Here is a 127,001-nt window from a genome sequence, read left to right as displayed (position 1 = left end):
GATGAACGGAGAGCCCCGCCCACCCACACATCCAATGCTTCGTTATGTCACCGAGGATGAGTCAGACGCGCCTGTGATTGGCTCCCACCTCCCTCGGTGACATTTGCACCACGACTGCAGCGCATGCGTGCATCCCCAACGCGTTTTCACTTTTCCACTCGCCCGAGTAGGAACGGCTGGAGGGGGAGGCCGAAGCCACTGCTCAGCTTCCTCCTTGGTTACAGATTTTTTCTAGCTGGGGGGGGGGGGAGGGATTTATTTCTGTTCACACAAGCCACTAATGCACGCGCTCCGAATGTGATGAAAGAGGCGCTGTCATGCTGAGACAACGCCCCCCCCCCCCATCCGCGTCTAGGCATTCCACGGCGTCCTGCTTCTTCCGCGGCGTCCTGTCCATCACCCCGACCCGAGAGAGGAACCGCGGCTTCCTCCCCACCTCATCTCGACTCCACTCTCCCTGCTCATCCTCTTCTTCCCATTTCTCTCTCTCTCTCTCTGTGGTCGGCATAGCAACAGGCACCAGACTCATCAGAGAAAGCACTGTGGTCTGTTTCACCGCCTCGCTCTCTCTCTCTCTCTCTCTCTTTCCACGCCTCGGTTCTTTCTCGGTGCTGTCGGCCATTAGTTCTGCAAATGTTTTAAGATGATTAAATGAAGAGGGGAGGGGCCTTTTTCAAAGGTTTGCTCAAACCCGTGTAAACTGCGAGTACTTGCATCAACCCCCCCCCCGCCCCCCAAGGCCAGTATGAAATTTATCTTGGTGGCGTGAAGCCGTTCAAGTGTAATCCTGCGGCGTTTCATCACAAATCCCGCCGAGCGGACACTAAGCATCTCGCCGTTTATCTCCCTGCCTACCTGCCCCCCCCCCCCCCCCCTGTCCATGAGCCTGGCCTCGGTGTTGCGACTCAGATGGTGACGAGTGACTTTGTAAAAACAAAATATGAAAAATATTCCAGAAAAAATGTGTTGTGTCAGCATGAGTGGCCTCCCTCGTGTGCCGTGTGTGGCGTGCCATTGTGTGTGAAGATGTGTGTGTGTCCTCAGGTCGTTTGCCGGGTTTTCAAAGCACCCAGCCCCCCCCCCCCCCCCCTGCTCTGCTACAGTATGTTGCAGCTGCCACTCCATCCTTCCCTTCTCCCTTCCTGTCTGATAAGAGGCCCGTGTTACGAGGACAGTTTGTATTAGTATTTTTGCACTCTGCTCTCGCTGATCTTAATGCACTTACGAGCACGGCGGCCGCACTCCAGTCCCGCGCAGGCTGTCGCTTCTGCTCCGGGTTTGCAGCCTGCTTCCCCCCCCCTTCATCAACCCTCAGCGTATCTGCTCAAGCTTCAACCAAAGCACAGGCGGCACGCGCACATCGAAGAAGTCTCTTCATTCAGTCCGCTGTCCGCTCCAGCTCCTCCTGGGTGGCAGCTAAACTCAAAAGCGTTCATCCATCCTCGCCAGTGGGAAGTAAAATGCGGACCCGGGCCGAGCCGGACTGGAGTGCGACAGCCAAGCTGGTGTGGGGAGTGACTGTGTCCTGTCAGCCTCTGGTTAGTGTTTTGTTCTAATCTGCTGGGCTCCCTTTTGTGAACCTGTGAACGGTGCTTCTGTTCCCGAGTGCCATGTGAGAAACAAACGCTTCAGTAAAAAAAAAAAAAGGATGTTTTACTTAATAGGTTGTTTTAATTCACCTTTACATTTTGATCCGTTCGTTTGTTTTTGTTGTCCAAGGGTTTAAAGTTCAAAGCTCATGCTCTTTGTGGAACCTGCCGACCTGCACTCCGTTTCAATGTGATGGGCTTTCTGTTGGTCTGAACCAATGCGTGCCAAATTCTATGTACATCCCCTGTCAATGCTTTGAATATCAACAGTGCATAAAAAATCTGAAGAAAATTCTGTTCTGGGATGCATTTCCATTAACCTTGAAGAGAAACCGACAATGGGCGAGCGTTGTCGTGGTGTTGCGGTTTGCTTAAGGGTGCTTTTTTTCTGTTCTTTTTTTTTTTTTGCTGCAGTTTACAAGACTTTTAACAAAATGTTTTCGTTTCTGACTTGCTCCAGCTAAGGCGTGTACTGTGCCTCTCTCCTTTCACGCAGCTCAACTCAATCTGAGGCTTCTTGCTCCACATTTCTCTCCTTTTAAGCTGTGTTAACCTGCTCTCGCATCACAAGGCTGATTCCTCTGACGTGTGTGTATCCAGGGATATTAGCATCACGGCGGAAAAAGAGCACAACGTGGCGCATTGGAAGGTTCAAAACTAACATAGTTATTATAAAACAAAACATGAAAAACCCTCTAAATCTACATCTCCATGGTTTTTCTCTCTGCAGAATTCCTTTCACTTTTATAGCCATTGACAAAGCAGATGTTTTCATACAGCTGTGGTGTAACAGAGCTGAAAGAAAACAAAGCCCTGGCTTGTTGGCTAATCGTAGCTCAACATTTCCATTTTGCATCTGATCTCAGTTTGCTGAAGGTTTTAATAGAAATGTTCCTCTTGTCCTGCAGCCAGCCGGTCAACACGCCTCCATTCTCTCTCTTCGCACGCGGCAAAACAAAAGAAAAAAAGAAAAATGACCTCGACAACTGGATTTTTGAAATCATATGCATTCTTCGCCGTATGGAAACGGGATCACAATGTTTTCTTTTTTGAGCTTTGGGATGAATTCAGTCAGCTGGGCAGGTGTGCCCCCCCCCCCCCCGGAGGCCCCTCCCACCACTGCGAAGCTGCGTCTTTAAAATGGTTTTCCATTTAAAGATTGTCATTCCAGACAATTATGCAAGACAACTTAGCAAGTCAGAGCTGCACGGCAGAAAGACGCCATTTCAAAGAAATCTCTTTTACATTTGCAGTTCTAGTTTGAAAACAATATGCACTGAGACAATGAGTGTAGTATTTCCACGACTTTTCTGTTCGTCTCTTACGCCGGAAGTCCCTCGCAGGCAGCCACCGGTCCGCTTCCGGGATTTCTTCCTTTCATTCGGTTCCTCAGGTCATTCCAAACAGCGTTTCGTTTCATGTATGAAACCGCCAATTTGGGTATTTACCAATACTCGTCATTCTGCTTCACCGAGCTCGCTGCACAAGCTGTCAATTCGATTTCACACATCCATGTTTAATGTAAAAAAAAAAAGGTTGTTTCCAAATCCAGAGCCGCTACTTTAACTCATCTGCACTAAGAACCCGTAGGACATCCGGCTGCAGCTATTCTTCTCTTTGTATTGATTTTGGAGCTATTTCCGATGCAGCAACAGCAACAGGGACGCTCTGGAAGCACAGCCTGGCCTGTTCTGTGCAGTAGCAGGATGCATATGAAGTCAAACAGAAAATAAGAATGCATGTTGATGCGATCTAGTTTAGTAGTGATGTGTTGCTGATGTAGGAAAGTGCCGTATCAAGTTGCCAAATGAAGCCAATCCACTGCCCCCTCTGCCGCTGCCCCCGCCCCCCCCCCCCCCCCCCCGTCCCCCGTCTTCGCCTTCAGCATGGGCACGGCTGATATACTCGTGAAATACCTTACTCTATCTCTGGGAATGCTTCAGAAACTTCACAACCATCCCACAACACACTTCCAGCCAGAGTTCAACCACTGGTGATTTCTAAGATAGCTCTAGTCCTTCCTGGTGCTGTTGTTGTTTTTTCTTTTTACAAAAATCAAAACTACATAAACAATCTTCTCGTCTCCACTTTGGTTTTTAAACCCTTAGAACTGATGCTGCTTCTGTGCTTGACTCTGGGTTTACTGCGTGGTGCCATGTTGTCCACATGGCCTCTAGAGCTTGTAACGCTTCAGTGTGTAATGTTACCATATGCCTTACATGTTTTACAGGACTAATAAAAAAAAGCATAACAAAACATCAAATGTCATTTTTATTTTTTACTTATCTGCCCGTTCTGAATGTCTCTCAACAGAGATTATCCTCCAATCAAATCCTTCTACAAATACATTCCTGTTTTTCATAAAACGCATTACCCTTAAAACTATACAGGATAAAAGATGTAGAAAAAACATAGCAGAATTTAACACAAAATACAAAAAAAGAAAAAACATTCTCAAACTGGAATGCTACCTGAAATCATTTCAGACAATGGTGGTCGGTCATGTTCGATATTTTTTACACAGTTTGGATCTTCAAAAAGCAACAGTGTAAAATGCAAAGTTGTCAAATGAAACATTCAGTTATACTAATCATATAAATATCATAAACCTGTTAAACATAGAAATATAACGTTGGTGCTAACACACCAATAGTGTGTTAGAAATAGTGCAAATGACTCTAATCATGCATAAAATTCTAAAATTCAAACTTCGAGCGAGGTCTTCTTCAGGATGATGCCATTCCTAAGAGTCTTCCGGTGGTTCCTCGATGCCGTGGGAGGTCAGGACCTCGGACAAACGAGTGAGGTAAGTGGAATCTGGGTAACCGTTCCTGAGAGAGACGAAAAGAAGTCCATACAGCTCAACACACGGACTAGCGTGGCCTTAAATCCTGCATCCCCATCAGCCTCACTTACGCTAATCTGCCTCCATGAATGCTGGTCTTGTGCGGGATGTTGTCCCAGGTGACTCTGCAACTGGACTCTGTTTGCACCACAGTGAAGGTGAGTCCCAGCCTGAAGGCTTTCTCCAGCCGGGGTACCAGCTTCCTGGCCATCTCGCAGTTAGGAAGATAAGCTTCAAACAGCCCTCCCTTAAACGGCTTCCCTGGAGAGGGGTGACCATCCTGGAAAGCCGAGAGCACATTCCCAAAGTCTAGCAGGCTGGAAGTCTTATCGTTAAAGGCGATACTTCAACGTGTTCGTCGCAAACTGAGATTTGTCAGGAAAGGAACATGTTCCAACCGATTGTTCCTGAACACGGTGGCCAAAGAAAATAAATTGAAACTTCCTTTGCAGCACTACAGTCTATTTATAGTTCTACTCTAGGGCCTCCCTGGGGAGTCTAGTTCATCTAAATTCTTCACATCACAAAGGTAAATGTCTTACATTCAAAAAAAACATCTTTATCTGTAGCAAAAACGTATCAAATATATGAATCATCTATTAAATACAAGTTAAGAAAGAAGACCCTCACCTCTTGGATACCATCAGGAATGAAGTACGTGACTTTGATGGCAGAGTCGTTCTTGTGTCCCGGTATGCTGATCTGCAGTTTTGAGCATTTAATTTCGCCCCCAATGCCCCGCGGTGCCGGCTCGGTCACGTGGCAAACTCTGCAGTGGGCGTGCACGGTTTCCAGGCACTTCGAGCACATGGTTGCTCCGCACATTGTCCTCGACATCGCCTTCTCAGTTTCGCCGCATACGCAGATGCACCTGCGGCTTTTAAGACCTGACCCCGATTCCCCTGGGGTGCCGATCTCTGCATGTCTCTGCTGTGTACCGTCCTTTTGCGTGGAACCTTTGGTTCCCTCGTTCATAAGAAAGACCGTGTCTTTGCCGGGGTCTGCTGGTGCTGGTCCAACCCCACTCACATTTCTGGAACTTCTGCTATTCTCGGTTTTAGAGTGTTTGGTTAATGAATCAGCGCTCTGCCCACCCATCTCCGTTGCACTTGCAATCCTAACTCTCTCTTTGATGACAGGGTCTATCCTGACGCGCGGCCGTCTGATGGATCCGTTTGCCAGTTCTGCCTCTTGAAAGCCACTTTCATTGTTTGTTGTCCTTGCCTGACTGCTACCAGTTCCATTAGCGCTGCTTGTTTGGCTCTCTAGCATCCCCTGAGGATCGCCGTGACAGTGCAAACTAGGACTTTGGTCCCAGTTCCTAGGCAGGCATGTAGATGGATCCCATGTGGAGGTAGAGGGTGTTTGAAACTCCTGCTGGACTGGGGATAAATTTACAGAAAATATCTCCCGCAGTGACGCACCAACCTGAGAACATAACTGATTTGGGCCAATAAGAAATAAGGTGTTCTTTGTAATCAGGATGGTAATCTTCATGAACCGATTACGCACCTCGGTACAACACGCCCGTAGGGTTTCATCCTCGGTGTCAGTGATACCCAGCGCTAACAGGGGCAGCTCCTGCACTGAGAAGTCTACAATCACAGAATCAAGCAACTTCTGTAAACCTTGCTGACAGGAAGTCACTTTGGAGGAGTTTGCTCCTCTTATAGTGAGAGTCACATCACGACTACCCTCGGGGTGGCTCTTTTTCACCTGGACGTCAGAGGTCAGGTCATCCACTTGAGCGCTGTAGGCATCTTTTATGTGATTCCACATCATAAAGGACACCTTCACCTCTGCAAAATGCTCTGGCTGTTTGTCCTTGTCTGTTTGGTTGGCTGAGATGGAGACCCTGGCCCTGGCCCTGGCCCCAGCATTGCCGGTGTCATCTTGGCTCTTCTGGCCTGTTACTTGTTCTTTCTGCTGAGGGATACCTGAGAAACTTTTGGCTCGCTTCAAGTTATTTAACTTATCTCCAGGCCGAGCAGGTAGAAATGAGGTACGTCCTGGCAACTGGGATTGAGCCGTGTTGGGATGGGATGTTGAACCCTTGGGTCGGGTGTCAAATAAATGTGAGGTTAGAGAGGTTTTATTCTTCATAGACGCAGCTGAATGCAATGGTTCTCTACTCTTTAACAGTATGTCCTCACCAGTGGTTTGGGATAATGCCCTGGAGGCTTTTTCGCCAGGAACCTGTGCTGTCCCTGAGAGGACATCGTGGCCTAACACTGGCCCAGTGCGTGTTTGTCTAGTCGGGGGTGAACGGCCTCCCCGTAAGCTGAAGTCCGTTGGTCCGCCGCCTAGTGCAGCCAGGCCAGTCTCCTTAAACCGAGCAGCGAGTTTATACTTTCCAGCGGCTTCGAGACTTCTCTCATCCTCCCCTGGACTTTGCAGCTGATCTATCCTGCCATCCATAGAATCTCCAGCCGTGGATATGGTGAGGGGGGCTGCCTGCTCATTAGTACGAGATGATGCGCCACAATCATGTGAAGAAACGCTGGCTGCATCCTCTTCATTCGGCCAAAATTCATCGTAGTGCAGAAGAAACGTCTTGGCCTCAGACACATCACGACTGCGCCCAATAACGTAAATACACTCGTCATCTTCTTTGAGGAGAAGCTTGGGAAACCTGATACCCAGGGTCTCCTTTGCTTTTTGCAGCCCCCCCCTGGGGAATAGGCTACGCTTGTTGTGTTGACCTCGGCAGATTTTGGTCTCATTCTCTTGGAAGTAACTCCTGATTGCTTCCCTTGCTAACTTTACGCACTCTTGATCGTTGCCTTCCTCCGCCGTCCCTGTTGCGGTGTGGAGGTAAAGACTGGTCAAGTCCTGATTTGTCACATGCACCACGTCAACGCCGTAATGACCGAGGATTTGCTGGAATTCCTTTTCGCAGTGTTTCTGCAGATATTGGAACATGTCTGCATCCACAATTAGTAAAGACTCGTCCTCTTTTCTTGATGCGCTAGTAGGCCCGGGAGGCTGCAGAGCGGTTGTCACGTCTCTATGTGAACCCGGGTTATAGACATCAGAGGACCTGCCGGCATGAACATTCCCGCTTTTCCCTGATTGCTTGTTAGCGTTCCCGCTCTGATCTTCTGACTCCTGAGCAGGAGGTGTCCCTGCTATCTGAACGGATCTGCATCCGTCTGTGGCAGGTGGACCTGAGTCTTTGCTTTCTGCTGATGGTGGGCCGTCAGGATTGCCAAGCAATTCTGCCAGGGCATCCTGGACTTTGGAGTAGTTTCCCTGCAGGGTGTATAACTTGGAAGCAGCATTATTGTATATCAGGATATCAGGGTGGCTCGTACGAAGGCTTATCAATGCCATTTCTCCCCCAGGAAGCTGGCCGGGGTCGACCAATGCTGATAAATGTTGGACGATCTGCAAAGATGGCAGAGAAGAGAGAGAGATATGTGTGAATTTTACTGTGTATTCTGTATATTTCTAGACATTCAAAGTCAACATACCTTGTCTGGATCCAGCCTTCCATGCTGCACGCTTGCAACAAGATTATACTTGTTCCCATCCACTTCTAGAATGTGCCGTCTGTGTTGAATGACTCTCCGTGCCACTGTGGGAGATGGGTCACCAGAGGGAAATCTCGTTCACGATTGGCTATTCCATTGACTCGCACCCCAAACATCCCAGCCGAGTGCAAATGAATGGTGACAGCAGATACAGCACAATGTATTAATAATGCATTGTGAATTATTGAAACTAAAGTCTTTTGTGGGCAAGTCAGTGAAGCATTTGTTCTTGTATTGTGAGAAAAGGCACGTAAAATACATTCAAGGGGTTTAAAATGCAACTCTGTGTGTGTTTGCTTGGGTATATTGCGTCAGATGAGAATCCTTACAACACATAAAATGTAAATGCTGTAAATTATTGTTCATTTTAAACAACCAGCATTTCATTTGTTGGCCCCTCCCCCCATTGGCATAGAATATTGCCCTAATTCTACTCCCTGTGGACTGTCAAAACCTCCAGATGATGTCCTCCTGTTGGATGTTGCGGGCCAGTCCGGTCCTTATCCTCCAGAAAACGGGCGTGCCCACAGGCCTGGCGCTGTCGTCCCATCAGGCAGGACGTCCATCATGCCTTGGACAATGTCTTGTTGTTTTGTCATGTGAAGGCCATTTAAGGACGTCGGCGATGTCCCAGCTGTGGCATTCTTGCAGATGTGATCCCCCCCCCCCCAAGCGTCAATACTTTTCTAGCAAATAAGGCCTTCCTCTAAACATCGCATTTTAGATTCAAAACTTCTCATAATAATCGGTAAAACAAAACAAAACATGAGATTTACAATCAAATTTAATATGTAGAAAATATTTTCTGTGCGTGATTTTAAATCCCTTGAGTGTAATGAACAGTAAATACTATTTGACAGCAACATGCTTCTACAGCATAGTTAATAATTCAGTAATATCCACTCTGTATGCGCAGGCACGCACACATCCTGACCCCACTGACCTCTGCTGTCCTCAAAGGTGATGAGGGCAGAGACGGGCGTCGCCCTGACAATGGTGACAGACTCTATTTCCCCTCCTCCATTCCTGGTTCTCAGGAAGTGGACACAAATCTTGTCCTTCAGCCTGTCTTCCTCAATGTTCGTCGGCAGGCCGCTGACTCTCACAGTCTTGTCCGGCTGTGCCATCTGCTGGGAGAAACACAAAAACTGATCAGAGGACATATTTGGGAGAAAAGCTTGTGGGACACTACATCAACATCGCCTGAAATTTCCATTTCAGGAGTTTTAATTTTCATGTCCTCTAACTCTGATTAAATCGCTGACATCTTAAGGCTTAAAGGCATGCCTGATCTATTGATTCATATTATTAATAAATGATGCTGCCGTCATTTCATTCAGATCCACTTGTGAAATATGGATAGAAGTTCTGCTATTGGTTTAAAATATATATATATTTAATCTGCTCCTCATTTACGAACCAACTTCAGACCCCTCAAGTCTGGTTGCTATGGAAACAGAAAGACATAAACATTGAGAAGGGAGAAAAATAAAAAAGCAGGTCTGCTTTAACTTTCTTTTAAATCAAGGCTGGAGTATCTCAGTGTGCAATATTTTTTATTATTATATAAATTAACGCATTTGTATTATTTCTTAGTTCTTAAACTGTTCTTGTTGTAAAAGCGCAAATCTAAATGTTAAAACGTGATATGTCTAAACTGAGGCTCCTTCTTCCTCATTCCAACTTTTAGTCTGCTGCTGTATGAACTGCAGTAAATCATTATTCCCGACATGTCGTGCAGCCGATTTCTAATTGCTTCGATCGATTATGCTACAACCAACTCCGACGTCGTCTGCTCGGATTAGCGGGATTGTCAACCGTTGCGACACAAAAAAAGTCCAAATCAGCCACATTGCAGAGTTTTAAGGTGTCAAGGAAGTAAACAAACCAAAACGGCCGACAGTCTCCGACAACCGAAGTGTCTTCTGTTCGGACCAGATTCTCTAACTACCGGATCCGTAGCCAAATATATCACGAATATCCTAAATACTCTTTATTCGTTACAGACCTTGACTGTTTGACGGGGAGCTTCTCGTTGTCTTTCGCTCCACTTATTCGAGTCGTGGAGGAAAAGTGAATCTTCCAAATATGATGCAATTCGTGGCATAAACGCGAGGCGGCGCTCAAGTTCAGTCTCAACAATCAATGACGGCAGTAAAGCGTCTTGACGTTGTAAACCAAGCGTGTCAATAAAGAAACGAGAGAAAAAAAACAGGGAAGAAGAGAGACGCGTCTTGTCCAATCAGCGGAGACGTTGGACGTCAGTCGCGCATGCGCTGTGGCGCGGATATTTCATGCGTATAACGTCGTGTCCGGTGGAGGTCACAGGAGTCTGAGAGAAACTGAGGTGAGTACGGACCTGCAAGGTGATTTAAACATCTTAATCAATAATCATGTATTCTACTGCGCTCATAGTGATGATTCCACGGCGATTTGGACGTGTCTCCTGTTTATTTTCGTGACGTTATATCCACGCGTTGAGTAAGGCGGACACTGGCGTGCCTGCTAGCGGGCTATGACATGCGTACAACCCGGCGAGGCATTTAAACTTCGCTCTCACAACATTTGCCGTCGCTTTTACGTGTCTCGATGTATTTACATGTCGTGTTTTGCTTGTTGTAGGCTTCATGCCGCAAATATTGCTTTGCTTCGCATAGCTAGCCAGCAGCTTCAGCCCGCTTGGAAGCTAATGCTAACTAGTAAGCTACATTAGCTAGCACTCACAACAACACCAAGGCCAACTATTGCGGGATGGAAGTAACTTTGTTTTTCTAAGTGCTGTCGTCAGCGCTCTTACTGAGACTTTGCGTAGAACGGCCGGCAGGGATGATGATGATGATGATGAATATATTTATTAGGTGGAATGTTAGCGTACAGGTACAGTCAAACAGTAGCATGTGTGCTAATCGCCTGTTGTACCTTCCAGGAGATCGCCGTCATGGCCAAGCTGTTTGAGTCTATCGGAAAGTTGGGGTTGGCCCTCGCCATCGGTGGAGGCGTTGTGAACTCGGCGCTGTTCAATGGTGGGTGATGGTTAGTTGCGTTTATGAGAACACAGAGCTGCTCGGCATCCAGGGGTTAATCGTCGTAAAGGCATTGCTTGTTAAAAAGCTTGTCGTATACGTAAATGTGTTGACAAAGGCTCTTTTTTTCCTTCATCCCGCAGTTGATGCGGGGCACCGTGCCGTCATATTTGACCGGTTTAAAGGTGTGGAAGACACCGTTGTTGATGAAGGGACCCACTTCCTCATTCCCTGGGTTCAGAAGCCCATCATCTTTGACTGCCGCTCCCGTCCTCGCAACGTTCCCGTCATCACAGGCAGCAAAGGTAAATCAGTCACTCATTCAGCTGCTGAAATGCTGTCCTGTCTTTGCTTCCTGCAATTCTGTGAATTTGGCAGATTTACTAATGTAACGTGTCAAAAACCCACGCCGCAGATTTGCAGAATGTAAACATCACGCTGCGTATCCTCTTCCGGCCGGTGACCACCCAGCTGCCACGCATCTTCACCAGCATCGGAGAAGACTACGACGAGAGGGTGCTCCCGTCCATCACCACGGAGGTTCTAAAGTCCGTAGTGGTGAGTCGGTGGTGAGGCAACAGGACGATTCCCAATGAGCGCTCTGAGGACACGCCCCGATGTTTGTCGTGTCCCCGTCTGTCCCCGCAGGCTCGGTTTGACGCCGGCGAGCTGATCACGCAGAGAGAGCTGGTGTCTCGGCAGGTCAGCGAGGACCTCACGGAAAGGGCCTCCACCTTCGGCCTCATCTTGGACGACGTTTCACTGGTGTGGAGCTGATTGCGTATTTTTCCGGTCATTTCCACGTCACGTTTTCCGGTGGAATTTAACTTGAGGAAATTGATGGCTTCTTTCAGACGCACTTGACCTTTGGAAAGGAATTCACGGAAGCTGTTGAGATGAAGCAGGTGGCTCAGCAGGAGGCCGAAAGGGCCCGGTTCGTTGTAGAAAAGGTACGTTAAGCACTCGTGTATTCAAAACTCTCTAAATGCAATCGCTCTGGTACAAAAGTGTGTGACTGAAGGCGGCTCATGGAAATACACTTGTGCTTTTAGGCCGAGCAGCAGAAACAGGCGGCCATTATATCAGCAGAGGGAGACTCCCAGGCTGCCTTGCTCATCGCCAACTCCCTGATGGAGGCTGGCGACGGTCTGGTAGAGCTCCGGAAGTTGGAAGCGGCCGAGGAAATCGCTTTACAGCTGTCTCGCTCCCGCAATATAACTTACCTGCCCTCAGGACAGGGTACTCTGCTCCAGTTGCCCCAGTGATGACGCCTGGCTGTATGTCTGCCCCTCTCTCACCATGACCAGCAAGTACAAGAGCCATTAAGGGAGGGTTCAGTAAAGGGACTCCCAGTTCCACACATTCCTCCACCTCTTGCCGACTCTGGACTGGGCCCTGCTGGTAGTGGTGTGGTGGTGGTCAGAGCGAGCAGTCTGCCGTGCATCTAGGAAGTCCACCCTTGTGTGAGAGAGTTGTCTGTAGATTGTCCTTTGCATTGAAAGAATCAGAAACTTTGCAAGTTCTCAAGTCATTTCTCTGCCGCTTTATGATTCAGAGCACTTCATATAAGGAGAGCAGCATCGAATACCTTAAACATCAGGAGGCGATTCGTTTTCTCTGTGTTCTTTCCTGCATTTCTAATTGGCTCAAGTTAATAAAATTGCTGTTCCAACTCTGTGGTTAAGCTTGTTCAAGAATTCAGAGGTGAATAGACATGATTTTCATCTGAGCGTAATCGGTTTCCGTGGATTGGAGGGAAGCCTGAAGAGGAGCATAGATTCAGGTCATTGTGAGTTCCTTATCCGCCTCACAATGGTGGAATAACATAAGCAATTATTTAAAAGTATTTTTGGCAAGAAATTAAAGCCTCGAAGGAACAAACAGTCTGCGCCACGAACTGATTGTCATTTTTGGAAGAAATGAGAAAAGTATGTGAAACGTTAAAAAGAAAAAAACAGAACATGATTCATAAAAATGCGTTTTACCATCTACGCGTTAATGGTAGCTGTTTCACGGAGGATTCGTTTTCCCTCGAGAGGATAAAACGATCCTCAGGGTCTCTCGGTGCGTGTGCGTGTGCGCGCGCCGTGTCCGTTCCGTGGAGAGACGAGAAAGAATTTCGACCCACGGACACGCCGCCGCGCGCCCGCGCCCAGACGGCGGCCCTGCTGGATGGATGCCCGAGATGAGCGCGGGACGGCGGTGTACGCGCGAGAGCTTGCGCCCGGGCCACGTAGACGAGCCTGAACGCACCGACGTGCACCACGCAGGTACCTCCGTGACCATTTACGCCCACGAGCACCCCAATCTCCCGCATTCTGCACAAAAAAAAAAGCGTCACATTTGTGCTTCCTAAATGCACATCCGCGAATGTAGAGGGAGAGCGAGCGACAGAAGTGCGCGTGAAGCCCCCGAGTCTGTGCAAGTCCGACCGCGAGAGGGACGTCGCTGCCGACGGAGGTAAGCCAGAAAACTAACCGCGAAATACCGCTATTAAAAATAAACTCAACCGTGTGCGGTTACGTGGATGTCAAGCGTGGCAGTGGGTGAGAAAAGCGCACGCAAGCTAGCCGGAGCTGCCGGTCAGAAATGTCCGGGAGCTCGGCTAGCGCTGACTTTGTGACAGTACCGACTTCAGGGGGGTTTGTTAGCGGAGCCGATTCTCTCATCTTGTCCGACGAGAACAAGATAAATCGGCGTGTCGTGAAATTGTTCTTTAGCTTCTTGCGGCTCCGGTAGCTGTCACACATTAAAAGGGCAGTATTTACATGAAGTACTGCGTTAATGCTACATGTCTGCCGTCGGTGCTAGCTTTAAGCTAACTAGCCCCAGTGTGGGCGGTTTCGGGTTAAAAAAGAAAAGTGAAACTCCCCTGTTCGCCGTATGCAAATACTCTGCGGTAAATACCAGTTTTTATGCGTTATAGGATATGAAGGTCAATGTGATTGTTATTTAGGTTAAGTATTTAGAATATTCAGAATTTTTAAAATGGCTGTGCGTTGAGCTAATGTAGCCAAGTTAGCTTGTCATGTGTATGCAGTTGCCTACAGAGTAATGCTAGCTTGCTAAGTAGCCTAAGTTCGTCAGGCCTCCAAAGTGTTTTCTGCTGTTTTCTTTTTGCATTTCTTTTTTACCCGGTCTTTGCTGATGAAATACCGCAACGTTAACTCTGAGTCATGTAAATGAAAATATTGCACGCATTGATATGTGGATCTATAAATCTATAAAGCAGCTGGTCGCTCGTTATGCTTCCCCACATTATATATAGTGCTGCCAGAAATAGGAGGCTAGTTGGAGCTGCTGTTTGGATTACAGGCACACTTCAGTTCTAAACAAGTGTTAAATATAAGATGCATTTTTTGTTGTCCCGTGTTCCAGTTTCTTATTAAAGTGTATATTTATACATATGTCTGTAGTGGACATCACTGTCATGGGTGTCTCTCCCGGAGTGTTGTGGGACAGGTTAAGGCAGAAGCCTCTCACCCTCCTCTGTGATGCTCCGGTGGATTGTTACCAGACCAAAAACACTAGCTACGGCTCTACGACCCGATCATAGGCTTTTGGTCCGAATGCCTACAGAGGCATGGAGAACCCCCCCCCCCCCCTGCGGTGCAGCACACAGTGAGCTGGTTAAGGTCTTATGGTTTGGACAGAGCGAGGAATGCGAACCCTCACACGGTCCCTCTGCACAAGCTGTGAAAAGGAAAGCTCATTAAAGTCTAGACTTGAGAACAAGCGTGGATTTAAGGCGCACTTCTTAATCATAAGAGGCAAATGTGACGCGTTTTTCCCTGCGCCGAAGGGCTCAGCTTTACTGTCACAAAAGAGGCGATCGATTAAATGTCGAGTCTTTGCAGTAAAGCTTCCGGGCTGACTAAAACGGCCCGTCAGAGAAACAACGTATGCCGTGTTCTGTCTTTACGCACCAAGGCGCAAAGTTCTTCTTTGGAAACTGTCCATCCAAAACCCGAAACCACTAAACGAACAAAAAAAACATTCAAATCGACCAATCAGTCGACTAATTAGTGGCGGTATTGAGAGGTTGGCGCCGCGCTTGAGTCCCACATCAAAGCACTGCCACCTTAAATGAAACTGTGAAATGACTCATCATTTGTAAACGATAAGCGGTTGGAAGCATTTTACTCGGCGTCGGTTACATAACCACACTGGGCTTATTTATTTACGCATCTGCAGCAGCAAATTGAACGCGTTTGCTTAGCGTTAAATCAAAAAAACAGTAGAAAAGCAAACAAGCATGTACTTGTAAAAGAATGCTGTTTACGTTTCAAGTTTGGCTCACGGAGGGATTTATTCTCTTTTTATGTACTTTATATTCCTTTGTCTCCCTGGTGAAGGATAGGGTTGGGGTTAGGTCAGGTTGCCATGCGAGTTGAGTTGCTCCTTTCGGTGCAAAGTTCTGCCTCCTGTGGGCTTAACGCTCCCGGAGCTGCCGCCCGATTCTCGGAAAGGATCAGGCGGCATGCGAAGGAAGTCAGGTGTGTCTGTTTCTGTGGAGAGGCAACGTTTGTCTTTGTTTGACTAAAATATAATCTATGGAATAGAAATCAGACGCCGGGGAATTCTGGAGCTCGTGCTTCGGCCCGGAAGATTATTGGGAGTCTTTTTTGATCATGATTTTACTGCCGAGAAGCACAAAAGGTTTATCAGTGAAGATGAGAAATATTGAAGATTGAAATGTTTTAATCCGCGTTGGCATTGAACCACGGCTGAAAAAAGCCATTGGGTGACAAATACAAAAGGTGCTTTTTGCTGACTGATCAATCTTTGATAGGAATTATCCAAATAATCAGGATTAATAAGTGTCGTCATTGCGTGGCGCGGTCGTTTGCCACTTTCGATCCCGTCCTTCGCTCCGTTTCCGCCGCTCATGGAAACACTTTATTAATCCTGACTGTAAATTAAAGATCCGAACAAAGCAGCCTTCTTGGCACGTGATGGCATTTGAATGCCAAAGTCGCTCTTGCCATATTTATGTTTTCTTTGTAGATGGTACAAGTGTGTCGATCAAAGAACTAAACCGCCAGGCCTTCACGGAGGCTCACCGACGGGAGGGCCGCTCACTTGCTTCTGCAGAGGAAATGTTTTTTTGTTTTCTTGCTCGGGGAGGTTTTCTAGTTAAAGTGCCGTTGTGCACACTCCTTGCAGCAAAGTGGCGTGCGATGTTATTTGAGGTCGGACAAATGTCAGAAAACCTCAGCTTGGATAAACACAAAAGAAAAGAAATTGTGTGATTGGCTGAAATGCCGCCTTTTTCATCTTCGCCCTGTAGGAGGAGCTTAAACCTGTGCAGCACTTGAGTTTCGTAGAGAGGTTAAATAGAGTTTCCTGTGGTGAGATGCAGCACAAACTCCCATTCTGTGGTTTGAACTACACTCCAACAGCCAATGGGAGGTTAACGCACGTGCTAGCACGCCTAGCCGTTCTTGCAGAGGTCATTCTTTGACATTTCTATTTCAAATCTTGCGTGACACAAATATTTAAGTGTCTTTTCCCTGTATGAGGCAAGCTGATTTTGAAAAGACATTTGATGATGTCGCTGGGGGGGGGGCGTTTTCCACATTTTTACGACACTTTATTGACTAAACTATTTAAGAAAACAATCGTCAGATTATCGTGAGACTCGTTGGCTAATATTATTACGATGAATTATGGCATATAGATTTTTAAAAAAAACAATTGGTTGTCCCCTGGAAATATTTAGTTTGTGTTAAATTGAAGTCACACTTCGTTTGTGAGGGCTGTGGTTTCCACTCCCACACGCAACACTGAAACAATTGTGGGCGGCTGTGTCGCTCGCTGTTGACAATATCGATGCAGTTTCACTTCAGGCTCGCGGCAGCTTCTAATCTCATCCGTGTTTCTCCGTGTTCTTCTGTCTGATCTCAGGTGATGCGCTGCAAATGGCTCTTCAGGCTCAACTCAGAAATCCACGTCGCGGTTCCGCGCCTGCCGCTCGGCTCCGCTGTGCCTTTCCTTTGGTTTGAAGACGCCGGAACCCCGCGGAGCTCGGAGGATCCGAACGTAGCGGCTGCTGTTTAGCTTCAACCGTCGGACGCCGGAGACGATGGGCCTGTGATTTCTGCAGATCTTTCAAGTGTATGGAACCAAACTTGGAACGGATTGTATGTCTTTCCAATTGCTTTTCCTACCTCGGACAGAATGGATGCTTTCTTTGAATCGGGTTGACCGTCTGGCACCTCATCCCCTCCTTCCTGTCTCTTCAGTGGAAGGAGGGTGGGGGGATTGGTGTGCCGTCCCTTGCCCCTCCCTGTAGGGTGGGCTTGTTTGCCTTGGCGCCATAGCAGTTAGTCTTTTCCATTGTCGCTCTTAATGAAATCCTGCAGGGGCTTCAAGGACGAGGTTTCCGTCCTGAACCTTGGCGGGATGTCACAGGAGGAAGGACGCAGAGTGTCCCAGCCTTTCTATCACCCCCCTAACCCAGATGTGGACCTGACAGGCAAGCTTTATAAGAGGGAGATCGGTGGTAAGCCTTATTCTGTGTTAGTGGGCCATAAAATGGCAGCCAAGATGGCCATAGGCGATCAGAACGTTGGTCAGCTGCCCGCCCACCATGTGACTCCACAGCATCATCAGCAGTATTTCAGAGGGGGGGGAGCGGGGCTGGAAGTGGGACCGCAGGCCGGCAACGAAGACACCTCCGATGAGACCGAAGACGAGGAAGAAGACGGGGAGGAAGGGGGCTTCAAGCGCGAGCAGATCATTGTTGAGGTTAACCTGAACAACCAGACGCTTCATGTCTCCAAAGGGGACAATAAAACGGGAGCCGCAGCCGAAGACTCTGAAAGAGCTGGGAGCGACGACGACAATGATGAGGAGGACGAGGAGGAGGAGGAGTTAAGCCCTGACGAAGAAGAAGAGGACGAGGAGGAGGAGGAGGAGGATGAGATTGAGAGTCAGATAACAAGGTCAAAGAGGGCGTGTCGCAGCTCGAGTAGTTTGGTTCTTCCCTGCCAGCCGCGGAGGAAAAGCCTCAGAACGGCTCTGAGCGCGGCCGCCTCCGGAATGGCCACCAGGGGGCGGCAGAAACGCATGCAGCCCCCGAAGAGCAAGCGCAGGTCAGCCAGGCCGGCCTCGTCCTCTGGCGGCTCCACGGCGCCGGGGGGGAAGCTGGAGGAGAAGGAGATGCTGGCGTGTGAAAAGTGCCCCCGAGTGTTCAACACGCGCTGGTACTTGGAGAAGCACATGAACGTCACGCACAGGCGGATGCAGATCTGCGACAAGTGCGGCAAAAAGTTCGTCCTGGAGAGTGAGCTGGCGTTGCACCAGCAGACGGACTGCGAGAAGAACATCCAGGTAAAGAGCCTGTGGCTGTCATAACGTCGATGCGCCAAACGTCCAGAACGTAGTGTCGTGTGATGTCTTTAAAGAGTTCGGTTTTACTGCTCTAAAAGTGAAAAGGGTCATTCGGCTGTTTCGAATAGATTCATTTAGCCCCTCCCCCCCTGTTTGGTTGAACTCGATACGCTAGAAAAATCCTGATTGTCGACGTGCCGCCTCCTCTTCGATCTCCGTTTGTCGATGTAGAACCGTCGCCCGTTCACGCTGGGATCTGATCACGGATAGCGTTGCACCTGTCGTGACATTTGTTCGCCAGCAGGGGGAGCTAGAGAATCGTGAAATAATTTGCAGGGCTGTGACATTTCAACAATAACAACAGTCATAATGGGGGGGGTCATTCTGCTCATCTGTCCGGCAGTGCGTCTCCTGCAACAAGTCTTTTAAGAAGCTGTGGTCGCTGCACGAGCACATCAAGATCGTGCACGGCTACGCGGAGAAGAAGTTCTCATGTGAAATCTGTGAAAAGAAGTTCTACACTATGGCACACGTCCGTAAGCACATGGTTGGTAAGTGCCCCGCCACCCCCCCCCCCCCCCCCCAATAAAATGGCAGCAATAATACATGGTGCGTTCATGCGTTGTTCTCCTCTCTCACGTCCAGCACACACTAAGGACATGCCGTTCACCTGCGAGACATGCGGGAAGTCTTTCAAACGCAGCATGTCCTTAAAAGTTCACTCGCTGCAGCATTCTGGGGAGAAGCCCTTCCGCTGCGAGGTAAGATCCGCCGGCCGCGGCGCAAACGGGAATGAGAAGGCGCCGTGTGAAGCCTGCTGTGATTCCGGCTCCCCCGCGGCGTCGCCACTCGCTCTTTGAGGAGAGGAACTTTAAACATAAATGACCGTGGGTGGAGCCGCTCTAGTGGAGCGTTTGAAGTCGTCTTTCGGCGTGATGTGTAATTACATGCTTATTAAGGCTGAGTGTAGCGTGTAGGCCGGTCTCCTTGGTCGTTTTGCCTTGACTGATCTATATTTAAACAGGTGGGCTCGTTATAAATGTCATACCTGCCCAAAACCTCACAAACATGAGGCGTGGGCGTGTCTCCGCCCCCCAAAAAACGGGGTTATTGTTAGTGTTGCAGCCTAAATTCAGACTGTTTAAATAAGACTACTTTCTTAATCTGGTTAAGGGATAAAGAAATAAAGTTGGCAGGAATCAGATTGTGTTCTGACTGAAGGTTTTTGTGTCTGGATGGAAATGTTCCTTTATTTCCTCGTCGCCCCTGAACGCCTCGGGCTGTCTCCGCAGAACTGCGACGAGCGCTTCCAGTACAAGTACCAGCTCCGCTCCCACATGAGCATCCACATCGGACACAAGCAGTTCATGTGCCAGTGGTGCGGAAAAGACTTCAACATGAAACAGTATTTCGACGAGCACATGAAAACGCACACAGGTGAGAGAAACACCCGTCGGTTGGCGGACCCACCTGTCTACCTGTCTGACCCGCGAACCCATCCGGGAGCTTTCCTGCAGGAAGTGAGGGAAGGAACCCACGCCCGAGTCGAGGACTGGAGGGGCGAGTCGCCGAGTTTAAATTTAGTCATCCGGGTCATGATGTTCAGGCCTCGCAAGCAGAAAGAGAAATCCATCGTTCAGTTTGCGGGATCGTCACGGTTCTTTGCTCATGTGTGAACAGGAAGTGTAAAAAGACACACTAGACTTCCTGACAGGTGCTTTAAAGTCGATGTTTCGCCGCCAAACGTTCGCGGTCGCCAGGGTTTGTTTGATCGGTGGGATCCTAAAAAAGCGAGCATTTTGAAACTACCTGATACATTTAGTGAAAATCCTCCAGGCCGGGCCATTAATTGTTCTCGTTAAACTCTGAATTAGGGTTTTATTTTAATGCCTGAAGGCGTCTGCTCTGCCGAGTCTCTTCTAGTCCCATCTAGTCGGCCGTCGCTGAGCAACGCCGTTCCTGGAACCGCTCGGGCGCTAAAAACGGAACGGCGGGAGCCGTTTCCAAGACGAACAGGATGGCGGTGAGCAGAAAGACTGCGCCCAGTTCCTCTAATGAGAGGGGACGTCCTCCACCAGAGACGAATCGTGCGTCTGCTGCGGCTTCTAATGACTAGCTAGACGCACGCCGCATCACGTCCTGCCGAGCTACGCCTCCCTGCTGCAAACCGAACTCCTTAAGGGTTTTTTTTTTTTTCCTCCCCTCTTGCCTGCCGTGGGTGGACACGCTGCTCTCCTCCGTATATTTGGGATGTGTAATTACCCTGCCCGCTCCTTTGCCTGCCGCTAGCGTCAAATTTAGCCTGCAGGAGGAGCCACGCCCGATCCGTACCCTGTAATAGAGCCCAAAGCTGGGCTTCTGTGCATCGGGGTTGTGATGCAGCCCTTACAAAAGACGGGTGGAACCGCCGGTACCTGTGGGTTTGGACGCGCCACACACACACACGCACGCACACACACACACACACACAGCGCCTGGATGAGCCGACGCAGCGGGGGCGGGCGACTGTATGCACATTCAGCGGCGCCATGGAGGGAGGTTAATGAGCGAGGCCTCGTGTTGTTCACTTTCACGTCCTTGCTCGGCAAAGTGTGAACTCTAATAGCTTCCTGCCGAGTGGGTGGGTTGTCGGCGGAGACCCCCCCCCCCGATGCAAGATGGCAACTTATTAGCATTTTAAAGAGCGCTGCTCATGTTTAAAGCGGTATAAAGTTATTGTCCTTTCTTTCTTTCTTTCATTTTTACTTTTGACCTCCGCGGGTTCGACTCATTTTGCTCTTTGATCTCCGCCCGTGCAGGAGAGAAGCCTTTCATCTGCGAGATTTGCGGGAAGAGCTTCACCAGCCGGCCCAACATGAAGCGCCACCGCCGCACCCACACCGGGGAGAAGCCGTACCCCTGCGAGGTGTGCGGCCAGCGCTTCCGCTTCTCCAACATGCTCAAAGCGCACAAAGAGAAGTGCTTCCGGGTCACCAGCCCCCTGGTCCTGCAGACCGGCGCCTCCCCGGTGCCGGTCCGGCTCTTCGCCAACACCTTCTCCTCGTCCGGGCCCGGCACCTCGGCGGGCGCCCCGGCCAACGCCTCGTCGCCCATGGGAGGATCCATGCCCCCGCGTGGCTCGGCGGGGCACGCGTTCTCCCACGTGCAGCTCCACTCGACCCCCCCTCACCATCACCCCCACCCCCAGACGACCCAGCAGCACCTCTCAAACGCACCCCAACACACCTCGCCTCACCCGCATCACCATCTGGCGGTGCCAGCGGTCTCTCACTTGCCCCCGCCGCCGGCCCTTTTCAAGAGCGAGCCCTCAAACCATTGCGGGCACGAAGGCGGCGGCTACCTGCACCACATGGCGGCCCCCGACAAGGGGTCCGGTGCCCCCCAGCACCAGTGAACCACCTCCTGACAGTCCAGCATCCGTCTCTCGGGCTGAGGGGGCGCACCTTCCTATCTGACTCGTGCGTGTCCTTCAAGCAGGACATCGAGGCCAACCGACGGGTTTCTCCTTCCTGCGGTGTTCCCTCCCACATTTCCACGGATTGAACCTTCCTCCGGAGGCGGGCCGGTCAGAAGAGCAGCAGCAGGACCGAAGTGCCATCGGCTACAGAAGAAAGTTGTTGTTTTTGTAAAGGACATTTGGGGGGGGGTTGTAAGGGGTGCGATGAATCTAGAATCTAGACTCACGACGTGTCTAAACGGTGCTTCTCATTCCAGTTCATACGATATCTCTTAATTTAGATTTTCCCTCTGATCACGTGTGGAATGTTACAAAGTAATGTCGTACAAAACGCTTTCTTTTCTTTACTTTTCTTTTCTTACGGCGGATCTGAGGTTTGACTCGATTATTTTGCGATGAGTTATGCAGAACGCTGGCCGTAGATCGCCCGAGCACAAACACGCACACACGCATACGCATACGCACAAACACAGGCGAGCAGCGGCCGCCGATTTGCTTTTAGAACTTTTTGCTCAGTGGAAGCTTTTAGAAAACGGATGCCTGTCAGATACTGCCACTGTGAGGGGCCAATCACACGGCCCCATCAGGATCTACCCCACTCTCCTTCGCTGCTCTGTAAGCAATACGGGTTCACACGTTCAATTACCACGCACACACACACACACACACACCTGGGACCCTTTACAGTTCTTAACGTTCCTCTGTATATTCCATGGCTCGGTGCGGCGCGTTGACGCTCGCTGAATGTTGCGTACGCTTGTTTTCCCTCCCCTTCCGCTTCGCTTTAAGCTAACGGAGGGTTCCACAGTGTGAGATGTTCTGTTTGTTAGCACGCTGTAGGAAGTGTCGGCATGAGAGGCCGCCGTTAACGCTGTAAACCCGTCGATGTAACAGCCGATGGGGTGAATGTTCCGACGCACGGAGGGGTGGTGCGTGCGTGCGTGCGTGCGTGCGTGCGTGCGTGCTTGCGTGGTGCGTGCGTGCGTGCGTGCGTGCGTGCCTGCGTGCGTGCGTGCTTGCGTGGTGCGTGCGTGCGTGCGTGCGTGCCTGCGTGCCTGCGTGCCTGCGTGCGTGCGTGGTGCGTGCGTGCGTGCGTGCGTGCGTGCGTGCGTGCGTGTTCTGTCTAATCGCAGTGCTCTTGCACCAGAAGCTGCTTTTACACCGTGCCCTGATGATGATGTGGTGCGTCTCCATGGATACCTGAGACGGACCCTTGCAGTAAAGCTAGCTCGCTACTGCTAACACAGTATTTAATCTGAAGTGGTGAAGCTTGCTATTTTAGGACGCCCCCCCCCCCCCCGGGTTCTCTGCTGTGCATTTTGCAGTACAAATCTATGTCTTGTGTGTTGTTTTTAAGCCTTTCTTTTACGTGTATTCTCTGCACTTTACTGCTGCGTGGGGGGAGGGGGGGGGGGGGGGCTGAGGACGCATTACGGAACCGACGGCAGCGTGGGAGTGGGTGAATGTTTGAGTGGCAAGGAAAGGAGGAGAATCCCAAGTGGAGGCGGGTGGAATCGAAGGGGGCGTCGCCGGCGAGGGAAATGTAGTCATTTCTATCAAAGAAATACCATTTTCACCGACATGGACCCCCCCCCCCCCCAAAGTGAAAGCAGCGTTCCCTCCTGCTTCGGCGACCCGCTTCCCCTCCGACCGACGTCAGAAATTTTTTTTTTTTTGTCCCCCCCTCTCTTTGTTATATAGAACGCACTTTCTACTAAAATCCTCAGCTAAATAACATGTTCTTTAAAGATGTTTTAAAAATCAATATACTACCCCCCCCCCCCCCCCTTGTATTTTTAACCACTTAATGTAGCAATTTGTATTTTATTATTGTATCTGGTACAGAATGTGCAGCTTTATAATGTCCTGGTTTGTCTCTATTTTTATTTTTTATGTTATTTGGCGACTGAGGAGAAGTGGAGGGGGGGGGGAGTTGGGCCTTCCTTTTGATAATGTACATTTAACTGACTGCTAACTTTAAGAAGTAAAAACAAGTAGCCATGATTACCACCTGTTTGTGAGCCGCCTCTTCTTCAAACGCTGTGATGTCATCACGCCGGTAGCCGGTAGCTGGTCCGAGGCCTCGGGGAACCAGAATTCCTGCTGCAGCTGGACGGCTTTGGTTGGACTCGTGGGTTTGTAGCGTGCCGCCTCCCTGCTCGCCACGTCAGCGGCCGGTTTCTTGTTTGTTTGGTTCTTTTTTTGCTTCTCCGGGCTCTTTTTTTGCCGTTCAGGTTCTCTTCTCTGGGTTCACTTCCCATTCCTGTCATGTGACCCGTTCTCCAATTCTCTCAGCGAGCCTTTCTGAGGCAGGCGTCGACTTTGACCTCCGGTGACCTCAGGCAGGGATGTCCTGGGGAGGTGGGAGCATCTTCATCCTGGAAGTACTGTTAATCATTATGGCTGGGAGGGGGCGGGGCCAGCAGGCAGGTAGGAGAGGGCATCACTGAGGGGGCGTCGTGGTGCAGTTCACTAATCACCCTTCAAATACAGTCAAAAAACAAGCGGCCAAAAATAGTCGGCAAGGCCAACAGTTCCGAGTTGTGACGTCAGGATGACGTCAATTTAGCTGCTATTTAAAAACGTTCAATACTTTAACATCTGGAGCGTTGTGGATTTTATTTTAGGGGGGGGGGGGGTCTCTTTATTATAGATCGTGTATCTTCGTCCAAATAAAGTTGCGCAACGCGAGCAACAATAAAGGCACACAAACAGTGGACTGGATCTGCAGCGTGACGCGCACGTTCCTCCCTCGCCCCCCCTCCCCTCGAAAACATCGCGAACGCGCTCAGCGGGTTGTTATTAAAGGGGCCGGCTTATCGGCGCGGCCGCGGCCACGCGGATCTGATGTGGATTCGTCCCGTATAAAAGAGCCGCGTCCTGTCGGCTCGCCGGATGAACTCCGTCTCCGGGACCGGATCGACTCGGACCAACCGGCGACGGTAACGATTCAACCCACGCTGTGTTTTCTCTGCTTTATATTTGTGTGAGCGCTTGTTTTATTCTCCGTTGCCGGACGCGCCGCAGTTGCGCACCGCCGCTGACGCGTCTTGTTTTTCCAGACAAAAACAAGAAAGAAAAAAAAACACCTGAAAGCCGCGGATCGGTGACGCGCGTGAGAGCGACGGACACGCACGGAGACACGCACGGACGAAGGTAAACGAGCTGCGTGTCTGTTCGGTTCTGCTGGCTTGTAGGGTCTGCATGAAGAGGCGACGTGACCCCAACAATATAACCCCCCCCCCCCCCTCATTTATGCAGCTGGCCTCTCTCTCTCTCTCTCTTTATTTAAGCTTCATTTATGTAGCTGGATGACCCCCCCCCCCCTCTTTAAGATTCTTTTATGCAGCTTATGACCCCCCCCTCTCTCTTTAAGATTCATTTATGCAGCTGGATGACCCCCCCCTCGCTCTCTCTTTATTTAGGCTTCATTTATGCAGCTGGATGACCCCCCCCTCGCTCTCTCTTTATTTAGGCTTCTTTTATGCAGCTGGATGACCCCCCCCCCCCTCTCTCTCTCTCTCTTTATTTACCGGTGAGCTTCATTTATGCAGCTGGATGACCCCCCCCCCCCCCTCCTCTTTATCGCGCAGACATGGAGATTTGACGCCACTTGGCGGCAGTAACGGTGTTGCGCCCGTCAATCATGGGGGATTCTTTCTTCAACTGCTGTTATGTCCCGCCCCCCCACCCCCCAGGCGAGGGGGAGCAGCAGCAGCAGCAGCAGCAGCCGGCGTCCGGCCGCGGCGACGTCATGGCCCCCCCCAACAAGCGCTTCCTCATCTTCTTTGACTTCGATGAGACGGTGGTGGATGAAACCAGCGACGACGCGGTGGTGCAGGTGGCCCCCGGGCAGCACCTCCCGGGGTGGCTGAAGGACACCTACCAGCCCGGCCGCTACAACGCCTACATGCAGCGCGTGCTCGCCTACCTGGCGGAGCGCGGCGTCACGGAGAGCGACATGCGCGGCGTCATGGAGAAGCTTCCGGCCACGCCCGGGATGCTCGGCCTCTTCCAGTTCCTGCGCGCCCGCCCGCTGCAGGACTTCGAGGCGGTGCTCGTGTCCGACGCCAACGCCTTCTTCATCGAGGCGTGGCTCCGCCGCGTGGGCGCCCGCCAGCTCTTCCACAGGATCTTCACCAACCCGGCCACCTTCAGCAGGGACGGCAGGCTGGTGATGCGGCCTTTCCACGCCCACGACTGCCCGCGTTGCCCGGACAACCTGTGCAAGCAGGTGGTCGTCCGGGACTACGTGGCCCGCCGGACGCAGGAGAGGGGCCGGCCGTACCAGAGGGTCTTCTACGTGGGGGACGGAGCGAATGACTTCTGCCCGGCGCTGGCGCTCGGTCCCCGGGACGTGGCGTTCCCACGGCGAGATTTCCCCATGCACAAGCTGATCGCGGAGACCCACGAGTCCATGCCCGGAGAGTTCAAGGCGGTCACGGTCCCGTGGGTCAGCGCGGAGGAGGTGGTGCAGCGGCTGAAGAAGCTGGTGGCGGAGTAGAGGGGAGGGGGGGGGGTTGTTGACATGTTCTCAGGTAAAAAATAAAATGGGGCAATAAAGTCTTTGATCAACCGGGGGAATCTGGAGCCTCCGTCCACGGGGAAGTGGGTTAAAGTTCATGTTGTATGAAATCCTTCCTGTTTTGTTCTAAGTTTAAGGTTTGAGGGTCTTTGCTTCAGGACGTCCTTGGGGCGGGGGGGGGGGTGGGGGGGGGGGTCGTTTAATTTCAAGATTTGAAATGTTAAGGATGGTGCAATCTACAAATCAATAAATCAGACCGGCTGCCATCTGGTGGGAGTGGACATTTCTATCAGCGTCTCAGAGAATCTACGTCTAACATAGAAATGCATTGTGTGTTTTCTGTGGGGGGGGGGGGGCAGACCCCCCTGAATAAACTGTCGACACCAGCAGGAATTAAAGCCATCGACTGAAACAGCTGCCTCTGTCTCGTTTCATCATCATCATCATCAAACCTCAGCCCCAGGCACGTGAAGTGTTTCCCAATCACACACACCCCCCCCCCCCCCCCCATCAGTCATGTGAGCCGTGCAATCACATACCGACCCTGCACGGGTTCACAGAGGGCTACAGCAGATCAATATGTTTCCAGAGGAAAGAAATGCTCACATCAAACGAGTGAAATAAGCAATACTAGACTGTATAAGTTTTGTTTTTTCCTTAAAGTGCCAATGCTGTAGCATCATGGCTGACTTGAACTGCCATGTGTCGGTATACTCGGGATATTTCAGAATATTATTGTGAAAGTATAAATGAATCTAAAGTTTTAACCGCAGGAACCCCAAAGTTTGTGCTTCGTAAAGTTCAGCACACAAACGCAGTTACGTGGCACTTTTTTTTATAGCAAGTCATCTGTTGGATCTGTTTGTTGTTTTATAAATAAAAGAAACTATTGAAGAGTTATATTTAGTGCTCAAAAGTATGGACATGCGCTTTAATTTGTGAACATTGACATTAACGTTATAATAAACACGATGGTAAATAAATCCGATTTTACATTCTCAAGGACAGTGCAGGAAACCGGCCCTATAAGGTATCTTATAAGTATATAAGAGCAGAGGAAGAAAATAATCCACATCAAAATTACAAGGATTTAAAAACGTCATCACAAATAAATTACAAATCAAAAGTCTTATCACTGTTCTCAGGAATTTAACTTAACTATTGGTGGCTACGATTATAAAGACAGACGAATTTCCATAAAATGTTATATAGAAAGTGATTTACTTATAAATTCATGCCATTACAATGAATGTCTAATAATACGTTTAGTTTTAGAAAGTCTGAGTAACCTGCTGCTTGAAAGGGCGATGCTGCGCTGTTTCCTCTGGGGGCAGCAGTCAGAGTAACGGCGAATTGACATCCGCAGGACAGTAGAAGAAGAAAAGCGGAAGTAGTACCTCACGCGCATGGCTCTTCTTGGAGAATTATTTATCTTGTGAAGACGCATCGTATTTTTACTTTGTTGTGGTAATACTGTTACCGTAATAGTATTTGCTGTCTACGTTAACAGATACGTGAGTTCTGCGGCTGATAAGATTAAGTGTACTTCCGTAAGCGACCATTAGCCAAATGCTAAACGTAATCGAAACGTCGTTCGAAGTCATTCATTTCTTTACATGTTAGCTGATAGCATGCTAGTTTTGGTTCAGTGATGACATTGCAAGCAAAAGAAAAGAAAAGGAGACGTTTATAATCCGAGAGCAATTCCCAAATTAAGAAGACTCTAAATTATTGATCGTCTGAATTTTCAAGGTGGACAAAAGTCTGACTAGTCTGAAAGTGCTGCGTGTTATGCTATAGGCGGAGCTAGCATTGGATATAGTGGGGATATCAAGGTTCTGTAAACTCTTGTAAAAACAAGCAAAGCCAACATTTTATCTTACATATGAATATGCTTTGCCTCTCTTTATTATATAATGTGTTCTTTTTAAATTGATCAGTTTTGCCAGTAAATTAAAGCCAATAAAATATAAATTTTCATCGATACATCTCTCTTTCAGTTCTCTAAAAGATGGAGGCTGATCTGTATGACGAGTTTGGGAACTACATCGGTCCAGAGCTGGACTCTGACGATGACGATGACGACCTGGATGCAGAGGACCGAGATGCCGATGAGGTTAATGCCGAGTAGAATTTTAGTTTACTTTACTTTACTTTACGCAATATGTTCACACTTGTTGAGGTATTAACTCTGCCATTTCAGGGTGATGAAGACGATGACGACGAGCCGGCCGACGCTGATGAAGATGTCCCGGGTATGGAAGTCGTCCTGCACGAAGACAAGAAGTACTACCCGACAGCGGAGGAGGTTTACGGGCCCGAGGTGGAAACCATAGTCCAAGAGGAAGACACACAACCTCTCACAGGTGAACGAGAAGCCTCACCTGTATTTCCTGATTAGTGTGTGTTAAATTGTGTTGTTTTGTTGAGATAAGCACACAAACGTGGCTGTTTTCCCCTCCACAGAGCCGATCATCAAGCCTGTGAGGCACCGGCAGTTCGCCCTGATGGAGCAGGAGTTACCCGCCACCGTGTACGACATGGAGTAAGTCGTCAATGATTTTAATGCGCGCAGACGCCACGCCTGTTTCCCCGAGCGTCTTTGAAGCCCGCTTTTCCCTCCTCTGTCTCGCAGATTCCTCGCAGACCTGATGGACGGTCCCGAGCTGATCCGTAACGTCACCCTTTGTGGTCATCTTCACCACGGCAAGGTTGGAGCCTGATTTCTGACCCCTTTCCCCCCGGTTCGGTTCTTCCAGTCGGGGCTCTGCTGCGACATTCATCCTAAAGAGGCCGTGTTTTGGCGTGCCTGCTAAAAACGCGACCTTGTTCGCTCTCCCCAGACCTGTTTCGTGGACTGTCTGATTGAACAAACGCATCCTGAGATCCGGAAGAGAGACGACGTGGATGTGAGTGTGAACTCGGGCGAGTGAACGCGGCGCCGTTGCCCGTTGTTCGCGCATCCGACTGACGGGACTTGTTCTCTTTCAGCTCCGATACACCGACATCCTCTTCACAGAGCAGGAGGTGAGCGGCTCGGTCCGACGCGCACTCGACGATTCATCGCAGAACAATTTAGTGCCCTTGATTAAGTCTTCTCAAGATCGTAATAATGCGATTTAAACCGTCCCTTTGCCGACTCGGTGATTTCTGTCCCAAAGAGAGGAGTCGGCATCAAGAGTACTCCCGTCACGATGGTCCTCCCCGACTCTCGGGGCAAATCCTACCTGTTCAACATCATGGACACGCCAGGTATGGCACGCTTTTGTTTTCTTGAGTGCGTGCTTTGATGCTAAAGAGCTCGACGCGATTTAAAACCCGCCGCCTCTCCGTCTCAAGGCCACGTGAACTTCTCCGACGAGGTCACGTCCAGCATCCGGATCTCGGACGGCGTCATCCTCTTCATCGACGCGGCGGAAGGAGTGAGTCCACCCTGGTTTTATTCCCGTGTTGCAGACGGCCGCGCGGCGCCTAAACCTCCCTTTACCCCCCCCCCCCCCACCGGCCAGGTGATGCTGAACACGGAGCGCCTGATCAAACACGCCGTTCAGGAGCGAATGGCCGTCACCATCTGCATCAACAAGGTGGACCGGCTCATCGTGGAGCTGAAGCTGCCGCCCACGGACGCTTACTACAAGCTCCGCCACATCGTGGACGAGGTCAACGGCTTGCTCAGGTACGGCTCGGCGCGGCGGCGCCGCCCCGCCCTCGCGTAGACGACGCTTCGCCCTCACGGTGGTTCTCGCCCCCCCTCAGCACGTACTCCACAGACGAGAACCTGGTCGTGTCGCCGCTCCTCGGGAACGTCTGCTTCGCCACTTCTCAGTACAGCACCTGCTTCACGCTGGGCTCCTTCGCGAAGATCTACTCGGACACCTACGGTGGGAAGCGGCGTCCCTGCGAGCTGTTCGCGCTCTTCTCATCTCGTCCCTCACGGATTTAACGAGGACTTTGTCTCCGTTTTGTCTTCGCAGGGGACATAAACTATAATGAGTTCGCCAAGCGGCTTTGGGGAGACATTTACTTCAACCCTAAAACGTGATTAACTCTTTCTTTTTTTTGATTTGACGTAATGCTAATGTCTCTCAGATTAAGCCTTTGTCCACTTTGGGGACGTTCTCATGTTGTCTCCTTTTCTTCTTCTCTCCCTTTCAGCCGCAAGTTCACCAAGAAAGCTCCCAGCAGCAACTCTCAGCGCAGCTTCGTGGAATTCGTCCTGGAGCCTCTCTACAAGATCCTTTCACAGGTTCAGCACGACGAGTCCTTTGAGCTCAGAACCTTGGGGGGGGTCCCGACTTCGGTGCGTAATCCTCACCCGAATCCTCTTTGTGGTGCAGGTGGTCGGAGACGTGGACACGTCTCTGCCCCGGGTCCTGGATGAGCTGGGGATCCACCTGTCTAAAGAGGAGCTGAAGCTGAACATCAGGCCCCTGTTGAGGCTGGTCTGTAACCGCTTCTTTGGAGAGTTCACTGGTATGACTCCATTTTATTCTGTGTATTTCCTGTTTTGTCTTTATAAATAAAGATTTGTGTACAGCTTGAACATTTGGGCTCTTTCCTGCAGGCTTCGTGGACATGTGTGTCCAACACATCCCTTCACCACAAGAGGGCGCCAAGACCAAGATCGAGCACATGTACACGGGAGGACTGGACTCTGACCTGGGGGAGGCCATGGTGGAGTGCGACCCCGATGTGAGTAGCGCGGACGCAGGAGCCGCTCGGGGACGACGTCAGACGTCCTTCCGAGTCCTCCCGAGTCCTCCCGAGTCCTCTGAGTTCCGTTTTGAACAGCTGGCGAAGCAATCCTGACTCGGCGTTCCGGAGCTTCGACCTTCCCGCCGTATTGCCCCTCTGAAGCTTCTTTCCCCGTCTCCGGCCTTCAGGGCCCCCTGATGTGCCACACCACCAAGATGTACAGCACCGAGGACGGCGTCCAGTTCCACGCCTTCGGCAGGGTTCTGAGCGGGACCATCCAGGCGGGACAACCCGTCAAGGTTTTAGGAGAGAACTACACCCTGGAGGACGAGGAGGACTCCCAGGTCTGCACCGTCGGGCGCCTGTGGATTTCAGTCGCCAGGTAAGGTTGGCGGCGATCCGCCCACTCAGGTCGGCGTCGCTAAGTCGGAGTCGGTTTACGATATTATCCCCGCCCCCCCCCCCCCCCCCCGTTTCTAGATACCAAGTTGAAGTGAACCGAGTGCCCGCCGGGAACTGGGTGCTCATCGAAGGGTGCGACCAACCGATCGTAAAGACCGCCACGATCACGGAGCCCAGAGGGAACGAAGAGGTGGGGGCTTTACAGACGGTAGAAACGGTGCGACGAAACGGAACGTTTCCGCATGTTGGTTTGTTTTCGTTTCCCTCGGACAGGCGCAGATCTTCCGGCCGCTCAAGTTCAACACGGCATCGGTCATAAAGATCGCCGTGGAGCCCGTCAACCCGTCAGAGCTCCCGAAGATGTTGGACGGGCTGAGGAAGGTCAACAAGAGCTACCCCTCCCTCACCACAAAGGCACGTCGCGGGGCGCGGGTTGGGGGTTGGGGGGGGGGGCGGTGCTTAGGCCGAATGTTACACGTCTCCGTCTTCCAGGTGGAGGAGTCGGGAGAACACGTCATCCTCGGGACGGGCGAGCTCTACCTGGACTGCGTGATGCACGATCTGCGCAAGATGTACTCCGAGATCGACATCAAAGTAATCGGATCGATACGATCTGGTGAATCTTTTAATCGCTTTGGCGTTCGTTTTTTTTTCACGCGCCTCCGCCCGTCTCCGTCCGCAGGTCGCCGACCCCGTCGTGACCTTCTGTGAAACCGTCGTGGAGACGTCGTCGCTCAAGTGTTTCGCCGAAACGCCCAACAAAAAGTGCGTAACGCCGAGACATTTTCAGAAATACTTTGCCGGGTGTGCGTCTGGTGTCGGTCCGGCCCCCTGCCCCCGCCCCCCCTGCGAGCCATCGAGTGATCGCCGGCGGTGTGCTTTGATTGGCAGGAACAAGATCACCATGATCGCCGAGCCGCTGGAGAAGGGGCTGGCGGAGGACATCGAGAACGAGGTGGTGCAGATCACCTGGAACAGGTACGTCGAGCGCCCTCTCGGGTTAATCCCCCCCCACCCCCCGCGTGTCGGAGCCACACCCACCGGCTGCTCCGTTTCCTCCCGGCAGGAAGAAGCTGGGAGAGTTTTTCCAGACGAAGTACGACTGGGATCTTCTGGCCGCTCGGTCCATCTGGGCCTTCGGACCCGACACCACGGGGCCCAACATCCTCGTGGACGACACGCTGCCCTCCGAGGTGAGATGTGCACCAATCAGACGGGCCGATCGTCCTGCTTTGAGCGTGACAGGTTTTTATTTTATTTGCTAACCCCCCCCTCCCCCGCCGTCTTCAGGTGGACAAGGCGCTGCTGGGCTCGGTCAAAGACAGCATCGTTCAGGGCTTCCAGTGGGGCGCCAGGGAGGGGCCGCTGTGCGACGAACGTGAGTCCGACCGCCTTTTCGGTGTGCAGGACACGCCCCCCTCGCCCTCGGGTGACGTTCAGCCCCGCCTCTCTGTCGCCTCCAGCCATCAGGAACGTGAAGTTTAAGATCCTGGATGCAGTCATAGCTCAGGAGCCGCTGCACAGGGGGGGCGGCCAGGTCATCCCGACAGCCCGGAGGGTGGTGTACTCCGCCTTCCTCATGGTGAGGCCCGTCCGCCGCCGTCCGATGGCGCCGCACGCCCTCCTTCCATTACGCTGATTGAAGCTCGGGGTTTTGCTGACGTGGCTTTTTATTTAATTGTCGCCTGATAAGTTTCCTGCAGCAGAAATTTGGCTTCTTTCCTCGTCTGTTTTGGCGCTTTCACCGCTCGTGTTATAAATCCACTGGTCAGCACTCCTGCCCCCCCCCCTCCTAATGTGCCCCCCCCCCTGCCTTTCCAGGCGACTCCCCGCCTGATGGAGCCCTACTACTTTGTGGAGGTGCAGGCTCCGGCTGATTGCGTCTCTGCCGTGTACACGGTGCTCGCTCGGAGGAGGTATGAGCGCCGGCCGGCGCCCCGCCCGTCTTTCTTCAGGCTCGGCTGATAACTTCTGAAACTTCGGTTTTCCTCCTTCCAACAGGGGCCACGTCACCCAGGACGCCCCCATCCCGGGGTCGCCTCTCTACACCATCAAGGCCTTCATCCCCGCCATCGACTCCTTCGGCTTCGAGACGGACCTGCGGACGCACACGCAGGGCCAGGCCTTCGCCCTCTCCGTGTTCCACCACTGGCAGGTAGGGGTTTTTTTTGGGGGGGGGGGAAGAGTACCGTACCGTTCTGTTGCGATGGGGAAAAAAAGGGGCTCTGCTCTGAGGCCCCGCCCCCTCGACATCAAGAGGAGGCTTCCCTGGGGAGTTACACCCAGGCATGAGGAGCAGCGGGAGGTCGAGGGGGGGGGGTTATATCCCTCAGGTGGGATGAGAATAACTTGATGTACCCCTGTCGGAAGAGCTGTGGGGGGGTGGCAGCCCCCGCGACACGCACACACATTCATTTCCTCTGATGGAAGCGCTTCTGACACGGACAAGCGTCGAGTCGGGATGATGTCGGGCGGCGAGGTCGTCAGTTTCCTGCGCTCACGGAGCAAACGGAAGCGTTTCGTTCTCTGACCGACGGGCTGCCTCCCCGGCCATGAATTATTCATCCTCTTGTCCAAACACGGGAGGAAAAAGGATCTCTGCGGATCCTTGGGGAGAGTTCCGATTAGAATTTCTTTTTTCCATTTTTTTCCGAACAGATTTTGTCGACCTTGCGTTGTGTTTTCGCTGCGACGTGTCGCGTTATCCGTAATCTAATTAGGAGTTTTAGTTGTAGCGAGGCTCAAGCCCTCTAGGGGGCAGCACACTTCCTGCCTGAGGTGTCTTTACTAGATGTGACGTGTCCCTCCAGATTGTCCCCGGTGACCCCCTGGACAAGAGTATCGTGATCCGGCCCCTCGAGCCTCAGCCCGCCCCCCACCTGGCCAGGGAGTTCATGATCAAGACCAGAAGGCGCAAGGTGAGCTTCCTGTCCGGCCGGCTGTCGGCTGGCTGTTCAATAACGAAATATCCTTTTCACGTCTTATTTTTTATTTTATTTTTATCCTGAAGGGTCTGAGCGAAGACGTGAGCATCAGCAAGTTCTTCGACGATCCTATGTTGTTGGAGCTCGCCAAGCAGGACGTGGTTCTGAACTACCCGATGTGAGCTTGACCCGGAACCAGCCGTGTCTCCTTTTTTGGTTTTTTGTCCTTTTATATGTACAAAATATTGTTTTGTAGGAAAAACTCTGAAGCATTTCTGTTTTTAAAATGAATGTCGAAGTCTGAGATAAAAAAAATAAAAGCTTTTTTGATTCAAAGATTTTCTTCTGTTCTTTCTCTGGATTGAAATGAAACCTCAGACCGAGGTGTGTGTGTGTGCGTGTGTTGTGTGGATGAACTGAGTCTGAACTCTTCGCCGTTGATCTGAGTGATCGGTTTGTCTGTTTGGGGCGGCGTGTGGGAGTGACTGATGGACGGGATGCTGGATGGATGGAGGCAGGCGGGCGGCGAGGAACCCGAGTTTAGGGTCGTCCGCCTGGAAAAAAATAAAGTAGGATGTCGGGGATGATGGATGGATGACATTTTGAGCGCTGATGAGTGTTTAGATGTGACGAGGCTGAACGGCGACCCCCCCCCCATGAGGCTGGATTTTATTACGGGCTACTTCCTGAATCGCCCAGAACCCAGACGTATTCAGGAGAATCTGTCTAAACTTAAAGTTGGGATTCACCCAGCAGCTCCAGAGATCCTCTCCGCTACAGAGCTGTCACTGCTCGTGGTTTTCTGCCGACCCCAGTTCCTGTAACGGATGAAGCCGTCGACCTTTCCGGGCCCGCCGGATGGCGAGAGTTTAGCTCCTGGATGTGGGCGTCTCATCACGCCTGATGAAGACCGCAGTTTCTGAATGGCTCGGGCCTTCATCACTCACGTCTGACCCCCCCCCCGAACGATCCTGGGGGTGGCGGAGATGCGGAAGGTGGTGTCCCACTTTGACATTTTGACTGAATGTCTCCAGGGAGACGAGAGATGGGACGTTTTTGTGCACTTTCCCAACGCCGGATGAAGAAGATGAGGAAGAGTGGGTGTATTGACACCCTTCATCTGGGTATGGACGTGCGGGAGCTTTCGGGGATCTGCTTTAATGTGATCCACACCCCCCACATGTGTTACCTAAACGTGATCCGAGGACACGGGTCCCATCGCTGGCGTGATCGGGATGGAGCTCGCCCCCCCGGGCGCCGAGACGGATGGCAGCAGCTTTTGGCCGGTCTGAACACGAGGCCCCCGCGGCTCCCCGTACAATCTGTGGTTCCTGTGCTAAATATAGACGAGCTCAAAGGGCTGGCGGAGGCACGGGGGGGGGGGGGGGGGGGTCAGCCCTTCTTTCTTTCTCCTGTCAACCTCTCTCTGCACCCAGCCACCTCATCCGTCACCTCATCCTTCCCGCCTCTCCGGCTCGGCCCTGCGTCTGTAAGTCAAGCTCGCGTCACGCGGAGACCTTTCCCTCCAGAGCATCCGGCTTTAGTGTCGGGAGAGGGGGGCCGGACACGGGAAGAATCCGGTCCGGGAACAGGGAATTGTGTCAAAGCGACCAACGGGAGGCATCCCGGGATCCACGAGTTCCACGTTAGTCCTGACATCGCTGACGGTCCCACGTGGCCCGTGACGCGAGGTGCATCGGGGTCAGAGCAGGGCGCGGCCTCGCCATAAACCACGGAGCGCATGGCAGCGTGGCTCCGGCGCCCCACGCGGCCCCTGAAGGGCCAACAAATGCTGAATCATTCTCTAATCGCAGGGATCGGAGGATCCGGAGGTGAATCCATGCCGGAGTTTTGCTCCCGGGCCGATTGAGTCTTGTAGAGTTAAGAGGAACAATCAGGCTCTTCATCTAAAGTGCATCTTTCCAAATACTCCCTCATCCCGGGCGCTCCGCAGATTGAGACCATGGCGGTGACACTCCTCCAAGCGGTTTCCAGCCGTGACCTTTGACCTCCGTGGAGTCGGAGACGTCGTCTACTGGAATCTGCTGCGAGGCCTGGCGGTGAATCTGTTGTTTCCTGTCACGTCGTGTCGCTTCCTTTTCCATCCGACGGGCTGAACTCATCGAATCCGACCTTTATCCAAACATCAGGAGCTTGACGAGAAGAACGGAGATCGCTGGGCTTCGTCCACGGAATTCATCTTCATCTTCCTCTTCAGAGTCAAATAAAGCTTTTCTTTGTTTTTGTTGGTTATTCATAAAATATTTGATGTATTATAATGAAAGTTTCTTGAGCTTCTTGGTGAAATTAGACTTTAACTTCATTAAAAGCTAAATAAAACCCCTTTTATTTTATTTTTTTTACACGTAAAACACTTAAACGCCTCAGAAATAGGTTTTTCCTACTTTTTATTTCATATATATCTTTTACAGTGGACTCACACTCGCCGCTCCGGGTCTGATGCTGTGGAATCCGATGCAGCAGCTGTGCCGTGAATGTTGCGTTCAAAAATATAGTAATTTTAAATTGTTATTTTAAAATGTTTATTAGTCAGCTCAAAGCTTGGAAGAATCATGATTAATAATAAGTACATTTATAAAGATGACTTTCTTTCGAAAGCGATCAATCAATGATCGATCGATGCGTTCAGGCTATTTAAAACGGCGACGCGTGTATTTTAGGTTTATTAACGTAACTGTGAGAATAAATAGTCCTAATTGCCCTTTCTTGTGCGGGGGGGGACCCGAGATGTGTGACCTGTCGGGGGCGCGCACTGTCAAAGACGCGCGCGCAGCAGCGGCATTCCTGCTCTGCAGCTCCCCGCAAAGAGGTCGCCGTGATTCCAGTCGGATCCAGATGTCACTCAAAAAGACCGGAGAGGGTGGGGGTCAGCCCGGCGCCGGTTAACCGGCGGCGCTGGATGCAGCAGGACCGCATCAACAGATCGGCGGCGCAGCTCGCCCCCCCCCCCGCGAAGAAGAAACAAAAGATGAGGGACCCGAGAGACGGAACCGGACACAGCTGGCACGCGTGAGCCAAACAGGATCGGTTTTAGTGCGCGGATCCAACTGTTCCCGGCGGCGGAGCAGCCCCTGTGCGCGCCAGCACGCGCAGCATTGTCTCACGCCTCTGGAACGGAATGGGCCCCGCGGGGATTTCTGGCACCGGTTTTACGCAGCAGGACTCGTAGTTCAATCGACCTTCAGCACGTGAATACGGAGCAGCGTGGAGCAGCGTGGAGCAGCGTGTGTGTGTGGGGGGGTGGGGGGGGGGGTGCGTGGACAAAGAATGCTCACACCTTCCGCGGTGATGCCTTAAGACTGAATGAAGACGGAGATCAGTGAAACAGCGGAGCGGCTCGTTCAACGGAGGGGATTCAAGTCTGGACCCCCCCCAAGTCCAAAACGACCTTCCCTCCCCGACCGAGGAGCATCTTACATCTTAAAGCTTCATCACAGACTCGCGTCGCGGTAAGAACCCGCACGCACTGTTGCATGTATTTCCACCTTTGTTCTTAATGTGGCTCGTTTGTAACCCCCCCGGACCCCCCTCCCCCGGTGAGGGAGGGAGGGGGGGGGGGGCATCGGGGATCACGGGTGCGCCGTTGTGGCACCGTGACGCGCAGCGGCGGCTCGTCCCCGGTTTATTCTGCACTTTGCGTTCTCTCTCTTTTTGCGTGACGCGCCGAGCTTCGTGGGAACTTTCCGGCACAAACGACCCTGTTTGGGCTTAAGCTGAACATTTGAACATTACTATACCTTAATTTAAACACACACACCCACAGCATCACGTCAGGGCAGACTCACAACCTTTTGTTCTCCACCTGTTCCAGCAGGGGGGCGCAGGGGTTCTCCTGCGTGGCTAAATCAAAGGAAGTGCATTCAGACTAGAATAACTTTCCGTTGCGTGAACAGTTGGACCAGATCGGGACCGACGGGCCCCAAAAAGCCAAGATGGAATGATTGAAACAGAGATAAATGAAATGTTTCATTTCTAAGTACAATTCGGTTTAAAATTGGGCCTCGTGCTGTGTGGACCGAACCAACCTGGAGCTCCTTTACCCATAATGCTCTGGCTCTAAACCCCACTTTACCATCCTTTACCAACCCATTCCTGTCACAGCCCCCCCAACATCCCATCACATCATCGATCGTCTGATCTCTGCTGCAGTCGAGCCATCAAAGGAAACTCTGGGCTGTTAAACCGGCACCGTGATGGGAAAGCGTTTCATTGTGCTCGACGCCTTTCTAATACGGCATTTTATTTTTCAATGCCACAGCGGCAGTAACCATAATGAGTGCCCCCCCCCCCCCCCCCAGTGCTTTGGAGAATCCTGGCTTTATGGAAAGTCATTGTGTCGTTGGGATGTTGCCAAATGAAAGAGCCCAGCGCTTGAATGATGCTCGCCTCCTGCAGCATGCTGTGTATTTATTCAGAATTTATTCCTTGGTCAGCTTCCAGTAGATGCAAACACCTCCATCAGTCTTCCTCATTCATTTCCGTCCAGCGGGGGGGGGGGGTGGCCATTTCACATCCTTGCATACTATAAATATAAATGTCAGAGAGCAGATCTGCTGCCTGCTTATACCTCTGCACCCCCCCGGTGGATTGGAGAAGGGATTTGCACCTCCATCGGAGGAGGGGAAGGCCGGTCTTTGTGAACCCCCCAGCGCTGGGAAAGAGAGATGAGGAGCAGATTCTGTGTGGCGGCGAGGAGATGCCCCATCGCTGTGGTTAGCATCGTAGCCGTAGCGCTCCTGTGTCCTGTTTGTTTAATGCAGCCTCAGGGGTAGCATGGGTAGTGCAGTTAGCAGGAGCTAACGTAGCATTTTCTTCTGGCTCTGATCCAGAATGAGGTCAGGGAAAAAGAATATTACATTTTAACATTAAAACTCATTTATGGATTCAAAAATCAGTAAAAAATACTCAGATTCTCTTTTACTTTTCATTTGGTGTATAAACAATCTGGAACCTTTCGGTGATGAGCTGCTTGGCAGAGGTCTGTGCTCTCTGAGGTTTTTTTCTAGTTTTGTATTGGTGCCCACTTTGAGAAGCCCCAGACTTTGAGAGACGGGCCTACGGGCGTTTGAAGGTAACCCCGGTCCTTTATTCAGCAGCCGCGAGTGAGACGATGGGACTTTGAAGCCTCCGGTTCACCGACATCGTGAGTGCAACAGTTAAAGCGATCGGAATCAAACATCCGTGTCATTAAAGCCATGTGAGACACCTTCTATCTGCAGGAGGTCCAGCATTTATGTCAAATTCCATCGACCCGCAATTTCAAACGACGCAGCGCCGAGCTTCATGACGCATTTCCGAAAGCACTTGTGAAAAATCCATCAAGCCATGCATATATTCTATTACCAGTTGCTCCTGGGAGGCTAATCGATAGCTGCGTGCTGAATTAAAAGCGGGCCCCATCTGCACGCAACCCTTTCAAGAGAGAAAGCGTTTTAAACTGCATCTGAATGTAAATAAAGCGGTTCTTAACTGTCCGATCGATGCGAAGCGGCGCACCTTTAATGTCAAGGTAATCTAAAGCCTCACGCTCTCCTCCAGAACACACCATCACCATCATCACTCATGGATGACAGTTTGAGCCCTAAATGCCCTCCCCAGAAACCCTTTTGATCTTATTTACCACCTTCATCCTGCTATTTCAACGTTGCTTTAATCCGAATTGTGCACGACTGAATCGGGCTTCGGCAAATTTTCAGAATTGCATAATTGGCGAAGTGCCTGCAGGATATGTTGAATTCAATTACGCGGTTTACAGGGCGGCTATTTAGAGGAATTGGAGCGATCCACTTCCTGTTTCTCCACCGGTTCTTCCCATCAGAATGTTGCGATGCGGATCCAGCGCAGTCAGAGCCGCTTCGTGCAGAACGCTAGAGCGAGCGGAAACCCGTGACTTCCGCGTGTGTGTCTTGTGATTGGGTTGAGCCGATGGCGACCATCCTTCGCCCGCTGCAGCCTTTTCCTAAGGCTGCATGTGCGACGTGAAACATCAAGGTATTGCTCCTATATCTCGTTGAGCAGATGCGAACGTGCCGCCATCTTTAATCCTCTGGGTGCGGCACACAGACGGGGGGGAACCGTGTCGATGCCGTGCGTGCGTGCTCTGCTCTGCGCTGCGTTTTCCTGTTGCCAGTTGGCGTAAATGATATTCAAGTAGAAGCAGAGGGAAGGTGCTTCTGCTCCCGGTGCGATTACAAGATGATTAGAATTAGAATTAGAGGGTTGGCGGTCATCAAACGCGCCGTCCCCGTCCCCCGACTTGAAGAAGAGCCGCTCTGATGGGCCCATTTGGAAGCGCGGTATATGCCTGTGACTTATGGAACTATTTTTGGACGGGGGACGGATGGGGGGGGGGCACTTCATCTTCGAGAAGATGGAGTGAATGTGGTGAAATCTGCCTGGTGGCGCCGATATGGCGACGTGGCTTCAGGCGATCGAGGAGATCAAAACCGGATTGTAATTAAATCGTCATTTAAAAAATGGGAGCCGCGATGAAGAAGCGTTTGACCTTCGCGTGTTTCAATCTTGTGCCACAAAGAAACTGAAAAGGGGGAAATTGTTCCCGGTGATTCGGAACAGAGGTGAATCCTGGCGTGGAGAGAGAGGAGCGAGCCGGAGAGAAAGCGAAGCCCACTCAGTGTGGATGAAACCAGACATCACTTCCACCCAGAACAGATATGGGCAGTCGAGCAAATGAAAACAGTCGTGAGGCTCCTTCCCAACGGGAATGTCACGGCGGCGTGCCGGGGTCGGCTCAGACATGTACGCCGCGTGGCGCCGGAGCGGATCCGAGATGTTTCACGTGGAACATGCATATTCAAGCCGATATGTCAGACACACGGATCCGAGCTGCGCTGACACATTTACATATGAGCTCGGCTGTCGTGCGCCGGGCCGTGATACGGGGCGACAGGTCTCATGCCGCTTCCCTCGGGTCGTGGGAGGATGGGGGGGCGGGGGGGGGGAGAAATGCCTTTCATTCAACCGTCAGGCTCCCGATGACACAACCTCTCCCTGGGCTTTAGCCGCCTTCCTGCAACATCTGGGCCTCGGCTCGCCGCTGCTCCCGTGACTCAGACCCGGTTCGTTTGTTTTTATCCGCGTTGTCACGGGAGGTTAAGAGCATCGCCAGCACGGGTCATCCAAAGCGTGCGCTTGCACGGGCGCTCGGCTAAAGCAGGCTGCTTTATTCCCATAAATGATTTCATGCGGCGTCATAATTGATCAAAGGACCGATTATTTATCACGCAGGACAGAGAGAAGACTTCAATCCTCGGAAACAGCGACGTCAGGAAAAGGTTCCAGCACAGGTTGTGATGTCACGACCACTGGCGCAGGAAGTAAAACCTCCAAAGGCATTTTCTTTTCTCACTGACCTCCCTCAGATAGCTGCTCCCGCCGCGAGTCGACGTTCCACAGGGCTAGCTGCTAGCGGCTAGCTGCTGGCCGCATCCAAACCTTATCGTCAGATTATGGAAGATCTTCCAGCCTGGTGAGAAGAGCGTCCCGGAGGAAGACGCGTTCGTTTGGACTCGCTTAAGGCCCCAAATAGTTAAAGTTTGATGATTTTTGAGGAAGCCGTGGAGAACATCAGAAGCCACATCCGACGCTACACGCTGCCTCCCTGTCCGTGAGCGCTGGCGCCTGATTGGGCCAGCCGGGGGTCAGCCGGGGCCCGGGCGACGTCCCCCTCGCTCTGCGTCAACTGTGAAGCTAAGCAGAGCAGCCAGGTTCACAAGACCGACCGTCACCCTGTCACCGCCTCGCACGAACACACACACGAACACACACGCACACACACACACACACACACACACACACTGCTTGGACCGCTGGACCGCACAGCAGAGGGAATCTCCGAGGGTCATGTGACGTCCCAAATGTAATCCTGGAGACATTTCGGTTGTGTTTTTGTAGTTTGGGTAATGAGTCACCGTAACAATAGCGAATGGCCACATTACTCCCATTCCATCAGCGCCATGGCAGCTGCTCCAAGACCCGTAACCCCCCCCCATTATCTTCCATCCTGCAAAAAAGGTCAAGACCGAGCTCCATCAGAGCGAAAAGGACAACGCCGTGTTCTAATTGGCCGTGCACTTCCTGGTTTTAATTTGCACCTTTGCTCAGAGAGAGATTCTGCCGTCTTGCGCTCCAACTCTCCAAATGACAATAACTTCACTCAATTTAGCAAACGCAAGATGTTGGCGCTAATAAGGACGGAGCCGGGGCCAGACGAGCTAGCGCGGCGGCGTTATTTTTAGCCTCTGTTGCATATACAGCGTGCTCCTCCAGACGCCGCGATGCTCCGGGGTCACGCTCGGTTGTTTATACAATCTCCTTCGGAAAACTCGCACCTCAACGGCGTTTAACGGGAACGTTACCGGAGCCTCGGACGTAACTAGCGTTGCTTTCAAGTATGAGTCTGGATTAAACTTCGGTGAAAAACGAATCATTTTCTGACACACTTTCATGTCTAATGGTGTTTTAGGGTCAGGAAAATCTATAAATGATTGATTAATAAGGGAATATAAATCCAAACGACCCTGAAATTATTCATTCAACCAAGGTCAAGAGAAAGTCAAATCAAGGCGAAGCTGAAAGAGAGATTCCCGTTAGCTGTTAGCTCATAAAGGAGGGAAACTAAAGAAACCAAAGATCTTTATTTGCTGGTCTCCTGATAAAACACCTTCTGGTTCTACAACAGTCGACTCCATATCTTTTGAATCGCTTTTGGCTTTGCCGTTACATCAGCGGCACGTGACGCGTCTCCCAGGACAGTCCTGTCCCTGTCCCTGTCCCCTGTCTCTTCTCCTGGAGTCATGTTTCACCAAAGCGACATTCATACATGAATGGGTTTCCGTGGCCACGAGGCCTCGGCGCTATCGGAGCTGCAGACCGCCACGGTGTGATGCGTATGGGAAGCAAGCCGGAGGCACGCACAGATGCTCCGCCGCCGCTAGCGTAGCCCGGCTCGTAGCCTCGCAGGCTAACACTTTGGGACCATCCAGAACCAAGGAAGGGAAAATCAAAGATTCACATGACAGAAAGGCTTGAGGCCTCACTTTAAATAGCTCAGTGCCGTTTCTGTTTCTGTTTCGTGCCCCTCTGTCTGTTTATTACTGGTCCGGGGCCTTCGCCGGATTCGGATGGACGTGGGGAGTCAGGGAGGATCCGAGCCGCTCTCCTAACCTGCCCCCCCCCCCCAGACAGACCGCTTAGACTGAGATTACATAAAGAACGCGTTTATTCTGAGGATGATCATGACTTTGTGCTTGTATGCGGGTGCCGCGGGGGGGGGGTTGTCTCTGGATCTCATCACCGCCGCCGTCACCGGTTTGGGAGCACCGGAGAGGTTGTGACCGCCTCCAAGTACCTCGTTGGCTCCTGTCATGCAAATCCTTGGCAGCCGCCGCGGTTCCAGTGCCTTGTTTACAGGAAACATTCCTCAAGCAGCGACTTAAGGAAACGCAACAGAGCAACTAGTGCAGCTGCAAATAACGAAAACCCAAACAAAGGACACGTTTTTGATGAAGAAAGAAAACACAACGGACAGCCACCGCCAAACGCCACCGTCGCTAAAACTATCTGGTTCATCAGAGGTTAAGAAAAAAGTCACTTTTAAAATACCAAACCGTTGAAGAGATGCATTTCAATTCTACAAACCTCTAAATGCTAAGATTCCTGTAAAGCGGCGGCGTTGTTGCTTAGCAACGCAACACAGTAAGACCTCCTACCGGATTTAGCGCCAGCAGATTGTGATGTTGCCATGGCGACCCAGCTTCACGCTGAACGTGATGATATCATGAATGCAAGTTCAAGACGTAAAGTTAAATACAAACGAGCAAAGTTTGAATATAAAGCATCGCTCAGGAGAATCGGGGATGCCAAGTTGGGCTCAACGCGAATCCTTAGATCCCTTTGAAGTGCTAAAACCTTTACAGTGTGTTCTAAAACTAACCAGACGAAGCTGCGGTCTGTTTCTGTCTGTGGTTCTCAATCAGGCACAGGGCAATAAAACATTTTACCCCGTTGGTATTTGTCTAAACCTGAAGCGCTGCCATGCTGATCCTGTTCTTATTTAAACCCCCCCCCCTTTACTTTCCCATCTCTCTTTGTTCCCTTGTTCTTTTTTGTCCCATTGTGGCTCGATGGCATCCAGCCTGTGTTACATTTTTTGCACAAACAGACCTGTCAGCTGACATGACAAGCATGATCGGGTGATTAAAGTTGCATCGGAACAAGTGTAACCCGAGGCAAGAACATGTTGTTGTTCCCCAGTCAATCAGCAGTTTCTCATCTCCGTTCCTGCAGCCGTTGCATTTTGAATCGCCCCCCTCTCTTGTGCATCCTTTAAATGTTTTCGTAGGGATTTGATTTTGATGCTCGGTCCTTTGAATTCTCTCACCATCTGGTGAGAGAAACATCCATTCTTAACGTCTGCAGCTTTAACCCTACGGACCAATCATCCTCTCAAGGCAGGAAGAAGCTGCTGCTTCAAAGAGGGCAAAAAGGAAAATCAATTCTCCCCATATTATCTTCAGTGGATTGGATTCGGGTGAGGGGGAGAGGGGGGGGGGGGGGGGGTCCATTAAATCATTGTACAAGCAGTGCAGATGCATTTCAACAGGTCACTGGAAACCTGCGGATGGTTGATGCTTTTATTTCTTTGCTTTGATCCACCCACGCGCGCGCCTGATCCTTCACGCAAGCTCAGCTGAAATCTTCCCGGCATTCGGGAATGTTCGAGGATGGAAGCGCATCCCGGCGGCTTCCTGGCAGCATCAGCAGCACCGAGTCGCGGATGCTCCTATAAGATGATTCAAACCGCCCCAGCGCGGCGAGAGAGGCAAAGGACGAAAGGGGGGTGGAAGGGGGGGGCACATTTAATTAGACAATGCTAATTAATTTCCGCAGGAAGTCAGGCGTGTTCATACCCGATTGACTCATCGTCAAGTCCTAAATAAATCGCCACGAACGGCTCGTGTTGCTCCGCGTGCCAATTTCACGGCGGCCGGAGGCGTGGAAGTTAGTTGAGCCATTAATTTGTTTAAAGTGAAATATCAGGAGCGAGGAGCACGACAGCCGTTCGGCAGCGTCGCTGCGTTGCTCTGCGTTGCTCTGCGTCCTCCGAGGCCTGCTTGGGATTGATCCACAGCTCGCTCCAGGCCTGGTGTTGGGGGGCGCAAACAAATCAATCTCATCGATAAGCGGAGGGATTGACCCCTCGCTGAAGTCTGTTTCTGCAGCTTTCTGTGTGTGATTAGAAGAAGCTAATACCATCCGCGCAGCTTTCCATCAGCCTCAAGTCAGGGGAGCCAATCACGCGGCACGTTTAAGCGCCTTTGATGTTTGACTTGAAGCAAAACCACAAGAATAGTCACTTCTTCTGAATGTGGCCACTGAAGGGCTCGAATTCAGACGTCAAAGTTCCCTTTCTTGGTGTCCTCTGATCAATAACCTTTACTGAACATCATTAGAAAACCACAAGACCGTCTGCAGAGGGCAAAAACGTGAATTGACCTTCCTGATTGGAGCTTATAAATAAAATACTGAATTCAAAGTGATGCAGTAAAAAGTATTACGGTGTCATTTTTATCAGTTTTTTTGGAGGAGGAGCTTTGTTGAGACAATTTCTCTTCTGAGCAAGACAGCGGCGGACCGGTGGACAGGGGGCACCCGGACTTGAACCAGGGACCTCTTGATCTGCAGTCAAATGCTCTCCCACTGAGCTATACCCCCTCCCGGTCAGGAGGGGGTATAGCTCAGTGGGGGGTACCGCCGCACAATAATAACATGTGGCCAGATGTTCCTCCTGAGCGTCACAGCTCGGCTAAATGTCCCTAAACGCTGTAATGACAGTCGTCCCACCTTCGTCGTTAGACCCAGCATTGTGATCGGCCTGTGGAGGCGCTCATGTGACCTCCGACCCTGCGTGGGGTGAACGCACTCCCCTCCGATGGCGTAGGCGGCGTGTAAAGAGCGAGCGTCTCCTAATGGTCGGCGGCAAAGAGGAGGAGAGGGGGGGGATGGAGAACCGTGGGGAGAACAGAGGTTACTGGAAGGGTGACAGGATGTCGGGATTTGTGGGGGTGGGGGCCCACAGGGGGGAAGGTGGGGGATGGTGAGGACCGATGGGGACCCGGTTTATGCCCCCCCCCGCTTCATATATTCTAGTCCATTAATGGCGATGCTGCACGAGATCTTTGGGTCTCCCTCACCGCCATTCTGCTCTTTGTATCCGTCAGTCTTTCAGACGGCAGAATGGACTGAGGCTGAAAGCTGCAGCTGCTGCTGCACACGCACACACGCACACACGCACGCACACACGCACACACGCACACACACACACACACACACACGCATAGATGCTCTGCTTTGCTTTAATAGGAAGACTGATGTCATTTAAATCTTCCGCTTCGATTCACGCGACGCAAATCCAGCTGCTTATCAGTGGGTTATTGAAGCCCTTCACCAACACGCAGGCGAGGACCGTGCACGGCCGGCGTGCACGGCTGGCGTGCACTTTATCTACTCTAATGTCACATTTTTATAATCGGACGCGAGAGATCAGCAAAATAAATGAATAAATAAACAATGCACGCTGCTGAAATCACACACATTCACACACACACTCACACACATACACACATACACACACATTCACATTCACACACACACACACACATACACACACACAGACGCTGCCCTCTAAATCATGTCACCAAGGGCAAATGGTGCTCTGCACGTGCACGCGGCGACACATTGAACTTGCTCCGTCCAATGAGAAACATCTGAGTCACTTTGAGTCTGACTCATGCACGCACACACACGCACACACGCACACACACACACATCTGTCTTCATTCACACACCATCTCCTCCTCTTCCTCCCTCCCACCTTTCTTCCTCTACTCTGGTAACTCTCTGAGTGTGCAGGTGAGCCCGAGGAGGCGATCGTTGCGTGTCTCCACGAGTGTGTGTGTGTATGTGTGTTATCGTGCGGTGGCATGATAACACGCACACACTCAAAGAGATGCCGGGGCATCCTCTCACCTCAGATTAATTAATGTCCTCTCTCCTCATTAGAGATGAGAATCTGGAGGCTGAAGCTCCGCGCGTAATGGAGAGGGTTAAAAACTAAACGCAAATGTTTCAGCGGCGTGTTTGGCGATTTGCACGACGGCCTCCGCGTTAATTAATCGCTCTTTGATTAAACAAGGGTTTAATATTCCCAAAGAGATCCATGCTTGTAAGAGTGGAACAACGTGCGTGAAGTCAAGATGTGTGAACGGACTCCATTGCATTTGAACATTTATCAGGAAGAGAAAACGTCTAGTTTTGACTTAATTTATTGCCATTTACAGCAAAGATGTGTGTAAACAGACTAAATTGTTTGGTTTCCTGCGGTTTGCATGAATATATTTTAAGCAGGAGGATTTGCATAAACTGTCTGATGGCCGGTTGGTATATCTATTAATTGTTTTAGGTTTAATGAAGCCCATATCCATCCGTCTACACACACACACACACACACACACACACACTCACATTCATCATGCACTGTCATAGGGAACGTGGTCACGATAAGGAAACAACGTCTCTCCCACAAGGTTATAGCTTGATAGTGACCCAATCCAATACGCAACGAAGGTAACCATGGCAACTGGAATAGATGCTGGCATCACACAGGTTCTGTGTTGGAACGCTCTGCTTTATCGGTTTTGATTTCGCTTCGACAAAGATGCTAATTTCTTACGTGTTGCTACGATACCGTAAAAAGCACAAACGTGAGATCACTGTGGTTCTGCAAAAAAAAAAAAAAACCCCCGACAGAGTCACAACGCCGCAGTGGAAACGATGGCGTCTCCCTCCGGGTCCATAAACAACACAATATCGAATATCGTCAGACCCTTTAAAAAAAGGGCGTGTAAAGACAGCAGCGATGAATTCATGATGGGATGGATGCAACTCCGAGCAGGAGAGTTGTCCTCCAAACTCAACTCTCTGGTAGTCATCTTTAAATCCATCTTTTCCTGTGCCCCCCCCCCAACCCGAGACTAAGCTTTTCATCTTAATGGACATTAATAGCAAGCCGTCAGTCTGCAGCCGCAAATTGAGAAATAGCTGCATTTGGCTTGAGAGACGTCTGAGAGATCCGTCACTCGAGCCTCCTCTTCGTGCTCCGATGTGCTCACGCGGACGAGTCGCCGTCAAATGGGCCAAATTAGTTGGGTTTATGCAAACAGGCTGGAGGATTACGGCAGCTCAAGCGACCCCGATCTCAATCAACCTGCGAGGCGTCTGGATCGGGACGCGCTGATGGATGCGAGTTCAAACGCCATATTGGAGTGGAAGATTCGCAAGAGAAAGTGTTGCTCCTCTCCATAGGAGCGGTCTTCATGTAATCGGTGTTCAAATCCACCTGAGGGGGCTTTTTCTACCCCCCCCCCCCATGTCTACATCTGGTGAACTGGATGGATAATTGGAAGTAAAAACACACGCTCCATAAATTTCACGGATGACACTTTAAATAAGTACACAATATGTTACGAGCGTTTGCCTCGCGCTGCGGCTTTATCAATCATCCCTCATGTTTATCCATGGGGGGGAGGGGAGGGGGGGGCAACGTTGCTGCTCGAGCCCCTCCATGTTGGCAGGAAGCAGCGACAGCAACTCCTCGATGTGTCAGCAGAAAAATGAAAGCAATAAATCAGCGAGCTGCTCGCAAAGACAGCCTCGACACACAGAGAGAAATAGACGCAGAGTGATTTAGTGTGTAAAGACGCATCGTATTTCAAACTTTTATCCGGAGTGTGGGCCCCGTTTTCTACAGGATGATGATTTCTCTTCATCCCATCCAGACCAGACGAAAGGAATCGCTTCGTAACTTGCTCTCGTTAGAAGATCAAAGGAGCGTTTATGATGACTGTGTGAGGGAGCAGAGGAGCATGCAGAGGCTAAAAAGGGTCACGCACTGTAATGTAGGACTACATTTCCCATCAACCCTCGCTGCCTCGCGCCGGAAGGGGCGATTGCAAACGTGCTTCACCTTCATTTGTGCTGTTGGAGCATTTTCCTTTAGACAATTTAGTGAAAGCATTTCACCTGAGGTTGCGCGGTTTGGGAAGGCGGGTGGAACCCGGAGAGAACGCACAAACACAAAACATACAAACTCCTCACAGAAAGACCCCCAAGTTGGATTCGAACCTGCGACCTTCTAGCCACAGTGCTGCCCTGCATTGTGGTTCCTGGTCCTAAAAATAGATCTTCTTTCCGTTGCTTGAATCAAACACGAATAATTGTTTTTACGCTCCTTGAGATTATTTGTGGAGGATCTCCGGGTCCCGACAGGCGACCGTAAATCCGTCGGATGCACTTAAAGGCCATGATTCAGATCACCCCTTCCCAGAAAGCCCCGCCCCCGCCTGCCACGCCCCCCCCTCCGGTTGCCAAGGGGTCTCCAAAAGTCACTAAGTTTGGTATCGTTTAGCAGAACAACGTCTGACAGACGCCCCCCCCCTTACCATCCTGCGAGGGGTATTAAAACCCCGCCACCTCCTCCTCGTCCTCTTCATCACCACACATACAAACCCACTGTGACCCAGTTTGCAGGGGATAAGGGGGTAAGTGAGGACCACTGCGAGTACCACGGGGAGAGAGGCAAGATGCTCTGCCCCCCCCCCTCCCTCTCCCCTTCAGGAAGAGCTCACACTTGGCTAAACACACGCCGAGGCGCTTCGCCAGAGAGCGGCCGCACAGCAGGATGCTTTGTTTGGAGGTCTTTGTCGTCGGGACGCCGCTGCTGATTTCGGCTCAGGGCCTTTTGACGTCAGCCAAGGTTAAAGGGCAAGCAAAGGAGGCCGGAGGAGACGACGAGGCGGAGATGAGGGGCCTCAGGTTGACAGACGTAGGACGCCGTCGCCGGCATCTAGGAGAGGAGTAGAGTGAGTATTTGTTTCACTTCTCGGCTTGTTTCGCCGCCGTCAGACATCCAAGCCCTACCCCTCCCGATCGAGGGACAGATATCAGAAGTCAGCGTCACCAGCGCTAAAAAAAAAAAAGAGGATCTCCACGAATCGTGCTCAGAGCGGCTGCTCCCGCCTCCGAGACGCATCCCGAAACATATGGAACCCGTTTACCTTCGCGTTCCTTCCCCTTCGGATGCCGCTAATGAGGGAACTTTGAGTTTCCCATGAGCGCAGAGGACAGCAATGCTCCCTCAGATCCCGCCTCCTCCCTTCACCCGTCTCGCCGGAGACTTCCTCGCTTCACGAATCCTGCCGAGGCTTGAGGTTTTGCGTTCGACCTCGCATCAAAACGCTCAGCTGGTTTCTGAATTCCTTTCTGTCTCCTGCTGCATGTTTTATGAGCCAGCGGCCCAAATTGGGGAGTGCGGAATACCTCAAACCTTTGGAATCTACGGTTTATTTGTGTTTCAGGGCGGCATGCGTCGATTCCCTATGTCTGCTTCCGTGCGCGGCGCGCGGCGCGGCAGGGACTAGCCGATGACAACAGCCAGCGAGGGTCAACCCTCACCCACGCCGGCGTTGTGTTTGCTTTCACAAACCGGTGTCGGGGTCAGCTGGAGTTACCGCTGTCAGTTTGATTGGGACGAGGTGGAGGATTTCAAAGTTCAGAGGATGCTGCCGGCAGGACAGGGTGGGTGGGGGGTCGCCATGGCGATGACCCAGGAATAAGAGGGTGACCCGAGCAGCATCAGCCTCAATGCTGTAATAATTCTATTGCTGATTTCTAAGCCTTGTGCCTTTATCCTGTTTCCAATGTTCTTCTTATTGGGAACCATAAAGCGCTTTTCTCACCATATGCACATTAAACAGTTTAAAAAGATTCTTTTTTAAAATTCACAAATCTGCCGGACATTTAAGTGAAGACAAGGAGGAGCATCAGCTGGATCGCAGCTAAAGCAGTGCTGTGCTAATCCTCACAATTAACTCGATGAGGAAGCCGACCGAGGAGTTGTGTGTTCTCACGGTCACACACTGCGGGGGGGGGGGGGGGGGGGGGACGCACATCTGTGCTGCGAAAGCGAAGGACGGATGCCAGCTAACGCATCTGTCCTGATGAGCGAGATCACACAGAATGATGGGAAAGCAGTGCACATTAAACACTCAATAATATCAACATTAACCTTACAAATCAGTTTATTCAACTTAATCTGCCCATAAATGTCAATTTTAATGGACAGCCTCCGGACAATTCAGCGGAAGCTAATAAATCTACCTTAAAAATCCTCATTAGAGCTTTCCCCTCCGATTTACATGATGTTCATTATCCAAACAGCCTCGAGCCCTTTCTCACGTACATGAATATTCCTTTTTGCGCGTGTGTGTGTGTGTGTTTCCCTCATTGCAGGAATATGTACAGTTTTGAGGTAATTTTAGATTCTTTTGCTCTAGTTTTTTTAACGTCTAGCCGACAGTCCGACCCGGAGATTCAGGATAAGACTTTTCCTCCTGAGCACCAGGATGGTGACGTTTATCCTCTGTGCATCTCTGGCCTTTCCCAGCTCATCTACAGGCCCGGGCATATTAGCATATTTGTCTGTCCTTCCAGATGTCGGCCCGTGAATCCTGAGTGACTTCGGGGGGGGGGGGGGGGTCCCCTTCAGTGATGCAAGCCGTAATTGTCCATTTGAATCAGCGTGACGAAAGTTCATCACTTAGGATGGAACGGATCTCGCTGACCTTTGACCTTGCACTGCTCTGGCACGAGCCACTGATCCTGAAAACAATTCCCATTTGAAGCTTTAAGGCCGTTCCGTTTCCTTCCTTTGCTTCAGAACTGGTGTTTTTCCACCAATCTGCTGTTCGTCTTCTCTACCAGTCTGGACGGCGCTATTTGGGAAGCTGACTCACCTCCCTAACTTGATGCACAGAGTCAGCTTCTTACCCCAAACTGCCCCACCAGCTCCTGCAGACATAAATTGGATGAGAAAGCAAAACGCTACGTTATACGCGGCTGCTGGAGCTCAGGAGTGTTCGGTCCGGACGGCTGGGCTGGAGCGTCTCTCCTGGTGGACGGGGGCTGGGGCAGTTCCTGGTGCACGAGCTCTCCAGGAAGACTTTTATTATCTGACAAGAAGAGCAGTGATGCAATGCAGAAAACGTCTCTCGACCGTGGAAGGACGCCGCCATGACGCCATCTGCTCGCCGGCCTTTGGCTTCTTACTCAGAGGAACCGGTCCCAGTTTGCGCTCACATGGACGTTTAATGCCGATATGGTCTCTTATGCTGGTGTGTGTGTGTGTGTGTGTGTCCGTGACATTCCTGACATCTACTTCCCGCATCCCAGGCATGTCCTTATATGGACAGAATGATCAATATGACGCATGTTTTGTCACAACCGCTCAGAAGAACATTCCCACCCGCCTCCCCTCCCACTGGAGATGCAAAGCAGAGGCCTGGGAGCTCCTTGTCGTCTCCTCCCGCTGCAGCTCCAGCTCCCTCGCTTAAGCTCCCAACCTGCTTGGTAAGGAGATCCGTCCCCCCTCCTCCCCCCCCCCGGAAGCCGTTTAAACCCCGAACTAAGCTAGTGTGCACGGTCGGATTTTCCTCTCAGTCGAACTGACAATAAGCCATGTTGCGGCTTCATAAGGGAAAACTTCTGTGGAGGTGTCACACTCACCCCCCCCCCCCCCCAAAAAAAAATCTGCCCTGGGAGACAGCAGTGTTTTGGTTCAGCTCGACTGCCTGAGCTAAATCCGAATCCCCGCTCCAATGGTCTGGACCCGGCCACCTGCTGATTCTGCTGGTTTGGTTGGATTTGCCTGGAGCACGGACCTAACCTACATCGGCAACATGTCCCCTTGTCCCGAACCATGCTCAAAATCACACACACACACACACACACACACACACACACACACACACACACACACACACACACAGCCGAATGGCGTTTACCTCTCAAACCAGGCGATTTAATACAAGCCTGAAAACTGCACCTCACAGAGAATGAGGCTCAGTAAGAGGATTTATTCCTTCATACAGCGAGAGGCCGTTAAATAACGTCTGCGCGTATTTGACGATAGCAAATTCCCTATTTGGATTACTTTGGCTTCTTCGCAGTGCTGCTTGATGGTATTTCTTAATGCCGAGATCCTCTTTCGGTCGTCTAATTCCCGAAAGAGCCTGAACTTGACAAGGAGCCCGCGGTGGCACTGAGCTCCGGATTCAGCATGCGCTCCTAGATTTGCGCTGTGAGAAGCAACAGATCAATTTTAGGAGAGTTTCCTGAACTCCGAACGGAGCACTTATTATAATTAAAGCGATAACCGGCCGACCCTTTTTCACGTCTCGACACCACACATGCAGGACTCATTCGATTTCCGCAGTTTTCTCTGCTTTCCTTTGATCGTGACTTGAAATTGAACCCTCTCTCTCTCTCCCTCTTTCTCCCTCTTGTCTTCCCACGCCCCCTCCCCTTTTCTCCAGAGTCTGTGAACAGGTGAGAGAGGGACACTGTCTGCCCCACTGTCCAGCGACACCATGAGCTGGAGCTTCCTCACGCGGCTGCTGGAGGAGATCCACAACCACTCCACCTTCGTGGGGAAGCTGTGGCTCACCGTGCTCATCGTCTTCCGCATCGTCCTCACTGCCGTTGGGGGGGAGTCCATCTACTACGACGAACAGAGCAAGTTTGTCTGCAACTCGGGCCAGCCCGGCTGCGAGAACGTCTGCTACGATGCCTTCGCCCCCCTGTCTCACGTCCGTTTCTGGGTATTCCAAATTATTTTGGTAGCAATGCCTTCTCTCATGTACATGGGTTACGCTATCAACAAGATCGCACGATTAGACGAAGCCAAAGGAGGACTTGGGTCTGCCGCGGTTCGAACGGGAGGCGGCGGCTACACCCACAGGAAGCCAAGGAAAATTTGCTTTGGAGCGCGGCAGCACCGTGGAATCGAGGAGACCGAGGAAGACCAGGAGGACGATCCCATGATCTACGAAGTGCCAGAGATCGAGCCCCCAAAAAGGCCACGGGATCCGCTGCAACCCGCGCCACGACCCAAAATCCGGCATGATGGGCGCAAGCGCATCCGGGATGAGGGGCTAATGAGAGTGTACGTTTTGCAGCTGGTGACTCGTACAGTGCTAGAAGCGGGCTTCCTTACAGGCCAGTATTTGCTGTACGGGTTCCGCGTGATGCCCGTTTTTGTTTGCTCGGGTAAACCGTGCCCCCACAGCGTTGACTGCTTTGTGTCACGGCCTACGGAGAAGACCATCTTCCTGCGCATCATGTACGGCGTCACCGTCCTTTGTCTCACCCTCAACGTCTGGGAGATGCTCCATTTGGGGATCGGATCCATCTGCGACATTCTTCGCCGTCGGCGTCGCCCCCCTCAAGAGGACGAGTACCAGTTGGGCCTGCTGGGCTCCAACGGGGCTGTGGAGGGTTCAGTTGGGGGAACAGCTCCCGAGGCGGGGTCTGAGGGAGGGGTGGGTGCAGATGGAGTGGCCGATTACGTAGGGTACCCCTTTTCTTGGAATACCCCATCGGCTCCACCGGGCTACAACATTGTGGTGAAACCAGAGCAGATGCCCTACACGGACCTGAGCAACGCCAAGATGGCCTGCAAGCAGAACCGGGCGAACATTGCTCAAGAAGAACAGCAGCAATTTGGCAGCAATGAGGAGAACTTTCCCACTGGAGGTGAGACTCGCGTGGCTTTGAACAAAGACATGATCCAGCAAGCTCACGAGCAGCTGGAAGCCGCCATCCAGGCCTACAGTCAGCAGCACCAGGCGGAGGTGCAGCTCGTGGACAACCAAGACGACAAGCCTCAAAGTAACATCATCCAGGCGCAGCCGCCGCCGCCGCAGCCTCAGAAGGATCGCAAGCATAGACTCAAACACGGGAAGGGAGGCAGCGGCGGCAGCAGCAGCAACAGCAGCAGCAGCAAATCGGGAGAGGGAAAGCCCTCCGTATGGATTTAACCCCGGGAGCGGTGCCGAACGCTTGTAAATGTGAAGGATCCGGATGATGAGCCGTTGCATTCTTTGGGTTTTCAAAACCAACGTGCCTTAAAGAATCCTGCAAGCTGGAGAGGCTGTGTGTTTGTGTGCCAGATTGTGTACAAAGAAATGTGATGTTGCAGCTGACAGCTAGTTTTGTCTGGGCTATCACCGTTTGACTTGAAACATCACAGCAACACAAACGGCTATAGGTTACAGTCCGTCGTTTACACGTGTCGTTCTCCTCGAGTTCCAGAGTAGATTCCCATTCATCCGCGCTTAGGGACTGAATGATGAGGAGTTTTGCTGCTTAGCTAACTTTCTGGCTGCTTTTCTCCAGTATGTCAGAATCTTGATTCTTGGGGCATAGGCAATGCCACAGCATCCAAGCGAAGGTAGCCCAATTAGCATTCCGCCCTGGCACTCTCATGATGTTATTCAGGAACGTCATAGAAACATAAACGCATTTCAATGAGGCATATTCAGACGCCGCTCCGAAAGCAGTGACTTTACAAGGCACGGAGAACGCCACCTTCCTTGCGGCTGTTTCCTGTCCGTCCCGTTTTGTCCATCGCAGTGTTACGCTGTGCTGACTTTACATTTGATGGTGTATTTGTGTGTGTTTCCTGTGTTCTTTTATGTGGCTACACCATCTGCTGCTCAGAAATCAATGAGTACAACAGGTGGCTTTTTTTATTTTATTTTTTTATCTGGTCTGCGTTCGAAAACTCCTGCGAGAAAATGCAATTTTTAACAGGGTGCATAAACAATCCAGTTTTGATAACTTACTCTTCACGTCCTCAGTTTATCTCTGGCTTCATGATGGCTGCTTGTGCAAGGATGCTCTGCAAGGCACTGGTGTTCTGTTTCCCTTGTGGATGACTGCCCCCCAGTGGTACTTTCTATGAGGTTTCTTTTGTTGGGGCGTGGATTTCCAATTGCCAATATGAACCAACCAGCTGTATGAACAAGCCTTTGTGTCAGTGTCTTCCCAGTGTTAGAAGCACAAGGCTGCAATATCACCACATCGTAATGGAGGAAGGTTTAAAGCCATTACTATAATATAGTGAGACCAAACACTGTTCGTGTGATGCAAGTGTCAGTGCCAAGATCTTATACCAGGCTGCCATCAAGCCTGGTTGCTTGTAGCTTTGGAATCATTTGGCCATGCTACTCCGTTTGTGGACAAAAAGCCTACAAGAGTCCAAGCCTTTTGTAAAAGTCACTTGTTTTAGGGATTTTATTTGTTTTTGTATTACAGTACAAGTATTGCTTTTTTGAAAGTTTTTTAAAAATTGCAAACTCAAAAATCGGGTCAGCTCTTACGTTTGAGACGGTGTTTTGTATGGAGACACCCCCCCCCCTACAAGGTTTTTATAAAATGAAGACAAAGACAGGAAGCTCTTCTAAAAAATGAATAAGTTGTACATATATTTATGTTATTGTGTTTTAAATTGCCTTCCGGTTGTAAAAAAAAAAAAAAAAGTGAAATATGACATAGTATATTTTTATAATATGTCGGCTAAAGTGACTTAAAGAGGTAAAAATAAATAAATCAAGAGCCAGACCTTTCCCTTTACGTTACCATATCAGTAAAAAAAAAATAACAAATAACAAATTGTGGTAAATAGTGTGAGTCGATTTCCTGTGTGTGGAGACACGCTGGCTGATGAAATTAGGGAATGTACACAAAAAGCCAAATTATCCAAATCATTCCCAGCTTTGCCCCACGGTGGATTCCCAAACAAAGTGGGAGGAGAAGCAGGAAAAGCGGGCACACACTGTTCTCCATTTAATCAATCTCGTCTGACTCCCAGAAAAAAAAGAACTGAACAACAGGAACCGAAGGTTCCTCGAGACTCTAAAAACAAACTGTTAATTCCTCGGGCAAGACCTTTCGGTTGCTACGCTGCTGTTTTATGGATGGTTTACAGTTTCCCAGTTCCCAGTCATTATTGAATACTCATTAAATACTCACGGAGGATCAACTTACCGTTAGCCGCTTTTGTGATGAAGCCGAAAATCAAAAGGAAAGAACTCCAAATCAGAAAGTCACCACTAGAGGGCGACTTACTGAAAAAGCAGGGGTGTTCATTTCAGAGCGAGAGGAAGTGACGTTGTGTTCTAGGATGCGTCTGTTTTAGAATGAAAAGTAGGGAATTCAGCCAACAGAATTACCCTGGGGCAGTTTTCTCTTTCTGCTTTTGTCTCTAGAGAATGAAACAGGAGAATAGAGAGAATAAAAAGAAAAGAACAAAAAGAAAGTTTCCTCCCTGGACAGAAAGTACTATTTTGTCTCCAAAAATGACAATAATGATAACACAATAAATAACCTGATTCGGTAGAAAAACGTAAGCATTTAATCTCTCAGGTTTGTCACATTATCAGTTTGTTTCTGTTGATTTGATTGAGAATTGTTTTGTCTTTTTGCAAGGTTATTTTACAAAATGGCAAAGAATATGACAATACAGTAAAAAAAAGAAATTGTGGTAAACTGTCTGCTTTTGAGCGACCATTGATTTCCCCTCCTGCCTGCAGCTGAAGTCGCCGACGTGCCGCCTGTGGTTGGTGGAATCATCATTTATGAGTAGCCAGCAATGCTACCACAGCCTGATCCATCTCGGTGTGTGACGCAGACAGAGACGACAAACCGAGTCTCTGTGGGCCTTTTTTTTTTTATCAGGGACAGCACACTGTCCTCCATCAGTACCCGTCTGTCTCCGTGAACGTACCGTATATCTCCGTTCAGAAGGATGTTTCTTAAATCCTGTGGTATTGCTAGTGGAAACTCATACATGCATTTGTGTGTTTGTGTTTTTCTATGCCTTTTGTAAAATGTACCCGACTTTGAGTGCCATTCTGGTGTCCCGCTGCAACGTCTGTTTTTGTTGTTGTTGTCTTTTTCATATTCTTTGATGAAGACATCCGATTTGCATGTGAAAAGACTTATTTTCCTACAAAAATAAAACAGAAGCGCTGAATCAACGAACCCTCGCTGTCTTTTCTTTATGCTCAGAAGAGAAAAAGGTTTACGATGGAAAGAATAAGAATAACCTCGGTTTGGTCCTGGTTTTGCTGTCGGCCTGAGACCTGCGTCTGATTTTGATTGGTGGAGAGCAGTCTTTGGCGGGACTCACAGGAAAATCCCAGTCGGACACGCTGATTGTTGTGCTGCTGACGGGAACAGCGCAGGAGAGCGAGGCGATGTCACTTTGGCTGTTCATTCGGTGAGAGATGAACTTTAGCTCGCGATTAGGAGACATCTGCCTATGAATGCCTCACGACTTCCGTTTGCTGTACGGGTTTTAAAAGCTAGCTCTTCGTTGCTAACAGAGCGGTCGCCTGGAGCAATTCTAGACCGAACCATCATGTTCATAGAAGACTCAGCGACTTCTTCATAAGTGAAAATGCATGATGGCCGAGGACGAAATGTCCCTGTTGACTTTTGTTTCCTCTTTTTTTTTCTGTTGTCATTAGCGAGTTCACAGCCGAAGCGCCAGGGGAATAAACATGGAAAAATGGAAATGGAAAGTATGTTTTTGTGATTCTCGGAAAAAAATAAAATAATAATTAAACATTCCCCTGGAGAGCCCGGCGGCTGGGGATGAGGAGAATGCTGCAGCTGGATGTGCAACGAGGTCACGGCTGATGTGACAGGAATCCCGTGAGCGCTGTCTGGGATGCCGGCTTGTGGCGGCGGGCTATTTTGCTCTCAAAAGAAACAAATATTTCCTTCCGTTAACGGCCTAATTGGCCGGATAGGCTTGTGCTGTGTGTTGGCAGTTTTTTTGTTCTTTTGAATAATTGTATAATAAAGACACATGATTATGTAAGATTGGTCTTTAATTATTTTACCAAGGCCTTGGGGCTTCAGTCATCCAAGTAGAACAGTTGGCTGAGTGAAGCGAAGAAGAGTGAAAACATCTTGCTTATATAGGCACCCATTCTTTCATTCTTAGAACAGGAAGCAGGCGTTGTACAAGGGAAATTCTAAGTAACAATATGGGAGGAAGTCATAAATTCTAAGTATCAATACGGAGATGCAGTCCATGAACCTTTACCACAAAACTTAGCTGCATACGAGGGTCTTTCGTTGAAGCGTACTTCCTGTCTAGCAACATTGTTTTTTTCATCTTATCACACCTTTGCAGACAGTTATTTTCCTACTACCGTCCCTGTAGGTCAAAGTTACTTAGCATTGTTTAATCGCCACTTAATGATTATTTGATTGATCTTACAATTATCGATTATGTAATTGTCATTATACTTAGGAATTACTTTATTGCCAATACAGCTGACACAGATTTTAGCGACACGTGACGTGGCTCCATTGTGAATGTTTGGGGGGGGGGGGTGTACTGGAGTAGGTCAAAGCAGATCCAGCACATTCCAAAAGATTTCCTGATTATTGTTTTAAGAGAGTCGGATAAAGCATCATCCAGATGTTTGCGCGTCTGATCCACCCGGGAAGCGAGGAATGCCCTGCAGGAGAAACTCTGTGAAGTGTTCTGCCTGAATGCTTTTGAATGGCAAATCCTGCAAGCTTGTGGGCACGAAGAGATGCTAACTAAATCATGTTAAACTGAGACGGGGGGGGGCTTTTGCCTCCTGGTTAGACAAGTAAATTCCACTGCCGTCATGAATTATGTACAAGAGAACTTTTGTTCTGATGAATATTTATTGACTGATTCACTTCAACTGCATCCCCCCCCCCCCCATTGCACATGGAGCAGTTCAGGAAAACACAAAATCACAAGTGCTGACATGTCTGTAAAATTGGCTCATCGATAGTCATCAAGTTTGTTCACCTACAGCAGGGGTCCCCAACCACCGGGCCGCGGCCCGGTACCGGTCTGTGAGGCATTTGTTACCGGGCCGCAAAGAAAGAACAACAAATGTATACAATTTCCGTTGCATTGATTATTAGCGCCTAAAAGGTGTTTTATTTTGAAAAACGACCGGAATTTCTCCAACGTAACAATCGCGTCTTGATACGTTGCTAAACAAGAAACAGCCGTGAACTCGCGAAAATTAATAAAAAGAAACAAAAGTCTTTGGAGAGCTTCTTTGCCGAGGAAAAAAGTCATACTGAGGAGGAGGAAGAGGAGGAAGAAGAGGCGCCGACGACCTCCAAGAAGAGAAACCAGGACTAAGACTTAAAACGCGGGTATTAACAGCTGATTCGCGCCGTTAACGAGCAATGAAGGGTTCAAACCTGCTTCGGCACATTGAGACCAGAATCCGGATTAAAAAACAAGAACCCTGGATTAAAAGACAAGAACCTGGATTAAGAAACAAGAACCCGGATTAAAGGACAAGAACCTGGATTAAAAGACAAGAATGTGGAATTTATGAAACAAAAAGCCATGAAGGACAGAAGTAATTATTGGGACCACAATTTATGGTGAGTAGATATTGTGTAACTATTAATTATGTATTTAATAGTTATTGCAAGTGCATAATATAAAGTTTATTGGTAAGATTATATTCCTCTTTTTAAATTTCATTATTTCACGGCATGAAACCGGTCCGTGGCAGGAAAAAGGTTGGGGACCGCTGACCTACAGCTCAATTACTGAAGACTTTACATGGATGGCGATACTCGCGTTTGTACAACACCCACGTGAGATTTGTATGACTTTTGGCATCGCGTCACGTCCGCCAGTGGTTTAGATCAGGAAGGAAGAAACGCACACGCATCCTCCCACAGAATTTGACGGCTTTGATATAAGACTCCTTCATTTCTGCTCAACAGAAACCCAACAGGGACTCTTCCTGTTCTGTTCCTGTTGAGTCTTGATGTGGTGGAGCTGTCAGAGTCTCACCAAAAACGCATTCTGGTTGTTTCAAAGCTCCCACGGTCTGTTATTCAAGTTATTTATTAGCTCAAGGCACGACAACAGAGTCCTCGCAGACGATTCCTGTTCAAATCAAACGAACTCCCTCCGGACTCCAGCTGGAACTTGTATTAATAAATAGAGTTTCACATGTACTACAAGTCTGTTTACAGCCTCACCATCAATACGTTTGATTTCAGTGCAAATATCTTGTTGCTGGTAGGCCACCTAAAGGTTGATTGCGAGTCCAGATCAAAGTGTCCGTCTTTGTCAAAAATAGATCTGTCCATTCACTAATTGGGAGACTTCCTGTCTACATCCCTGTGGCTATTCCAACAAGGCAGGTTTGCCCCTGTCCCATCAGCTGCCCCTTCAGGGGGACGACTTTTCACCTGGTCGACAATCTCCCAGGTGAAGCCTAAGCACCCCTTGACTGTGCAGTCTTAGCAGCAGGTCGAACTCAGCCGGCATGGCGTGGAACTTGGATTTCGTCTGCCTGTCGTCATAGTAGTGGTTTCTCAGGGCGTGGAGTCCGTTGGGGTGATTGCTGAAAGGCCAGAAGCCATACAGATGCACGTTAGAACACAGTTCCAGCGCCAGGCTAGCCATGATGATGCCGCTGCTGAGACGCACTGCTCGAAGGCCTTGGGCGCGCCAGAAGAGGGCCAGGCTCTGGAGGTACTCGGGGTTGAAGAAGACGGGCCGGGTGGGACTATTGAAGTCCTCGATGGTGTAGAGGGCCCTGAGGGACACGGGAGTGTTGTGGCCAAAGGAGAAGGCGGGAATAAGCAGGAGAGAGTTGCCATAGGTACGCAGACTCTCTACAAAGGGACGCCGACGCCCCATTAGAGCTCCATACCTGAAAATAAAGTTTACATGTGAAGCAGGAAGACGCAAACGGCTGTTTCAAGGTCACAATTGAATGCCTCTTCCGTCCCCTCGCTCACTTCTCGAAGAGGATGCTCGGGTTCGCCGTCACGAGGTCAGTCTTAACGCCCACGTGTTTCTCATAGCCATTTTCCAAAGGAGGCAGGTTGCACCTGGACAGGCAACAAAAAAACGGGTACAAAGAAGTTCCCATGGACCAGAATTATATTGGTTTCATTCAGCGGATCAATGCTTTCACACGCGTTTCACCTGACAACAAACTGCGCTGAATCGATCGTCTCTCCGCAGCTGCTGTTGGCCAGGATCCCCCCGTTCCCGACAACGGCACACGTCTCCCAGGTTTTATTCGGGAACGGATGCTCCTGGAAGCAGCAGGGAGAGGGAAAGTTTCATGTTCATGTTTCGTGTTGTTATATTGCGTTTTATTGTTATTGTGGTTCCCAGCTGTTCCCTGTAGGCAGGAAAGGCTGCAACCACATTTGGTGAACCCTGATGTAATTGGTCTAGAAATAGACCCTTTACCTCAAATAGGCCGTATTGATTACAGGTCCTTCATGCCGAAATGGAACAAACATAGCACCTCCAAAAGCTATTTGAGTATAGCTTAGCAGTAGAGTGTTAGATCTGGGAAAGAGATGTTTAATCGCCGTCTAAGCGCACTTCGTATTAGTATTTCCACTCAGGGCTGTTAACGCTTTATACCTTTATTTGTACTTCCAATAATTTGTGGTCGTCAACTCTTTTTTGGGCTAGACATTTGTATTCTTGTGCCGTGGTTTTGCGCATATACAGTAATAAGAAGACGGAAGACAAGTCCTCTGATTTTATTTACTTATCTAATCTGCAATTATTCAATTTATCAATGCAAATGTAAAAGATTTTCCAATACATTGCAAAACTATAATTAATGAAATACTAAAAGTAGATTTCATCATTATTGAAGTCACATCATGCTTTATGAAACATCTGATCTAATCAAATTCTAAAATTACATTTCCTCTTGGATAAATGTTCCCTTTGTCCAGAATGGCACCGACAGACTCTGGACTCTGGATCAGGAAGCTGCCGGTCTATGAGTTTATGAGTTCTTTACCAAAAATAAACTGCAGTTTGAGAGAGACAGCATGGGAGCAGACCCGTGACTAACGGGGCAACGTGTCGGGGCAGCGATGCAAGATTTATCCATGAGGCGGAACCGTGCAGAAGCAGGCTGCAGTACCTTAGCAAAGGTGCTGAAAATCTCCGGGGTCACCTGGAGGGTCCGCTTCCTCTCCCCGTCGTACACGAGCTTCGACCCCACGGCGGTGTTGGCCTGGGTGATTATCGCCCGCTCAAACCCGTGGCATTTGCTGCTTAGCTGGGATCTGGGGAACCATGACAACACGGCGACAGTGAGCGACAGCCCGGTTTCTGCAGCGAGCAGGGAGCTTTACAAGCTGCCGCGGGCGGTGAGTTTAAAGTGTTGTGGAAAGGAATGCGGAAGAAAACAAGTTTCGTTTTTGAAGCAAGCAAAGCCAACAAAATAACAAAAGCGGCGTCATTCCATTTCCTGTTTCTCTCCTATTCAACTTCATTTCCTGAGTCGACTCGTGTTGAATAAAGATCTCAAGAGGGAGATGTCCTGCTATTCACCTGAATTTCTGCCGATTGTCCTCCTTCTGCTCCCAGGCCGGAGCGTAACGCTCCATCACGTTGGCAATGATTTCCCTGCGGCACACAAACGCACAAGCGTTTGTCTCCACCCGGAGGCGGCCGCCACGGGGAGGTCGCTTGAGGAGAAGCGCGGTCGGCGTTTGGCCTCACCTGCAGCCGTTGCAGGGGTCTTTGGGCTGGGGGACGCTTTTCTTCGGAGAGGACACTTTTTGAGGTTCCACATTGCTGCTGAGAGACGACAGGGATGAGGGACGTCTGGAGACGTGAACCAATCATTAAAAAAAATAATAATAATAATTTTATTTCACGCCGCTTCTCTGGGTTCGAACGTGAAGTTGCACCAACGTGAATATTTAACTTTTAGAACGTTTTCCATTCACGTCTCTTAATCCGTCATTTGTACGAGCCACGAATGAACAACCAGGCGACGGACCTTTGCCACACAATCAGTGGGAGACGTCTCATGGCGTCTGCCGTGGGCGGCCTGTACAGTCGTGCGTCCTTTTCACTTCCTGTTTTTAAGTGTCCGAAAGGAGCTAAAAATAAAAATAAAGAAACGATCTCTGCAAAAAAGATTCACAAACGGAACGCGAGCTCGACTCGGCTCAGCCCAGACGTTTCTACTGGTATGCAGAAGGTCTGCTGGGAATGGTGGCGGCGTAATGGAAAACACTTGTATCGACGGTATATGCTTTTGACATTCTCAAAGTCGCAGGAGAAAGTATGCGGATAGGAAATCCAGATATTCCACAAAAGCGTTAACGTGTCAACGTAGTCTTGGAGGCCGCTTGATAATTTGCGACAAACATGGCAACGCAGACTTTCAGAAAGCAGACGAGGAAAAACAGCAACATGTTTTCATCTCGCATGGGAACGCTCTGCGGTGGGATGATTTTTTTTTTACTTGCATCTGCACACTTTGGTTTTTTGTGGCGTGCATGAGTTGTTTTGATGCTGAATATGATCTCAGATGCTACGATTACAAGACGTCATTGGAAGTCACACACACACACACACACTGCTGAATGAATGGCAGAAACAGCCTCATGTGAGGAAATGCTGGCCAAAGGACCTGGGACTGAATCCTTTTTACCTTTAACCGTGGTCACTTCATCTTTTTTTTGCTTTAAATGTGATGTTTAAAACAAAACCGGAGCTGAAATTCAAAGCAAATTCTGCTACTTTAATGAGGAATCTTTTTTAAAACAAGAACAATTGCGACATTGGACCGCAAATAATATTCCTTACTTAATGGATTCACACACGATTGGCCTTCCGAGGAGAAAAATAAAGAACCATTTGCCCTGTGGTACACCTCAAAATTTAAATTTGTGCATTTGCATGAACACAAAGTGTTAGTTCAGCAGGATTGACTACAAGTACATCTCTCTCTCTCTTGTACTTTGTTGCCATGGAAACACACAAATATATATACGACAAAATGAACAAATTACTTAAAAAAACAAAGAAAATAGTGTTAAAAAAATAAATAAAAATTGTAATCATCATTCAAAAAACAACTTTATCAGCATCTTAAACTCTCGACGAACCCGGCCGGCGCCTTAATCTCCTACCAGCGTTCACAGACACACCTACAGCACTGTGTGTGTGTGTGTGTGTGTGTGTGTGTGTGTCTGTGTGCGTGTGTGTGCGTGTGTGCGTGTCGGTTACACACTCACGTTGGGTCCGACGTGTACCAGATCAGGGTGGTCAGCAGGCTCCCCAAGCAGAGGAGGGTGATCACCAAACTCAGGAGTGACTTAAGGAGCTGTCCCCTCATAACTCCCCCCTCCCGCTAACCTCACCCGCTAGACCCCCCTCGCCATAAGCCTCACCTTGCTCAACACTTTATGTCAGGTTTCCTCCCCCACCTCCAGCCTCCTTCTCTCTCCCCCTGGTGAGTGTTAAATGTTTTGCCTCTCTGCTTTCTTTTACTACAACTCCTCCCTCCTCTCCCTCCTCTTCCTCCTCCTCCCCCCACCCTCTTCCTGTCTGTCTGGTTGGATTCAGTATTCAGTATTCCTCTCCGTGCTCCGGTGAGTAAAATCATGCCTCCCGGTCTTGCACCTCCTCCGTCAGCTGACGGCCGATGATCCTCCGCTGCCCCCCATCCTTCTTTATTCCTCCTCACTCCTCTTTGGTCCTCCCTCCGTGACTCCGTCTCGCCCTTTCTCCCATGTTGTTGAACACACTTAACTCCCTGTAATACCAGGGCTGGATTTCCTTCTGCTCTCTCCACCCCCCCCCAGCCATGAGACCCAGCCTCCCCTCTCAACTTTCCACTCCCTCCCCCAGCCATCCTCCGCCCACACCCTTTAAGGCCTCCCCCCTCATACACAGAACACAGAGTGCAGACTACAGTTAGCGTGTAGACTGGCGTGTCCCCGGAAACACGGTTAAAACTGGTCGGCGGCAGAGCAGGCGAGGGGCAGAAGCTGGCCGTCCAATCAGAGTGCCCCCCCCTAATACCCCCTGGAACTGTTACCTACACACACACAGGCCTCTTTAATTCCAGTGTCAAACTTGGCACAGCTGCATCAGCTCATATCCTCTTACAATAAAATGGTGCGTTCCTCCGTTTGAGAGGCGGGAGGGTCGGAGGCTGGGGCCCGAGGAAAGGGAAGTCCACTCCAATGAGATGGGAACTACAAGGCCCGGCCTGCCTGCTTTGATTTTTTTCCCGTGGACAAATTCACGCCGTGGTCGCTTACAGGAGGATGCCGGGTAATCCGAGTCGTGCCACAGCAACCCGGAGAAACCGCGGAGAGAGGAAAACAAACAAACAAACAAACGGACAGAAAGCCCTTCTGGAAGGTTTTTACTTTGGCAGATGTTTATTGGGGTCATTTGAGGCAGCTTCATCGTAACCAGACAGAAGACGGGGGCGTAATCAATAAGATCGGTCCGCCGGCTAATAAAATCTGGTTAATTGTACCAATAGAGACGAAGGGTTGCACTTAACCTGCTTTTTACCCCAAATCGGCGTTCCTGTAAGGCTCCCTCAAACTGCTCAGGGGGGGGGGCTGTTGGGAATGCACATCATAAGACCTTAATCACTTGATGGACTTTGCGTCTTTTATGGCTTGAAGGGTAAATTCCCGTCTTTCTGTTTGTGCACAGCTCAAATGAGAAATGTCTAGGACCTGAAAGACGAGCCTCAGGGAGAGAAAAACCCCACATCTTTTCAAACTTTCAAACTTTCCTACATCATGAGACCAAAAGGAGGAATGTGGGGAGGGAAAAGAAAGAGAGAAGAGTTTACTCTGTGATAATAAAATCTGCCCCAGCGTTGTAGGAGCGTGCAGCGATGAAAGAGGCGCGGCTTCGGGCGCCGCGCTTCTGAGGCGGCCTGTTCATGTAAACATCATCCGGTTTTCCTTCAGCGCAGGGAAACCAGGCATGAGCCGTTTAACCACATTAAAGCCCGAGCAGCGATTCTTCGAGATGGCGTTGATGGTCTGATAGCGTGGGGGGTGGGGGGGGGGTCTGAGCGTTGTGCGGATCAGTATGAAGGCCTCGGTCTGCAGCCTCGCTGGGACATGACTGGATGAGAGATGGTCAGCATCTCCCCCCCCCCCCCCCCCCCCGCGAAACAAAGGAGAGTGTGTGTTTTCTGCCACGGGCAATTTTCTGAGAGACATATCATACTAGATGAGAAGGCGTGGTCATAACTGCCATGCTTTGTCTCCAATGTGCATAATCAGGGGCCACGATGCATTAAAAGCAGGTTACGTTTCCATGGTGACCTTCAAGCGCGAGAACGAAAGACAAAGGATTTGCTTAAAATATCCTTTCTTCTGTTTTTAACGCGTTCAGTCTGGTCCCACAAAAACACGAGTCAAAAGTAGATTTCAATCCTTTGTCAGACGTAATAAATCTCTCAAGGGTGGTGCAGTGGTTAGCGCCGCCGTCGCCTCCCCGGGGGGGGAGGGGCACCTCCTCCACGGACTTGACATGACAGGCTTCTCCACCCTCCTCTTCCTCCCTCTGCGATGAGAGCGATGCCCTTTTGAGAGGCAGGATGTGAACCGGGCTCCGAAACGATGGGGCGTTCCCCGGAGAGCTCCCTGTCAGAGGTCATTCCAGTCGACTGCGGGGTTTGATTTTTATTTTAGAAAGATAAAATAACATGCAGGGATAAACCGAGCCAGGTTATTTTGGGGACCCTTGGCTCAAGGGCACCTCGGCGGTGCCCTTGAGCTAGACAGGCTCCTCTCCAGCCAGCACCACACTCCGTATTTTTGTCTGGGCTGGGGCTTGAACCGGTGACCCACCGCGGGGAGGTGTAATGGCAGACGCTCGCCTGAGGGGGGCGGTAAAGGCGCCACGTGGTGACGCACAGCTGATCACCTGGTTTCCACACGGCTTGAATTAATTCACACACCGTGTTCCAATATGACTGATCAATCACAGCCTGATCGTTGCTGTGTGTAACACACTTAATGTTGGTTAAAAAAATAAACATTCAGCTTAAAGGGATATTCTTTCATCTTGAAGGTTTGCAGCTTTAATACTTTAATCCTAAAATTGGAAAATATGTTCTTTCATTGTAGTGCAGCGCAAACATTCCAGGCTTTGAGGATTTAGTATCAGATCGCTTCACAATCCAGCGCTGAAATGAGAAAAGTTTCCTTATTTCACTTCTCAGATCAATTATTTTGGACTGTCTTTAGATTTAAGTGATAAATTTGTGACTTGAGCCGACGTTCCCAAACGTTTTACTCATTTTCCAAACCAGCTGGAATCTCTTGCTGCGGCGATACAGATCCAGGAATTTTCAAATACTTTAGAGATGTGATATTTTATTCAGCAAAGTGGTTCTCCACCTGTTAAATCGGTCACTGGAGGTCGTCCAGTTAATACTAAGATCATTTTCTGACCCAAGGAAAGACAATTTCGTGCCACAGCCTTCGAACCGGACCTGTGCTCCGTTCATGCCGGCGCGAGCAGCGCGAGATGAAGCACAGGAGACCATCGGTGTCTTTATGTACATTTTATTATCAGCTCTCTCCAGCCGGGCGGAGTCAGGCAGGAAGGACAGATCCAGATTATTTCTTGGTCGTCTCCTCCTCCTTGGCCAAGGTCTTGATGATCTCCTCCTTCTTGGCCTGCAGACGCTCCTCTCTACGCTTGCGGGCCTCCTTGGTCTTGGAGCGACGAGCCTCGGCCTGATCGCTGCAGGGGGGAGAGACACGGCTGCGTCAGTACATTCATGGGCAGCGGCGAGTCCAAACGCGGACGCGAGGCGGCTCAATCCGTCAGAGCTCTGCCGAGGTCGGGACTTACGCCAGGAGCTTCTTGCGAGCTTTGTCTGCCTTCAGTTTGTGAATGTGCTCCATGAGGATGCGCTTGTTCTTGAACACATTACCCTTAGCCCTCAGGTAGAGGCTGTGGTACCTGTGGAAGAGAGGGGGGGGGGAGTTTGTTACCAGCTTCCAATACCACAACAAATCTGGATCCCAACAGGTTTAAATCTCTCCAACATCCCAATCTTGTTAAAACGCGCGAGCGCTAAACGCCCCGATCGTACATGTGCCTGTCGATCTTCTTGGAGGCCCTGTAGCGACGCAGCAGGCGACGCAGGATCCTCATGCGGCGCATCCAGCAGAGCTTCTCCGGCATACGGGCGTTGGCCGTACCCTTTCTCTTACCTGAGGAGAAGAGAAGAGAAGAGACGCGCCAGCGGTACAGCGGCTGCTACTACGAAACGTTTCATCCAGAAGCCCGGCGCGAGGCTTCAACTCACCGATTCCCATGTGCCTTCCTTTACGGCGTGCCAGCGTGTTCTTGCGGCAGCGGGCCCGGGAGTGGACCGTAACGGGTTTGCGAATGATGAGGCCATCCTTGACCAGCTTACGGACCTGCTGGCCTGAAGACAGAAGGAAGCAAACGCGCTACAGACACACGCACAGATTGTGGAACTAGAAAACGTACACATACAGACCACATAAAAATCAGTGGTTCAAATAGGAACAGCCATTGTGGACCGACACGTCAAAGCCCGACCCTTTTATTTAGCCCATTGACGTCACCCTGCAGAGATGACAGCCCATCACCAATTTTAGCGATGGGCTTGTCGCCCTAGTGACATTTGCCGCTGGGTTCCTGCAGCAAGAAGTGTTGTCAACGATCTCAAAAATATGAATTTCACCAAAAAAAAAAGATGTAATGTACAATCTCAATCTAGCCCTAGCGAACGAGCGAGGTCAGAGGCCTCCGCCGGCTCTGCTTACGGGAGTTGGCGTTCGCGATCTCGTTGGTCTCGTTCGGATCCAGCCAGACCTTCTTCTTGCCGCAGCGCAGGACGCTGGAGGCCAGCCTCTTCTGGAGCCGGAGCATGCTGCGCGACACAGAGAATCCAGGTTAACGGCAAAGCAGCGACTGGCGTTCATTAAAGTGTCCGGTATGCTTCAAAGACAGGAGGCAGGCTACTGTTAGCCGCTAAGCTAACATGGCCTCCGCGCGCTACGTCGTGTTAACACAGGGCCACGTAGCAATGTCGTTTTTCCGCTCACGGAGTTACGTAGAAACTTCGTGTATCGGTTAAAAGCAAACTATTGTGTTTCACTCGAGTGATATAAAGTTCACAGAAACTCGCGAGAACGGATAAAATAAAATGTTAATTGTGCCACCGGTTCGGGTCCTACCTCATGGCTGCTACCTCGATAGGAAAAGGAAGGCTGGGGCCCTGAACCGGAAGCTACCACCATAGAGGAACGTCCATTCCGTGGATCTAACTTTTCGGTGTTATATTTAACTTAACTAGCCACGGTTTATGCCGTAGTTATTACACAGCAGTAACACACGTCAGATTCCAAAGACTTAATTGGTGGAAAGAGGTGCAATTAAATACATTTCGGGGGTTGGTTTCAAACTTTTATCTCGATAAACACCCCTTGTAATTAATGGTACGGACCAATGCGATGCTTCGCAATGCATTATGGTTAAACTATCAATTGGATGCATTCTGTTATTATAACACATGATGACAGTGTTGAGACTGATACCTTCCATTCTAACAACCATGATTTTAAGTTATCTATAAGGTTTAAATGTATTAATTACCATTGTAGAGCCTTTAACATATTTATAAACGAGTAACATAATAGTCAATAAAATGATTACAATGTAATAGACTATAGTAGTGGAGTTAAGTCTTATCAAAGTCGACCATAACAGCAGATAATGTTTGTTTTTGTGAATTAAGTACCCTGATCAATTTAGTGTTCTTGGTCTAGAATATTGTGATTTGTTTAAAATATACTGTGCCTTATGCAGTATCAATAAGTGCTAATTGATTTAGAGACTTTAAAATATTATATTCAAGATTCAAGATTCAAGATACTTTATTATCATTATGCGAACATAATAAAATCGTGTGAAGGCCCACGGCTTCTACCTTCTGTAATGATAAGTGTGTTTTTGGTTATCCATTTTGCTATAAAACATATTATAATAAGCGCAGCAGCAATAAAAGAGACCGGCAGAAGAAAAAAGTGAGCGGTTTTGATAGCTTCTCATAAAGATAGATTCCGCTCTTTCATTCTGGCTTCATCTGCAGACAGCGGCTGCAGCAGCCTGTCACCATGGTAACATTGCAATGTGGGTGCACGAGAAGCACTTGTGACTTCTTCACCCCAGGTGACCTAGATAAGCAAATAAAATCAGAGACTCCTGGCAAACATTGTGAGAGCAGCATCCAGCAGCAGCGGCGTTCTGCGGGAAACATCGGGGTGTTTGTGACGATGACTGGGGCTCTCTTCATCACTAATACATCTATATCCATCCAGAGGAGGTCAAAACAGCTGGAGCAAGAACTCAAACTGAAAAATAAAAACTACAGCCTCATCTATAAATGTTCTGCTTCCGGTTCACCCGTCTATCTATCGATAAGTAAAGGTGGGGTCTGTTCTTTGGGGCGTGGTCGTCCTGCTCCCAGCCGGAGCGCACGCAGGAGAGAGAAACGACGTAAAAAAAAAATGGAAGAAGACGTCAGCATACCGGAAGTTAGAGAAATAACCTTCACAATAAAAGGACGTTATTTCTCCCGGTTTGATATATAATTACCGTGATTACTAATATTTTTTATTTGATATGAATTTCACTAGATGTAACTGACGATTATATTTATTTTGAATAAAGTAATAAAATAAGAATCTATGACTGATTAATGAAGAAATTAATTGTTGTTGCGTGGTACAATTACAATAAAATTGAAATAGATGCCCCATCTGACTAAAACTAAACTAACTAAAGCACTCGACAAACCTTTGTGGAATTACTTTATCAGCACAATATTTTTCTTTCCATGTCTATATTTGTGCTATATTTAGGGGGAAAAAAATTAAAATCTTTGTTTCGACATCTTATTTTGAAGCCGCGACCGGAAGTGTACCTGCGTTATCCCCGGTGTCTTGCCGCTGGTGCGCCAGTGTGACACGCTCTCGGCTGGAGGGAGGCAGCAGTTGCCATTGTGTCACCATCCTCAGATTCATCAGCGGCTTCTCGTTCCCTGGGAATAAAAAAAAAAAACAATGAGTCTGCCCGAATCATCATAAACACGCGAAACTAAAAAATTGATTTCCAAAAGTTATATCAATGGTACAGAAAAGTAGTATGTCCAGGACGCCTTCGACCTCAACCCAGGAGATCCAAATGGACATGTTCGACCACCACCCGCACGCACAGGTAAGAGCAAGGGTCAGAACTATAAAGAACCTGCTCTAAATGTTCACCTGTGCCATAAATAGGCTCGTTTTTCTCAAGGCAGTGAAACACCTGTGTGCAGATTAACAGGTTGTTCCTCAATGGAGAGTCGCAAATTAAAACGCGGCTGAGCCCGAATTCGTTGCAGTTGGTTGATGAGGAGGAGCCGGAAATAGATTTGTAACGTTCCTTTGATTGTGTTTTATGATTCCAGCCTTTTTCCTGTTGTTGAGAGGATAATTTTGTTAGTTTTTAATAAGTATCCAGGTGTGTGTGTGTGTGTGTGTGTGTGTGTCCGTGAGTGTGAGGTTGTGATGTAGCTCTTTGTTTTTAATGCACATTCGGTCCTGAAGAAACGCACAACATCATCCTTATAAGCAGTAATACATCAAGTGGATTAAATGTTCTCTTTTCAGGATGGAGGATGTTTTTATTTATTATGATATGGATTAAGGTGAAGTTTAAATGATGAATTCAGAGGTGACACCTGTTCTCCTCCGCCTGCGTTTCTGCCTGTCACCGTGTCGCTCTCCTCGCAGCCACAAATAGGCCGTGCCACGTCGTCAGTGGGCATGTTTAGTCACGAGAGTTGAAATGGATGAACATCGAGAACGAACACACCCACGCCGAGCTCGGTCGTTGTCTCTCTGGAGGACCAGGAGAAGAAGGAAGAAACAACACGTCAGCGCAGACAACCGACGCTTTCACACCGAGCCAACGCACTCCTCCTCACTCCTCCTCACTCCTCCTCAGTCCTCCTCAGTCCTCCTCATCCTTGCGCCTCGTCGCTCCTGATTTCGTTTTTTGGAACGTACCGCTTATCTCCACCCGTCTCACCTCGTCCCGTCTGTTTTAAAAAGTCAGATCTTGATCTGGTGAGAAACAGATGGACCCCCCCTCCTTGTGACAGGCGGTGGAAACTGTGTGTGTGTGTGTGTGTGAGACTTCAATCACTTGTTCATGCAGACCTGGAGCTTGTCTTGCTGGTGTCTGTATTTATAACTTTGGGGATCGGCGTTTGTAATATCCTGAAGACGATGGTTTCCCAGCATCACACCACAGAAGAAGAAATGAGCTGATCCAGAGTCAGTGCCTGAGGGCTGCTTAGATTAAAAAGCACGGCTGCTGGCCGCCATCAGATTGCAGATCAGCGTCGATATTTGTGAGCAGAATAATGTATGGAGCATTCTGGGTAGCAATATCAGGAGCCCCCCCCGCAACACACACACACACACACACAGCACCCTACCAACAGGAAGCCATCCCTCTTTACTTCCTTTGGCATTTCCGTGCCCTTTTCTGGCAGGAACTTGCCCCATCCCGGCTCAGATCAGAGCGACCCCCCCCCCCCACCACCACCACCCCCACCCATCATGCATGTACCTGCACTCACTCATTCTATGTTGAACGTAAATGTAAACAGACTTGAACTCAAGCATTCTAATGATTTAGAATGTGTAGTATTCCTTTTCTGCCATTAGGGGGGGTCTCCAAACAAAATTCGTTGCTGGTTAAAATCTTTTCATTTACCAAATAAAACGTCTGATCCAGGATCAGACGTTCAAAACCCCTTCCAGCGTCTGTGATTGGACACAAAAAAAACAACAACGACATGGCCGAGAAAGGTAAGGGGGCATCCGGATTTGAACCGGAGACCTCTTGATCTGCAGTCAATTGCTCCGCCACTGAGCTATACCCCCCCTGTCACCAGAAAAGCACAAGCGTTGTGTAACCATGGCAACGGACTCATAATGTTATGCGTGGCCTCTTCCCCAACCGGGATGGGCCATTTGCCAGGGGGGGGGGGGGGGGGGTCTGCCAATTGGATTACGAGGTCCCCGTCTCGCACCAGAACCCGGACGATGACGAATAATGGCGCTTGCTCGACTTCCTTCCAGTCTGCGCCTCCCTCTCTGCTTTGTCTCCGCTCCCGTCCGCCTGATCGCGTTGTGTCAAACCTGAATGGTTGTCATGCTCCCCTGAGGCTAGGTTCTCCACCAGACATGTCAAGACAACTTATAATTGAGCAACACAATGAAACTTTTCTTTTTCTTTCCTCTTCCTCCTCCTCCTCCTCCGACCTCTCCGACCCTGCAGGGAAAGTACGCCAAGAGGAAGAGCCGATTTAAGCGCTCGGATGGAAGCACCTCCTCTGACACCACCTCCAACAGCTTCGTCCGGCAGGTAACGTTCCACGCTTTAATCCTCCCTCCAGACTGATCCAGGCGCCAGAATGGCAGGAAAGTTTAATGGAGTCAAAAAAGGAGGTTCCTCCTCCCGGGAGTTCAGGCCTTTTCCCGCAAACGGTAAAATAGCCTCGAATAATTATTTCTCTCTTGTGTGTGTGAAATGTCTCTGACAGGAAGTGGCCTATGATCCCGTTCGGCCACGCCGACGTGAAGGAAGGCGCTGAATTAAGCTTAAAAAGACAAAACTTTGGGCCTGATTTGCATAAATTATTGCCACCGTATGCGTTCCGTGCTGTTTCCTCATCATCATTCTCTCCTCAGCCGAGACTCCTCCCACGTCTCCTCCCTCCTCCCATCATTAGGAGGTTCGATCGTCTTGAGCTTCCTCTGTGATGATTAGCCCCCAGCTGTTAACGGCTCGCACTGTACAAGAAACTCATTACCCTTAGTGGGGGGGGTGGTTTAACGCTTCTTGAGATAGGAGCCCCCGCCCCCGCCCTCCTCGCGCCGATCAATCATGGAAGGAGCTTGATTTAGTTGGAGCGTGCGCATCATCCAGAATCTGTTCGGGCGACGCGGCCGCCAGCGTTTCTGCAGGTCGTCGTGTTTCAGCCTCGCTTCCAAAAGCAGAGCCTCGTATGGGCCTTACAGTCTCGCGCACACACCTACGCACACACACACACACACACACACAAACGCACGAGAGCCACAACCAGCCGACAGTGGAGCCGGAGCGGTACACGCAGCCCGGTTTCCATGGCAACCCGGCCACTGAATCTCCCTCCGCGCGCAGGCATGGGCGGCGGGCTGAGGAGAGGATGTTTTAGATGGGCTTGTGTTGGCGCACACTCGTGTGTGTGTGTGTGTGTGTGTGTGTGTGTGTGGTGCAGGCCTGCGTGTGGAGCTCAACACAAACTCGCTCCATCTTCAGGTGTGTAACGACAGAGAGAACATCTGCTGCTGCGCCGGGAGTGTGTGGAGGAAAATGATGTTTATATATCACATATATGATACACACATACACACACACACACACACTCCACAGTGATGCTGCACAGTGGTTGTCACGGCGAATGCTCAACAACAAAAATCTGTACTTGTGTATTTCTTTAGGTTTGTAACTCAGAAACAGTATTTGTACACACACAGACACACACACACACACACACACACACATACACACGAGGGAGCAGTGCTTTTTGGTTGTTGAGTTTTTAACAATTTTATTTACTTGTTATTTATTTATCTGCTTTTTACCCCCCCCCCCCCCCCCCCCGTCGCTCCAGAGCCTGTTTCCCGTCTCGTTCGGTTGCCATGTACGACACATTTCAAGGTTTCTGGGGAGCGGCTCGCAGTCCATCCTGTCGGTCCTGACATACGAATAACAGCAGCGCCCCTGTTGTTTGTGTGTCTGGCGGTCTGAGTAATCAACCGGTGGCTCGCCGTGTCTTATCCCCCCCCCCTCCTCCCCAGCCGGCTGTGTTGTCATCAGCTGAGAATGCCAGGGGCAGAAGAGGCAACGCAGGAGCCCCTGTCATCGAGTCAAAAGTCGCCCTCTGCTGGAACGGCCTGCCCCCCCCCCATCAGCCACACCCTGCCGAGAGGAAATAAGCAACGGGAGATAGGAGGGTGGTTTCCCTGAGCAGTGCCCCGGCCCCCGGCCCACGTCAGCCGGGGCAGTTATGGCTGACGGCTGCATACCGGCCTGTTCGTGTCTCTCTTTCTGCCCCGGCGAGGGGCTAAATATATTTCACCAGTTTGCAAATGTAGCACAAGTTCTGCAACCCGACCCCCAGCTGGCTTCCTCTGTGTGTGTGTGTGTGTGTGAGAGAGAGAGAGAGAGGGTTGGAGGTGAAGAGAGTCCCGCTCTTAGTTTCTCACACACACGCGCACACACACACACACACACACACACACACACTACACTTCTGCACTTGTCATCCTAACAGGCGTTCACACTAGTTACCTCTCTCTCTCTCTCTTTCTCTCTCGCCCCGTCTCACACACACACACACACACTCCTATAATACACATAACTCCGTCTGTGGACTGTGGCGTTGCCCCCTTGGTTTGCCCTGGTGAGGCGAGCGAGGCAAACGAGGCATGGAGAGGACCGGGATGATCCGAAGGCCCGGCATGGTAAGCAGGATCCGGATTGATCCGGGGGCTTTTTGATATGCGTCCGGCTGATCTGGAGGCAGTTTTGTGTGAGTGGCTCTACGGCTTTTAAAAGTTGCCCCGCGCCGTCACGGGGCAGAATGAGTTTTACCTCCTCGGCTCGCGTCGCTCCCCGTCTTATGAGCTCGGTTCCATTTTGGGCCGGGGGGCCGCAGCTGCTGGAAAGGCGCTGTGTTTTTAATTAGACTCCCCGTCCCACCGGCTGCCTCCGCCGCCGTCCACCCGGGCGTCCGGTCGTCCGGCGTCTGTCCCAAACAGGCCCAGACCAGATCTGGATTCTGCGCCTTGTTGCTTTTCACTGCCTCGCCTTTTGTTCTGTTCATGTTAGTTTGATGCGTTTCCTCCGATCAACGATGAAAAGTCTTTGATTAATGGGCTGATGATTCATTTACTGATTCGTTTCCATGCTGAAGTCTGATGAATAGCGATTTAACACACTTTCCCGCACTCATTATCGATGTCATTTTTAACTAACAGCTATTTTATTGATGATTGTGTCTCTTATTTATATTCCAGCTTGTTTTGTTTTTTTAGCAGCAACAAAAGTGTCAAATGAGAAATGAGGCTTCTGTTGTTCAAATCCAGGAACTCACCTCAGATGACTTTATACCCCCCTCTTATAATATAACCTAATTATGGTTATATATAAATCAGCGCTATTGATCGCAACACTGAATTCATCGAATGTATGGGATTTTTTTTTTTGCTCCCTCCTTTGTAAAAAAAAAACAAACAAACAAAAATCAGGATTCCTATTGAGGTCAGTCCATGACTCATCTTTCCAGTTATCACTACACTGGTCGGCCGGTTGCCATGACGCTACTCTGAGGGGGGGCACCCATCTACGAGCTTCAGACAGGAAGTCTGATTGCCTTTTCTCCACGTTCTCCCTCTTTTCTTTCCCAAACGGGAAACGCATTCTGGTTCGTCTGAGATGAGATGCTGCCTCCTCTTCCTTATCCGATTTGTCGACCGGTGTGACTCAGAGATAAAGCAAATGGGGAAAGGATATTTAATGTTTTTATTCAGGTGGTTTTTTTTACATTTAACATCCCTTGTCATCTGATATGAGTGAATATATTTAATGGGTTTAGTTATCAGGGCGTCTGTTGGCTCTGAGGGTAACGTGTCTCGTTGTTGTTTATGGCGGCGGCGGATCCAGATCTCTGACCTCAGGAGGGTTAGCGTCTTGATAAAGGCAGGATAACACCACTCCTGCTTTTATCAAGATGCTAAAAAGCAGAAAAGGAGCATGAAGATGCCATTTTCCCCCTCTCTGTTAGTTCAGCGTGTTCATAATAATTGAATGTAGTTTTTTTTTTTTTTACTTTGATCACTCTTTTTCCTCATTTCCCAATATTTTCCCCCTCGGAGCCATTTGTGATGGTGGAAAGGAGGAACAGTTCCCATCTCCGGGAACAATGTTAACTCATTTCCCTGCAGCAGAGTGACTCCTTTCAACCCTCATTATTCAAAGTGCTCCTTATTCCATTACCCTCTGCTCTGTGGCGTCTCCGTTTATCCAAGCAGCAGCGCTCGGAATCCATCAGGTTGGCAGAGCATTTTGGATTTTTACCAATCAGAGGAAAATATCTCATTGATCCCCTGTTGAAAAGCTCAAATGCTACGAGCCAGATTAGCCAGATTTCCCTTCTGGGTATTTTATTCACCATAGCTTCCTGTAGCTCCTCTCGATTGTGCTGCGGAGACGGTTACTATGACACCGCTGGGATGTGTAGTCTGACGTGGCCAATGGGAGCGCAGCGCCGCCGTCAGGTGGCCTGCAGCTATTTTCAAACGGGAGCTGTGTGTGAAGCCGCTAAATTAGAGACACGCCCGTTGAAGCGAGAGGGGGGGGGGGGGGGGGGGGAAGGAGAAGAGATCAGAAGGTGGAGGAGACGTCTACCAGTTTGTCCCTTTTGTCTCAGGCTAATGTGCTGACTCATGTCTTCTTTCATTGACTCTCTTCTTTCTCCCGATGTGAATCAGCTGGTTGAGTGACTCAGGGAAGCGAATGTTTGCCCACACGTAAACACCAGTCGCCCGCTCCCTCCCATTCGTTCCTCGCTCGTCGTTGTGCTGATTGGTCCGGTGGTCCACACAGGCGACGCAGGATTATTCCTCCCACTCGAGTGGGATGCATGCATGCACTCGCCATGAACGCCTGTCTTTTGAGTAGGCCAACAGGAAACGGCGACGTTCTCTGGGAAAGAGTGAAACAGCTACAGGGGCCGGGATAACAGGGATCGCCATTGCCTTGGCAACAGGGATGTCAACATTTGGTTGGCTGTTGCCAAGTCACAGAGCACCTTGACGCTAGAATCAACATTCATGTTTGTTCTTTCATTTTAAATGATAAAGAGACGCGTGGATGGCATGCTAACATGCTAACATGCTGAGCAGGTGCTTCCCTCCTCCAGACACTCAGTTGTTTGTTCTCTGTTAAATTAGATTGTTATTCTGGCATTTTATTAATGAATAATAGTGACAGGAAATAGAAGGAGAGCCGCGATGATGCTTGGACAGACGCTCTTTAATGACAGGATCCTGTCTTATTCTGCGGGGAATTAGCTTAGCCTTCAGCGCCAACGGCCGTTTATCCCTCATGGCGCTTTTTGTCGGGTGAAAGTCGGGGCAAAGTCACTGCAGCGGCGTCTCTTTTGGACGAAAGCCAAAACGTGTGTGGGGGGGGCGGGGAGGCGCATTTTGGTTTTCGGCCAAATGAAAAAAAGACAGTCCAATAACTCAGAAGCAGCCAAAGCCATGAATCTAAAGAAGCATCTGAGGCGCCACCAACCGGATTGGAATTCCTGTTGTTTCAAATTAGTGGAATTTCTTCAGAATAAAGGCAAAAATATAAAATAAAATAAGTAAAAAACAAAATCCATCCAAACTCCGCCCCTGCGGAAATAAAACCCAAGTTATCAAAAACCTCCTACAAAGAACCAGGCAGCCCCGTCAGTAAAAACAACAACGCAGAGAAAACAAGTGGCCTTCTTATATGAGCGAGACGGTCAAGCGTGCAGAAGTTCAGGCGGCCTCTGAGCGGTGCAGCGGACCGGCGCCGCAGGTTCGCAGGAGGCTCGGGTTTTTATCGCGGCATGGATGTCTGGATGAGGGGTCGGCTGGAGAGAATCGGGTTACGCTGCATGAGTAGTGAATGTGTCGGAAGCTGCAGCCCCTTCATGAGAAATTTATACCCCCCCCCCCCCCCCCCCTCTTATAATGTAACCCGGTCCTCGGGCCAATATTTCCTCTCCGCCTCGTTCTGCCTCGACAAACCCGGCGTGTCGTACCGGTGCAAAAAAGATTTTCCGCGTCGGCCGCAGTGGAAATATTGGCCTGTTGTTCGGCGGCGTCTCCACCTCAAATTACAGCGAGTCAGCTTTCATTCAATACGAACGCCGAGGCTTCTGCTACGCTTCTCCTAAGATAGCTCGAAACGAGACACAGTAGAACATCTGGAATACCTGAAGATGAGCAAACAGGTTGGTGATGCTGCAGACATGCAGACACTGATAAATGTCCCCCCCCGGGGGGGGGGGGGGGGGGGGGGGCCTGGTTGCCTCAACAACAAGTGATTGTCTTTTTTTTCTCTCTCTACCTCTGCTCATGTTTTGTGTACGTCAGGGCTCGGCAGATTCCTACACCAGCCGGCCGTCCGACTCAGACGTGTCGCTGGAGGAGGATCCCGAGGCCCTGAGGAAGGAGGCCGACAGACAGGCCCTGGCGACGCTTGAAAAAGCAAAGGTCAGAGATCAGCGGCTACACCTCCGCGTTGCTGTGTCGTGTTTGTTTGTTTTTTGACACTGGTTAACCGTTACTCTTTCAGACCAAGCCGGTGGCCTTTGCTGTGCGGACAAATGTGGGTTACAATCCCGGCCCCAGCGACGACGTTCCCGTGCAGGGAATGGCCATATCTTTCGAATCCAAAGACTTCCTGCACATCAAAGAGGTGCCGTGTGAACTGCAAGATATTTTCCTGTTGTTGAAACGTGACACCCACGTCTCGTCCGGCCTCCTCGCGAAACATTTATGCAGAATCATTCTGGATAGCAAACTGTTCCTGGATTGTGTCGAGCAAAGCAAAAAAAAAAAAAGAATCATTAGCAGGCCCTTGGATTCGCACATTTCCCGGAGATGTCGATCACGTGCGTCGATCCGGCATTTGATTGGCTGCCGATGCGCTGTCGTTACGCAGAAGTACAACAACGACTGGTGGATCGGGCGCCTGGTGAAGGAGGGCTGCGAGGTGGGCTTCATCCCCAGCCCGGTGAAACTGGAGAACACCCGCCTGCTGCAGGAGCAGAGGATGAGGCAGAACCGCCTCAGCTCCAGGTCGCCATCTTTTTTTAAAATTCTGACTGTTTTGTCTCAACCGTGCTCGGACCTGTAACCGTCTTTCCTGTTACAGTAAATCTGGAGGGAGTTCCAGTCTGGATGTTGCCACGGGAACACGCAGACCCACCCCACCTGGCACAGGTGAGGTCGCAGAGGTCTCCTTGTTGACGAAATAGTCCCGATCAGCGAAATAGTTTATGTCCTGCGCGACGAGTCAGATTTATAGCCGTTCCTTTAGGATGTAAGATCCCCCCCCCCCCCCCAGCCGTGTCTGCCCCCCCCCCACTGTCAAACCAACCACGCCCACCTCACCAACAGTAAACCCAATTCCAGCCTGCGAGCCTCGCCCTCAGCTTGGTCTCTTCTTTCCCCTCTTCCTCTTGCTTGCCCTCCGGTCACGCCGATCTCTGTCTCTGCTCGTCTTCATTCTCTTTATCATTTCTCCTTTTGATCATTCTCTATCTGTTGCCGTTTCCTCCATGCCTTTATCTGGATGCATCTCACATTATTTTCTGTCCCCCCCCGCCCCCCCCACCCCATTTTTTATTTTCTCCCGCCCTCTTCCACTTGGCCTTTGCTCTCTCTCTCTTTCTCTTTCCTCCCCCTGCCCCGCCCAACCTCCCGCCTCACCAGCTAACGTGGACGCGTCCACCGCGGCCGATGACGCTGACGCGCTCGACCTGGATGCCGAGGAGCCCCCTGAGTTCCAGGGTGACCCCCGCTCCTCCAAGGGCATGTCAGGCAGCGTAACGTCCCCCCTGGCCAATGCCCACCGACTGCCCTTCTTTAAGAAGGTAACCCCAGGGGGGCCCCGAGACGCCCCGCTCGCCTCCCTCCTGCATCCGTCCCCTGCTTGTCCAAGCTCTGGTCAGGTCTTCCTTTCTCTCGCCCTTACTAACCGCTCACAACTGAAATGTCCCATCTGCTGATGCGGCTCCTGAACCTAACACTGTTTGGCCCCTCGGCGGTTAAACTGAGATATATTTGGATGTTTGTTTTTGTGCTCGTCAGCCGGGAGAGGCGCTTAACTAACCGATGCGCCGCTGCTATTTAATCCGTGCTATATTTCACACAAAGCCACGTTTTGATCGATAAACAGCTCCTCTCCCAAGCCCCGCCCCCCCATCCTAACCTGTCAATAACCAAATGTGCTCTTGTGTGTTTGTGCTTGTGTTTTTTTTGTGTGTGTCTCTTTTGGCTTCTGTGTGGATTGATTCTGTAGGGGGCCCGGCTAAACAGAAACAGAAGTCGGTGAGTGTGGTTTGTTTTCAAGACTAACCTCTAACAACGTTTCACTAATCCTTCCTTCTTGTGCAAACATGTGCATTAAAAGCACAAAAAAAAAGGATTACCTGCAAATCAGGTGCGCAGATGCGGGTGCAGATTGCTGGCAGACCTCGTTAGCATTAGCGATGCGAGAAAACATCCTGACGCGCTTTCATTTCCACTCATGAAAATAGGCCGACAGCGAAAACGCTTTTCAGCAACATTTAAATCACACACCGCAGCTGCAGAAATAAGACGTCACGTCAAGAATGGAAAACGACAGAACTTGTATCCACGTGTTTGAAATAAATGCTTTTAGGTATTTTATATCTACAAATCTGAAGTAATTTGAATTATCCCTGAGGAAGTCCAGATTCTAAAACTGACTCAAAATGTTTTTTCATTTTTAGCAAAAAATTTATTCCTATACTGTAAAAAAAAAAGCATCTCGGCTCTATTTTATTAGCACGTCATCGTCCATCTAAATCCCACGCTGCACTCACGCCCTTCAGACTGGACGAGCGCTGCTGCTGTGGCGTTCCAGCTTCGCCCCCTTTAGAGACGAGGGCCATTTGAACAACTGTTTTTAGCTTCTGTGAATTACAAACGAGGTGAAATGAGCTCCCGCGCCTCCTCCTTATGTAACGCAAAATAGAGGAGCAGCACCAGAGGAGCTGATCATAGAGGAGGGGGCGTGCATGGAATGGAAACGGGGGGGGGTTCATGGGAGGTGTGACAGTTTTCACCCCGTCCCCACGGAGAGAAGGCTTTTACTGAAAAGGAATAATGCTCATGGATGCATCCGTCATCAATGGGATGTTAGCGTGTGGGCGTAGCGGTATAGCAGATTTAAGTGTCTATGTGGAGTTCTTTATATCCCAGAACTGTATCTGTGCACATCTGCATGACTGAAATAGGATAAAGAAAATAAAAAATAAGTGGCTGGAAATTGTAAATATTTCCAGCCACTCAAACTTGCTGATTTTTCTTTTTTTTTCTTCTTTAAAAAAAATTAAAATTCATCTCAAATTTGACCAACAAATTTAAAAAAAAAGCGAATTTTTACTTTCAATTTTATTTGCTGGGTGGAATGATTTTGCAAATTAAACCAAGTGCTGATGGAAAGGCGGCGGCGGCGGCGGCGGCGGCGGCGTCCTCCTGACACCCCGGACACCCCATCTGCTTTAATTATGGACACTTTAATTGCGTGAGACAGCGGACGAGGAACGAGGAACGAGGGCTTTCCGTGAGGGATCGATCCCTGCGCCAGGTGGTCAGTGAAACAAACATCAGGCGTCTGAAACTCGCCATCGATCCTCCGACCTCTCCAGACGGGTGGGATGGAGGGCCCGGGAGGAGAGGGCGTGTCTGTGTTGATGTTGACTTGTCTGGCTGTGGATCTGATTGGATCTCGTCCTGGCTCAGATGGAGCACGTCCCGCCCTACGACGTGGTGCCCTCCATGAGACCCATCATCCTGGTTGGGCCGTCGCTCAAAGGATACGAGGTAAGAAGAGGAATGATCAGAATACGATCGGGAATGTCGCCACCTTTTGTCTCAGGTGGGGGGCGGGGTTTGTCTTTAGGTGACAGACATGATGCAGAAAGCGCTCTTCGACTTCCTGAAACACAAATTTGAGGGCAGGTAAGAATCCACATTACGCAGCCGTCACGTTGTCCTCCTGCTCGCCGACCCGATGAGGACCGCCGTCCCTGAATCTGCGTTTCAGGATATCCATCACACGGGTGACGGCTGACATCTCGCTGGCCAAACGCTCGGTCCTCAACAACCCCAGCAAACACACCATCATCGAGCGCTCCAGCACCCGATCCAGCCTGGGTGAGACCCGCAGAACCGGTTCTGTTCTTTCACTGCTCAGACAAGGAACCGAATCTGAGTGCGTCATCGCGTCCCTAAACGTCCATTTAAATACCTGCCAGTGTCTGTGATTCATAGGATGGAGGGATGGATGGAGGGATGGATGATATACAGGAGATATTGATCTATAGATACAGATCCAAGCATGGAATATAATTACCGGTATAGATAGAAAAATATTGATGTACATAGATAGATAGATAGATAGATAGATAGATCAATATTGCTGTAGATAGATAGATAGATCAATATTGCTGTAGATAGATAGATAGATAATTATTGATGTAGATAGATAGATAGATAAATATTGCTGTAGACAGATAGATAGATAAATATTGCTGTAGATAGATAGATAGATAAATATTGCTGTAGATAGATAGATAGATAAATATTGATGTAGATAGATAGATAGATAGATAAATATTGCTGTAGACAGATAGACAGACAGACTGACTGACTCGTGGGTGGAGCCTGCTGGAGGAGCAGCGTTTTCTGGTTTGTAGGAACAGCTGACTCCTGCTGCGTGTTTGCATGAGGAGGTTCAGATGACGAGTCCTCCTTTGTGTCGACTGTTTAATCGACACAAAGGAGGACTCGGCATCCAAAAACCTCAAAGTGCCCCTTTTATACCTCCTCTGATCTGCCCTCCTCTTTCTTTCCTCATCCTGTCTTTTCTGCCCTCCACCCATCCATCACCCCCCCCCCCCCCCCCCCCCGCCCATCCTCCGCCACCCTGTCTTTTGACTCAGACATCCTGGGTACGTATACATGCTCTCCCTCCTGCCTCCCCTCTTCCTCTCACCCTCGTCATCATCCCACACATCGTTTGTCTCGCCTGCCTGTCAGTTTCTCTGTTCCTCGTGCGTCCGTGTGACGGCCTGTAGTCTCTGACACAAGAGAGCGACAAAACCGAAGGGGGGGGGGCAGCCGGTCCAAGAAGCTGGAAGCTGGGCCTCGTCTCATCCATCTCATCTCTCACTGTAGATGGAGCCAAATTTCCACAAGTGTGTCGCCAGGGTTGATGGAATCCTCCTCCTCCACCCCTCGGTCCTCTGGAGGCTAAATTGACCCCCCCCCCCCCCCCCCTCCCCCCCGATGTGCATTCGGGAGCAGCAGCGCCTCCTCAGGCGACGAGGAGAGGAACATTCTGCTCTCTCCAGTTTTAATCTCTCTCTCCTCACCCGTCAGTGGGTTAATTAAGAAAAGTGCAAGGAGGGAGGAGGGGGGGGGGGTGGGGTCTGAGCTCGAGATGGTCAATAAGAAGATTTATAGGCTGTTGTTGAGGAACAATGAAAACGAGAACGGCGAGCGGATGGCCTGATAATCGGATCACCGCCGCGCACAGCAGCGCTAACAGAAACTAACGGTTGCTTCTTCTTCTTCTTCTTCTTTTATCGTTTCTCTTTTGTTTACATTATTAGTCATTGCAAACGCCACAGGCATCTCATTCTTACGTGCCTCCCCGATCGGAAAAGACACGAGGAACTCCCGAACGCCGCTGCAGAATGAGGATGCGGCGCTTGTTCCATTTAGCGGCGGCATAAATGGAACTTGGAATGTGGTTCCGTCTAATTCATGCGGCGTGAAGTTTTTCTTTGTTTTTTTTTATAAACTTGGGCGTGCATGATTGAGAACTAACACGTCGCTTCTGCTCGTGTGCACCAAGTGAAGGAAGTGGGGCTGACATGCTCCGGATTAACGCGTTCCGTGTCTCCTCCGCCTGCAGCGGAGGTGCAGAGCGAGATCGAGCGCATCTTCGAGCTGGCCCGCACCCTCCAGCTGGTTGCTCTGGATGCAGACACCATCAACCACCCCTCCCAGCTGGCCAAGACGTCCCTGGCGCCGATCGTCGTCTATATCAAAATAGCATCACCAAAGGTAGCCTGGGAATATCATCCTGATGATTTTCATGTTGGACTTTTTATACAGCCTCTTCTTCCAACCGGAGAACCTGGAGAACACCCACGCGGACACGGGGGGAACATACAAACTCCGCAAAGATAGGATTTGAACGCAGTACCTTCTCGCTGTGAGGCGACAGCGCTAACCACTGCACCACAGTGGCTTTTGCAACTTTAAATACTATCAGTAACCAGGACTTCAAATGAAATCTTTAAAACTTGCACGATGTCCCATGGAGTTTTCTTATAAGGGAGCGAAAGCAAGTTTTGCACACAAATTTCTTTTATATTAGCTTCTTTTTTTTTGTCAATTTAGCTTCTGATTAGCTGCTGTGAGCTACGAGCAGAACTCAATGATGGAAATCTAGCTGAACAGATAAGCAGCTTTGGTATCGGAATGCTAATTTGACGTCCCTGAAGGACTTTTGGGAGACACGTTTCAATGCGGCGAAGCAGTTTTCACGTGAATGATTAGGCGATGTCTCCCCGCAGGTCCTCCAGAGGCTCATCAAATCCAGAGGGAAGTCCCAGGCCAAACATCTAAATGTCCAAATGGTGGCAGCGGACAAATTGGCCCAGTGTCCACCAGTGAGTTTGTCTTTGTTTGTCTGAACCGATGCCAGAATTCCATTCATCCAAGCGAAACCCCATTTCTATTTCCGTGCAGGAATTGTTCGACATCATCCTGGACGAGAACCAGCTGGAGGACGCCTGCGAGCATCTGGCCGACTACCTGGAGGCCTACTGGAAAGCGACGCACCCTCCGAGCAGCAACCCCCCGAACCCCCTGCTCAACCGTACCATGGCCACCGCCGCCCTAGCCGCCTCCCCCGAGCCCGTCTCCAACCTGCAGGTACAGGTGCTCACCTCCCTGCGCAGAAATATGGATCCGTGGCCCGACATGGTCGGCGCCGTAGCGACTGATGCCAAAGAGGAGGAGCATGCCCTCTGAAGTCCAGCAGGCACGGGAAAAGGGGGCAACTTGACCTGAAGCCAGCGGCGTGCTCCGTTTACCGCGGAGGAAAAGCCGATTACAACTCTGATCACGCATGAATTCACAAATTAGGAGAAAGAAATTACCCACAAGCCACCTGTGTCCACAAAATCAAGCAAAAATCAAATCTGCTGCCCCCCCACCCTTCAATCTTTAGCTCTATGGCCTCGTTTTTCTTCTCCGAGAGGCTGAATCCAGTCTGCCGCCTCCCTCCGTGTTGCCATGGTAGCGCCGCTGAAAACAGCAAGTCACGTCCGCGTCTTCAAACACAAACACCGAGTTCGGCGGAGGCTGCTGCTAACGCGCCGTCCCAACACGAAGTACTAATCAGCTGCGTTGTTGTTGCTAAGTAACCACTGCCTACGTATTGATGAGTTTGCATACTGTTATTTGTCTTTGACAAACAACAGAATTGCACCAAATGGCCGTCAAACATTTTATAGATCTCCTTCTGTTGTTTTTTTTCCGAAGAAAATCCACATTTCAAAAACGGAATTTATTAATTTCTGTAAACTTGTGTAAGCATTCATTATGTGCTCCCCCCCCCCACCATGAGATCGCTCTGCCAGACGGTGGCGCTGTTGTGACGGTAGCTACTAACCGCTCAGGTGTGTTTGCCTTTGCAGGTGGATGTCAGGGTTTTAAAATAACTGAGTGTTGACTCTAACATTAATGCTGTAACATCTCGGCTTGTGTTTTGATCTGCTTCTCGCTTTGATCTGCTTCTCGCTAACGTGGCCAACGACTCTGCTTCTCGCTAACGTGGCTAACTAACGACTGTCTGTATCTCTGCACGCTTGCTGTGTGGCACGGCTGCCGTTTGGCTGCAGGGCCCGTACCTGGTGCACGGCGAGCAGAAGCGGGAGAGGCCTCTGACAGAATGCGGCGGGAGCGGAACCTTGCATGACTACCAGGCAGACCCGGGGGGGAAGCCTCAGCAGCAGCAGATGTACGTCCGCCCCTCCCGCGGTCAGCTACGAGGAGGGAGCGGGCGGGGCCTCTCACGGCAGGACACCTTCGACTCTGAGACCCAGGGCAGCCGGGACTCCGCCTACACCGAGGCCGGCGACTCCTGCATGGACATCGAGACCGATCCCTATGAAGAGCCCGAGCCCTACCAGGGGGGCGGCGGCGGCCGCCTCCATCTGGCGCAGCATCACGGCCGACAGGCCTCCTGGGAAGACGAGGGCGCCGAGCCGGACCAAGAGAACCTGAACCACCCGCCGATGCCGAGCCAGAAGCAGCCGCACGGACGCGCCAAGCTGAGGGAGCGTTACTGCCAGGACCCCGTGGACACGGGGGCCAACATGAGCCGCAACAAGAACCAGGACGACTGGGGGAGGGACGTCTACATCCGCTGAACGCGCATCGTGCCGCGGAGGCAAGGGGGGCGGGAGGGGTGTGAGTGTGAGCGTGTGTGTGTGCGTGTGTGTGTGTGTGTGTGTGTGTTTGTGCGTGTGCGTGTGCGCGTGTGTGTGTGTGTGTGTGTGTGTGTGTGCGTGTGTGTGTGTGTGTGTGTGTGTTTGTGCGTGTGCGTGTGCGTGTGCGCGTGTGTGTGTGTGTGTGTGTGTGTGTGTGTGTGTGTGTGTGTGGTTCCACAGTCAGGCCGATAAAAGGATCCGTTTTCATCCCAGTACAATGTAAAACGCATCGACTGCCGGACGCCGTTCTTATCGGCTTCTTCTCGCAATTTTATTTTATTTATTTGGGGGAAAACGATTTGTTTCCTCCTGCATGAGCATCACGGATTCCTCCGCACGACGACGGCGATTGTGAATCTATGATTGTGATCTCGACCTCGCCTCCTTTTGTAGAAGCGTGAAGGCCGGTCGGGCCGCCGTCCTTGTCCATCTGTCCTCTGCCGTCTTAAACAGGGTTTGATGTCCATCAGGGTCACTTTACCAAACTCACTCCGATCTTCGGATTTCAGTCCGCTGAGATCCCGGAGTCTCGCTCCTCCGCTTTATCACCCGGACCTTAAAAAAACAAACCTCCGCATTTTAAGAATTTATCGATGTCGTGACATGCGCGTCAGCTCGAAAACAAAAGAGCTCTCCAAAGACGTTTCCTTTCTTCCCTGACCTGGTTTCCAGCCTGGCCTTTCTGTTTCCTCTTCCTCGCGGATGCTGAGGGGCGCCTGCATGCTTGCGTCCCCCCCACCCCCCCTCTGGCTTTCCTAACACGATGCAGAAGTGTCCTGCCTTAGTCACTCCCACCTTTAAACACCCCGTTTCGAGAAAGCTTCGATCACAAGTGCCGGAATGTCTCGCCAAGCCACGTCTTAACTCTGACGGCTCGTTTTTGTACCATTTCCGTCGCTCCAGCCCATCCTTCATCTCGTTTCCTCCACACCAGCTTCGTTAGTCTTCTGTTTTTCCAGGGCTCGTGTGTGTGTGTGTGTGTGTGTGTGTGTGTGTGCGTGCGCGGTTTAATTGCTACCGACTTCACCCATGCTGCCCGCTTGCCCGATACGAAACGCAGCTCTTCTCTTCTTACTCTTGATTTATGACTGAATTGGTGTTGCTTTCTCCCGTGGACATTTGCGATTTCTTTTTTCTTTTCTTTTTTTTTTTACCTTCAGTTTTTGGGGGAGTGAGAGGACTATCAAATGGGGCTGGGCGGGGCGGGTAGGATCAGCTTCCATCTTTTGATCACTTATTTATAATGGAGAAATCCATGAATGTCTTTGGCGGGCCCATCCGGCCCCGCTCATCTTCAGAATAAATGAATATTTAAAATAAAGATCCGTAAATAATGTTATTGTTGCGTTATCGCAATTGTTTAAAAAAAAAAAAGAAAGAAAACTTCTGAAATAACATGTATCATTGGTGCCTGATTGTAGCTACATTTTGCTTTTTCTGCCTTTCATTTTTAATCTGTGGATAAATTCCGTATTTTAATTAAAAATTGAATCAGGAAATGCCATTCGTGTCGCCTCATTGATGCGGATCTGAGCACTTCAGAGAGATTATTACGCCTCTGATGAGCGTAAAGCTGCTCAACCAGATGTTCACTGTAGTTTCCGTGTTTATGTTTCCAGGTATTATCTGCTCTCGACATTCCTCTCACATTGTTCTCAAATCTTCAAGTTAAATCTCAGCGGAAGCCAAAAAAAAAGCGCTTTGGAATTTAATGACATCATCGTATCTGTGACATCAATGAAATGAAGTAAAGTAAGTCGGCTCTCCCCGCATAAATACCAGCAACATTTGTTCATTTTTAAATCCTTCCTGGCATTTACAAGAAGTGATCGGAGTATTTTAAGATAAAACATTAAAACTTTATGCCTCAATGCATTTATACTACAACAGTTGAGTTAAGAACACTTCCTGGAAGAATGCCCGCACGAATTACGAAAAGGAAGTGGAAGTGAACGTACGGAAGAAAGATTCCTCCGGAAGTTTCACATTAAAATTCTGCAAACGGGGGCGAGGACGGAAAGAAACGCAGTTCAGTACATATATGGAATCATTATGCGTGTCATTCGTTGCGTCATTACGCACGCATCATTCCTCGGTGTGACAGGGAGGTGTTCAGAGTTGCCTTCAAGTACTCCCGAATAAATGTTTTTCTTCCGAGGAAAACAGACCTGGAGCAAGATTTTCTCATCAATTAATACGCTTTTATAAAATTTTATTTGAATATTCATCAAACCTCATAGGTATTAGTGTTTATATTAAATTAAAAGATTGACAAATCTGGGATAATTTGAGTTTAATGGGTCATTTTGGACAACGTCTTTAGAAAAATTCAATTTGAATCAGAACAATCAGTAAAGTACAATTATTTTTTTTACAAATCTGCCATGGTGCATTTGGGGGTTGTCAGACAAAAACATTGTGACTAATCCTCAAATGATTGTGTTTACAGACACAAAAGTACTAATTTATTTATACTACTTATCATTGGTAGTACAGATATTTCCTATAGATTTGAACGCACCTGTACTTTCTTCTCTGTGGCCGGAAAATACCTCAGATTGCTTTGTAAGAAGCTCCGCCCACTAACACTACGTCGACGCAGACGCTCATAACCAGGTGAAGAGTCCAGAATCTCCAGATTCCGAAACGTGAGCGCGTACGTGGTCTTTTGGACATGGGCTTTCTCCTGACCAAGATGTTGGCTGTGTTCGGGGACAGAGGTAAACTTCATTTAACGTTCCGGTGTCAGAATTCTGTCAGCTAATATTTAATCATGTTTCAGATTTTATGATTGTTGGAAATTAATCCCGAGAAATTACAGCGGCATTATTGTTACAATGTATAACATTTAAATAGTCAATTTTATTTAGCCAGTCAGAAAAAGTCTTAATTATCTCCCGCATCAAACATTATGTTCTCTATTATCAATTTACATACAAATATAGGTTTATTCTGATAATTATACATTCTATGTACAGTTAATGAGATGTTCATCACTGGACCGGTTTCATAGTTATGTTTTGATGCGATAAGACATAAAGTATTTTTCTTAGGACGTAAAAGTCTCTTATCTGATGTTGCACTGAGACATATTCCAACTGGATAACTTTATTTTTTTTACTTACAGACCACAAAGTCATCGTCGTGGGTTTGGACAACGCCGGAAAGACGACCATTCTCTATCAGTTGTGAGTGTCTTTCTAGCGCTGCTTTCAAAAATGCTTCTTGGTATGATATTTTATAATATTTATCTTCATCCCACGCCGTCAGTCTGACGAAGGAGGCCGTGCACACGTCGCCCACCATCGGCAGCAACGTGGAGGAGATCACTGTTCGGAAAACAAACTTCTTAGTTTGGGATATCGGCGGACAGGAGAGCCTCCGAGCCGGCTGGCTCTCGTACTACTGCAACACAGAGGTATCATCCAAATCCAATTCACAGGCCTGTAGCCACAATCTACAGGACAAACTAACCTCTTATGAAAATATATTTAAATCTGGGGGTATCATGCCCCTTAAATACGCATAATCATCATCAAAGAAAGTGAAAACTTTTCTTGTAACAAAACCATGCAGAAGTCACTCTTCTCTGAAACAGCTGGTTTAAAGTGCGATATTTTTTCATAGATTGATCGCGTCCTGCGCCCTCTTGCTGATTGCCGTTGCATCACCATTTATGATTGTGTGCTGTATTGTGTGCTTAAAAAAAAAAGCGATGACTTGTGTGCTTTCAGATTGTCATCATGGTTGTGGACAGCACGGACCGTGAACGCCTCACGCTCACCAAAGAAGAACTGCATCAAATGCTTTCCCACGAGGTACGAATCCACTTTTGCTCTCCGAGATGTTTGTTAAACACAGAGAAAGCCATTATGCCCCCCCCCGAGATCAAATTACAGCAGGACTAGTCTGGTCTGAAAGCCGCCTGCATGTGAAACCCTCTTTGTTGTGCGGGCGTCAGCAGCTCTCGCTCAGACGCTCGCTTGGTTTTTACCGTTCCCGATTGCGCCGTGGGTTATAAACCCGTGACGCACTGTGACGGGGACGCGTTGGCTTTTGCCCCAGTCAGCCCGTCACGTGGTTCGAATATTCCACTGAGGTTTCTGTTCTTCATTCCTGAAGTTGACGCGCTTTCAAAGGAGATCTTTCAGCTTGGTGACTATGAATGGACTCGGGAAGTGTCGTCTCCTGTAACGGGACTCGGCTTTGCAGAGCGGCGGCGCCGAGGCCCGCCGTCTGAGTCTCATCGTGTGGGATCAACTCCATTTACGAGGCTGCCATCAGTCTCGGGTCAAATGAACAGGTGTTGCATTCGCTCCTCTGCTCGCAGGACTTGCAGAAAGCAGCCGTCCTCGTTTTGGCCAACAAACAGGACGTGAAGGGCTCGATGACGGCGACGGAAATCTCCCAGTGCCTCACGCTCGACTCCATCACAACACATTCGTGGCACGTCCAAGCCTGCTGCGCCCTGACGGGAGAAGGGTGAGTCGAGCCGGCACCGGCGCTCTCTCGGCCTGTCTGTCGTCGGCCTGTCTGTCGTCGCCCTGCATGCGTCACGCGGCTGCATTAACCACCTGCGCTTTCGCCTTTCTTTCCCCTCCCAGTTTGCCTGCCAGTCTGGACTGGATGACGTCACAGGTCGTCGCACATTAGATCGGGGTCCTCGCGCTGAGCCGACCTGGCGAGAGTTTTGGGGCAAAGTCCTGTGAGCGTAGCAGCGTTCACGGGGCCCGCCTCGCCACACCTGCAGTGTGACTCACCTAGCCGTGCGAGGGCCTGCGGGGGGGGGGGGGGGGGGGCACCACCCAAGTCGCTCATCCACGTCAGCGTCGACGACGAATGACGAGTGCTGATCGTGTTTCCCGGACGATAACAGCCCACAAAAACAAGGGTGTTATTTCCCACCGTATCCTCTCAGTCATTTCTCTTTGTGCGAGACAATCCTGATTTTATTTATTATGAGTTTGTGTGGGGTTTTTTTATTGTCCCTGATTAGTTTCATTCATCTTTTACCTTAAACATTTGTGCACCTCACCAGTTCCAGAGTAGCTTTTAAATGATCAGCGGTGACGTTGTGTTACGCCTCTACATAAGATTTATTTACACTGTAGCTCCTTCGGCATCATTTTGGGATGCACCTGATTTATAAAAGTGTATTTTATGCCACTGAACAGGACACTTGTTAGACCGAAAGTAATTTATTTAGAAAAACAAAGCTCTTCAACTGTATATTATAGCTGAATGACAAGGAGCTAGCTGCTATGGAGTCCTGTGAGTCATTTTATTGTAAATATATTGTGGAATGTTTTTTAAAATAAATATTAATTCAAATATGTGCTCTGTGTGTCGTCCATCCTGTGGCTCCAATCATTTGCTTCGATAAATGATAACGCAGTGTTCTCGTGAAGAGGTTAAAGCAACCTGTAATAAGAGCATTGTCCCAACGTAAAACTATAAATACTGCAGTTTTCTTATTCCGTGTACACAAAGGATTTAAAAAACACAGCACTATTGATTGCATTCTGCAATTTACCATTAATGTGCTTGTTTGTGTGTACTATTTGGTGGATCTGAGGAAGTTTTTCTTAAGGGGGTTTATGGCAGCAGCAACAAAACTTTGCATTGCGTTTATAAAATCCAAATTATTTTTCATTAATAATAGACGTCGTTGAGAAAAAGCCAAACAGGGGGCATCCGGATTTGAACCGGGGACCTCTTGATCTGCAGTCAAATGCTCTACCACTGAGCTATACCCCCTTCCGGTGGAAGCCGTTCCGTACAGCAGTAATCAAAACTACAAAAACAATATGCGAATGACTTTATTGTTGACCATTGTTCTTACCACAGTATAACGACTTTTTGTCGGATTTAACTATCGTGCGGCGTGACGTCATATTGAACACAACAGGAATTTATTAGCGAGTATGTGCTAAATCGGTGCAGTCGCTGTTAGCTTACAAACAATGTATGTACGACGGCGAAATGTCTCCCCCATTTGGTAAGATGACGTCATTTCCTTTCGCCGTAGAACGCTGGAAACCTGTGTTGTTCCGACGCAGTTTGATGTGTGACAACCACGTCGGCTTGGTTCGGCTGCATTCGAGCACAGAAACAGACCGGGGTGTGTTTACTGGAATATTATAGCTTTGGTTAAAAGTGCGTATTTATTTAGCAACATTGTGGTACGGATTAAAATGGCTGTTTCCTTGAAGCTTGAAGGAACCTCTGATCTCATGGGTACAATATGCGGTCAAAAAAGAAGCCGACTTATTTAAACAATGCATAAATACAGAATCTCTACTTACTAGTCATGGTTATTTAAAATTAACAGAGTGGAACTTTGGTTCGGATTTTATTTAAGAAATTATATAAGCTCATGAAATAAAATAGAGTGTGAAACCAGGTATTATTGTTCCCTCCGCCGAGGAGGTTATGTTTTTGCCTGTTAGTTAGGATTACAGAAAAACTGCTGGATGTATCTTGTTGAAAATAAATCTGAAGATGGGTCTTGGTCTAACTTAGATCCCAATAAATCTTGAGAGCAATCCAAATATGCGTACATACTATAATAGTATGTACAATAGTACTACAATATATAAGTTGTGAAAGCATAATGCATGTGAGGTATGAGATATAGATATACCATAAGCCAGCACGCTATGATAGATGGACCCCTCCTCTTCCTCTCTGCAATGCTTATCTGGTTAACGGGTTCCAGCTGAGGGGATCTCACTTCTGGATGTTTTCACTGAAATCTTTTCTGGCATTTGGACCATCACATCAATTCATGCAGTCTCTCCAAGAGCATGAGATAATGTGCCGCGTGCTATCGCAAACATTCCTCTTTTAGGTATGGATTCACGCTTTTGTCATTTTCTCTTTAATTGAATACAAACATCTGACACTGAAGCTCGTTATTTTCTCCGAATTATTTGTCTTTTAATTTGGAGATATAAATGAATAGATGCGAAATTGATCATCATCATTCCAACCCTTGCGTTTATGTGCTTTTAGCATGTTCTGCTGTGCTTTATGTGCTACTTCATGAGCTTCTGTTACATGGGGGGGGGGGCACACATGTTTCAAAGAGTCCTAAACAAACATGGAATGAGCATTACCATAATTAGCGCTGACTTTAGACCTGGCGTTTTCACCATGTCTGCGTTTTGTCTGGATGTCCGGCCTTTTAAAGTGTGCAGAAGTCTCACCCAGCTGATCCTTGTGTCTTTGGCGATTGCCATGGCGACGGACAGACAGAACTGAGGAGGAGAGAAAGGGTGGTGTGTGTGTGTGTGTGTGCACACAGAGATTCAGAGAGAGTAAAAGAGTGACTCGTGGAAGTGGGATGCAGAGTGAACGGTGTTTGTGAGGAGAAGAGACGAGCCGAGAGCCTTTTCCCCCTTGTACTTTGTCTTTTTGAGGCTCAGCATGCGTTTGGGTTTGGTGATGCTGCTCCTCTGCCTCTCCCAGCCCGAGCTGGCAGCAGATCGGGTTCGCCAGCATGCAGGTGAGCGCTGTGTTTTCTCCCTTTGTCATTATTTCATCTTTTCTCCCGTCCTTCCCGTCTGGTCTTAAATGTGACACAGATTCATGCTCACAGGAGTGGAAAGTCTGACTTGTAGTTTCACCAGTTTGATTTATTGCTTCAGTGGTAATTCAATGTTTTTAACTGTGTAAAGGGTTTTCATGCTCTGTCCATCTCTTCAGTTGTGAAATGAACCCTTCGTTTCTCCTTTATCTCAATGCTGCTGTTTTGATCCGCTGCAACCTCTTGGTGGAGCGGCAGACGGGCAATGCCTTGCCATTTTCAGTTTATGCACAAAAGTAACTGAGCCTGTTAACCATAAAGAGCGCAATAAAAAAAACACCCGATTCCACAAGCATGCGGCTGCATCTAAGCAACAACCCACAAACGGTTCTCTCAGGTTTAAACTTAGACGGAGGCTTTTGCTTTTCCTCCTGCTTCTCGCTTAAATTGCAGGAGGGTTGTGATGAGCTTTGTAGTTCTTTTTAAAATATTATATGTAGGAGGCATGTTTTGGACATTTATTTTTGATTTATTTCTAATTAGCCTGACTATAATCACAAACTCCACCCCTATAATTAAAAATACAAATTATTACTTATTACTGATATTCAATCAAAAATCGCTTAATATCCCTGCTGTTTTTAGGAGGCATATATTTGTTGATTGTATTTATATATTTTATGTTTATATATATTTTTTTCTTTAATTCTTTGGAGCAACCTGGAATCAGAATTTCCTTCAGGATTAATAAAGTTCTATTTTATCTTATCTTTGATCTTATTCTGATAAACCAGCGTATCTTCCTTTACTGCGCCTGACGTGCTTTTATATGCCCTGTCAGAGATCATTATATACTGCTCAGATTTTTGAAAAATGACTTTCATCCCAAGAGACTCGTCCACACCTGAAACGAATCGTGCACCCAGGCAGACGTGACCTCAGGCTCCTCTTGTTTTCTCTCGATACTGCAGAGAAGTTTGCTTAACAAACGGCCTGAATCCGATCTGGAGACAAAAGCTTAGATGGGAAAAGTGTGTAGGCAAGGTGAACAAATGATTTGTGGCACTGGATCACAGATGGGATGTTATCGCCTGCTGATTCCTGATTCACTTCTATTTATTTACTTTATATAAAAGTCACGTGACGTTCGCCTGGCGAAAGCAAAGCTCACTTGTGTTTTAGGAAAAAATGAAATGTGCAGAACTAACAGCTGAGATACTTGTATTTGGCTTGTGTCGTAGTTCTGAACAGTGCTTGTGTTGGTAATGGTTCTGGATCTTTCCCCGCTTCAGTCGGTTCCCTTATCAGAGAATGAAAAGTAAAAACAAACACATAACATTCACGTCTCCCATGATGAGATTTCATTGAATCAGACCAGAAGAGATCGTCAGTGCGCTCAGGTTCTCTTCATAAACATGAACGATATTGGAAAGGCCTAAGTGTTATCGTGAAATGTAAGTCGGTTGCAGCCTCCTCGGGGTGTTATAAATTAAATTAGCTGCTTTTCTATAATGTTTGATTTATTTAAGTGTGTTTCTATCCAAGCATCGTTGCCATGGTAATGTGTTGAGCACTCTCGTCTCATTTACCGGCCAAAGCACAGCAGATTAACCACCTTATCAGCTCATGTCTTTTCTCAGACACAAATATTTTATTTATTTTTATTTTTTCAATCTCCAAGACCAACGTGGCTTGATTGTCTAGAGGGAAAACCTTCCAGTGGAAGGGAACCAAAGAGTTGCACCATCTGAGGCTGAACCGCACGACTCGAAAGGAATTACGTGTGTTTATTGTGGGTGATGTTGAGGAGCCCGGGCCAACTCCTCCAGCCCCCAGTTCAGGAAGGGCGTGTACTCGCTGCGAATCCCAGCTGACCGCTCACAGAAAAAGGCATCTAGACGTCGCGGTCGGGCCGATCATGAGAGAGAGAGAGAGAGAGAGAGCAAAGGTCAGGATTCGGTCCAGAACCTCTGCCCTTTAATGCTGCATGTTTATTTATATTTTTAAAAGTGGTTCCTGTTTGACATCACCGGGTGCCGCTTCTACGCTGGTGCCGTAAAGGCCTGGGCGCAAAATGAAACGTGAAAGTCTTATCTATTCTTAGGCAAGACAGCCCCCCCCCCTGTTGCTTCCCGACAGGACGAGAACACATGCTAAACAAATCAAGGCCCGTCTTGACACTGATTCACCACTGAAGTATTCTACTGGATTTCTTGGCAGTTAAAATTTAATCATATACACAAGAATTTACAATCTGTGCAGCTGTTAGCCATAAGATAAGCATTCTTTATTTTTTTTTGCATGAAAAGCTTCAACTTAAATGTCAAAACACCGTCAACATCCATCAAGTTATCTTTCTCTGAGGATTCTTCATAGATCATGCTTCTATCTTTTCTTACTTTATTTTATTTTATACAACCTCTGGTATCAGTTCGTATTCCAGAAATGCAAAACAAGAAACCAGCCTTTCTCTCGATTTGCTGATGCTTTTTTTCACTCTTTAAACAGAATTTATTTCCAAATTGGTACTTCTTTTTTAGGGTATTCTGCATGAATTCTTGCAGAGAAGGAGCAGAACTCTTTACGCGATCCGGTGATCGTTCCTCCTGAACATCTCAGACGAAACGACTCCCATCTGACTTGCTTTCCCTCTCCGCCGGTGATCTGATATTACGAGCCATTCATTTCTACATTCTGACTCTGCACCCCTCCCAGCATCTGTAAACCAGAACATGCTTATCTGCAGACCTCAGCAACTGTGCTCGCACCACGCTTCGTCTTATTCCACACACATGTATATGAAACAGGGTGGATCCGCCGTTGAACATGAACGCAAACGAGCGTATTATTCCATAAGCTGCACGTTCGTTTAAGCGCCACCTGATTTAATGGAGGGGCGGAGAGACGCACTCGTGAACAGACGCAATAAACGGGCCTGTGAGGTCAGGACTTTTTGGATTGTCACCTCAGAAACTTGTTGACGGCACGCTGCGTGTTTTACTGGCGGTGGGTGACGTCAGTGCAATTACGTCTGAATGAGGAGTGAAGCTTGAATCACTCTGAACTCGCACAGGATGTGGACGCAACCATGGCAACCTGGTCAGAAAGTCAACATGTCAGGTTTAATATCCTTAAATGTCTTTTCCTGTTGATTGTCCCCCCTTTTTCTTTGACATGACGCCGCCTGCTTTAACAGCATTCTGCTGGAACGATTGATCTCCGTGTTTTCTCATTAGCTTTGAACGCATTCAGATTTTTGCATGTCCTGACACGACACCAAAGCAACAGACGCCCTGCATTAGGAGTTCGCTTCCTCATGCCCTGGCGAGCTAAACACACTCCCTTGGTTTCATTAAGGTTTCCCCCCCCCCCCCCCCCCACACACACACAAAGTACACCCATGGATTCAAATAGATTTTTAATGTCAACATTAAAATATCAATGAGTGAGAAGACATGGGCCCACCCACGTTGTGAGAGAGATGTGATTTAATTTTATTACTTGTAACACAGAAAGTAGGTTGGGGCTGAATGTTCTGTTTTTGCACATCAAACGTTTTTATACGTTTGAACCGCACACTTCTAAGAGGGTTTAGAACTTCCCTGTTTTTATTGTTATTGCACCGACCGATGAGTGAAAAATTAAAACTACCTCAGTGAATTCTCTCCAGGATTTACATTCACGTCGCTCACGTTTAAAAACAAGCACGGCCTTTTCGCTGCAGGCGATGTTAGCATGATTTTCGGCCTAGCTTGGAGCCCACGGCGAAGATAAAAGAACGCTTCAAGGCGCAGGTAGGGTTTGTTTGAGCTTGGACGACCTAACCGGATCACTCGGAGCTCCGAAAGCGTCGCCCCGCTCAGTTTTACTCTGCTCAACAGCTAATCGTCCCCGGCATGGAACCACCGCAGCAGCAGAGACGAACTCTTCGCGGAAAGCCAAGCTAAACCACGGCAGGAAATTAGCGGTGCTCCAAGCTCGGGAAAGCTGAACATGACGGTGTGATTTGCCTGGCTTTTTGTTTTGTTTTTGTTTAAATATCTACCGCGCCGACTCCTGTCGTTCCCCTGAAAGCCAGGAAGAAAACAGCGAACGCTTAAGTACAGGAACCGGGCCCCGAAGATAGGGTTAGAGCGCACTCACACACCGCGGAGACCGGCGCGCAGGCGAGGAGTATTTATAGGCCTCGCGTGACGTCACCGCCGTGTTTTCCGTACTGGACTTAATAGAGCCGCAGTCACAAACCAATTACCGTAATATGCATTCCCTGGATGAACAAATCAATCCCTGACATTATTATTGTGTCTGGCAAAATCCCGTTCCAAATCCATGAAGTGTTATTTTGACAACCTGGAAATAACAGACATCTGGGTCGTGTTTTAACTGAACTGTTGTTCAGTATCTGGACGATCTCCAAAATAAGGTCACCCCGCTTTACTCAAGTTTTTTTTTTTCTTGTACAAACAATAAATGGTTCTCGCCAAACAGCCTTTATGACTTTGATTCACTTTTTTAAATCCCAACAGCTTTTATGAGCATATAAACCTTTTTTTTATTCAATTGTCTCATCGAAATAAAGGAAAAATAATTGCACTTTTCAAGTCTGAGAGCTTGCTGCTGTATTCAGATGCAATCTGCGTTTGAATCACAGAATGGGGCAGATTTTTCCTGGAAGCAGCACAAACTTGAATTCTTCTGAAATTAAAGTTTTGTATTCTTTGATCATTGCATTTTATTTAAGATAACGCAGGCAGTTTGTTTAAAAAAATAAGAAAAAAACATTGCCAAGATTAGCACACTTAGTTTCTCAGGAAAACAACAAGGACAAATCTGATTTGACATTTAATAAAATAAATGTATTTTACTATCCCAACACCATATAAGGTGCGTATCTTGTGCTTGTGAACACTTTGGCTGCTCATCTAAGTCAGTTTTCTTGTACAACTCAAAATGCACAGCGACAGCACAGACTTGTGTTTTCGCTGCAGGCCAAGATACACAGAATTAGAACCAAATAAATGTAGCCTGCTGTGGAAATTCATGTCCCACAGAGTAGAAAATCACAGCGGCGGTGCCACGGTAAAATAAACTCTCATCATCGACACAAATATGTGGCATACAAGGTATCAATTACAACGCCCACAACTCTAAAACAAAGCCTCCCTACCCTGCTTCGTGTGTCAAATATGGTTCATATTGTTTGTAGGGTTTGACAGCTCTTTTTTTTTTTTTTTAGATAACTGGTACAGCGTGAGCTCACAGCAGCATGGAGGGTCAAATGGAGGCGATGGTCCTCCTCACACAGCTCAGAGGTCGTCCTCGGGACAGGCCAGGATGAGCCGGGCGGTCTTGGGTGGAGGACTGACCATCGACACCCTGCCAGACAACGTGACACGTGTGGTGGTGAGTTCTGCGCCGCGGTGTTTCTCTCGCGATGGTAATGTCATGTGGCGTTTATTATGATGTTCTCCTTGTTTGAGTTGGAGTTCAACACTCCCCTCTCTTCCCTCGCCACTTCTCCCGGGGAAGTAAATGACAGCCTGTGATTTAAACAAGCAAAGAGTGAGGCCTTTGATGCCTTTATGACGCAGTCTCTGAACGCATGCTCATATTTCCGTGTGCTCGTCTTGTGTCCCTGTCTGGAAGGAGGACTCTGGCAAGTATTATACGTGGCGTAGCTTTGGCCCAGCTGACCAGGCAACGCAGGAACTATGGGTAGACATGAATGACGTCCGGCACGGTCAAGTTAGAGTCCATGGCATCCTGTCAAATTCATACAAGCAGGCTGTGGTGAGTTTCAAAAAAGAAATGGTGCTTGTATGGAAAGCGTGCATTCGGTCCTTCAGGCCGTGGTGCTGCAGAACCTCAACACTGATGCCCATATCGCTAGCATTAGCATTAGCATTTATAGTTTGATACATTTTGTTTTTGTCTGCTCCTGCTCTCCGTCTCTCCATCACTTCCCTGTCCATCTCCTTGTTGACTCTCCTCCTTCCTGTCATTCTCTCTCTCTCTCTCTCTCAACCCAGCCGGTCAGACAGATGGCCGCCCAGCATGAGCCTTCGGTTCTGTCCAAGCTTTCTGCCTGTTAAAGGGAAGTTTTTCCTTGCCTCCATTGCCAAAGTGCTTGTTGGGTTCTGTCTTTTCCTGCAGGTATTTCCCTGCAAATCCTGGAAAGTGCCTTGAGATAACTTCCTGTTGTGATCTGGCGCTATATAGATAAAGTTGAATTGAACTTGAGTTTATATTATTATTATTATTATTATGCACATAGGAGGACTTTCCCTGCAAGTTGAACACACATCAAACATACGGCAAACACCTCCCTTTTCTTGACCTGTATTGTCCAACGCTTGAACCTCATACTTGCAGCTTCAGTACTTCTCTGTCACAGACGCCAATTCAGCCAGCATAGTGGGAGAAGGAGCAGCTGAAACAGCAGTTATTACCTCATAATGTAAATAGCTGTGCTAAGATTAATGATTCCACAGGTTTGGAAATTCAAAACGCAGGTGTATAGTGCCTTATTATGAAGCAGCTCAAATTGCTCTCCGGGGTAATCATTTTCGTCGCTGATTTCACCACGGCCAGCGTTCCCCTTCTGCCCTCTCGTGATCTTATGCCTGATAAAGTGGATTTTGAGAATTAATCACGGGGCTGTGGATCTCAGCTATTTGGCAGACTCTCTGTTTTTGAGAAAGTTCACACCCGTAAGCCTCGATGGACTGCTCTCACACTGCCAAGAGCCTCATTGCAGAAGAGTTACATCAGACTGCATGCTGGGAAAGTGTTTGTCACAGACAGGCCGATTGTAAAACCCCAGGCGGAACCCAGGAAACATGTATTTGTGTCAATGATTTGGTATCATGGACGGCCTGCAAGACTTGTGGGGGTATAGCTCAGTGGTAGAGCATTTGACTGCAGATCAAGAGGTCCCCGGTTCAAATCCGAGTGCCCCCTAAATTATGGAGAAAATGTCTATTTATTAAAAACAGATCATTCCTGAGACATGGCTCGCTGTGATTAGAATGCAAAATAAAATTAAAAAACATATCTGGACTTCACAGAAAATGTTAAGTTTTACAGTTTAAAACGGTAAAAACAATATTTCTACGACAGAAATGGACATTTAAGTATTTTGCAGGCTTCCCTTTCCTCACATCAAGAGTTTTAATACCCGTTTCTGCTCTCTTTGCAGCGGGTCGCCCTGTCATTCGAGTTTCCTTTTTATGGACACTACCTGAGGCAGGTGACCATAGCAACAGGAGGTTGGTTTTAATTTGACGCCAGATGCTCTAACGCCCTCGCCTGTACACCTTCAGAAGAGAAGATGCTCGCTCGAGTCTCATGCGCGTTTCTGTCTCGTCTTTCTTTAGGCTTCATTTTCACGGGGGACATCACTCACCGTATGTTGACCACGACTCAGTACATTGCCCCGCTAATGGCGAATTTTGACCCCAGCTACTCCCAAGATTCCACAGTGCAATACCTGGATAACGGTACCTCCTTTCTCTATTTGAGCGTGTTCCCGTTTCTCAGAATGACTCGGTGCGACTCCTCTTTGACTCTTGCTCTCCTCAGGGGAGCTGTTCGTGGTCCAGTGGGAGCAGGTCAGGCTGTCGGGGAAAGAAGCGGAAGGAGCGTTCACATTTCAGGCCGCCCTCTACAAAACAGGAGCCATCACCTTCAGCTTCCGAGACGTGGGACACCCTCCGTTCCGTGCACCAGTTCTCTCCCTCTTTATCACTGCACGAACGAAACGTTTCCCGTTATTTTATTTTTTTTACAGATACCTCTGTCGTTAGATGAGATTGGCTCTGCTGAGCATCCAGTGAAGGTTGGTCTGTCTGATGCCTTCATGGTCATCTCTCCTTCTCTCCAGTCTCCAGGTCAGCAGTTGTATTTGTTCCTGCACCCCTACGGAAATCTTGCACACAAAAAAGAAATACTTACCCCTGTGCTTTCTCTAACACAGACGCCCAACGGCAGACCATTTACGAGTACCACCGGGTGGAGATAGACACCACGAAGATCAGCGGCTACTCTGCCGTTCAGTTTACTCCACTGCCTAGTGAGCGAGCGCCATTCCTCGTCATTGACATTAAAGTCTCATTTCCAACTGTTCCAACTTGTCCATGTGTCTCTGTCCAGCCTGCCTGCTGCACGACAGCTGTGAGCTCTGCGTCTCGTTCAACCGAACCTCTGGCTGCAGCTGGTGCAATGTCCTCCAGAGGTGAGTGAGATCCCAAAGCAACCCGACGATCGATAGTGAAGTCTGGTGAGCGCCTGTTGTGTTTGCCGTAGGTGTTCAGATGGCATGGATAGACACAGACAGGAGTGGCTCGACTATGGCTGCCCAGAGGAGGTACGGCTGGACATTAGAGAGTAATATGTGCTTAACTGCAGTTTTCCATCGTCATGCATCTTTTACATTGTATATGGGCAGAGCAAAAACGCCACCTGTGAGGATTACTTCAGGAATGACAGCTCCACCAGTTCTTCAATCACGCCGCCGATCGAGGGCGCGACATTTTTCACTCCTCGACAAAGAAGCTGTGAAAGCAACGGTGAGGCTTCCTTTGGCAGTATAGCGGCATTGCGAGTGCAGCATTTCACAATAATGACACGTTTTACCACTCAGTAAAATAGATTTTAAGAGGCTTTCTTCCTTCAGAGGAGACCAAGCATCATATATTAAAAACCGACAATGGTAAGTAAATTATTTTAAGAGCCATTAGCGTTAGGTTTTTCTCTGCGGACTAAAAAATATTCTTAAATTACAGATGCGACAACGGATACTTCAACTGGAAGGGATGGCTTGGCTAACACAGGAGTGATAGCCGGTGTAGCGGCTGCTCTGGTGCTTCTTTTGGCTCTGGTTCTTGTAGCTCTTTACATCAACTACCATCCGAGCCCTGCATCACCGCTTTACCTCATCCAGGTGAGTGATGAGCATGTCCTTCACCTGCCCTGACAAGAGCAAGGTTCCTTTAATTATAAATACCGATTATTATTGTTATTATTATTTGTGCTTTCATTAATTGTCCCCATAAATCATATATTTATGCTTTAACGAAAAAAAAAAAAAGTCCACATCAATCAAAACTTTCTGTGCTTGCTTTTCTTAGCGACGCAAGGCCTGCTGGCCTTCCTGGAAATTTCAGAAGCAACAAACCGGTTACACAGAAGTGGAAGGAGAGGGCCATGAAAAAGAAAGCACTATTGAAACTGGGCCATGCTGAAAAAACAACAACAACAACAACAAGATGCTTGCATTAAACTGTTTTATAAAAACATTGACGTTATATTTCTCAAAAAAACTTTGATTTTACATCCAGTTTAACTTCAATATTCAGTTGGATTGTTTGAAGCTGTTCATGTGTCTGATTCAAAAAAAAAAAGAGAGATAGAAATGGTTGTAGCAGCTAAGTGTGTGATATCAAATGATTTCATTCAAATTTTATATCCCCACTGGAATAAATCATCCCTTTTATATAATTTGACAGCAGTGAAATGTGAATTGCAGTTGGCAACAATAGGAAAATACATGAACTATATGCCGTTGTACATTAAATAACCGAAATTTTGTGTGTGCTTTATTTTCAGTTCCTGCGTCTGCCAATGGCGAAGATACAAAAAAAAATCCACCGTTTGTTTGGCATTTTCTGCTTTTAAAGATTGTGTTTGGTACCATTATAATGTAATGCGGAGCACAAACACAGTGAAACTACACAAAATGTTGGTGAGTAGGCGCATGGGAATACAGGCAGTGCTGCTCTACTGTCAGCAGGTGTCACCCTCGACACATTTTAACAGAATGTCCACGTTGTCCGACGCGCCGTGAACGTGGCAGATGCATAAAAATGTGATTTGAGATCACTGGCTTAGTAACCCCCCCCCCCCCCCAAAAAAAGCACGCAACAATAAAGATGGCCACATGAGTGTAAAAGAGAGAGCCGCGCATCCAGACAGTCGACCTAATGTCTTTACAGTTCTACAAACTGTAACTCATTTCCACGCAATACACGCGCACTTGAGACAATATTTAAAATGTATATGTACAATGCATAGTTTAGTTAATCAAGAATTATCATTAATCGAATATCAATTCCAAGTTAATTAAAAAAAATAAAAAAATAAATCCTCCCACACTGTCTCTTCGCTTCCTGCCCGGACACGCGCAGTCAAGGGAGGCAGCGGGAGCGCGCTTTCCGTGTCTGGTAAGAGAGGACTGACAGCCAGCTGTGCGGCGGCGGCGACAGGGACAACAACACCCTCCTGGATCTGCCACTCACGACCGAATTGGGTTTTTTTGTTCTCCCGCTGCTCCCGATAGCGCGATACAGCGAGCCCGGGAGGCGCGCAGTCCGCAGCTACGACCTTTACCGTCGACGCTTTCCGTGCTAGCTAGCTACAAGAGCATTCCTCCGACATGAACCCGCTGTGTAGCAGATGCAAGCGGCTCGTTTACCCGACGGAAAAAGTGAATTGTCTGGACAAGGTAAGAGCACCGGAGTGTCGCATTGCTTCATTTTATCACATTGTTTTTTAAGTAAAATACCCGTGTTATACCTCCAGTGTTTTATGGCCGGGGCTGCGCGTATTTCCGCTTTGCTGAAATGTAGCCCCCCTTTGACGGGTTTTCTCAATGAAACGATCACCCCCCGAGGGTAGGCATTTCGCTAGCGAGGCTAGCTAGCTGTCTGGACGGTAGGAGTGAAACGGGGCGTCCCAGAAACGAAATTATGCCTTAATGTGTAGATGATAAACATCCATTAAAAAAAATATACATTTTTATTTCCACATAATTATTTAGACTTCGTCCGTTTCTAACCAGCGCCCCAGTGGGGTCTGGTTTGGGGCCTAGCTCGCGTTGCTGCTTTGAGTTGGCTAAAGGTCCTTAACCTGGTCGAAAAATTAATACATTTTAACAAACACCGAGCGATGCGTGGTAACTGTGTCTGGCGAGAATAATAATCTGTCACGGCCCTTTTTATTTATTTTATTTTATTGCTTCCGCCGCTGTTTGAAGGCGACGTGGGCTGATTTGGTCGTGCCTGAATCCAATCTATTTAATCCGGGCCAGAGGGTGGTTTACGCCACCCACCTTGATTTAACTAGTTTAGTCTCAAAGTGGTAATCTCATCAGTTTTACCCACAGTCACCCGACCAAGATGCTTAACTCGAACGGGAGAAGCGCACTTTGGGATATTGATCGTATTGTAAGGTTGTCGTTTTTTTAAATAAAGCCGGTGTAAGGCATTATTTGTAAAATTGTGTATATATATATAAATAAAGCGTAGTTATTTTAATTTTCTATATAGGTAGGATCTGACTTTACGACGTTTGTCAACGCTTTGGGGCGAGTAGATAATTTGTCTAATGGATGCCTGAATGGCAATTTGAAAATCGATCCCCGTCCAGACGTCGCTTCTCTGCTGGGGTCGACAGAAGAGGAAGGTAGAGAACGAGCACACGGAGCACATTGTCTAAAGTATCAGATCCCGATCGTGTGCATTACCGCTCCTGTGCACGGACGGGTTCCTGAATGCACCATGACTAATGTTTTCCCAGAGTGCTCTAGACTTGGAATAGATTCACCTCAGAAACCATTTTAAATTCACAAGTGGCCATAACAATATATACGTGTTCAAAAACAAAAAAAATATCGTTTTAAAAAGCTGGTGTTGAGGACAGTCGTACCGACGCGAGCGTAGCCTTAATGCGCTTTTGAATCCGGCCTGAAGCAGAGTGCATTCCAGAAGACAGACGCTCCCACGAAACGCGCTCCGCCAGAGGCCTGCTGTGCCATCGCCGTGTTCTGATCCGAGCAGAAGGGTGTATCCCGCTGTCAGTGTTTGCTGCCACACCTTCAGGCTTGATACAGAATACCTTGCTTCTCTCAGGCCAATGCTAATTTGTCAATCAGATCGTACTCGCTGGCTACGTGCTGAAGCGAGAGTATAAAGAAGCCGCGGGTTCTGCGTTCCTGTTCTCAACCAAAAAATGAATACCTTTACCTGACTGCCTCTTCCAGTAATTTGCTTCTGTGGAATTTATGAGCCACAGAAGCTTGCTAGCTACATTCCAGCGTAGCAGGGCTGTGCTCAGTAGATGGGGGGGGGGGGGGCAGCATGTCGAGACAGGAAGTGAGCTTTCGTCGGTTATTGTTCCTAAGAGCTTTGCCCTGTTTGGCTATTCTTCAGTCCTTAGCAAGAAGTCTAAAGCTGCATAAAGGAGACCTACTTTGCCCTTTTACTGGTATATATATATATATATATATATATCAGTACATTTCCTGTACAAACCATTCCATGTATCTGGAACTTGCCCTTTATGCCTGCTGTCATTTCATCCTCTGCCTGAAACAAACTATCTTGTTTCTAAATGCAAACCATATGTCCAATAATGTCAATTAAAAAAAAAATGCAATCTTGCTAATAATCCTGATTTTTAGAAAATGTAGTTTTTGTTGTATTCCCCTATTTTAAGTGGAAGTGATGTGAACCAGTGCATAATATGGAAATGGTCTGTTTTATTGTGCAACATGTGGAGAAGTCAGATGATTTGTATATGTGTCACGAGCACACGGGAGGGTGTGTTTGAACCGAGGGACATATTGAATGTCTGAATTACAGAGCCTGTCCCTGCCTGCAGGTGAGGACATGCTCTACAGCCCTCCTGCTTTTAGCTGTGAGTTACACTACATGCCATTATACCGCCCAGTCAACAGGTTACTGCAGTTAATCAGTTATCGCAATGGAGTATTGCAGAATCTATAAATGATTTGAGAAGCCCATGTAGTCTGACTGCACAACCGTGAATCAGGATGAGGTGCAAATATCTGTCTCTGATGTGTTCGGCTCTTTAATATGTTAGTTTTGTCATTTGGATGCAAATTTATACGCTGTCAAGAACGGATTTCTTGTTTCAGCAACAGCTTTTGGGGGGGGGGGGGGGGGGGTTGGAGATTTTTTGGCGATGGGACTTTGCTGTTACAAGGTACTGTAAAAGGGTTTAAGGGTCAGAAGACGTACATTAGTCTGGTTGTTTGATTCTTTACAGCCTAAAGAAGTTTACGTCACACAAAATCAGATGTTAAAATACCCTGAAGCGTTTTTCCTGTTCATTAAATTGTGTGTTCACTAGTAGTAGTTATGTTATCAATGTAGTACTTCCACAGACGGTGTGCCTGGGCTCTGACTCGTACAGTGAGGCGTGAACTCTCTTGCTCAGGCCTATAGTTAGAGAAATTAGATTATTCTTAGAGCTGATTCATGTTGTCCAAATACCACAAGAGATGAGGAATCGTTCCAGCAACCACGAGCCGCCTCCCTTTAATGACAGAAATCACCTTTAGATCTTGTTTCCATTGGGAGTGGATAGACGTATTCTGCTTTTTATTCATGAAGTGGAACTAGTACAACCAGTTCCCGATGCTTTCTGAGCCTGTTCCAGCTTGGTTACCTTCATTATTTTCAATCTCCAGCCCCAACAGCAATTTAGCTGCAGGGGACAACGGACACTTTCAGGGCTTCCGGATGTTTCGTGATATCCGTACAGAGACTTCGTTCATAAGGTGCCGGTCATTTTGGCTGAACTCTATGAACAGATGTCAACATTTAGTCAAGCGTGTCTAAAAATGCTGAAGAGCGGTGGCCATTGAACAGGTGGTCTTCTTATGGAGAAAGCCACTTCCAAGATGAATGGCTATACTCCCTTAAAACAAATGGTGGCCTTTGGTGACCTTCAGGGCAGGTTCCTGTAGCGTTGGTGCGATCCACGGCACCAGTTGGGATGTCCCAGCAGCCTTACGCGATACTCTGACCTAGTATGTCTGTTCAAATCACTGTCTGCCTGCAGGTCAGCAATGAAAACCTCCATTATGGTAAACATTAATGATGCCCGGTTGGCTGGTGATTAACCATCAGGCTTTAATGCGCTAACTAGTCCTGTGTCAACACCAGCCAGATGTTGGGCGCGTTGTCTTTAGGCATGTACCATCTTACGCACGGCTAATCCTTCACACTAACACGTGCAAAAATGAGCTGCAGTTGTGCGTGTGCATGGCAGAGTTGTTAAATGTGTTTAGCCGCTATCGGTGCACCATAAATAGGAGTCATCAGAGGGTAATTCCCGAGCCTAATCGCCCAATAAAATTATAAAACAAAGTAATCTGGTTGGAACTTTTTTGCCTCTGATGTGACCAAGTGTTTAAGTATTTCTGCTTGATCTCGAGGGATGTCCCTCAGTGTTTTAAAGTGCTAAATTCCCGTGAAGCTTAATTTGCCGATTACCAGTTCACTGGACTGTGAAAATCCATTACACGCGGTCTATAGATTGGAGTAGACTTGTTTCCGTCTAAAAATATAAAGACGTGACCTTAAATCTCAATTAACCGGTGCAGAAATAGCCCTAAAGAAGTCCTGGGAGATTCTCTCTGCTTTACATTCAGGAAAGCAACTCGTATTTCTATTAAAATCACAAGGCGGTGACAGTTTGGTAAATGTGTCCCTGTTTTTATAATACGCTTATCGACATTCCACCGGGCCCGTCTGTTTGGTTCCCACCGAGAGAGAACCAAACACAGATGAGCCCGACTGAGTATTTTTGCTCTTGACTGGAGCCTCGTATCGGCGTTGACACGCATGCATCGCGTACTGAGACGACTAACCTACATACGATGCTACACACACGCGTGCACACGTGCCCCTTAGCTGCGCTGATGCGGAGAGAGAGATTTTCACTGGGTGTTTCTGCAGTGTCCTCGTTTCCTAGCTGATCCCGCCTTGACACCGGAGCTCCGGCCTTCCTCGAGCTGGACAAGGCTAACCGCTGCCCCGCCCGTCGACCGACCACACACTCGGATGATTCCTTCTTTGCTTTCCATTTTGAGATGTATTTGCTTTAATCCTACTAATGATTTATTATATGAGATGCGTTGAGATTTGGATGGCATGGGTTCCTGTGTTACTCCTCCCTTCCTTACTCACTCATGTCTGTGAGAAACTAAAACCACTGCTGAGTGAGGGAAAATTAGAAATGCAGCTAGAAAATGCTTGCAGTGGCAAAATGCGTTTTTAAATAAACATCAGGCTCGGTAGGATCCGCCTCGGTGTCGGCGATCATGGAGTATTCATGCTGCCCTGACCACCTACACATGTTGCTTGACTGTTCACGTCCCATTGTGTGCTCAGTGCGAGTAAAGAATGTTTTAATGAAATCAAAGAATTAGGTTAGCAGCTTTGGCAACGGGTTTAAAAGAACCAAGATCAACATTTATTTTGGAAAATGACCGGAGTAACAAAGTCCATCCTGAGCTGATAGTTTCTATGAGAGCGCACTGTAGGTTCAATAGTGCAACTGTGATCACAGGTTTGGGGAATGAATGAATGAAATGAATGAAAGCGGTACACGGTGAAGCCGCTCTTCGACCGGATGAGTCACGGTGTACGCGTAAAAGATGGTGGCTCTCCTGGTTTCAGCTGCAAACTAGAGGAAACGGAATCTGCCTGCACTGTGCTTGTGTTGAAGAGATTTGTCATTGGCTTTCTTGCCAGAACAATGGGGAGGGAGAGTCATGGAAAGAGAAGCACAATGTGTCTGCCTGCGACTCCCTCATGCCTGGGTGCTTCTGGGATAAGGAGGTTTGCATTTGAAGGCTGTGTTTGCCTGTTGCCTGCGAATCACAGATCTGCTGCAGCGAGCGAGGCTCGATTTCCACTGCTGGCGTTTCCCTCTGTATGCCGTAGTCCACGTGTGTACACGTGCGCTTCCGTGCTGTCATTACATACCACCCTGGGTTCTCTCAGAGCCTGAAGTCTTGTTCTTGTTTAATAATGGAACCTAATAAAATGCTCTTTGTGCCCCGCGTCTGCTCATAACATGCAGCGACTCTGAATGTATCTGCCGTCCATCTTCAGCTTGCACAGATGCTAAACCTGAATGCTAAATTATTCTCAGTAATGCACGCTGCTTGTTCTAAGAGGAATCGAACCTCACCAGGAAGGCGATGATGGGGTTATCTGGTTTCATCCGAGCTTTTCATAATTCCTACACTGCTTTGAAAATTGTTTTCTTTGTGGGCAATAGGTGTAGAAATTGATAAAGTGAGAGAGAATGAGAGGGATGACAGAACGCCTTGAGCCCGTGTTAATAAGGACTCCTACTTTCCTTTCCTCCCATTTTTCCCTTCCTTGTACTCCTCCATCTGTTCCCCTGATGACAGTAGGAGCTGCCAGATCATTGCTTCAGTCTGTATCCTTGTGTCCACCCATCCCCTGCACGCTCCCTTCTCCGTGCTCCTCCCGACTCCTTCCTTTCATGTATCCTCCAACCCTACAGTTGGCGCCGATCCTCCCTTTGTCAATACCTCTTTGAACCGTCAGGCCGCAGGTCAACGCCCGGGGGCCATTTGAGAAGGCAAAAGGAGGCGAGAGGGCAGGAGGACGGTGAAGGAGACGTAGAAATGGCCAGTTACGTAGCTGCAGATGGACAGATTGTGCAACGAAAAACTGAAGAAACGGGCTGTTCAGTAATCAAAAGGTTGCGCCTTGGTCTCTGCTGTCCCGGCTGAAAACGCTGCCTGTGGTTGGACGCGCACACAACGCGAACTCGGCACACACTTTCAGTATTAACATAGGTGTGCAGATTGTTTAAAGATGAACATGCCGGTGCTTTCCTTGTGATGGCAGGGTAGGGCTGCACGGTTAATCTGTATGAAATCACGACCTCGGGTTAACGCGTCCACGCGGTGTCATCCCGAAACGAAGGCGGGCCTTCTGTGTTTTATTCCAAGAGCTGCGTCAAAGACAAACGCGGCCGCTTTGGTGTGCAGAATTAGAACGCCGACGTTTCCTTCTGCCTCAGCCCATGACGACGCGGCTTCACGCCACGAGTCAGCGAGGCGGAACCTTCCGGCAGGAGAAGCCTTTCAAATAAGTTAACGGTGAAGAAGGAGTGACGGAGAGAGGTCACGGCGACGGGGCGTTAAACATTTAAATGTGGTGGGTGGGGGGGGGAAGAATCATGCCAGAGAATCGTCATCTCGATTCTAAGCAGAGCCAAATCGTGATTGACGGTTTTTCCAGAGTCGTGCAGTCCAGTAACAAACGTTCCAGTTCCTTGTCCATAAGCAGTTCTGGTTTTACTCATCAAATGAGCCGTCCTCATGTGGTGTATTTGTGTCCATTAACGAATGTCGCCCCCCCCCTCGCCCTCATTTTGTTTCTTCTCTGTCTCCCAACAGTTCTGGCATAAAGGATGCTTCAGCTGCGAAGTCTGCAATATGACCTTAAACATGAAGAATTACAAAGGCTATGAAAAGAAACCGTACTGCAATTCGTAAGTTGTCCCCGAGTCGTCACGTCCGTTTGTCTTCGCGCTCGGCTGGTTCTGTCTGCGCCCGGGAGACGCTGACGGCAGCGTTTATTCCTTCCACAGCCAGAAAGTCGACTCTCGAAATGTCTCTATTCATGTTAACCCAAGTAGAGCCCCTCGCTCCCCCTCCTGCTGTTTATCACTGACTATTTCAGGCCCCCCCCCCCCCCCAGTGGAACCAGAGAGGGGAGGGGGACATGTATCAACAAAGGAAATTCCTAAAGTTCCTCTACAGTGACACGGGCCAATACTCTGAAAAGTAGCATGTCTGCTCATGCTATAGCATGGAATCCCCTCCTTGCATTACTTGCAATGAATTTCTCCCACCGTGCATTGGGGGGGGGGGGGGGGGGGCAGAAAGGAGTTGCTTCATGTTCTGACGAGCTTCTTTACGCTTTGCCAGAATGCTACTATAGAATTTGGCTTTCTTTATTATATAAGCCATACATCTGTGCTTGTTACTCCCCTTTATACACAATGGAGGGTTTATTTTGGGAAGGAATACTTTTTTTAAATCTTCTCGGCCCGGTATCTCACAGGCCCTGAACGTCTTTCCTCATATTTGGCACAAACGTCCACTTTGGCTCGACGTTCAACTGATTAGAATTTGCGGTCAAATGTCAAGGTTGCTGTGACCCCCCCCCCTGCGTCTTTCCCCAATGCTGATGAATTTGATAACTCCGGAATGCCTTGATCTCGGCACGTACATCCTCCTGCACTGAAGGAAGGACGGAACGCTCTCTGACGACCTTGTGTTCCACGGTGGGAATCGGTTACTGGAATAATGCCTGGCGAGTGAGATGTATGCTAACTAAGCAGCTCAATCCACTTGAGCCATTGTTACTTTATTTAGACGTTAATTTCACATTATCTAAATGTTAAAAACCTGCTTGGTTGTTGTTTCTTATTGGTACAAATGTATATTATCTTTCTCCTCTCTCTACAGCCAGTCTTTCACATCTGTAGCCGCCTTCAGCAGGTGTCATCCCATCATCACCTTTGTTCCCGCATCCCAAAATATCCCCTTTCCTGCCTCCAACGTTCCTCCGCGCTTCCCTAAACCTCCCAGACGCCGTTTATTATGCCTCTTCCCGTTTGTTTTATGAAGGCCTTGTCTGAGTAAACATCGCGTCCCACTTCTGGAGCGTAATGCTGCCGGCGCGCGCCGTCATTATTCCCTGGGATAACTGCCTCGTCATTACTGCTCTATATCTGTCCGTAGTAATTGATATAGGCGTTGTTTGTTTTCTACTTTGTCCCCGCCCACCTTTTCCTTGAGAATGCCATCCCTGATGAGATGATGGCGTTACAGGGGGGGACGGCCGGGGGGGGGTTCTGGGAGATTTAGGACGGCGGATAGACGGACTGGAAATTCCTTATTTCCCTGGCGACTGCTGGAGCCTTTTCCCGTTCTTCCATCTATCACCTTTGATTTCCACAGCGTAACTCAAAAACTGATGGTATTTCATCAAATATTCAATACTGTGCACAGAAACCAAGTCTTTTTGAAATTGTTTTAGTTTAAAAAATGTATGTTTTACAGCATCCACTCTTAACTAAACTTTCAAAGTGTCTTTCTGTTATGGTGAATCTAAAGTATTTGTCACAGATATCTTAATTAAATGTTATCAATATTAATGCTGCCAATGTTCTCCCATTGAACAGAATCTTGGATCATGGTTTGAGGTCATTTGTTGAAATGTTCCGTGCTTCCTGGTTCGATGTGCTTTCTGTGTCCGCCCTGGAGGGGGCTTGTTGGAACCGCACCAACAGGGCGGCGTAGTCTGTAAAATACGAAATGAACTCTGATACGTGTCCCACATCACCCAATGTACGATTCTCCTCCCTATCGACGCCTGTGCCGTGTTGGATCAGATTACGGTCCAGATTTAGTAGATTCCTCCTCCTCAGACGCTCATTGAACTTGTGATGGATGACATGAACGTGATGATGATTAAATGTTCCTGCTGAGTGATGCGTTGTAACCCTTCCAGGTTCTCACAGGGTCAAGCCGACCACAGCATCTCCGGGTTCCACTTTGCAAACAGATCCTTCCTCCTGCACAGTAGCAGTGTGTGTGTGTGGATGTGCGTGTTCGTGTGTGATGACACGTGTGGCTCCAGCTGCGCCTCCTACATTTTGGACTAACAGAGTCGTGCATGTCGCCCACGCTCGCCTTTGGTTTGTTGCCTTGTTATAATACATGTTCATTTTTGTGAGTCACTGGGTGCAACCTGTTTTGTGTTTGTGCAGAGATAACGGGAACGTCGTTGGCAGAAATGCGTCTAGCGGAGGGGGCGTGGCCCAAACGCGCTTCTGTCTCAGACGAGCGTGGTCTTTGAGGCGCAGTCATGCCGACCACAAAGCAGACACGCCCAAATCCCGAGAGGGGCTAACGCATACTATTAGGTTCCCTTCCAGGCTGTCATTAAAATGGTAGACGCGCGTCGCCTAGATGGGTTACCCAGAGGCACGAATAGCGGTTCAAAGATTTTGAGGTCACTCCACACCCTGAGGCAGGCTGGGAACTGCAGTCCATATGAGCCGCCTGATAAGCTACCGGAGAGGAATGGCGCTCCAGTGTGCCGCGTGTTTGTTTACTTGTTTGTATTTATGTTTGTAATGGTTCAGGTAGAGCAGCTGGAGATTAGGTAAAAAAAAAAAGGCCCGCTTCAGGCCCGCTTCAGGCCCGCTTCAGGCCCGCTTCAGGCCCCGCTTCAGGCCCCGCTTCAGGCCCCGCTGAAGGCGGCGACCCGTGACTTCATCCACATCCGCCCTCTCACCATCCCTGCTGCCATGTTGTTTGCGTTGTTCCCCATCCTTTTATACTCCACGGTGCTTTGTGTGTTTCCCTTACACGCGTGTGGCTGTTTTTTTTTCCGTACCTGTTATCGCTCGCCCTTTAAAACTGTGCAACCTTGAGGCTGTCATCCACCCCCCCCTCGCCCCCACGCACACACGCAGCCACCGCCTACACTTCCTCTTTCTCAGAGTACGCTGGCTCCCACTGACAGAGCATTGTGTGTTACACTGACGTGCATTTTGTCTACAGGGGCTCCTAAGTCAACCTCAGGACCACCCTGAATTACAGATGCCCCGTTGTGGGGCCACAGTGCGCGCACTGCTTGAATCATGCCGTTTGTTCCTCCTGGCGTCTAGGATTGGGCGTCTGACGGGGACGCTGGCACCTGCCTGCGTGTGTCTGTTGCGTACTGACATTATTTTCTGTTCGTTGTGTTTATTTTACAGACACTACCCGAAGTTGCATTCTACACCGGTGGCTGACACTCCCGAGAACAAACGTCTCCAAAAGCAGTCCATTTTACAGAGCACGGTGAGCGTTGTGTTCGACGCCCAATGGATTCGTGGCCAGACGGAACCTGGCATTGTCCCGTTCGGATTTAAAAATTGTACTCGAGTAGCGTCATTGAGAGATTATAAAGTAGCCGAGGTTGCTTAAATCTGTTTCACAACACTTTCTATTTCCTTTTATTGCCAAAAACAAATTTAAGGAAAACATTGGTTGTTACATAGGAAGGTGTGGCAGCAGAAATATCCTTTAACCTAGTCTTGAGATCGTCCGTGTTATGTTGAATGAACTAGCAGATGTCTGCTAGAAGTATTCTAACGCTTACTCTGGGTTTTGGCTCAGCCTGAAAGTAAGCCTAATAAAATAAAGAAAAACACCGTAGCATTCTTTTTGCTGGTACAGTAATACCTTGACATAGAAGTATAATTCGTTCCGGGACTGAGCTCGTAACTCAGATAAACTTTTCACATGAAATAACTGAAAACAATGAAATTAGTTCCGGCTGTAGAAAAACGCTCAAATCAACGCTAATAACTATAGCATTAGATACACAGAATGATATAATAAAATGATCGCTACAGTATTACTGTAATATAAAATGTAGTTTTAAGACAGACGATGGCGGCTAACAACGGCGTGCCGTATTTTCATCAGTTAGCTTGGATGTGACGTCAGACTGTCTGTGATTGGTTGGGTGATTAACGGTGGTTTGATTTGTTGCTTTTTATTTTTTTTCCATGTCCCATTATGTTGCCGCGGTAGGACTCAAGAATAAAGCACACATCATTAATAATCTTACCTCAGGGATCCATCATGATTCTCGCTGCTCTTATCGTAGCGTTAATCTTTCCGCCTGTTTGCATGTTTTCTTATGGTGGATTTGAACTGTTGTCTTTTGTGCCGACTGTGCAATCTAGTGTTTACTGCGGGGACGGCGCTGATGCGCTTTTCCTTTTCTCACCACGTTTGTTTCTGCACACTTTCCCAAGTGCCGCCGTGTGTGATCGCCAAAAGTAACTCCAACAAATCTCAGTGGAAACTCCAAATTTAGTCCAAAGAATCTTCAATAAAGCCCGCGAGATGTTTGATGATCGATGAGCTGAAGCGCTGGAGGGTGGACGGGAAATGGGACTGGTTTGCTTTCTCGGCGTGCGGGAGAGGAGAGCGCTGTCCGGAGCGTCGCCACAGATGAGATGTGGGTTTGAGGTGGGGGTCATGTCGGGTGGGGGGTAGCGTTAGCGAAAGGATGGAGAGACTGATGGTGTTTTTCCCGACATTCTCACAAATTCCCCCGCAAGCCAGCGGTCATACATTAAGGGTAGCCATTATGCTAATGGTTCAGGGTGGAATGTAAACTGAAGATGTCTGTGTGTGCTGGCGGTTGGTTTGAATCGTGGCTGGATGGCCTTTGGTGGTATTTTGTATAACAGCCGGCTTTATTTAAATTAAACTCAACAAAACTCTGTAAAGTTTCATGCAAATCCTTTTGCAAAGATATTCGAGCAAATGTGTTTAGATGATAGGAGATAAACGTCGTGGGCTGCTCATCTGATCGCTTTCTGATTGTTAGTGTAGGTGGAAGGAAGTTGAACATGTTTGTGGATAATCGTGACCATATAACCCCTCTCCACCATCGGTGCTGCGTTGCTACGGGAACCCTATTGCTATGGTAGCAGGGTAGAGGTTTGTCACACCTCATTACAAGTCTTTGTGGGGCAAACAAGACTGAGAGGGAGGGAATTGGGAAGGAAGCGAGAGAGCGATGAGGGGCACATGAGCAAGGGGGGAAAAAGGATGAGACAGGAAAGCAGAGAGAGCGAGAGAGGGAGAGGGGAGTGCAGTTTGAAGGAGGAAGAGATGAAAGAAAAATCCCCAGAGGAAAGCCAGGGGAATGCAAATAGAAGCAGAGAGATTATAACGAGCAAAAGCTGCAGCTCTGAGACGACTTTGCTGCCGTTGAGGCTGTAAAATATGAATGAATGGATGAAAAAGGAGGACGGGGACAAGAGAATGTGGGTGGGGAAAGAAAGCAGGGCCGTGATTGGAGGAGAGGAAGCTGTTGCATTAGACCCACAAAGACAAAGGAGAATGACTGAGGAATAAAAGGAGAGGAGGACGAAGGACGAAGATGATTTGAGGCCGCATTAATCTTCTTCAGGACTTGTCTTGGAGCGCAGGCCTAAACGTCTTGTGTTGTTTTAGGGGCGGTGTCGGATGTGGAAGTGTCACACGGCAGCTCGCACGTCGTAAACAGGACGTGCTGTCACAAGGCGAGGGCAGGATGGGTCAGAGGTCAGTTCAGCGGCGGCAGACGTGGACATGGAGGGACAGCACAGACGGACGGAGCTTTGTTTCCTGGCAGCGCAGGAAGTTGGTGCAATCGCCAAGGAGGAAGGAATAAGGGTGGTGGCCGGTGGGGGGGGGGGGGGGGGGGGGGGCGGCGACCAGCGATTTGTCATCGCTGAAATGTCAAAGCTGGTGCTGAGATCAGAGGCAGGCGAGCCTCAACGTGCAGCTTCAGTTTGAAGCTGACTTCTGCTTTCAGGTTAAATGCTGGCGGTGGTTGTGGGTTCGAGTCTCAGCTGCTGCTGCAAAGGGCGCACATGTCACACACGGTTTGTCTCCGACCTCTCATTATGACCACATATGGTCGCCCCCCCGTGTCCCGTTTGAAAGGCCTCCCCTCCCGAGCAAACAGGAAGTGAACACTGTGTGTGTGTGTGTGTGTGCTTTGATTGAAAACATTGTTTTAAATAGACAACCTTCTGCTTTACGAAGTGGGTGTGAAACAGGTGGGTGGTTATTTAGTTAAACTCTGTGGAACGTAAAGGTGGTGAATTAATCACCGGTTTCACTACGAGGGACACTCGTGTGTTTTCGAGTTAGCTTACGCATTCGCATCTCGCTGCAATGAAGTCAACGTTACGACGTTTCCCTTGCGCTGTAGAACTATTTTACTAGGCCAAATAAGACTCTGCATTTACCCAAATGAACTCTCAGGACTGAGAGCGGCTGGCGCCGGCGTTCATGACGTCGGCTAGCTTCACGGACGAGCGTAGCGCTCCATCGTTCCCGCCTTTATTTCACGTACATTGAAAGACAAACACCGGTTTGTGGCACGTGATTCGTCCTGCAGGTTGTGATCTTGCTGTTTTTGTTTTTTGACGCGATCAGGTTCACTACAAGGAGGGGTCTGACCGGAGTAAAGGGAAATACACCAGCCCCCCCGCAGACACGCTGGAGTACCAGAGACTTAAGAAGAACCAGGAAATCGTCAGCAATGTGAGTGTCGCCGAGACCGCCGTCCCTTTGTCCTGCCGTGTAGCTTTTTGGCAATGGCGTGTCGAGGTCAAATCCATGAGAGGAGACCTCACAATAGAGAATCCTTTCATCCGGGGCCTCGGAGCCTCGCCACACGCACGCGCACACACACACACACACACACACACACACACACGCACTCTGTCGGCTGTGGCCTTTTCATTCCCACGTGAAACACGGTCGCAGAGGAATGGTGCGTCCTCGCCGGCCTTGCTGGTCGTGTACTCGGTGCGGAGGATGACGGGAGAGGACGGCTTTCACATGTTTGAGGTGAAGAACAAGGAAACGTAAACATGTTGGCTACACTAAGGGTGCGCACGCACACGCACACACACACACACGCACATCACAATCTCATAAGAGAACAACTCCAGAATAATTTCTTATTCTTTCCATCTCTTCTTTTTCTTGGTCCCCTTTCTTCACTTTTCCGTAAACTTCTTGTTGTCGAGCAGCAAAGATTGAGAAGTGGCGAGGGGGGGGGGGGGTCAGGGCCACTTCCTGAACACACACACACACCCACACACTCTCCTCTGTTGGATTTGCTTCTTCAAACCAAACCAACATAAGCTCCTTCACACACTCATTTAGCATATGCCACTTGTGAACAGTCGCTGTGTTCTCCACCACTTGGCTCACTGCCCCCCGCCCCCTGCCCCCCCCCCCTGTGAATGCTCCTCGCTGAGGCTGCCCGTCACACTGGGCTCTTTGAGCCGGGGTAGAAACATGGACTGAATCGGGCTTGTAAATCTCGACTGAGGAGCCGTGAGTCAGTCTGTTATCGGCCTGCTAATAAGGGGGGGGCAGGTTATTTGGAGGAGTTCTAGAGCAGGCAGTGGGTTTCCGTCATCACCGCGGCCCCTGTCGTAACGCTGAACGCTGCCTTTGTCTCATTGGCTGCAGACGTCAGAGGTCGATCACTTCCTCTTTTGGGCCTGGAGTTGCGTGCTTCTTTGTTCCGTCGTCCTCTGGAGGGGAGAGGTGCATCCTGGGGGGGGTCAGTCCTGGGGGGGGGGGGGGGGGGGGTCACATGAGCTCCTCTCCTTCAGCCGGCTCCATTTCCTCTTTTCATGTACAAAAGGATTGGCGCTTCGAGTCACTTCCTCCTCATCGCACCAGCTCTTCCTGATGTATCAGCGGCGGTTGCTATGCAACACCGCGCTGTTCAACATCCGGCCGCAGAGACGCCGTTTCCCGTCGACCAGCCTCTTGAGGCGGGCGCCGCACCTATCGCCATTAGGGATTTGGAGAGCCAGTGGGGGAGACCCCTGGTGGACAGAAAATGAACTGCATGCTGACAGTTTGCTGCAAAAAGAGCTGCAGCAGGAGATGTTAAAGTTTTGTCTTTATCTTTGATCTCTTGCAGGTTAAGTACCACGAAGAGCATGAAAGGAGGAAGGTGGACGCCCCTCATCATCAGCCGAGCAACCCCAGCCAAGGTCCATCCCAACGCGCACCCACACTTACCGGCTTGCTCGAGTACATATGACGAGTTGTGTGGTTGCGTAACGAGGGTGTGATGTTTAGTTTCAGCGGTTTGCTTTAATCACCTGTGCCTGGCTCCGCCCCTGTAAAAACCGGGGCGTCGCCTCCTCGCACCAGTCAGGAGGCTTGGTTGTAACTTGTCACTGCCGAAACTGGCAAATCGGGAAAGTTGTTCCCGTCAAACTTGATCCGATATGAAATCATTAAAGTTTAATCCGTAGCCAGACTCGGCGGTTCGGTCGGCGCTGAAGCCGGATGAACGTTTGAGGTTCATTCGATGAATTCCTGAGAATTAAAACCATTTTGGAGCTTTTGTGCGTTTCCGGAGGAAAACGCGTCGGCAGCTCGTCCGTTAACGCGCCGCTCCTCCGTCTGTTTCAAACAGCAGCCTACCAGACACCTGCAGCCTCTCGGAACTACAACTACGACCCCGCTCCTGAGCCGGTGCGTCAGGCGGCCGCCGCCCCCGCCCCCGCCCCAGCCCCCCGCCCCCTCCCCCGGTGCTGTGGTGAGTCGGCTTTTCACAACTAGAGCATCAACCCAGTTGTGATTACTTAAACACGTTTATTTTTGCATAATCGTTGGACCAATTTAGATTGCGCTCGTTGATGACATCATCCCGCTGCGCCTGTTCAGCGCAGGCGGACCTAAATCAGCCCACTAACTCAAACATTTGTCCCCCCCCCCTCATCCACAGAAGCGGTACAGGGCGGTGTACGACTACTGCGCCGCCGACGAGGACGAGGTGTCCTTCATCGACGGGGATCTGATCGTCGACGTGCAGAGGATCGACGACGGCTGGATGTACGGCCGCGTGGAGCGCACCGGCCAGCAGGGCATGCTGCCCGCCAACTACGTGGAGCCCATCTGAGAGAGAGAGAGAGAGAGAGAAAGAGGGGGAGACGGAAGGAGGAGGTAGAGAAAGGGAGGGATAGTAGGGACGGAAAAAAGATTCCAGTGCCATCTCATCTTAACGCCGCTTTCTCTTGATTTTACTCGTGTTCCCTAACCTGTCCTGTGACACCCCGAACCCACACCATCCCATACCCCCCCCCCCTCCCAGTTGTCCGTCTGTTTCTTTTCCCGCTGTCACACATGAAGCCTTCTTGCGTGTCGGAGGGGGGGGGGGGGGGGGGGTCACGCAGCTTCACGCTAGCTGTAGCACTATGAAATCCTGACAAAAGGAGAAAAAAGAAAGTGTACAAAATCTCTTTTCCCACACAAGTCGGTCAACACAACTGCAGATGTTCCTGGGTGGGGGTGGGGGTGGGGGTGGGATTTCCTCCGTGCTTTTGGGGCTTTCTTTTCTCTTTCATTTCGCAGGGTGATCTTAGCCAGACTGGAAACGGCGTAGAATCTCGAGTCGCGTGAATATTTTGAATGATTTTTTTTTTTTTTTTTTTCTGCTGTTGCTAGCGATCAGCTCGTTCTTCATTTCCAGCGTGACCTTTTCCCTCCAGCCGTCGCCATGGAAACCCCTCGTGTCGAGCTTTTGTGTCGTGGCCGTCGTTCTCAAACTGGAATCACGGCCCAACTGGAAGATTCGCCGTTTCCTTTTCTCGGGCGTGTCGAATGCGGGGGGGGGGGGGCACTTGATTTGTTTGCAGTCTGAATGCCTTCAGTCCTAAGAGACCACAAAGTTGTCGATCAAGATTTGACTTCCGCACCCCCTTCCCCAACAAAATCTCCCTCTAAGAAAATAGATATATTAGAGTAGAAGGTCAAGCACAACTCGATATTGTAAATCTATTTTATGCCACTGCTTCTGTGAGTGAACATTCCAGTCTATATTTTTCTTTCAGTCGAACCTTTGCTTTGTGATGATTGTAATTTTTCCGCACGCTGTCCTTCTTTTGCCTTTTCTCAGTATTGTACAATGCCTATTTTGGAAAAACAAAAATGGGGCGAATAAAACGGCAAGTGAGTTTATGAACCGAGCGGCGGGACGTTGTACGACCGGTGCGGTTTGCAGAGCCGGATCGGTGGTGTGATCCGTCTGAAACCTGCGTTTGCAGGTCAGGGCGGTGCCGACGGCTCGTTTGAGGAAAACAGGCGCTTGTTTGTTCAACCTTGAAGCCTGTTCCCGGCCGGAAAATTCTAACGCTTCTAATTACACAACGTTATATTATCGGCTTTTAAAATAGCCACGAGAGTCTCCTGGTCGTCTGGAAAAAAAAGTCAAACCTGTCACCTTTTGGGTAAAATTATTTTTAATCTACAGCAGTCAAAATTTTCCAAAACAAAGACATGAGCCACCAGGGCGGCGCTGTGTGGGGGGGAATTCTGGGCTTTATTTAAACTAACAAGGCTCTCGCTCTATAGCTGGATGCACAATTGTATATGTATCGTAAAGGTGAGTTAGGGATTTTTTTTTATGGTAATGGTGCTTCGGAAAATGGCTTGCCTTTAATTTTTTGATGTGGCTGAGGGGAATTAATGGAATTTAAAGTTGGCTCATGGTGGGGGGGGGCGCAAACACCTGCCTTTTGTAACTTCCACAACGGGAAAGTCTTCCATGTGGGATACTCCGCTTGGAAAAGTGTTTTCAGAGCCGCCCGGCTGTTTCTCCCAGTGGAGAGTTGATGGGTTGGGCTTGGAAGTGGAGTGAATCCGGACTAAAAATGTAATAACCGAGCGACCGTCGTTGGCCGCTCTAAACTTTGTCTTCAGGGCGTTTTTGTCAGTTCTGACTGAAATGGAAAAAAACAAAAGTGGCCAATGACAGGCTGGCGTTGTGAAAGTGGGGCTCGGGTCGGGACGGAAGCGTGCACGGTTGGGTCGCGTCCCGGGCTCAGGAAGGGCGACCTGCTGACACGCGCCGCCGTTCTCCATCCACTGAACTGTAACATATCATAACCACCCCCCCCGTCTCGGTCCCGTATCCTGTCCACCCATCTGCTGCCATCCGTCTGTCCTTCAGCCTTCATTGTATGCTCCTGCGCTTCTGATGAATCGTCCCTTGCTTCTATTATACTGGTTATGTACCTTAGACTTGCAGCGTAAAGTCATGTAATCCACAGTCGGGTTTAGCTTTCAGACCAGTTTTGTGCGTTCCATCTTTAAAAAAAAAATGTTTTTGGTATAATTTTAAAAGAAATTTGAGTGGGGGGGAAAAAAAAAAAGATTCTATATGCATATTGAATTACACATTTAATCGAAACTCGTTCTGGATACTCACTCAGAATTAAGGACCTGATGTCATCTCCTGTTGCTCCGTTAAAGCACTTCAAATTGTACTTATGATTCTGCAGATTCAATAAAGTGTCATGTTTTTCTCAAGCTTTGTGGGTCGTCTGTTTGTGGCAGGATTTAGCTTTAATCTGCTTGATTCTCTTCTGAGTAATGTGTGAGAAATTAAGTGTTCTATTGTTTATAAGATGAGGAATAAAAGTTAAACCTGTTAACTTGGAACACTCTGTGCCGAACACATTTTTGCTAAGGACAATGTGACCCATTCGGATGCAAGGTCGTGTATCTCGATATTTCGTCTTCCGGGTTATGTGTCGGCGCCGTCAGAGGAACCGTTTGTTGTCTTTTTTTTATCTGATGTTTATATTTTTTGTATTGTGCTTTGTTAAACGCAAAATGACAATTCTAATTTATCCTGATCATTTAACAACGATCCAAGAGCAAACTTGAAAAGAGACTCGAGTTTTCCAAATAGTTGAATGTTTTTTTTTTTTAAGCAATTAAACAGGAAGCGACATTATCGCTTCCTGTTTTGGAGCAGCAGGGGGCGCTGCCGACTTTGCACAACCCCCCCCACCGCTCCGTTGACCGCCGATCAGTTCCGATCTTCTCCTCGGGAGGCGCAGCTGCCGCTTTGCCGCTCGGCTCTCCGCCGTCCATCTCTGACAGCCTCTCTCCATCATGGTGGACATTTTGATGCTGATGTTTTTCGCCATCGTGGGCCTCGTCTTCCTCTCCTACATCATCTATTTGCTGTGAGATGCGTTTCCTCTCCCGCATCCCTGCCCTCCATGGTGGACCCAGCGGTATGGGATGCGTGCGTTTCTTCATAAATGGGATGTTTGTGTTTCCCGCAGGCAGGAATCCGACGTTCTGCTGTTGCATCGGGGAAATTCCCGGGAAACGTTTGAGACCATCTTTTCATTCTGTTTCAGGGAGAAGAGCTGCGTGGTGGCCGGGATGGCTTCTCTTCTCTCCGGCAGAGAGGAGGGGCACGGAGGAGGGATGGAGGCCCGACTCCTCCTGTATTCAAAGTACAAAAAAATCAAAGTATTCGTCGGTTCAGTGGCTCTCTGTTTGATGTTTCGGACTTTGGTTAGAATTCACACGCTCATTGATCAGTGGGGTCATGTCAGAAACCCACTCGCTGTTCTATCGCTCTTACCGCCAAAGCTGTGTAACCGTGTTGATTATAAGAAGCTTATCTTTTACTGAGGTTCATTTATTTCACAAATTACATCAAATAAAGATGATTTCTCGGGAAATGCAGCTGGTTTGTTTTCATTCGTTGTCGATCCGATTGGAGGATTATTCTGTGTTCACGACGTTTGGCTTTGCAAACAGTGACAGATTGAGATTATTTTGATTATGGCTTGTTATACTGAGGATCCTGCAGATGGCGCTGTTTACTTACTATAAACCTTTGAGAATTAGCAGACGGCCTCCCTTCACCTCATGAATGGTTCTATTTAAACTTGAGTTTAGCTTCTAATTTGTTCTACGGTTTAATGATTCCTCTCTTTAATCAGTTCATCTCGACCTGAGGTCAAAGGTCAGGTTCTCTCTTGTCGGCTACACATTTAGATTACTTTATTTTTAACTTTTAGCAGCTTTGCTGCGCATTATTTTATATAGATATATATCCTTATTTTTCTTTAGGCATCGCTACTGTTTTGTAATTTAAATTTAAGCAGCAGGGGGCGCTTTAAATATTTAGGTTTTATCTATTTCGTTCAAATATGCATAATGATGGCCCTCTGTGGGTTTATACCCAGCTAATGTTATTGCATTTTGCTCTGAACAGGTGACACCATCCACAAAATACTAAACTCTTTTCTGTTTTGTTTCCTTTTTTTGTTTTTTTGCCATGTTTTTTGCCTCTGTAGCCTTTTTCTATAAATGCTATGAAGGCATGCCTCGCTGACGGCGGCTAACGTAGCAATAATGCTGATTCGTCTGAATGTGCGTGGCCGTATGTATTGGGGGGGGGGGGGGGATTTCAACACGTATTATTAAAGCGCAGCTATACTAGTTAGCAGTTAGCCGCTAACTCACAGAAGAGGAAAATGTCACTGCCAGACAAACCTCGGAGTGGGGAATAATCGGAATTCCTCTGGAGATAGCATAATCTCCCAGGTTCGCCATTACAATACGGCCGCTGTTCCATCTATGAGCGCGTGCACGCACACACACACACACAGTGGTCTCACATCAAA

At 49.0% G+C, this 127,001-nt stretch overlaps 11 protein-coding genes and 4 non-coding genes across 20 annotated transcripts; 10 read left to right on the top strand and 5 right to left on the bottom strand.

Moving 5' to 3' along the window:
- The first annotated feature begins 10,259 nt into the window (after positions 1 to 10,259).
- Positions 10,260 to 12,662, top strand: phb (prohibitin). The gene is made up of 7 exons (XM_068749697.1): positions 10,260 to 10,314; positions 10,894 to 10,990; positions 11,134 to 11,295; positions 11,406 to 11,548; positions 11,639 to 11,755; positions 11,845 to 11,940; positions 12,043 to 12,662. Exons 2-7 carry the CDS (start codon positions 10,906 to 10,908, stop codon positions 12,253 to 12,255), a joined length of 816 nt encoding a protein of 271 aa, XP_068605798.1. The 5' UTR covers positions 10,260 to 10,314; positions 10,894 to 10,905; the 3' UTR covers positions 12,256 to 12,662.
- Positions 12,663 to 17,341: 4,679 nt separating this feature from the next.
- On the top strand, positions 17,342 to 21,719 carry znf652 (zinc finger protein 652). Its single transcript, XM_068750397.1, has 5 exons — positions 17,342 to 18,325; positions 18,729 to 18,876; positions 18,971 to 19,086; positions 19,618 to 19,762; positions 21,124 to 21,719. Exons 1-5 carry the CDS (start codon positions 17,342 to 17,344, stop codon positions 21,717 to 21,719), a joined length of 1,989 nt encoding a protein of 662 aa, XP_068606498.1.
- A 2,907-nt stretch (positions 21,720 to 24,626) lies between these two features.
- phospho1 (phosphoethanolamine/phosphocholine phosphatase 1) lies at positions 24,627 to 26,472 on the top strand. 2 transcript variants are annotated; one of them, XM_068750424.1, is made up of 3 exons: positions 24,627 to 24,724; positions 24,845 to 24,938; positions 25,481 to 26,472. In XM_068750424.1, the coding sequence occupies exon 3, from the start codon at positions 25,537 to 25,539 to the stop codon at positions 26,284 to 26,286; it is 750 nt and encodes a 249-aa protein (XP_068606525.1). In that variant the 5' UTR covers positions 24,627 to 24,724; positions 24,845 to 24,938; positions 25,481 to 25,536; the 3' UTR covers positions 26,287 to 26,472. The 2 variants fall into 2 exon arrangements, with proteins under 2 accessions (XP_068606525.1, XP_068606523.1); XM_068750422.1 differs by having other exon boundaries at positions 25,376 to 26,472.
- A 1,302-nt stretch (positions 26,473 to 27,774) lies between these two features.
- eftud2 (elongation factor Tu GTP binding domain containing 2) lies at positions 27,775 to 34,664 on the top strand. Its single transcript, XM_068750393.1, has 28 exons — positions 27,775 to 27,857; positions 28,308 to 28,423; positions 28,511 to 28,673; positions 28,774 to 28,852; positions 28,943 to 29,018; positions 29,151 to 29,216; positions 29,299 to 29,334; positions 29,469 to 29,559; positions 29,647 to 29,729; positions 29,817 to 29,983; positions 30,064 to 30,188; positions 30,282 to 30,345; positions 30,463 to 30,553; positions 30,645 to 30,780; positions 30,872 to 30,999; positions 31,191 to 31,384; positions 31,483 to 31,594; positions 31,678 to 31,818; positions 31,897 to 31,998; positions 32,087 to 32,169; positions 32,296 to 32,382; positions 32,471 to 32,597; positions 32,695 to 32,782; positions 32,868 to 32,986; positions 33,226 to 33,320; positions 33,406 to 33,559; positions 34,215 to 34,322; positions 34,415 to 34,664. Exons 2-28 carry the CDS (start codon positions 28,319 to 28,321, stop codon positions 34,508 to 34,510), a joined length of 2,916 nt encoding a protein of 971 aa, XP_068606494.1. The 5' UTR covers positions 27,775 to 27,857; positions 28,308 to 28,318; the 3' UTR covers positions 34,511 to 34,664.
- An 11,349-nt stretch (positions 34,665 to 46,013) lies between these two features.
- On the bottom strand, positions 46,014 to 46,085 carry trnac-gca (transfer RNA cysteine (anticodon GCA)). Its single transcript has one exon. It is a non-coding gene; the product is annotated as a tRNA-Cys (tRNA).
- Positions 46,086 to 53,854: 7,769 nt separating this feature from the next.
- Positions 53,855 to 55,303, top strand: gjc1 (gap junction protein gamma 1). The gene has a single exon (XM_068750404.1). It carries the CDS (start codon positions 53,855 to 53,857, stop codon positions 55,301 to 55,303), a length of 1,449 nt encoding a protein of 482 aa, XP_068606505.1.
- A 5,881-nt stretch (positions 55,304 to 61,184) lies between these two features.
- On the bottom strand, positions 61,185 to 65,871 carry st8sia6 (ST8 alpha-N-acetyl-neuraminide alpha-2,8-sialyltransferase 6). 4 transcript variants are annotated; one of them, XM_068750415.1, is made up of 8 exons: positions 65,379 to 65,871; positions 63,850 to 63,927; positions 63,679 to 63,753; positions 63,266 to 63,410; positions 62,296 to 62,408; positions 62,106 to 62,198; positions 61,792 to 62,017; positions 61,515 to 61,705 (listed from the first exon to the last, which is right to left on the bottom strand). In XM_068750415.1, exons 1-8 carry the CDS (start codon positions 65,477 to 65,479, stop codon positions 61,661 to 61,663), a joined length of 876 nt encoding a protein of 291 aa, XP_068606516.1. In that variant the 5' UTR covers positions 65,480 to 65,871; the 3' UTR covers positions 61,515 to 61,660. The 4 variants fall into 4 exon arrangements, with proteins under 4 accessions (XP_068606513.1, XP_068606514.1, XP_068606515.1 ...); XM_068750412.1 differs by having other exon boundaries at positions 61,185 to 62,017; XM_068750413.1 differs by having other exon boundaries at positions 61,185 to 62,017; positions 63,850 to 63,924.
- A 2,806-nt stretch (positions 65,872 to 68,677) lies between these two features.
- On the bottom strand, positions 68,678 to 70,388 carry rpl19 (ribosomal protein L19). Its single transcript, XM_068750428.1, has 6 exons — positions 70,347 to 70,388; positions 69,933 to 70,039; positions 69,446 to 69,568; positions 69,230 to 69,350; positions 68,986 to 69,096; positions 68,678 to 68,874 (listed from the first exon to the last, which is right to left on the bottom strand). The coding sequence occupies exons 1-6, from the start codon at positions 70,349 to 70,351 to the stop codon at positions 68,748 to 68,750; spliced, it is 594 nt and encodes a 197-aa protein (XP_068606529.1). The 5' UTR covers positions 70,352 to 70,388; the 3' UTR covers positions 68,678 to 68,747.
- A 1,909-nt stretch (positions 70,389 to 72,297) lies between these two features.
- On the top strand, positions 72,298 to 90,077 carry cacnb1 (calcium channel, voltage-dependent, beta 1 subunit). The gene is made up of 15 exons (XM_068750398.1): positions 72,298 to 72,387; positions 74,503 to 74,589; positions 80,403 to 80,522; positions 80,605 to 80,727; positions 80,974 to 81,110; positions 81,187 to 81,254; positions 81,747 to 81,907; positions 83,805 to 83,885; positions 83,965 to 84,023; positions 84,109 to 84,218; positions 85,007 to 85,015; positions 85,984 to 86,135; positions 86,651 to 86,746; positions 86,826 to 87,011; positions 87,983 to 90,077. Exons 1-15 carry the CDS (start codon positions 72,298 to 72,300, stop codon positions 88,511 to 88,513), a joined length of 2,010 nt encoding a protein of 669 aa, XP_068606499.1. The 3' UTR covers positions 88,514 to 90,077.
- On the bottom strand, positions 74,034 to 74,105 carry trnac-gca (transfer RNA cysteine (anticodon GCA)). Its single transcript has one exon. It is a non-coding gene; the product is annotated as a tRNA-Cys (tRNA).
- A 1,122-nt stretch (positions 90,078 to 91,199) lies between the features above and the next one.
- Positions 91,200 to 93,896, top strand: arl5c (ADP-ribosylation factor-like 5C). 2 transcript variants are annotated; one of them, XM_068750431.1, is made up of 6 exons: positions 91,200 to 91,293; positions 91,701 to 91,761; positions 91,844 to 91,991; positions 92,308 to 92,391; positions 92,913 to 93,055; positions 93,178 to 93,896. In XM_068750431.1, the coding sequence occupies exons 1-6, from the start codon at positions 91,248 to 91,250 to the stop codon at positions 93,224 to 93,226; spliced, it is 531 nt and encodes a 176-aa protein (XP_068606532.1). In that variant the 5' UTR covers positions 91,200 to 91,247; the 3' UTR covers positions 93,227 to 93,896. The 2 variants fall into 2 exon arrangements, with proteins under 2 accessions (XP_068606532.1, XP_068606531.1); XM_068750430.1 differs by having other exon boundaries at positions 92,904 to 93,055.
- Positions 93,897 to 94,258: 362 nt separating this feature from the next.
- On the bottom strand, positions 94,259 to 94,330 carry trnac-gca (transfer RNA cysteine (anticodon GCA)). The gene has a single exon. It is a non-coding gene; the product is annotated as a tRNA-Cys (tRNA).
- Positions 94,331 to 96,001: 1,671 nt separating this feature from the next.
- On the top strand, positions 96,002 to 105,343 carry LOC137906107 (plexin domain-containing protein 1-like). The gene is made up of 14 exons (XM_068750405.1): positions 96,002 to 96,080; positions 101,338 to 101,504; positions 101,748 to 101,891; positions 103,300 to 103,369; positions 103,478 to 103,600; positions 103,683 to 103,801; positions 103,891 to 103,990; positions 104,077 to 104,172; positions 104,253 to 104,334; positions 104,406 to 104,466; positions 104,548 to 104,668; positions 104,776 to 104,811; positions 104,885 to 105,042; positions 105,230 to 105,343. The coding sequence occupies exons 1-14, from the start codon at positions 96,002 to 96,004 to the stop codon at positions 105,341 to 105,343; spliced, it is 1,470 nt and encodes a 489-aa protein (XP_068606506.1).
- On the top strand, positions 102,990 to 103,061 carry trnac-gca (transfer RNA cysteine (anticodon GCA)). The gene has a single exon. It is a non-coding gene; the product is annotated as a tRNA-Cys (tRNA).
- A 1,190-nt stretch (positions 105,344 to 106,533) lies between the features above and the next one.
- Positions 106,534 to 122,812, top strand: lasp1 (LIM and SH3 protein 1). Its single transcript, XM_068750426.1, has 7 exons — positions 106,534 to 106,602; positions 113,350 to 113,444; positions 116,730 to 116,814; positions 119,965 to 120,072; positions 121,478 to 121,550; positions 121,982 to 122,076; positions 122,294 to 122,812. The coding sequence occupies exons 1-7, from the start codon at positions 106,534 to 106,536 to the stop codon at positions 122,465 to 122,467; spliced, it is 699 nt and encodes a 232-aa protein (XP_068606527.1). The 3' UTR covers positions 122,468 to 122,812.
- The last annotated feature ends 4,189 nt before the right edge of the window (positions 122,813 to 127,001 follow it).

This window comes from Brachionichthys hirsutus, chromosome 16, assembly GCF_040956055.1.
Source record: "Brachionichthys hirsutus isolate HB-005 chromosome 16, CSIRO-AGI_Bhir_v1, whole genome shotgun sequence".
Taxonomy (NCBI): Eukaryota; Metazoa; Chordata; class Actinopteri; order Lophiiformes; family Brachionichthyidae; genus Brachionichthys; species Brachionichthys hirsutus.
This window is presented reverse-complemented; position numbering and strand designations above follow the sequence as displayed.

Excerpts from the sequence above, each read along its gene's own strand:
- phb (XM_068749697.1), top strand. The coding sequence starts at position 10,906 with ATGGCCAAGCTGTTTGAGTCTATCGGAAAGTTGGGGTTGGCCCTCGCC. Across the intron at positions 11,296-11,405 it reads CGTCATCACAGGCAGCAAAG|ATTTGCAGAATGTAAACATC; the intron begins GTAAATCAGTCA and ends CCCACGCCGCAG. Across the intron at positions 11,941-12,042 it reads CCCGGTTCGTTGTAGAAAAG|GCCGAGCAGCAGAAACAGGC; the intron begins GTACGTTAAGCA and ends TTGTGCTTTTAG.
- znf652 (XM_068750397.1), top strand. The coding sequence starts at position 17,342 with ATGAAATCCTGCAGGGGCTTCAAGGACGAGGTTTCCGTCCTGAACCTT. Across the intron at positions 18,326-18,728 it reads ACTGCGAGAAGAACATCCAG|TGCGTCTCCTGCAACAAGTC; the intron begins GTAAAGAGCCTG and ends TCTGTCCGGCAG. Across the intron at positions 19,087-19,617 it reads AGAAGCCCTTCCGCTGCGAG|AACTGCGACGAGCGCTTCCA; the intron begins GTAAGATCCGCC and ends CTGTCTCCGCAG.
- phospho1 (XM_068750422.1), top strand. The coding sequence starts at position 25,429 with ATGGGGGATTCTTTCTTCAACTGCTGTTATGTCCCGCCCCCCCACCCC.
- eftud2 (XM_068750393.1), top strand. The coding sequence starts at position 28,319 with ATGGAGGCTGATCTGTATGACGAGTTTGGGAACTACATCGGTCCAGAG. Across the intron at positions 31,000-31,190 it reads TGGTGGAGTGCGACCCCGAT|GGCCCCCTGATGTGCCACAC; the intron begins GTGAGTAGCGCG and ends TCCGGCCTTCAG. Across the intron at positions 34,323-34,414 it reads TCAAGACCAGAAGGCGCAAG|GGTCTGAGCGAAGACGTGAG; the intron begins GTGAGCTTCCTG and ends TTTATCCTGAAG.
- gjc1 (XM_068750404.1), top strand. The coding sequence starts at position 53,855 with ATGAGCTGGAGCTTCCTCACGCGGCTGCTGGAGGAGATCCACAACCAC.
- st8sia6 (XM_068750412.1), bottom strand. The coding sequence starts at position 65,479 with ATGAGGGGACAGCTCCTTAAGTCACTCCTGAGTTTGGTGATCACCCTC. Across the intron at positions 63,928-65,378 it reads TGGTACACGTCGGACCCAAC|CAGCAATGTGGAACCTCAAA; the intron begins GTGAGTGTGTAA and ends GTCGTCTCTCAG. Across the intron at positions 63,411-63,678 it reads GACAATCGGCAGAAATTCAG|ATCCCAGCTAAGCAGCAAAT; the intron begins GTGAATAGCAGG and ends ATGGTTCCCCAG.
- rpl19 (XM_068750428.1), bottom strand. Across the intron at positions 69,569-69,932 it reads GATCGCGAACGCCAACTCCC|GCCAGCAGGTCCGTAAGCTG; the intron begins GTAAGCAGAGCC and ends TTCTGTCTTCAG. Across the intron at positions 69,097-69,229 it reads AAGAAGATCGACAGGCACAT|GTACCACAGCCTCTACCTGA; the intron begins GTACGATCGGGG and ends TCTCTTCCACAG.
- cacnb1 (XM_068750398.1), top strand. The coding sequence starts at position 72,298 with ATGGTACAGAAAAGTAGTATGTCCAGGACGCCTTCGACCTCAACCCAG. Across the intron at positions 81,111-81,186 it reads CAGAACCGCCTCAGCTCCAG|TAAATCTGGAGGGAGTTCCA; the intron begins GTCGCCATCTTT and ends TTCCTGTTACAG. Across the intron at positions 84,024-84,108 it reads AAACACAAATTTGAGGGCAG|GATATCCATCACACGGGTGA; the intron begins GTAAGAATCCAC and ends TCTGCGTTTCAG.
- arl5c (XM_068750430.1), top strand. The coding sequence starts at position 91,248 with ATGGGCTTTCTCCTGACCAAGATGTTGGCTGTGTTCGGGGACAGAG. Across the intron at positions 91,294-91,700 it reads GGCTGTGTTCGGGGACAGAG|ACCACAAAGTCATCGTCGTG; the intron begins GTAAACTTCATT and ends TTTTACTTACAG. Across the intron at positions 93,056-93,177 it reads TGCGCCCTGACGGGAGAAGG|TTTGCCTGCCAGTCTGGACT; the intron begins GTGAGTCGAGCC and ends TTCCCCTCCCAG.
- LOC137906107 (XM_068750405.1), top strand. The coding sequence starts at position 96,002 with ATGCGTTTGGGTTTGGTGATGCTGCTCCTCTGCCTCTCCCAGCCCGAG. Across the intron at positions 103,991-104,076 it reads TCCTTCTCTCCAGTCTCCAG|ACGCCCAACGGCAGACCATT; the intron begins GTCAGCAGTTGT and ends TCTCTAACACAG. Across the intron at positions 104,335-104,405 it reads TGGTGCAATGTCCTCCAGAG|GTGTTCAGATGGCATGGATA; the intron begins GTGAGTGAGATC and ends TGTTTGCCGTAG.
- lasp1 (XM_068750426.1), top strand. The coding sequence starts at position 106,534 with ATGAACCCGCTGTGTAGCAGATGCAAGCGGCTCGTTTACCCGACGGAA. Across the intron at positions 120,073-121,477 it reads ACCAGGAAATCGTCAGCAAT|GTTAAGTACCACGAAGAGCA; the intron begins GTGAGTGTCGCC and ends GATCTCTTGCAG. Across the intron at positions 121,551-121,981 it reads GCCGAGCAACCCCAGCCAAG|CAGCCTACCAGACACCTGCA; the intron begins GTCCATCCCAAC and ends TGTTTCAAACAG.